Here is a 144,179-nt window from a genome sequence, read left to right as displayed (position 1 = left end):
AATTTTATTTATAAATTAAATTAAAATCAAATAATTAAATTATTTAATTTAATATATAAGATATTGATATATTATTTAATTTATATATTTATATATAAATATATTATATTATTTATATATTTAATTTAATATATTAAATTATTTACTAGTTTTTATTACAAATACTTGGATAGCACTAGTATATTTATTTCATTCAGTGGAAAGGGTTACCTGTTAGACATATTTTAAAAGAAGTCTGTCAAAATTTTATATAACTTATACAGTAAATCCATTTTTAAAAGTTTTCTATTTTGTATTTAGTTGTTTTTATAAAAACTAAGTTTTAAAGAATTTATTTAATTTTTATTTATTTGAAAGACAGTGTTACAGAGAGAGGTACAGATAGAGAAAGAGAGAGGTCTCCTATCTGCTGGTTCACTCTCCAAATGGCTGGACAGCCTGAGCTGAGCTGAACTAAAATTAGGAGCCAGGAGCTTCTTCCTGATCTCTCACATGGGCAAAGGGGACCATGTACTTGCGCCATCTTCCACTGTTTTCCCAGTCACATTAACAGGGAACTGGATTGGAAGTGGAGCAGCCAGGACTGTAAGCGGCACACCTATGGGATGCTGGTGCTGCATGCCGGGCATTTAACCTGCTGCACCACAGCACTGGCCATCCTCCACTGCACTCCCTGGCCACAGCAGAGGGCTGGCCTGGAAGAGGGGCAACCGGGACAGAATCCGGCATCCCGACCGGGACTAGAACCCGGTGTGCTGGCGCCGCGAGGCGGAGGATTAGCCTAGTGAGCGGTGGCGCCGGCCGAAAAAATGATTCTTAATCATTTTAATGTAGGCTTAAATGTTGTTGGAAATGTCATGTGATTAACACTGTATTCCTTTAAGCTTCTTAGTCTCCATTAATACTTAGTTTAACTAAATAAGATGGAGTTTATGAAAGACACCCTTATTCAATATATTAGAATGTATAGTCCCTTATATACAACCATGAATTAGTGAACACAAATATAGTAGTAATAATAATAATATAGTAATAATAAGGATGAATTTAAGCATAACATTCTTAAAGCTGCATCAGATAACTATTACTCAGAAAACACCACTCTATTGTAGGACCTATCTTAGTTGTTGTATATACATTAAGTCACCATGTAATGAAAGGGTTTATTGCTAGGTCCATACTCCCCATGGGAAGACACAGACACCGTGAGGCTCAGACTTCCTCAGGAACACACAGATGGAAATTGTCAAACTGCTTTCAGGTCTGGCTGTGAGGTCCCACTGTGTCCCCTGGAAGATATTCCAGTCCCCACCACATTAGCATTCTTTTTATTGGTAAGGTAAGAAAGATGATTGTTAACTTTGTATTTTATGGAACACTTTAGTGTAATTAAAATTGCTATTCCCATGAATAAAAGATTTCAATTTGAGAAATGTAGGAAGATGGACTTTGTGTTTCAGCTATACATTTGTACATTTTACTGCACGTGGGGGAAGCTATTACTTAAAGTAAATCATTTCAATATCCATACTTCATCAAGGTATGATGGATTCTTTGACCCTACCAAGCAGCTTGCAAGATTTTCTTGACTTTCAGTTTATTCTGGGACACACTTAGGATATCAAATTTTACTTCCAAATTGAATATGAATGGTGAATATTGCTTTAGTACATGCTGGGTAGCCCTATTAGAGAGTTTCCAAAGTTAAACTACTTTCAAATCTTTCCAGTCATGGGTACAAAGATGATAGTCAGTTACACAGAGGGGATTTTAATATATCAAGAAGAGGTTGGTGTTTGTTACAGAGATTGAGATACTGCAGGGGATATCCACATCCTATACCAGACTGCCCAAGTTTGAGGCTCTCGTCTGTGCCTGATTCCAACTTCTGGTTATGTCTCCACACAGTTGGTGGTTTTAGTTTGAGATCTGGGCTTCTCATGGTAGACTGTCCCAACTTTGGCTATTGTGGGCAATTGAGAAGTGAGCAAGAAGATGGGAAATTTCTCCAGTTTTCTCTATGTCTCTGCTTTCCAAATAAAAACAAACAAATAAGAAAGAAAATTTTAATATTATATGTGATAAGTTCATCCAGCCATGAATATTTATGTTAATATAATCATATTATAATAATATGATATTTATTTAACATCTATTTCTAAACTCAGGTCAATATGGTCCATGATGATGGTATGACATGTTTATGCTATCCATAAAGAACCCACTGTCTTCTTTTAACAATCCTTTAACAGGAAAACAACTGCACTATCAGACAGTTCAGGAATGCTTCTTCCTCCCTTTCTGAGTATCACTGACATCTAACTGCTGCTTAGGGATCTGGAGCGTTCCAGGTTGTCTGTGCTAGGTGTGCTGCTTATCCTCTGCCACATACCTTATACCAGTAGGAATTTGTGTGTATTTATTTACTGCTTAGACCTTTTTTTTTTTTTTTTTTTTTTACTGTCATCTATCAACTTTCTATTCATTGTCCCCCATGTTTCAGGATTTCTCTCTCTGTACCAGAAATCCATTTCCATTATAAATATCTCAAGTGTTATTGTGCATAACTTATCTTTTCTACTGTGACAACATTCTCTTATTTTTTTCCCTTTTATTTAATGAATATAAATTTCCAAAGTACAGCTTATGGATTACAATGGCTTTCCCCCCCATAACTTCCCTCCCACCTGCAACCCTCCCCTTTCCGGCTCCCTCTCCCCTTCCATTCACATCCAGATTCGTTTTCAATCCACTTTATATAGAGAAGATCAGTTTAGCATATATTAAGTAAAGATTTCAACAGATTGCACCCACATAGAAACACAAAGTGAAAAATACTGTATGAGTACTAGTTACAGCATTAAATCACAATGTACAGCACATTAAGGACAGAGTATTTTTTTGTTTGTTCTCCTTAATACTATTGGTTGAATTCTGTAATTAATACACAGTTATTCTTAAGTGTTGAAACTTAACTGAAAAGTGATCCCTGTTAAATATAAGAGTGGGAATAAGAGAGGGAAGAGATTTGCAATTCGGGACATGCTCAAGCTGACTTGCCCCAAACAGTAGAGTTAGAAACATACCAAGGGATTCCAATTCAATCCCATCAAGATGGCATGTACCAATGCCATCTCACTAGTCCCAGTGATCAATTTCTGTTCACAATTGATCATAATGATAGGACTAAGAACCAAAGGGATCACATGAACAAGACTAGTGTCTGCAAATACTAACCGATAGAATAAAAAAGGGAGAGAATGATCCAACATGGGAAGTGAGATACACAGCAGACTCATAGAATGGCAGATGTCCTAAACAGCACTCTGGCCTCAGAATCAGCCCTTAAGGCATGCGGATCTGGCTGAAAAGCCCATGAGAGTATTTCAGGCATGGAAAGCCAAGACACTCTGTCAAAACATTCTCTTATGATCAAAGTAACTTGAAACGTGTCATCATAAATCATTGTTTTCTATATGAAAAAGGAAATGTAGGCTTTTAGTTTTCTGAATACCACATATAGCCTCCTGTGATGAGCAAGATCACTCTCTCCCAAGTTCTCAAGCAAACTGACCTCTAGGTGTCCCACTGTAAAATATAGTGCATGTTCTACATTATGGCTGAATGATAGACCTAAACTCCACATATGAGTAGAAAGACTTTTTCATCATCCCTATTGCACCTGTGAATGAAACTGTTCAAAAATCATGCCCATCTCAAGAAACTAAGATATATATTAAGAATTAGAAATATTGCAGCAGAATATGTTAGGGTTGTTCAGAGAAAAAGAACCAATATGATACAGAATAAGCAGTGCAGAAGTGATAGATTTTAAAAAATGGCTGGCAGGACTGGGAATTGTCTAGCCTGAAATTCTAAGAACAAGCCAGCTAGGTAGAAATTCAAATAAAATTTAATGTTAGTTTGCAGTGTTGAGCCTTAATTCCATCTCTGGGACCCTTTCTTTTTTTTTTTTTTTTTTTTTTTTTTAGGTCTTTATTTATTTATTTTTTTTTTAACTTTTATTTAATGAATATACGTTTCCAAAGTACGAATAATGGATTACTATGGCTTCCCCCCCATACCGTCCCTCCCACCCACAACCCTCCCCTTTCCCACTCCCTCTCCCCTTCCATTCACATCAAGATTCATTTTCGATTATCTTAATATACAGAAGATCAGCTTAGTATACATTAAGTAAGGATTTCAACAGTTTGCTCCCACACAGAAACATAAAGTGAAAAATAATAGATGATTTTTTTTAATGATGATGAAATCAGATCAGACCTATTGTCATGTTTAATCCCAGTGAGAGTCAAGTTGGGAGTTGATAGTTTCTTTTCTTTACTTTTTTTTTTTTTTTTTTTTTTTTACAGAGGATCAGTTTAGTATGCATTAAGTAAAGATTTCAACAGTTTGCACCCCCATAGAAACACAAAGTGAAATATATTGTTTGAGTACTCGTTATAGCATTAAATCTCAATGCACAGCACATTAAGGACAGAGATCCTACATGAGGAGTAAGTGCACAGTGACTCCTGTTGTTGACTTTACCAATTGACACTCCTGTCTATGGCATCAGTAATCTCCCTATGCTCCAGTCATGAGTTTCCAAGGCTATGGAAGCCCCTTGAGTTCTCCGACTCTTATCTTGTTTAGACAAGGTCATAGTCAAAGTGGAGGTTCTCTCCTCCCTTCAGAGAAAGGTACCTCCTTCTTTGAAGACCTGTTCTTTCCACTGAGATCTCACTCACAGAGATCTTTTGCCAGAGTGTCTTGGCTTTCCATGCCTGAAATACTCTCATGGGCTTTTCAGCCAGATCTGAATGCCTTTAGGGCTGATTCTGAGGCCAGAGTGCTATTTAGGGCATCTGCCATTCTATGAGTCTGCTGAGTATCTCACTTCCCATGTTGGATCACTCTCCCCTTTATTTATTCTATCGGTTAGTGTTAGCAGGTACTAGACTTGCTTATGTGCTCCCTTTGACTCTTAGTCTTTCATTATGATCAATTGCGAACTGAAATTGATCACTTGGACTAGTGAGATGGCATTGGTACATGCCACCTTGATGGGATTAAATTGGAGTCCCCTGGTATGTTTCTAACTCTACCATTTGGGGCAAGTCAGCTTGAGCATGTCCCAAATTATATATCTCTTGACCCTTTCTTATAGATATTATCTTCAACTGATTGGATAAGTCATATCCACATTAAAGATATATATATATATATATACACATATATATCTTTTGAATATCTGTATATTCAAAGTCTACTAAGATATTAACAATGTCTAAAAACTACTGTATATATCTGTATATTATATACTGTATAATATCTGTATATTAATTAACAATGTCTGTATATTCAAAGTCTACTAATTAAGATATTAACAATGTCTAAAAACTACTTTCATAACAATGTGAACCATTGTTTGGCTCAATAACTGAGCCACATGGCCTAGCTAAGTCAGACTCATTAACTTAACCATCACAAGCAGCTAGGAAAACAGAAAACATGGGGTAGCGAGCTGAATAATCAAGTGTGCATTCATACTGGACAGATTTTAGTCATGATGTATGTACTGTGTTGGGAAGGAAAGCATATTGATACATAAAAAATAAAATAATGAGGTTACTCAGCAGTTTAGTATAATTTCATATTGGTAGAATTGCTACTTTTGAAATATTCAAGTCTTGGAAATAATATATCCTTCCAATGTGTTCATATTTTTTTCCTTTCAGTGCACTTGTTTCTCTTAGATAAAACCTTAAATTGTACTCCTAGAATTGAGAAATCAATATGTTCTTTCTGATGGTGATTTAAAATATTTCTGTAAAAATTAACAATATATATATATCTGATAATATCTTATTTAAAACAAAACAAAAAATTGTAGATGGAGTCATGACTACAGCAAGCTAATGACCTGCTTCTTTGTTGAAATGAATTATTGTCAACCTGGAGTAAATCAGTCAAACTACTCTGTCATCAGCTGAACTTACCATGCTATCATTCATGGCATATTTGATACACCTTGACATCAAATTATTTGTGACCATGAGAATTTAGGTGTTGGGATGTAAATAATTAGCCTTTGGTAAGAGACAGTGCAGTCACAGATATGATTGGGTTTTGGTCAGCTGGAATTTACTTATTTGGGATAAATGATTTCAGCTAATATTTAAATCTAGGAGAAGAAAATTTTAAGAAAGAATTACATTCTTTGGGATACATTGTCTTGTGCCAGATAATGGAAATATAATACTTTTAGTTATGAGGCATGAACACAAATTTTAATTTTCTATGAGTTAGTTTTAGAAGGTTAAAATAAACATGTGAAATCGTTTGAATGGCATATCTTACTTTACACAATATATACAGCACATTATTATCATTTCAACATGCAATAGTAACATTTTAAAGAGTTTTTATATATTTATGTATATTTAACATTGGCTTTGAAATCTGAGCATTTTATACTCATTAGTATATGATTATAGTTATTATAAATATATCTGTAGCATAAACATTTATATATAACTTAATATGATTTTCTAAACTCAAAGTATAAAATAGAGATTTAGCCCAGGTGTATATTTAATATATATATACTATATACTATATACATATACTATATATATGCATAGTACATATTTATACTTATTGTATAATAATGTTTAATTATGCATTATTACATATTTGATACTTATTATTACACAATGCAGCCTCACTTCAGGTACTCACTAACTACATCTTTCTAGTATTCATCATATTGGACAAACCAGTTAAGAATCATTACAATTTATTAGTCCCCATATCCTGCAGTTATACATTACATGATTTCAGTTATCTATAGTCAACTGCAGTTTGAAAATTAAAAGGCAGTTCCAGAAATGGGCAACCTGAGTTTGCAAATGCACAGTACTGAGAGTCCTATGATGGAATCTTGTGCCTTGTTTTGTCCTGCTGGGAGCTTGCCCAGCAGACCTGTTCTGTGTGTGTCCCCCAATCCTTAGTCATTTAGAAGCCCTCTTTGTTGTCACTATCACAGTGTTTGGTGTTCATGTAACCTTTATGTTATTAATAATGATCGCCAAGCCAAGGAAAGTGGTGATGGACATTTGATTTATCAAAGAGAAGCCTTATTGCTCCTCATAACTAAAAGGTTGTCGCGTCCCTCGACCAGCAAGGAAGACACGACCCGAACTTTTCTTCCAGCAGTTTATTCAGGAACCTCTTTCAAACTTTGAATCTCGCGCCCTTTTTTCTCCCCTCCCTCTTATAGCCATCCGCGCACCAATCAAAAGCGGCCAAGTGGCAAGCATTGATTGGTACAGCAACGCGGAAGCCGGAAGGGAGCTCAAACATCTCCTTATTAGGAGATGTTTGTTTCTCGCCAGTCCTTCCGGGGGAAAGGAGCCGGCGCCATCTTTAGGGCGCCGTGCAATGGCTCCCCACAAAAGGTGAAAGTTCTTGACTTAATATAAAAAAGGAAAAAAAAAAAGTTGAAAAAAGCTGTATCATGAGATTTCTAAAATCTATATTAAGAACAAACAAGAATAAACATACTGTTCTCATATATAGGGATAAGTACAAGGCATGATTTCAGGCAGCTATCTGGGGGTGGGAGTGGGATCTTGGAATGCATCCCCTGTGGATAAGGGCAGATACTGTGATCCACATGAGACAATGTTAGCTTGCAACTGAGTAATAAAGGTAGATACAAAGGTAATTGCATAAATTTGAGATCTTTTTAGGAAGTAGAAACACGAAATCTGAGAATAGATAGGATGTAGGGAAAAGCATAGATCCACCTACAGTCATTCCTACTATCCTCTGGCTCTCTCTGCTGCCTGAGTCAGGAAGCATAGCCAGCAAGATTCTGGTTGAAGTTTTGCCAAAGAAAAGCTTGGAAAGGCAGAGAACAGAAGTCAATATGAAAGACAGAAGAGAAGCAGAAACCATCCCTTTTTCCTCAGAGGCCTTAGGCATATGCATGGTGTTTGGAACATACAGATTAGTGCAGGTCTTACAGCTTGTCTCTGGAAATTTCCCTGTCTGGTGCTACAAGCAGTTGAGGTCATTGTAAGATGTTCCCTTGTTCTGAAAATTAATGGTTTTCTAAACAAAAGAGTAAAATAGAGATTTAGCCCTAGGGTTTGTCTGGCCTAGAATTCTCCAACATTTTAAAGGAATTTTAAGCATCTCATTCTCTGTATTAAATACCTACCTGTAAGAAAAAGTGGTTATTGTCTTTTTTGTTTCTGAACCTCACTAAGCAGTGCTCCATATCAGAAAGGGCCAGAACCTTCCTTGCATCCTCTCTGGTTAAATTTTAACCTTACTGTTCACAAGCTACCTGTGGTATCTGCAAGGTGAAAGAAAAACCAGAAGTGATTACTTTTTTTTTTTTTTTTTTTTTTTTTTGACAGGCAGAGTGGACAGTGAGAGAGAAAGAGACAGAGAGAAAGGTCTTCCTTTGCCGTTGGTTCACCCTCCAATGGCCGCCACGCAGCGCGCTGATCCAATGGCAGGAGCCAGGTGCTTCTCCTGGTCTCCCATGGGGTGCAGGGCCCAAGGACTTGGGCCATCCTCCACTGCACTCCCTGGCCACAGCAGAGAGCTGGCCTGGAAGAGAGGCAACCGGGACAGAATCTGGTGCCCCGACCGGGACTAGAACCCAGTGTGCCGGCGCCACAAGGTGGAGGATTAACCTAGTGAGCCGCGGCGCGGGCAGAAGTGATTATTTCTAAGGAAGTTAATATTCTATACATTGCATGTTTAATCATTTTATTTCTTTAAACTCCTTTTCAAATGCTGTATGTATTTTTGATAATAGACATTATCTTACAAATCTGAAAACTTCTCACCTCCCTAAATACTAAGAAAGTTTCTTCTACAATTTTACATTTCAGAGCTTCCAATAATGCTTATGCATTTAATCCCTTAAGCTAAGTTTAGACTCCCTTGACTTACTTAGATTGACAAATACGACTCTTCAGCATGTACATCACTCTGTCTTGTAATGTGTGTTTAGTAATGACAGAATCAGGATATGTTGTGAGGAATTACCACACTTGGATTTTAACAAAACACTTTACAAAATTTCTTATGAATTTTTTACAAGCATCTCTGCAAGATATGGGTTTTGTGAGAGTACTTTTACAGAGTATTTATATGTTAATGGAAGTAGCTGAATGGAATTCACCAGTGGATACCTTAAGTTATGATATTAATGATCTCTGATAGAAGACTATTGTTGAATTTCTTGCATTTAAATTGTCCGTGGCTTTGACAAAAAGTAGAAAAGATGCTATCATATTACCAGATGCAATAAAGCTGAGAGATTGAAAGAATAAATTGAATACCATTAGTGATTCTCTTCATCTTGTGATTTGAGCCAGTTTAATACTTAGGTTTGTTTTGACACTTGTCAAATTCTAATCTTTAGTTAATTTATGAGAAGTCATAGAGAATCTTTCACCTGCGTGGCACATTTTCCCAAGTTTGACGTAGGCTATATAAAAACAGTATTGGTGTAAATTCTTGCAATATAAATGCATGATAACGTTCAGACTGCTGCAGTTCATTTAATTCTTATTAACTTAAAATAAAAGGGTGCCGATGACCCAAAAAGAGCGCTCCTCTCTCTGCTCTGCTTTAACTGCTACTCTGCCCGGATAAGTGGATTTTGTAAGGATAATTTATACTTATCCTAAGTGCCTAATTTATGATTTCATTGATCACCTATTAAGCCCAAAGCTCTGTACTGTGCTCTTTGATTATTAAGGAGATAACTTTTTGGCATGATAAATTAGGATTGATTCATAAAGGAGTAACAATTATGAGTTTAAATGACTCACAGCCAACTAGTTATAAAAAAAAAAAAGTAATCACTACATCCTTGTATGTCCTAAACACTGTCACTGTGGGACTCTGCAAATGAGTGCCTAGGGTTTAACCCTTTTCCAAGTGTAATTCTTGATGGATTTAGAAGTTTCTGAAAAAGGGCATGTGAATGGAGACAGTGCTTTTAAATTGCTTCAGACTATTCTTTCCATTTAATTTTTAAATCTAACAGACTGATTCACACTGTACTATGATTCAATGCAAAATTGCCCATAAGGATACAGTGGTCACATCCTGACAAATTCATGTTTTAGAAAAGTTTCCATAATTCTTTAGTAAAGCATTAAACCCAGTTCACTGTTAAATTGTATAAGAAAAAAAATGATCTATAGGCTTTTGGCTTAAGGAAATGACAGGGATGTCCACTACTTAAAGAAGATCTGTACCTTATGAGAAGTACTGTATATGATAATCACTGTACTGAAAGTGTCCATTCAAAGAAATGGCTGCATTGGGAGAAATTATGGATGAAATGTGGAGTTACAGGCTAAAAATATAGGTTATTTCAAAGTCATATACTCTTCTTTTAACCAGACAACTTTAGGCAGAGCAGAAAAACTAGGGGAAAAGAAGCATCTCCTTTAGGAGATGAAAATAACAAGGATGTGTGGGCAAAAATTTCATTATTGATCAATTTATTCATTGACTGAGCAGTCCATTGATCCATTGGACTATGCCTACTCAGAAGCTTGGACAATAATTAGCTACACACAGGAACACAGTATGTTTATTAATTGAAAAATAATATTATTATGTAATTTGTCAATTACAATATTTGTTCAGTTTAATTTTCTAATGTAATTTTTTAAAGATTTATTTATTTATTTGACAGAGGCAAAGAGAGAGGGAGAAAGAGGTCTTCCATTGTGGCCACCCCAAATGGCCACAACGGGTGAAGCTGCGCCAATCTGAAGCCAGGAGCCAGGAGCTTCTTCTGGGTCTCCCACACAGGTGCAGGGGCCCACAGGCCCAGGCCATTTTCTACTGCTTTTTCAGGCCATAGCAGAGAGTTAGATGGGAAGTGGAGCAGCCGAGACTTGAACCAGAGCCATATGGGTTGCCAGCACCATAAGCAGCAGTTTATCTGCTACATACACCATAATGCCGGCCCCTCTCATGTAAATGTTTCATAAAACAAGTAGGTAAAGTATGCATTCTTAATGAATTCCTACAAAGATACTGAAGTAGACATTCAAAGGTTATAATGATGTAATTCATTTTCTTCAATTCTATATTTTTCCCTCAAAATAAATATTGCTTTAATTGATCTTGCACATAAATACATTGAAGTAGGGAATTTAAATTACCTGCCCATAATTGGTGGATTCGGTTTAGAACCTTTAATTCAGAACACAACCCAGAAATACTCCACAGCATTTTAACTCTCTGCAGACTGAAAATAAATCACATTTAAAAAAACTAGAGTTCTGAATTGTTTATGTAAGTGTTTTGAATTTCCAAGGACTATCCTGGAAGAGAAGTTCAAAAGTAAAGAGAGTGGGCCCACTGCCCAATTTTACAAATATCTATTGGAATACAGAATTGGCTAATGATTTACTTATTTCCTAAATCTTTGTTGTGCTATGAAAGCACAGTTGAGCCCTAGCAGTTAAGATTCTGCTTGAGATGCCACATCCCGTATTTGATTGCTTGGGCTTGGAGGCCTGACTCCACTCCAGATTCCAGACTTCCGCTCGTATATACCCTAGGAGATAACAGGTAATGGTGTATGTAGCTGGGTTCCTGCCACTCACTGAGGACGATTTCAGTTCCTGAGACCTGGCTTTGGCCTGCCTACCCCAACTCAAGTTGTTGGCATTTGGGGAGTAAACTAATTGTAATTACTTAAGTAATATGATTTTTATCATTTACAATGATTTTAGGTACATTTTCAATAGACATCACATATATACTGCACTATTAAATATGTTTTATCTGACTTTTTAAGGAAAAGTTGACAGTACTGCCCTAAGATTCATAAGGGCCACAAACAATTTCAACTACAGCAGTAATAGGAAGCCTACGGAAAACTGCCCAAGGGATGTGTTTTCTTTTGGTGATATTTCATTATAGATGTTGTTATCTATTATCTGTTGATATTGAAATGATAATTTATATTCTTCAAATAAATGACTAAATAAATGTTTTCTTTAAGCACAATGGTAATTTTAGATCATAATTAAGTGTATTGTGGAAAACGGAGAGAAAGATGATTACATTAGTGCATGCTATGAATAAGACGTTTGGGAATCTTCTTCCTTGATTTTAAAGATAATAAATATAAAAAAGTGAGAGGAAGTTCAGAATTCAGTTATTTACCTAGTTTATTCCTTAGATTCTAGGTTTTACTATGTACTAGTACATGTACATTGATGTATCAAGATGTGTAGTATTAAATACAAATGATTTTTAAAATCACACCAGTTATCTTTAAAGAAAATTGATTGTATAAAGTTTTCACATTGTATGCATATGTTGTCATTTTAATTTTAATAAAACACACAATTTTGATTAATGCTAATTGTACATATTTATGAAATATGACTGTTACTTTAGGAGCAGTAGCCAGTTTCAGTATTTGTGTCTATTACCCACAATTTCATGAATGATAACAACAACAACAACAACAAAAACCGTAGGTAATAGCTGAACATTCACTGGGGTGCATTTCAGAAGAGGAGATGTGACTCAGGAAACCTGTATTTTACATTAGATAGCAAGCATGACTATCCTTTGCTATGCTGAAAGAAGATAGCTTGTCTTCTAAGAATAAGAGCAAACTCTACCTTTGTACTTGACTGAGGCACTGTGTGTATCTTACAATATTGCTGCTACATTGCATTTTTTCAAAAATACTCCACAACAGAAAAGAATCAGTTCCTATGTTCCCATAACATGCAGAACCATGAGTAAGTCTAGGAGAAGAGTTGGTCCACACATGTATGGCATGCAAATATGTTTACATGGTTTATGTTTATTAATATACTAAATATTAATTATCATTATTATCATTGTTTGTTCATTATTATTTATCATTCTTATTAATCACTGTTAATTATCCAGGTAGGTATTAACACTTTTAAAAATACCAAAAGCTGCTTTTTGATGGCTGTTCTCATCAGTGAGTTTCTAGTTCCAGAGCTTCTCAGTGATTTAATTTCTGGAATTAAAGGTTGAGGGACAGACTTCTGTCATTGCCACCCAAACCTAAAACTTTTGCAAGATGTCATCCTCAACCTTAAAAAATCAACAAAACCTGAACAAACTGAAAAATAATAACTTTTCATAAATCCCATCAGAGAACTGGGGTCTCAGGACAAATTGCTTTCCTGTAATCTGGAGAGAGAGGGTAGTATAGACAGAAACAGGAGAGATCTACTTATCAGAAAGAAAAGCCCTCAGAATGATAATTTGGAGAAATTGCCAGCAAATGTGTGAGGAACAGTAACAAAGTGACAGTCTCCTTGGAGCTGCAACCTTTTGTGGGTTTAACTTTAGGATTTGCAGCAGATTTTCATCTTCATGGTGAAGAGCCTAAAAGAGAGTACCTTTTGTTTATGGCAGCGGATGAGGTACAGTAACTGTTGTGACAATATGTTGGAATATTTCCATAGTCTTCTAGAACAGTGCATCTTCATGGTCACTTCCCGTCCTCTGACGCCAGCTCTCCAGGGAGGAGTTCCCCCAAGATGAATCCCACTTAGACAGGGGCATTTACCTAAATCCAGCTCCCTGTCTCACCATATAAGCTGGAGGAGCTGAAGAATCTTGTGAAAGTCACAGCACAGGGACACATGGCCTCTAAGAGAGGAGTCATAAAGTGACTCTAATTACAGCATTGCAGAAAGCCCCCCTCACCCCTCACCTTATTACCGTGCTGTCACAGCTCCACTAAACAACAGCGGATTACAGATGGGAAGAGCACAAGTAACAGGCTCTAGGCAAGAAAGTTAACTATGCCCTAAATTGCCCCCAAAATATCTGTTACTTCATTATTCCCAACCAATATCTATTGACTCTTTTATTAGTCATGCAAAGCAGTATAAATATGTTATTTTAAAAATTCATTATTATTATTCTAGCCTTCTTAAATCAGGAGCAATACCTTAAGGAAACAAGTAATTTTCAAGCCACATATCAGGTCGTATCCACTTGAATTAAGGAACTGTTTAAAAGAAGAGAAGCATATTGAATTACTTTATAAAGATGATAATGGTGTTGAGATCCCTACTTCTCTCAGTGAGACCTTTGCCATGTTAACATATTTAATAGTTTGAAGCATCCCACCTTTTAGAAAAGCATTTAGACATCATAATGAAATGTTCTGATTTACTTAATGCTATACATGGTATGTAAATAAGTGGAAGTGATTAGTGAGGGGAAATCCGGGACTGAAATTTGCCTCAAGGAGCAGCCTACCTGCCCAGGAAAGCAGCTTTGGCTTTTAGCATTGTGCAGCATGTAGCAAAACAGGGGCCAACCTGGAATGAATAGACACGGCCCCATCATGCTCTATGAGTTCAAATCCCAAAGTTCCATAGGCTTTGTACAGCCAATTTTCTTAGGAGAAAACACAATATAAAATAGCAGATGATTTACTAGGGCAGACAGCCTTCTGCAACCTGCAATGTTAACTAAATGTTCTAAGATGATCCACTCATAGAGCCTAATGTGATTCTCATTGCTAGTTATGTTTCTGTTTTAATATGTTCATTAGTCAATATTTTTTAGTGTCCAAAAATAACAAGAAAACAGGAAACCATGGGAATTTACTATTTTAATGTAATATTAAACTCTTGGTGGGTTGGTGCTATTCCCTACACACATTAGTGCATTCTCTTCCTCTGAGCTGGTAATGGTAATGTTTGACTAAACACAAAATACGGAGGGGAAAATTTTGTTTTATCTAAGCAAAAATGGATGGACTGCACCCTCTACTTAGGGCATAAAATGTCCATAACTTGTTCACAGGGCCTCGCCAGATATGGTTCAAGTTTTGTTTTGTTTTGTTTTTTTATGACAGGCAGAGTGGACAGTGAGAGAGACAGACAGAGAGAAAGGTCTTCCTTTTGCCGTTGGTTCACCCTCCAATGGCCGCCGCGGCCAGTGCGCTGTAGCCGGCGTACCACGCTGATCCAATGGCAGGAGCCAGGTGCTTCTCCTGGTCTCCCATGGGGTGCAGGGCCCAAGCACCTGGGCCATCCTCCACTGCACTCCCGGGCCACAGCAGAGGGCTGGCCTGGAAGAGGGGCAACCGGGACAGAATCCGGCGCCCCGACAGGGACTAGAACCCGGTGTGCCGGTGCCGCTAGGCGGAGGATTAGCCTAGTGAGCCGCGGCGCCGGCCCTCAAGTTTTATGACTGTAAAAGGAAGAAAACACTTTATGTAGCTGTAAGATCACAGTAATGATTCAATGTTCATAAATGCCATCATATTTTAATATTTTTAAAGTTTATTTATTTAGTCATTTACTTTAAAGGTAGAGTGATTGAGAAAAATAAGAGAGAGAGAGAGAGAAAATTTTTTCCTTCTGCTGGTTCACTTCCAAAATGCTTGGATCGGACTGAAGCCAGGAGCCTGGGATTGTATCCAGATCTCCCATGTGGGTGGCAGGGACCCAAGTACTTAGCCATACTCCAGTTCCCAGACACATTAGCAGGAAACAGAATCAGAAGTGGAGGAGTTGGGACTCAAAACAGGGACTTTGGTATGTTATATAGGGTCCCAAGTTGTGACTTAATCTACTTCGCCACAACATCGTCCCACACATTCATATATTTTATCCAGATATGTTACAGAGGAAGGATTTTATATTATTTGGTTACTAACATGGAAAGTAGATATGTGCGTGCAAAATGTTGAGATCTTTACTTAGTATAGAGTTGGTCGTCTGTATATAAAGTTAATTAAAAATGAATCTTAATGAAGAATGGGATGGGAGAGAGTGTAGGAGGTGGGACAGGAGTGGGTGTGGGAGGGCGGATACGGGGAAAGAACAACTATATTCTTAAAGTTGTACCTATGAAATTTATATTCATTAAATAAAAGCTTTTTAAAAAATAATTAACTTATTAAAAACAGTAGTCATTTAACCATATCTGGCTTTTCAATATGTGCCTTAGCTCAGAGCACCTGATTTATTCTTTACTCATTTTTGTCCTTTGCAAGGTTATTATTTCAGAGATTTGCACTTTTTTGGACCTAAATTTGATTATAAGACACTTATAACTAAGAAATTTCAAGGACAATATTATTTGAATTGACTTATATGGTTCTATATTTGCCACCTTAAAAATCCATGCCATATAAATTAAATTAATAACAATTCAAATGTACAAAAACAAGAAAACGGACTCATTATTTATTTTATTTCATCCTTTTAATGTTACTCCATATTGGCCATTTTTCTCATTACTCAAATTATGCTGTGTGCATTGAGTATCACACTGTGTTTATCCAACCGCTGAACACTGTCCCTGACTGCTGGCCAGTGGGCATGTTCTGGAAGTAACTGGAAGCCAATCAGCATCACTTCAACTCCCATTGAAACTGTGAGTGTTTTCAGTTTGGGGCAAAATCCTATTCAATATCTGGCCTGAGGGGCCAGCACTGTGGCTTAGCAGGTAAAGCAGCCCCCTGCAGTGCTGGCATCCCATATGGATGCTTGTTCAAGTCCCTGCTTCTCCACTTCCAATCCAGCTCTCTTTGTATGGCCTGGGAAAGAAGTAGAAGATGGCCCAAGCCCTTTGGCCCCTGCACCTGTATGGGAAACCCAGAAGAAGCTCCTGGCTCCTGGCTTCAGAATGGCACAGCTCCAGCCATTGTGGGCAATTGGGGAGTGAACCAGTGGATGGAACACCTCTTTCTCTCTATGCCTCTCCTTCTCTCTCTATGTAACTCTTAGTTTCAAGTAAAATAAATAAATCTTTTAAAAAAATTATCTGGCCTGGTCACCAGCCAAGACCCTCTACATTACTGGAACCATTTTCATTGATCAGGTTTCTTTACAGAAACAGAACCAGTAATTGGAACTGTCTCTTAACAACTATGGAGTCAAAGAAGTCCCATGATCTACCTACCCTCTGCGAGCTGGAGGACTGAGAGATCCACTGGTACGATTCAGCCATAGACCAAAGTATGTGAATGGGTAGAAAAGCTGCAGTAAAGTAAGTGCTGTAGTCTGAGAGCCAGAACCTCTGATGCCCAAGGACAGGAGAAGATAGACAGTGCCCCAGCTCAAGAGAGGGAGAAGTCAGCTTTCATCTCCCCTTCCGTTCTATTCAGGTCCTTGGTGCATTGAGCTGCTGATGAAGTATGTTTTCTTAATCTACTGATTCAAGTGTGAATCTGTTCTAGAATTATCTGCCACAGATGCATCCGAATAGAAATAATGTCCTATGAGTCATCTCACAACCCCTTCAAGTTGATTCATACAATTAACCATTGCACGATTAGCACCACCAACAACATTCCGGGTCCTTTATGGAACACGAGGCAGTACAGGGAAAGTTTTCAAAGCATTTTGAAACTAAAAAAGTGGTCAGACAACAAATAAAGACTTTACATAACCCAAGTATAACAAATTATCTTCTTCTGCCCACAGGAGCCCATTGAGGGTTGGGTCACTTTGGATGTCAGACCCTTCTCAGAGTTTAAGCAGAGAGCAGGGTAGGCTAATTTGCCCATATCACAGAATTTTCTCAATCCATTTGATATTGAATTTTCATTATTCTTTCTGAGAGTAATACTAGTTGGATATGTCTCCTTACCCTGTCTTTTTTTTTTGGTGGGGGGGGGGGACAGGAGAGTTAGACAGTGAGAGAGAGAGACAGAGAGAGAGAGAGAGAGACAGAGAGAGAGAGAAAGGTCTTCCTTTTTCTGTTGGTTCACCCCCAAAGTGGCCGCTACGGCCAGCGAGTTGCGGCCGGTGCGCTGCGCCGATCTGAAACCAGGAGCCAGGTTCTTCTTCCTGGTCTTCCATGCAGGTGCAGGGCCCAAGCACTTGGGCCATCCTGCACTGCCTTCCCAGGCCACAGCAGAGAGCTAGACTGGAAGAGGAGCAACCAGGACAGAACCAGCGCCCCAACCGGGACTAGAACCCGGAGTACCGGCACCGCAGGCGGAGGATTAGCCTAGTCAGCCGCAGTGCCAGCCTACCCTGTTTTCTTTGTCCCTCACATACTAAACTTGAATCTGTGTGTCGGAAACTTCATTAAATAATAGTTCCTAAGGATTATCTAACTTGGACATAGTAATAAATTAGATTTGCCCTAGCCGTCATGGATTACAATAACCTAACCTTCATGAATTATGTACATAAGAATTTTATTTTTTTATTTACTTTTATACAAGGGTTTTAAATCCAATTCCTTCCAAGTGATCAAGAATTCTATTTTGATTATCTAGTCTTTATTTGTATTCCAGTCCTCACAGACCAAATTCCATTCAACACTTCTATTGTATAAGTTGACTTTCTCTAAGGTGACAGTCACATATACAGAATTACAAAAGGGGACAAATACACAAACTCACACACACACACACAAACACGTTTCAAATACACAAACAACCCATGTGCAACACACATACTCTCATTTTGTCCATTATTGTGAAAATTTAAGTGATATATATGCATAAATGTGTCTGGGGGGAAAGAGAGAGACCATCAGAGATCCCTTTTCTCAAAACCTCTTCAGCATTTGCTAGTTTTTGTCTTTTTGGTAATAGCCTTTAACTGGAGTGAGATGACAACTCATGTATGTTTAGTTTTCATTTCTCTGATGTATAGCAACAGTGAGCATTTTTTAACATGTCTGTTGTCTACATTTCTTTTTTCCTTTGAAAAGTATCTATTCATTTCCTTTGTCCATTTCTTAGCTGCATTGTTTGTTTTGATGTTGTTGAAATTTGGATTCCCTATATTTTGCTGAATGGCTATTTACGAATGTCTTCTTCAGCAAATTACACCTGGTACATGATGATATACCCACCTATCTTCATTTTAGGATTTTGATATATGTATATTCACCACTTTTTAGTGTTATTTTATAGTTGTGGTATTTAATTCTCAAACTTATCAAATATTTTTGTTTGGGTATATCTTTACATATAGCATGCATTTGTGGCTCATAAATATGTACAGTTATCACTAATAGTTTTTACAAATAGTGCTTATTTATATTTATTTATATTTACTTAAATTGGAAGAGTAATAAACTGAGCAAGTCCAAATAGATAAATGGCAGAGGAAGAAACAGGAGACAATACCAAAAGTCATGCAAATGGCTGGCAGTTATTCTGAATTTTCCAATTTGAACTCAGTATTTTTTCTATACTCTTGTTTTAACCTTACTTTTGTTTGCTTATCATTTATTTGTTGCACAAGACAACATCAAAATCACATACAAGTGTTTCCTTGTATGCCCCCAGTGGAGGGATTATCATTATTGACAATTTAAAAATTGAGACATATTAATTACAGTAGCATGAAGGAAGTTAATTTGTTTGGCTGCAAAACATTTTGAAACCTGTATCTAGCATTTTCAGCATATGTGTTTCCCATGATCTCTTTGATGACCCTTCATGCACTGACTTTGTACACCATTGCTTATTACAACAATTTATTTAATAAAATATTGAATCATTACTTCTTTTGTGTACCCCAAGGTGTTGTACTTATGTGCCATTTAGATGGTTATTACCACAATAAGTGATATATAATAATAGAACTGAAAGTTTGTAATTCAATATTATTGATAGTCTTGCTAGTAATATTAAACAGATAGGTGGATTTTGAAAGAACATTAATCAATTATGCTATCTCTCTGTATACAGAATATTTATGTAACACAATCTCTAAAGTAATAAAAATTATTGAAAACCAAATGGAATGAAACCTCTAGTGAATAACCTAAGTATGTTATGTAAATGGAAGGCCAATATAGTGTAACGTACAGTAACCTAGAATCTAGATGTTTTTAGCTTAGATTTTTCTTTCAACTGTGTCACTTACAGGATGTGTGACAATAGGCAAACTGATTTCTATGTGTTTCTGGTTCTTTATTACTGTCCTGGGGTAATGACTGTACCTAAGTCATTACAAGAAATGACACTTTGACTCTTTAAAAATAATTATGATAGAACCTGGACTCGTATCTGCTTAAAAAGGAGAGTGAAGAGGATCCAGAACAGTATTGCTTGGGATGTACAGGAGCTAAAAAAGAAAAAAGAAAGAAAAAGAAAGGGTATAAATGCTCCTGTAAGTTTCCTCTTTTGGACAGTAGCCCAGCTCTGGGAGGATCAGTAAGAAGGTGTTATTCCTTTGCCCAGTGAGAAGGGCAGCTGAGTTCACTTCAGCATCAGCCTATACCGCAGTCACATTCTCTCACTGCACTTATAAGTGTTCTGTACCATTATTTTCTCATCCAGGACACAAGTATTTAATTTGCTAAGATTTTATGCTCTGAAAAAATATTCTGTGTATCACCACACAGATATTCAGTGGGTACTATTCAAATAATAGTTGTAACTAGGACAAAATATTTAATGATTATTATTTGTTTAATATTTAGAAACAGTGAACACAAATTAAAGAAAATATTGGAATTTTCACCATCATACATTTCCCAAGTATTTCCCTTGGCATAGAATTCCTTTTTGGCTATCATTGAAAAAATACTAACCTGGATATGAAAAATATATAATTAATAGGGAAAATTTTTCTATTGAAAACTGTGTTATTGGAACAGACTATTTAATGGTATGTCATATTGTTATGAATAAATGTGTCAACTTCTAATTTTATTTCTAGAATGAATAAAAAGTTTTTAAAAGTTCAAATAATTGAGTGCAATCCTTCTTAATATAAGTGGAATATCTCAAGTGCAGGTACATCTAAGTTAAAAATAATCAGCTCCACTGAGGACACTTCGAGAGTAACATTAGAGGTTATCTGAGAACAGAAAGAAGTTTGTGAAAACTGAGCTGAGAATGTGCGCTGGACTACTGCCTAGAAGTGGCTTGAGCCCTAAAGCTGCCTCGGATGTGAAGAGAGACATCATCTCTTAAATTTTTTATCAAAACTTACTCATTAGAGAACATACGGTAATACGTCCTTAATTTTTGTTTTTAAACCAAAAGGAGGCAGGGGAGAGCAGCTTGGAGAAGTCAAGGGTGCAGCTTTTCATTTTTTATTGTCAGAGGTGATGAGAACAATCTGCTTCATAATTTAATTTTTATTTCCTGAGACATAAAATTGGAACTACAGGTATCAGATGGTAGACATTAGCAATATGTTTGCAATGGTTTCTGTTGGAACCATTAACATATATCTCATTTTTTTTCCTTTCACATATTTCTAATATTATTTAGAAATAATCGATTTTCTGAATAGGTTGCAAAGTGAGCAAAACCAACTCTGTTTTTGTGGCAGGTTTTCCTGTTGTATATCTATCCCTAGAAAAATTAGCCAAAGAAAGTTGTTTACTACCTAACTGCACAAGTTTTCCCCAAAATAAATTCCATGAAATAATGACTTTGCATCAGAATTCCTCATACATAATGTGCAACTTGAGTAATTAATTTTTCCTTTGGCAATAATGAAGAATTACCCTTGGAGAGTCAAGGTGAGGAGGCACTGAGTGGCAATAAGCTAATTATTGTCCAGAATTAATTCAATTTTTTCTTATTCATATTAATTTTAGTACTTGAGAAGGAGATATGGCAATGAGTCTTCCTTTAAAGTAAAATTAACAATACAATGATTATCTTTATTTTCACAATAATCATAACATATACAAATGTCAAACATTGGTTATGTACTTGACCAGGTTCTATATGCTTTATATAATATTTAAGGTAATTCTTATGATAATCCTATGACATGTATTATTATCATCACCATCATTCAGATGAAGATATAAACAGAAAATATTTTGAATAATCTGCTTAAGGTTATACAATAAAGAAATCTTAGCAACTAAAAATAATTAAAAATGGATTTCCTATCACTTGGTTTCACTAGTTTACAAAGGAGATGAAATTATGCAACTGTTTAACATTACTGTATATGGATACTATATCATTTCCACTCCCTAGTATTCAAAAAATATGCTACTGATTTTCATCTCAATGTAATAATTACAGTATTATACTTTCATTTTTTAAAATTTCATTTATTTATTTGAGAGGTAGAGTTACAGACAGTGATTGGGAGAGGCAGAGAGAAAGGTCCTCCATCTGCTGGTCTTCCATCTGATGGTTTACTCCCCAACTGGCCACAGTGGCCGGAGCTTGGCACATCTGAAGCCAGGAGCCAGGAGCTTCCTCTGGGTCTCCCACTTGGGTGCAAGGACCCAAGCACCTGTGCCATCTTTGACTGCTTTCCCAGGCCACAGCAGAGAGCTGGATCAGAAGAGGAGCAGCTGCTACTAGAAGCAATGCCCATATGGGATGCCAGTGCTGCAAGAGGAGGCGTAACATACTGCACCACAGCGCTGGCCCCTATAATATTATACTTTCTACATCCAACCTTACTTATAGATTAGGTAACACACACATCACTGTGGCATTCAACAGGAACAGTATTTTATTTATCAAAGTGAACAAACATAAGTGTGATTAGTTGGGATATAAATTAAGCTGCTGCTTGGGACATCTGCATTCCCCTTTTGAGTGCTGAAATGGATTGAGTGCTGGCTCAACTTATGACTCTAGCTTCCTACCAATGCACACACAAGGCAGCAGGTGGTGATAGGTCAAGTACTTGGTTTCCTGCCATCTTAAATTGAGACCCTACATCCTGGCTTGGCCATTTCCAAACCCTCACTGTTGCAGGAATTTAGGAAGTGAACCCATGGATGGGAGATCTCTGTCTGTCTGCCTATCAACTTTGTTATAAACACAAATTAATTAATTAAAAATTGAAAAAATATAAAGGAATAGCATGAAATAAGTTGCATAAACGGATTTGCTTCCAGTTATTTAAGAACATATCAAACATATTTACTTTTTGTATTGTGCTTATGATAAACCATTGAACTTGGAATTATTATTTGAACTACATGAAATGCCAAATTGATTTGACATTTTAATATATCCTGTTTACTCATAAGTTTGTAACTTTAGGGGAATCAACATGAAAATGTTTGCTTTTATTGAATTTAGGACAAATTTCTATTGATCTTTCTGATACTCACCTTGGCCAAATGTCAGACTGTTTCTGCAGTTCTGTCACTTTCAAATATTAAAAGAAAAAATCTTTTTCATGTATGAGGGTAACCATCTATGCCCTGCCCTCTCCCACTCATTCTGCTGCACTTGCACTCTGGGATCTGGGTAGGAATGAATGGATGTGATGAGGTTCATGGTGAACAAGCAGAGCATGGTCATTTACAGCATGTGTCTTCAACGGTGACAGGAACCTGCCGGCTGTACCGCTCTCCTGGAGCATGCACGGAATAGGTATCTGAAAGACTTAAATCCCGGTTACTCACTGAACTATATAACTTATTCTTTGTATGGCTAATTTGAGGTCCCTCTTAGCTCCTACCACTTCTGCAAACTTTTTGCAGAGCTTCAGTCATTTAACTGTGGGAGACTTGTACAGGTTCGTCTGTTCAAAAGCTAGGATCTGCATTTCCCCCAGCAACTCCCCTCAGTCCTGCCCTGCTCTTTCAGATGGGTCTTCCAGCCAGCCTTAGTGCAATTTGAAAATAAAAAAATAAATAAATAAAATAAAATTAAAAAAAACAGAAAAAAATTCTAATAATCTCAAGGAACTACTTTGTGGTTGAGATGCTATTTATTTTTATTTATTTGAAAGTCAGGGTTCAACAGAGAGAGGAGAGACAGAGAAAGAGAGAGAGAGAGAGAGAGAGAGAGAGAGAGGTCTTCCATCCAATGGTTCACTCCCCAGTTGGCCGCAATGGCCAGAGCTGTGCTGATGCAAAACCAGGAGCCAGAAGCTTCTTCTGTGTCTTCCACGTGGGTTCAGGGGCCCAAGAACTTGGGCCATCTTCTACTGCTTTCCCAGGCCATAGCAGAGATCTGGATAGGAAGTGGAACAGCCAGGACTCAAACCAGCACCCATATGAGATGCCGGCGCTTCAGACCAGGGCGTTAACCCACTGTGGCACAGCGCCGGCCCCAACTCTGCCATTCTTATATATTGCTGTCAATTATACAATATAAGCAAGAATTTGGGGCTGTGTTGTAGGTTTTAAGTAGTACTATGAACTTTAGCAATGCATATGTCTCTGAATTCTACACTAATTCATAAATTAGGATTCACATGAAGTAGGAAAGCACCTATTTGCATAATATTTACACTTCATGGGATGTCATTCATATGAGATATTACACAACAACCATCAAAGGATGTCTTTGACTATATATAACTTTACCAATCTTCCCCTGCACATCAGGTGTAATATCAACAAATGAAAACAAAGAGAAATATAGAGACAAAGACAAAAAGATCTTCCACCTACTGGTTCACTCCTCAAATACCTACAAATGCTGTGTTTAGACCAGGATGAAGGCAAGAGCCTGACATTCAGTCTGAATCTCCAACCTGATAGTGGGGTGCCCAAGTACTTGAGCCATCATCTGTTGCCATATACAGTGCTCATTAGCAGGAAGCTGGAATCTGAAGTGGAGCTGGGACCCAAACCTGGTACATTGGTGTAGAAAATGGGCACCCCAAGCAGCATCGTTTCTATACAAAGAACTAACCAGTGCTAACTTGACAAACACATGTCAATATAACATGTAAATATTTCACCTTAACATTCAATAAAATTAACATGACTTCCATATCTGACTGAGAACATTAGATAGGGATTCATTATATTTATTTAATAAATATTTCTTGGTCACTCACTATGTGCCAGAAACAATTTTAGACAATATTAAAAGAAGCAGACTGATAACTCTTTGTCCACTTAAGGTTTACATTCTCAATAAAGCAGAAGGGTGACAAGTATTATGTGTAAGAATAGATGGCTTGGTGACTTGAAGAAACAAAAGGCAAAGCAAGGGCCATGAGGTGGAGAGAGGTAAAGTAGGTCTTTCTGAGGATGTTACAGCTGGTCGCAGACCTAAATGAAGTAAAGGGATGAGAGAAAGAAAGGCATGTTTAGAGGAAGACTGTTCCAAGCTCAGAATCTGAGATCCCAAGAGTAAAGAGGAAACAGGGGAGATGGCAGAAATTAACTGGGACCAGATAATACTTGTACATGGCTTATGGGTCAGGCCAGGAAGTCGGTTTATATTTCCAATATGCCATTAAACTGTTGTTGTCGCTGGCTGTAGAAAAGAAAGGGATCTGTCTGTGTTCCAGCAGAGTATCATCAGCTGTTATAATGACATACCATTATTTATTGAGCCCTCGGGTTTCCTCAGGTGCAACTTGTACAGCTTGCATTGGATATCTTATTGTTTATTCTTCATAACAACCCTGTGACATAGGTAGAGTAGACTTCATTTCACACATTAAAAATTGAGGTCTGAAAAGATCAGGCAGTTTGACAGAGTTCAAATCTTCTTAAATAAAGGGGACTCGCGCACAAGTGCTGAGTGGACTACGAGTATTGCTAACATTTCCTGATTCATAGAAATGATTGAAAATATGTTCATATTTAACCATTAGCAATCTAAAGCTTGCATGTAAAACTGAGTAAACTAAGAGGGATTTTTAAATGTCATGAGTATTGGCATGAAGTTGTCCCATTTCCATAAACATCTGCATGAATTTAAATTAACTGCAATTAATCATAATGCCTTTGGCTTAGGAAATAGCAACACTCAGGCTACTAGTACACAAGATAAAATAATTGTTGAAATATTACCAGCTCTAATGTCTAGGAAGTTGTAACCTCTCTACTATAATCAGCATTTGTTGATATGGTCAAGGCATATTATAGAGTAGCAAATATATTTATATTTATATCTATATATAAATATCTATATTTATAGAGTAGCAAATATATAACAATTGTGTGTACTTTTATCCTATGCACCCCGTGATTGACAGATCATTAACTAAACAACAATTTATTTTAAAACATCTGCTTAGTGCCACTGGACAAAAACTTTAAATATATTGGTGCAAATATTGCATGAATTTTTAAGTTGTTTATCCGAGTGTATGAGGCTTTCATCCATGACAGAACCTACTGTGATCCCCAGAAAAACTTATTTCTTTTTTCTAATCTATTTTCCATGGACTGCTTCATCTGTTGTGTATCATACTTTGCAATTCTTCAAGCAAGATTACATAGCACACCTTAAATACTAGGAGAAATCCTTCATTGAATAATGCATGAAAATGTCCACACCTTCATTCTTTCCATTTGTATTTTAATATGAAGGAAATATGAATCTCTCTCAACTCATATATATTTGTATTTTGCTGCTATAAATTTTTAGTATTTCACTCTTTCCTAAGTTAAGTTTTCACATACAGAGGAAAATATATGGTAATCATTCAACTATTCTCTCCACATCTCAAGATTACTCTCAATATTTGATTTAGGCAAATATGGCCAATTTGCTTTAACTCAGTCTTACATGCTATTAATAAAAATGATCATATAAACCAATTTTAAGGACATTGTATCACTATTTTCATTCTGTTCAAACTGTAAATTTTGAAGTATACCTTGATTTGAGTGTAATAATAAGGATCATTCTTAAAAGGTCAATTAAAATTAAAGTGTTTTATTGTCTTATTATCTGATATTACCATAAAGCTTTATGTCCAACAGCTTAACATTTACTTCCTTCATAATGCCACAATAAAAGTAACTACTGCACCTAATTTCATACGGAGCAATAAAAGAAAATGACACTGAAGGATCAGTTATATCCTAAGTTCTCAACAGAATACAAAATGCTAAGAATTGTATATTCTTTTATTCTGTAAAAGGTAAGAATCGGTGCAGTTGATTATAAACTTTAGGATGAATAGTAATTCACATTTGCAACCAATACCTCTTCCACATATCTGTATCATTTTTAGTAGGGATTAAACTTTCTTAACATTTTTCAAACTTGTCTCTAGCTTCATAACATCTGAATTCAAAAGTGAATAAATCATGACTCATATTTGCCATGGTAAGAGTGTATCTTGGGCTGCCTGTGATAATAATCTATGCAAATTTCTAACTATATTTTCATGCCCCATTTACACACAAAGGCATAGTGTAAAAAATGACACTGATTTACTTGTATAACTCTGATTAATTAATACATACCAAGCATCTATCCAAAACTGAAAACATTTTAATTGAAATTACAGTTTAGATCTTCACAAAGATTGTAAAATATCAAGCTAGAATGACCCATAGAATCCCAAAGCCTGCTTCTTCATATAGAGTACATGTTATAAAATGCGTATGCAATCAGCCAGATTCTCCTAGGTTTCAACACTTATGTCTAATACCAGGAACTTAACAAATATGAACAATTCATTCTTACTTTGTCAGAAGGAAATGAAAAGGATAACTGAAATAATCTTAAGCAAGCCTAAATCTTTGCCTCTCTCAAATCTGCTGTTCACACTGTCATGGGCTGTCACTGGATGACACTGGAAGTCCCAGATGGGTATTTGAGCCATGCACAAGTAGCTCATTGTAGGCAAGGCCGTTGTTTAGTGACAACAGGAGAGTGGCTTGAAATAACATGGACCATTTACTGCAAGGACATCAGAAAACTATTCGGCTCAACCTGGGCTTTATTTAAGTTTCTTCTCGTGGAGAGCCACGTCGCTCTTGACCAAGAGACTACGTCTTCCCCAAAAGCACGCGAGCACTTTCCACATTTCGACGGCGAAAACCTCTAATTATGGGACTGCACTGCAGAACCAAACATGCACGCTAATCGTTGAAAGCGAGGGCCCAAGTCCGCAAGGTAGTCATAGTCTTCTTCCTGCTCGGAGCCGGCCGAAGCGACGGAGCTGAGGGATCCGGCGCTCGACCCGGTGCCCTCGAAAGCGTAGGTCTGCAGGGCGTCAAAGGGAGGCGCGCAGGGGTCCGCGTCCGCCTCCTCCAGCTTCTCCAGGATGAACCTCCGGAACACGGCGCTGTCCGGGCCCGCCTGCAGGGACTGGCGGTACAGGCTGCGGGGGTCGGCGCTGGTGCTGTCGGGGCCCGCCTGCAAGGGCCGGCGGTACAGGCTGCGGGGGTCGGCGCTGGCGCTGTCCGGGCCCGCCTGCAGGGACCGGCGTGGGCGCCTGACGGTGCTGCTCCTCAGTTCCACGATGTCGAAGGCCTCTGTGTCTTCCTCCCCGCCCCCCTCATCGTTGTAGCTGAAAATGTTTTCTCGGAAGCCGTCACCTTTCTCCGGAAACGGAGGCTGCTCTTTCCGCTGTGTCAGGCCCAAGGTCAAAAACACAAACCCTGAGCAAGAGATCGCAGCAGTGTGTTAGTGAGGACGCCGCCTGCGATGGTTCACAACCACAAGCTTAAGGCGGAGCTTTAACTTTATGACTGATAAACACAGAATGCATTTCTTGTGGAAATTTACAAAACCATGTAAGAGAAACCTAAGGATCTATCTGGCTGACGATTCAGAGGAAAAGTGTCAGGCTGATACAGTCAGCTGTACTTATGATGAACAATTTAAAATTTAATTCTAAGATAATAACCTTGAACAAGGTAGATGATGGTGTTCAAGTCTGCATGTGCTTTTCAACCCTGGAAACCAACGATCCAGATGATTAAAAGTTTCAAACAACAGAGCAGTTTCATGATACTCTTCATTCAGGCAAAATTCTGTGGCATAATTATTTTCTGAGTTAATATTGACTCTAAAGTGTATGCCAGAAATTGTTCTAAAATGTTCCAGCTTATTGATTGATTTCATTCCTACCATATCCTATTGAGGATGAAAAAGGGAACTGACACACAAAAGCATTAAGTAAAAGCTCCAGAAAGACAGCTAGGAAATATTAATTCAGAACCTGAACTCTGTGAAACCATATTAATTTCAGAAATTCCCAATTATCAGGCATATAAATCATAACACCTTTTTTACAAAATTGATATGCAAAACAGCCCCATAACACTCTTATTTTGAAGAAAATATTTAGGTGTGTGTATATGCTCATATGCATGCATGTCTGTGTTTACGTGTGTGTATCAAGGACAGCTAACTCTTACCCAACCTTGGAAGTTACATTGCTATTCAATTAAGCACATATATAAGAAAAGGATACCACTATAACTATCACATATACTTGCTTTTATCATTTGATTTTGAATACATGAACATATGGTCAGTTCAGTACTACTCACCAAATATTATCATAATGCAGATCAGAATAGCGATTATGACTTCCATCATGAATCCCAAGGAAAGCGCAAGTTCCTTGTTACTGCAGGACTGAGTGTTTCCATCGTCATCACAATCACAGACATACACTGTGAGGGTGTTTGTACTTGTGAGTGATGGGATTCCATTGTCCGCAATTAAGATAGATATGTACAAGACAGGTTCTTCTTGAAGGCTAAAACCAGTTCTATTGGTCAAAATTACAGCTGTATTGTCTAAAACAGAAATCCATGTGCATAATTTTTCAACAGTATAAAAGAAATACACATGTCATAAATACTTGAGGTAATAGTATGGAAATATGACAGGACAAATTCAAATAAAAGAAAAAGATTTCAGATAAACAATATATCCAGGGATGCATATTTGGCACAGCAGCTAATTCACCACTTGGAACACTTGCGTCCCATATCAGGGTCCATTATTGAGTCCTGGATCTCTAATTCTGATCCAGCTCCCTGCTAATGCTGGCCTAGTGAAACAGGAGCTCTTGGCTCAAGTACTTGGGTCTCTGCCACTCAAGTGGGAGACCTGGATTAAGTTCGGAGCTCCTAGCTTCTGCCTAGCCAACACAGCTGTTGTGGAAAACTGGAGAAATAACCAGCACAGGTATTTAAATTAAATAAAGATAAATAAATAAATAATTAGTTAAGAGACCGCCCCCCAATTGTTCTTTTTTAAGACAGAGACAGACACAATGACTTCTTCCATTCTCTGTTTCACTCCACAAATGCCGGCACAGAAGTCTGCCCAGGTCTCCCCAGTGGGTGACAGAGACCCTTGTACTTTATTGTCATCTGGTGCCCCCATAATGTGCATTTGCAGGAAGCTGGATAGGAAGTGGAGGAGCCAGGCATCCAATATAGATCAGGCATCCATTATGGAATGTGGCTATCCTAGGTGGCAGCTGAATCATGGAGCCAAACTCCCACAAATTATTGTTTCTCACATCACATAAACCTTAATTGTATAAATAGAAGAATTGCTTGAATCATTTCCAAATGTCTGGCAAAATGAGAAACTCATATGTGGAACATAGAAAACAGTTTTTAAATATTTTCTGGGTACCACCAGTATTCGATTTATGCCAATGATGTGACTATTTACACATGACAACGTTTTTCTTTTACTTGAGAACCATTATTTTCAAAACACTAGTAATACTATATCTTCAAAATTATCATAATAGCATGTAATCTCAAATAATTCTAATAAGAGAAATAATTAATTTACTTAGTAAAGAAAATCATATTAAGATGTTTCATTTCCCTTTGACTTTATGATCTCATTTCCTATTTAAAAATTTAGATAATCATTGCAACTAACACACACTAATTCGTTCATATACAAATAGAATTTTAAAAATTGGTGGAAATTAACAACATATACTTTGATATACATCAAATTGTTCTTCCTTAGATACCAGAATACTTTAAGCAACTCTTTTCAGTGTAATAACTCTTTTTTTACTTTACTTTTTGCTTTTTTGTTTGCTACTTTTAGATTGTCATCACTCAAAATATTTTCTGAGGCCATAAGAAAAACATTGGAAGATAATAGCATTAAAATGTAAATTTTGAAAGCTTGTTGAAACACCTTTTTTTTTTAAATTTTTCCAGATGATATTAAAGACTCCATTATACTCTGGAAATCAATAAAGCCCATGAGATTGTATTTACTAGACAGATTTAAGAGCAGAGAGATCTTTTGCATTTTTCAATATGCTTTCTATTAAATTACTTATAACCACAACATATGTTTTATATACTAATATATTTATTTGCCTTAATAACTATTTTTTATCAATATAAGAAAACTCAAGCCACAACTTAGATCTGTGGGGTTTTCTATATTATTATGAGTTACTTTTTGAGAGTTTGACAAGGGCAAAAAAGAGAGAGACGTGTTTGCCTTTACTATTCCCCAAAAAGTTCTCTCCAGGAAATCTTCATATTCACTGTGAAGGAAGGAAGCTATCTTCCTGCATGCTGGCATCCTATATTGGCACTGGTTTTAGTCTCAGCTGTTCCACTTCTAATCCAGCTTCCTGCTGATGCACCCGGCAATGCAGAGGAACATAGCACAAATGCTTGTGTCCCTACATCCACGTGGGAGACTTGGATGAAGCTGTTTGCTTTTTCAGTCTGGCATGGTCCTGGCTAGTGTGGCTATTTGGAGTGTGAATCAGCATATACAGGATCTCTGTCTCTCTCTCTGCCTCTCCCTCTCTGTAATGCCACTTTTCAAATAAATAACTAAATCTTAAAAGAAAAAAAATTAAAGACTAAAAGGCAGCTGTGAGAATTTTGTTTATAGGTGCTTGAGTAATTCATCCTTTTGTAGTATAAACAAAAAATGAGGTAAAAACCCATATTATGGAAAAAATCTCTTACTGAATTTGGGGCTAGTGCTGTGGAGTCGCAGGCAAAGCCATCACCCCGCAACACTGGCATCCCACAAAGATGCCGGTTTGAGTCCTGGCTGCTCCACTTCCAATCCAGCTCCCTGTCAACGGCCTGGGAAAAGCAGATGAAGATGGGCCTCAAGCGTTTGGGCCTCTGCCACCCATGTAGGACACCCAGATAGAGCGCCTGGCTTCTGACTTCTGCCTAGCCTAGTGCTGGCCATCTGGAGAGTGAGCCAGCTGATGGAAGATCTCTCCCTCTCTTTCTACCCCCTCTTTCTCCTCCTCCTCCTCTCTCTCTGTAATTCTGCCTTAAAAATCTTATTAAAATAAATGAAAAAAACAGAAATTTGTATAAAATTAATCCTCTTTTACAAAGAATCTTCCACCTAATCTTCCACCTATGAACCCACTAGAACACTAATATTTAAATAGACAAAATATTTTTCCATTTAAGGAAGAAAACATTCTTAGACAAATTCATATATTTGCAGTTACTAATTAATACTACAAATATATTTTAATCAATCAAGCTAACACAGGTCTGAATTAAGGTTAAGATTGTATCACTGGGACCAGTGTTGTGGCTAAGCAGGTAAAGCTGCTACACGCAGCACCAGCATTGCATATGGGCGCTGCTTCAAGTCTTAGCTGCTCCACTTCCATTCCAGCTCTCTGCTAATGGGCCTGGGAAAGCAGTGGAAGATGGTCCGAGTGCCTGGGACCCTGTACCCACATGGGAGATCCAGAAGAAGCTCCTGGCTCCTGGCTTCAGCTTGGCCCAGCCCCCAGCCCTTGCAGCCATTTGGGAAGTGAACCAATGATTGGAAGATCTGTGTGTGTGTGTGTGTGTGTGTGCCCTTCTATCTCTGTAACTGTACCATTCAAATAAATAAAATGAATTCTTAAAAAAGATTTTTATCATTTTCCACAGATGTGAATTGAAGTTTGAGATAGATGATTTTAACACGAAAGAAGCAATGGGGTCAGAGCTGCATTAATATTTGTAGAATCATTTGGATTTTACAAGAACATAGAGCCAATATTTTTAAAACTTGACTTTGAGTTTTACTTTCCATTTTCATGGTTATTGCTTTGCTACAGTTCTCAGCATTATCACGTTGCAAGAACAACATAAAAGTTAGTGCAGTAAATTTCATTGAAATCAAATGTAATTCACAAAGAATGGATAATGCCATTACCAACAATTGCAAATGAGTGCTTTTACCTTGATTGTCTATGATGATAAAATTTGAGTTGTTTTTGTCTTCCATAGAGAGATTAAAGTAGAAATGGTGGTCTTCTACAGATTCATCTCTATCCATTGCACTGATAGTCTGAATTACCTAGGAAAATAATAAGGATGGATTTTCTCATCTCTTTTTGTATTTAGCAAATAATCACTGTTATTTTTATTTTTACCTTATATTAACATCTCTTTACCAAAGTCACTAGGGACATTGCTAAGAATATCTGACAATTGGTTAATCAGGTTAAGATGTTTTAGTCCCCCTTTCAGAACTGTAGCATCATATTACATAATAAATAAAATCACATTAATGGATCCAGTGAACTTCATAAGCTAAATTTTCAAAGCATGTCTGCTATCTATATGCTTCCTTACTCGCTCTGCCCACGTTTTCCTCTTCCTTCCTTCTTCCTCCTGCTTCTTCATCTGAATTCAAGACATCATGATTTGCTAATTTTTTTTGCTTGTAATGAGATGAAAAATGTGGTAGTTATTTGGTTTAAATGTATTTGCTAATGTAATGAGTTTTTAAATTGCTATGGTAAAATAATGCATCTAAATCTGAGAAAAATGTACATAATTTCCTTTGACCTATAAAGATGATAGGAATATCTTACATATCCAATAAGCCCCTCTCTATATCTCAGATCATAAAACAATGAAGTCATGCAGATAAGAATAAATCCATCCTCAATTAATTCTTTTATTTGAAGACATTAATGTGTCAGTCATTTAATTCATTATTGTCAAAAGAGATATGCTGCCACAATCATATTGTGAGATTGTAATTAATCCTGGAAATTAAAGTAAATTGATTATACAAGTTAACGTTTAAATCTTCTAGAACAAAAGTATTTTTAGCAATGTGTCACTCAAAGCTATCATCCTTTGCAAGCTGACAGACCCAATTTTTTAATGTTATACTTCAAAGAGCAGGTATTTCTCCAATTTATACTTTATTCCTCTACATAGATTTACTTTCTCTACAACACATCTATAATTAAATCATAATCATCTAGTGTTGATCAGATAATCTAATGAGGGAAATTTTCATTTCATCCATGCTAATAACAATGTGATTGTATCATATGAAAGTAATTCTTTTAATTCAGAAAACCATACGCGTTAATACCGGCTGGGTGAATCACAGGGCTAGGAAGTCTGATATTCCTAACTCTGGTTTTGACACTATGAAGTTTTCCGTTTTAAAAATGTAGGTATTACCTGATCTGTTACACTTTCCTTCTAGGACTGTGTACCTTATCAAATAGCATGATGCAAAATGAATACATGGCTTTCATATACATTCTTCATGAAAACACTCTTTTATTCATAGGCCATTGCACTTGTTAATGATCTTATTATAGGTATATTTGTTGGAGTAAGATTAGCAACAATTGTATTTTACTGCCTAATGTTCTTTACGGAGCATGAACCTCTGACTAAATGTTAAAAATGTCTCCTTTTTATGTATGAAGCATTAAGAGGACTGGAGAGACACTGGCTTTGTACACTTGTAGCTACTTAGAATATCCTCTACATACATATAGGTAAAACTTTCAACACTGTCTCCTTGACAAACCTTCCATCAATTTATTTTTTCTTTTTAAGTCATGCTTGCTGAAATATATGGTTTATTGCACTCTACACACAGGAAAACACCGGCACAATAAGTGTAGTAATAGATTGGTTATCATTAATTCCATTGAATTAACATTGAACATGTACTCTTTTAATCTCTAAAAGATGGCCAATATTAAGGTGCCCATCATCTAGTTTAGTGACATTTATTTCTTTTAATACCAAAAGCATTTTTGCTTTAGTTTTCAAATAAATTCTAAGAAAATTTTGAATTTGTTGCATGGTTAGATTTCTAAGTTATATCTACAACTTACCTGAGGCATATTGCAGACTGTCTACATTTATTGGATCAAAGACAAATAAGAAATTAAAAATAAATACACAGATGAAAGTCATGACTTGAAAGATTGGACAAAGAGGTAATGAGAATGATTTCAAATTATGACAAATTCTGTGAACTCAAATTTTTAATATTCTCTTTGGTCTCTGGATAGAATTTTATCCAATTTATATCTGACACAACTCATTCTATTTCCTATATATCGGAAAGCAAAATGTATGATGGAAATATAGTGTGCCAGTCTGGCATATCTAAAATGAACCACCCGTTAATAGGAACTTATCTATGTGTCAGGCAGTGCTCTGCCAATTAACTTAGCCAATCTTCACAGGGATATGTTACGATGCATTCTACTCTCCATTTTATAAATATTTATATTCTTTCTCAAGTAAGGTAAGTATCAGGAGTGAACTGGCTCGGTTAAATTAGGTTGCACGCTGAGGCACAGCTGCTGTGGAATATGGGGTATACATGTGGGGCCTGTGGGCCTGGCTTCTGCCCTGTCCTATTCCTGTTCTTGAAGGTCTCTCTCTCTCTCTCTCTCTCTCTCTCTCTCTCACACACACACACACACACACACACACACTTACTCTAAAATATCTGGAATAAATAAGCACCAAAAAAGTCTCAGAAAAGATAGAGACATAAAGAGAAATCAGCAAAATAATTGCAATAGAATAGATCAAAAATAACCTGGGTTTTTGGTATGGAATAGAATATATTGTAGGCTAGGAATTTATCAAGGGAGCTAACCCCTTAGTAAAAATATGCGAATTAAAGGGGAAGATGGAATCCAGACCATTAAATAATGCACAAAAGCAGTGAAGATGAAGAAGTCACATATTAGCTAAAAATTAATGGAATTCATATTTTGAAGGTTAAAGGTGGTAAAATATTGGCAGTTTCATAAATTTCAAGTTAATTATTTTATGTGACTACATAGAGTTTTTGACTTTAAAGATGATTGTGGAAATAAAGGTAATTTTCCTGATATCAATCACTCTGTATGATATATTTCCCCAGGAAAAAAAGGCACACCAGGGCCAATTTACTAAAATGTCATTGCTAGATTAATTTTCCTGACACAAAATAAATACAATGCTAACTCTTGCAAACCAGAGGTATGGGTATTATTAACATGAAATCTTTTGACAGCTTGTCTAAGAAGTCACAGTTGTGCATTCTGGTATGGAGCAAGCAATAAATTAGATTCTATTTACTTCTCTTCAGTGCAACTGACAATTAAATCCAATTCCAGAATTAGTCAAAGAATAAATTGTTAAGTATTATTATAAACTATAAAGTGAAGGGTGAAATTCTTAAGTCAATATACATATATTCAGCATTAATTATACAAAAATCAATTTCTGGAAATGTGTTGAATAGAAAATGATTTTTAGTATAAAATGAGAAACAAAATGCAGAGTTACAATAAATGAACATATAGAAGGAATTTGTAAATTATCATTGAAGTTCCTTATTTATCTGAGTGTTTTGTACCTTTCTTAAGGCTAAAGATAAAAATTATTTCCCATTGTCTGGAAAGTATTATCAGTAAAGAAGTTTGTTGAACATCTATTCAAAAAGCCAAAGTGAAAATTATAGAATTAGAAACAAAAAGAAAATCTAGATTACCTTATTATCTCCTTTGGTTAGCATGATAGGACACAAATGATGAGAAATTAATGGTAGTCTAAAATCTTGTTCCCGTTCAGAAGCATGGTACACTGAACTCCATGCTATGTCGGTGAAGCCATATTTTTTCACTATTTCCTAGAGGGACATAACTTTTTCTGGTCCTTTCGCTACCACTAAAATCTGTAGAGACTGTCTACATGCCTACATGTTACCTTGTGAATATAATTTTTTTCAAGGAGCACTATATTGTGCATGTGTTTGGGAGATTGCAATGAAGCAGAGCTTGATCTTATGGGAATGTCCCTCTGTGTAATTAAGAAAATACACTTCAGAAGAGCTACTTGGTTCCTGGCAGGTCAAAAGAGTGAACATCTAGAGAAATGGAAGTACTGAACGTATATTTAGGAGGTGGGATAGATGGAACTTCACAACTGATCACATATGGAGAATGAAGGAAAGAATGGATTAGGCATGATGTCCACATGTCTTTTTTCCACAACTTGGTGAATTGCATTTTTGCTAAAGATACTGGGAAGGTACAAGCTTGCGGGTAGGTTTCCTGTAACCATAGATTCTCTGAGTATACTTTTTTCTAGTAAGTTGGACAGACAAGTTTGAAACCTAAGAGGCAGAGTGAGCAGACACATGCATCTGGAAGTCATTTGGCCATTTACTGGACTTGAGGAGTTACAGGTACATGATAGAAGAAAAGAAGGAGCTATGGAAAACAGAAAAAGACAGGCAAAAGTGGAGAAGGAAAATGAGTAGAATATCATGGTTGATGATGTGTTCTCATTGAAATTTAGAGAAGAGAAAAACATTTTTATATTATTATAAGAAGAATTATATTTCTTTGCATTAGACAGACTTCATATAAAAGAATAAAAAAATCACCAATATTTAATTTACTTCAGGAAAAGATACTATGCTATTTATAGTCAAGGTAATGAGAATCACTGATTTGAAAAATGATATTATTAATACTAAGTACAGAAGACAAATTACTCTAATATCAGCACATTTGTTATACTAATATTTGCAAAACACTGAAAATTTGCCTCCTTTTGTCTTCACCACAGTCTCTACACATTATGAAAAAAATATATCTGCTTAAGTTTATAGGCCATTGAGGAAGTGTTTGTGTCAATGTGGACTGTGACCATTTTGTCATTTTCATTTTATAAAATGAAAGTATTATTAATTTAACGATGATAGATACAGAATACTCTTTAACCTGTCATTTGTCCTGTTTGAATCTGTGAGACGTGATTCAACCATCATCTTCATAGAATGGAAAACTAAATAAAATGTCCTCATCTATGATAATAAACAAGATAATATTTTATATTCATTTTTTCAAACAAGTAACATTAAAATTAATTCTATTTGCTTATATTTTGTACATTAAATACACCAGTTAGATAAACTAAAATTCAATATTCATTTAGTAGTATTATGGTAGACAATCATTTCAAAAAGCTTTTTTTTTTTAAAGATTTATTTATTTATTTGAAAGTCAGAGTTACACAGAGAGAGGCAAGGCAAGAAAGAGGTCTTCCATCTGATGGTTCACGCCCCAATTTGCTGCAACAGCCGGAGCTGCGCTGATCTGAAGCCAGGAGTCAGAAACTTCTTCCAGGTCTCCCATGGGGCTGCAGGGGCCCAAGGGCTTGGGCCATCTTCTACAGCTTTCCCAGGCCATAGCAGAGAGCTGGATTAGAGGTGGAGCAGCTGAGTCTGGAACCAGAGCCCATTTGGGATGCTGGCGCTTCAGGCCAGGGTGTTAACCCCTTGTGCCACAGCACTGGTCCCTCAAACACCTTTCTAAGTTTTATAACTTTATCTGTAACTCAGATGATTTTTTTTTAGATTTTGGTATGGATACTATGATACAATTAATAGTCTAAAGACTTACTTTGCATTACTATATATTTTAAATTCTACTAACATACAAATGTCAGTATCACAAGATTTTAGGACTGGTTTGAGCACTAGTATACATTTTATTCTTATATTTACTATGTGTGCATTTTGACTTATTTTTTTGTAGCCTAGAATATTGGCTTAACTTTCTCAGCAGAGTTTTTAGCATCACATTTAATGTTTGTGTGTTCAACTTTGTTTCTTTGACAATTGATATAATATTAATAGATTTAAAACACTAAGTTCTGTTATCTTTCTAAGGATAATGTTTCTTTTTGGATGTCACCTTTTAATATCTCTAGACATTTATATTAATACTAGTTTACATACTAAATTTTCAGCCAAATGCTTAATAATTTTTTTATTTGACAGGTAGAGTTACAAACAGAGAGAGAGACAGAGAGAAAGGTCATCCTTCCGTTGGTTCACCCCCCAATTGGCCCTTATGGCTGGCGCTGCACCGATCCGAAGCCAGGAGCCAGGTGCTTCCTCCTGGTCTCCCATGCTGGTGCAGGGCCCAAGCACTTGGGCCATCCTCCACTGCTCTCCCAGGCCACAGCAGAGAGGTGGACTGGAAGAGGAGCAAATGGGACTAGAACCTGGTGCCCATACGGGATGTCGGCACCGCAGGCAGAGGATTAACCAAGTAAGCCACAGCGCTGGCCCCAGTAAGTTTTGTATTTAAGTTTATGGGTGTAGGTATGTAATTTTGTAATTTTTGTAAGCTACTTAAAGTAACTTGAGAAGTTTTCACTCATTTTGAATTCTCTGAAAAAAGTTTATATAGCCTAAGGATAGTTGTAATTTTTTCACATTTCTTGAACTAAAATATTTCTTAGAAGCATTTCTATTATGTATTCTAAATAATGCTAATTATTACTGTTTTAGTTGCCTCTTGGTTTTCTTTACATCACTGTTTTTGCACTTTATTTTCCCTCATTCTAGCTTGGTGATTTCATCTTGGATCTCTAAATGATTACAGATTTACAGGAATTGCAAAAACAATGTAGTCAGATTCTTAAACACTTCATTCACCTAACCCACTGATCATACTGTATTTAACTCTAGCACAGTATCCATTACACATCCATGCAATAAAACAGCAACACTATCCTCAGTAATATGTTTGTATTTGAGTTCTTAAAACTTAGTTTTATTTTTGTAAGGTTACCTTAAGCAATTGATGAAATACCTTAAGCAGCTTCCCTCCTCATCTGCAGTGTACACGGACAGCACTGTTTCCACGCACAGGACACACAGGTCCTGGACAGCTCATTAACTTCCAGAAGGAAATGAGCATCATGCTAAGAGTTTGTGATGTGTGGCATGACTCTGATTTTCACTGTTAATATTAACAAAATTGCTTTTAGCAAAGTCCTCTTTTACCCCTTTTTCGTATTTAATAGTATGAAGTCTTTGCAAAATCTCAAAAGATGGGTCTTTGATCAGAAGCTCTACTGTTATTTCTGCAGTGATGAGACTGGTATGCAGCACAGTTAGGAGAGCATTGTCTTATTTGGGTAGTGTGGATGAATGCTAATAGATCTCTTGCTATCTTTCAATATATTATTTGTTTGCTGATGTTTGTGGTGTTTCACTCCCACATGGGAAGAAACATATGAATTAAAAGCCAATATCCTTACACATGTGATGTTTAGACAATATTCAAGAATACTAATTAGCCACAAAAATGTCTGGAAATTAACACTAGAAAACAAATGTTCATTGCAATCCTGTACATTGGAATTCTTTGTCTTTCTAAAACACAAGACAAAACCACAACTAAAAACAAAATCAAAACATGGCTTTCAAATAGATAAAGGGAGCAAAATATTATTGTTATCCTGTTTATTTTTTTCTCAAAAGTGAAAGAAGTAAACTCATCAAATTCAAGCTGACACACTTGGCTATCATTGGAAAGCTGAGTGCTGTCTATTGTTCAGGAATAAATTGGAAGTGTGGTTGATAATTCTACTTAACAAAGTAGAGAAGGCTGAGCTACTAAAAATCTAACCTTTGTTTTGACTCTCTGTAGAGTCAAGAATGATAATTAGCTGCAAAGAAAATGGCTTGTTTTTATTCTTATTTTTTTCTGAGAGTCTAGCACATTTAAGCAATCTCCAATATTTCAAAATAAATTCATAATTTAAGAAATCCTAATTACCTTTGAAGATAAAGAAATTCTATTTAAAATAAACAACTTCATACCTTCATTGAAATGCATTGATAAAATTTTAGATTGCTGCTAAATATTTTAGTTTGCCCTCCCCACCTATTCAGAGATTTACATTATAAAAAATGAGCCAGAAAGCTCAGGGAGTTTCATAAATCCTCATATGCAGAGTCATATCTAGAACTAAAAAAAAAAAAAAACAAAAAAAAAAAAAACAAAGCAAATTTTATTATTGTCTCAATTGCTTCTGAATATACTTTTTAAAAAGTGGCTAATCTTGATGCTGAAAGCAATAAGGGAAAATGTTGTTTTTGTAGGATGATTTACTCATTGTTATGGAAACTAATTGCTTCAAATTGTGTTCCTTCAAGACTCATTAATCTGGTTGCTCTATTAATTTGGGAACCAATTTGAAAGGCTGCTTTCTTTTCATGAGTTTTAAGGTGTCTTATTAGGTAAATGGTGTTCCAAAGCATCCATTACTTGGGTTAGAATTCCTAAATTTACTAAAATAATCTGTATGTTCGAATTATATTTATACACATTTTATATACTTTATTGTAGTCTTTATGAATAAATTATCAAAGAAATCTTGCTAATAAATTTATTAAAATATTCAGCTTCTAGAGTACTAATATTAAAATTACACTTTAACAACGTACATTCATGTATTGCATAACAATGGTGTTGAGTTTTGAGGAAGGCATCAGGTGATTTCCTCACTGTGTCCACAGAAGGCACTTGCACAGATCCTGATGGCATATGCTCCTAGACACCTAGGCTACAAGTACTATCACACATACTATTCACTCTGAAATGAAATCCTCTTTGCAGAGCATAATTATAAGTCATTTCTGGATTTGATTAAAAAATGAAACATTTGTTCATTTCCATTTATGCATATTATTGAAAATAATTTTGAAAGAATTCAATGGTACACATGTATCCTGGGGGAAACATTCATTTTGATAAATAATATTTCATTAGTGGTAGTTATATACTGTATGGATATTTCTTAATTGACACAGTCACCCACAGTGTTTGTGGACATTCACTCACCACATTACTGCCAGTGAACCAACTTTTAAGCAAGATGAGTTCTTATCAACCAGCAAGTCCACTTGTATATCGATGACAAAATACTTCCATCAGAGAAAGGTACCTCCTTCTTTGATGGCCCCGTTCTTTCCACTGGGATCTCACTCGCAGAGATCTTTCATTAAGGTTTTTTTTTTTTTTTCTTTGCCAAAGTATCTTGTCTTTCCATTCCTTTCTCTGAAGGGAGGAGAGAACTTCCACTTTGACTATGACCCTGTCGGAATAAGATCGAAATCGGCGAACTCAAAAGGCTTCCATAGCCTTGGCCACTCATGACTAGAGCCTAGGGAAAGTACTGACGCCATAAACAAGAGTGTCAAATTGTTAAGTCAGCAACAGGAGTCACTGTGTACTTACTCCTCATGTGGGATCTATCCTTAATGTGTTGTCCAATGTGAAGTAATGCTATAACTAGTACTGAAACAATATTTTACACTTTATGTTCTGTGTGGGTGCAAACTGATGAAATCTTTACTTAATATATACTAAATCGATCTTCTGTATATATAGATGAATGAAGATGAATCTTGATGTGACTAGAATGGGAGAGGGAGTGGAAGGGGTGTGAGTGGGAGGGAAGTTATGGGGGGAAAGCCATTGTAATCCATAAACTGTCTTTGGAAATTTATATTTACTAAATAAAAGTTAAAAAATCACTTTCTTGCTTTTTCAAATAACTATTTTTGTTGTGTTTTATTTTTAATTAAAATTTGCTGACCTACCAAAAGGTTATGGGGTATGTGAACATAGTTATTCATAAGCAAAGTTTCCACATTTTATGCTGCTTGCAAATACTTACATTTCATAGGACTTGCTTTTTTAATTTTCTTTAAATGTATGATAACCTTTAATGTATAAATATTTATATTTAATACTTTTAATATGAATTTTACCACACTTATGGAGTCCTAGGTTTCATGTCTCTATTACATATTTAGACAAAAAAATTATTTAACATCAGTTCCCAGACCAGGACAGAGAGAGAGGTAGAGTAGAATTTTCTTGAACAAGTACCCCAATCTTAAGTACTGACCATTCCATCCGCCCACTAAAGGGTCATTGAATCCTGGAGAGGGGTATTAAACAGTTCTAGTGCAGGAAATATGAGAAGTCTATGTGTCAGTATGAGCCTACCCAAGGGACAAAAATCACAGTAATTAAAAGGAGGAATTTCAATAAAAATGAATTAATAAGCTTAATACTAGTGTAACCACATCTTCGTGTTAAGTAGACCTCTAAGGCTACTTTGAGGCTGAATACAAATATCAAGGCCAGTCCTTCTCACTAATGTTAGCTTTCCGTCTCCTTGGAGAAGGTGCAGTTGCAGTCTCCTTTATGGTGAAAACATCCACTAGGCTTCCTGGGTTACAGCTACTTTATACTATTCATGCAGGTAGCAACAACCATCACAGACACAAGTGTAGTGAGGGTAAAGGACAAATAATTTCAGTTGGACAAGAGGATTAAGTTCAAAAGATCTTGTACATCATGTTGGTCACAGTTCAGGCCGAAGTATTTTACATTTGAAAACTGCTGAGAGTAGATTTTAAGTGTTCTCTTCTCAAAAACAATTTGTGAGCAATGCGTGTACTAACTTGGTTTACTCATTTGACAATAAACATCATAAGGTAAACTATAAATATATGAAACTGTTACTGGTCAAACGAAAAATTTTAGTCACACTACTGTGTACTACAGAGGTAAGAGTGACAGAGAGTGAACTTCAGTTTGAGATTTTTTTTTTCTTTTTTGAGTTGAAAGTGACAAAATATACAGTTTGGGGGACAGGGAATCTTAAAATAAGCTGAACTGCACCAACTCTGTTATCCTGGGCAAAACTTTGTCTTTAGTTTTGGTATTGAGGGGCTTTCTATGTCTTAAACAAGTATTTTCTAAATTGCATGCTTCCCATGCTTTGTTGTGCCCCACTCTTACCAGCTGAAAAGTCTCATGAAACAAAGACTCTCTTTCCCTTCATCTCTGTCCTTTCCTCATTCTGCAGTGCAAAGGTGGCTAAGTGTTGCTTCCCCTTGTTGCAACCACTCCTGTTCCCTGCTCGGGTCTTAGGAAGTAGAAACTGGCTCTGGGTTTCCTCATGGCTAAGTCAAGAATTTACTATCTTTGGCATGCCTATTTCACAATTTGTGCTCTGATAATACAGTCTTTACTTAATTGATTATTCATTATTTTACCAATTCTTTCTGAAAAATTTTAAGTTGAATGTTAACAATATTGTACTTAGAAGCACCATTCACTTTTGCAATTCAGAAAACGGTAAACTTAGTCAAGTAGATTTTACAACTCCTTTGAAATGATTTTAATACAAAAATTTACAAAAAATCACACTAAATAGTTATGGTTTCTGCATAAAGAAAATATCAATTGCATGCATTAGGCTTTGTTACCTTTCAAAACATGCAATTATGCTTACTCCATAAGTGTTAATGTTTACACATTACTGTCTCACTTATCTATCATGTTGGGAAATCTTCAGTGGCACTTTAGGAAGTGCACATTGACATGAGATGCTGGGTTTTAATTTTACTTGAAGAAAATCTGTCCAGTGCATTTCAAAGCAGAAATTCAAGGCTAAGCCAATCTTATTCTATAATGATCTATAAAAACACATGACAGTTGCAAATGACATTCTTGTAGATGTGACAGACCTAGTGGCCTGACTAATAAAAGGAAGTATCTTAGCATACAGTGAAGAAAGCAGCTATGATAATGTGATCTACATTGGTGGCACTCCAATGACTGGCTACTGATTAAATTCATAAACCATAGTTTACGCCAAGGGTAAAGGTTTGGCTTCCTCTGGATTTAAGTATATTCACCTTTCAGACGTATACAGGATTGAGACAGACATGTAAAATTTGATAGTGACATCTACAAGTTCCCCACACCATATTTGATTATGTCTAGCCTTTTTCTTTAGGGAATAGATGATAAAAATGGGGCTATTCCATATCATGGTCTGGGTTTGAATATATTTCAGAAAGAAAGCATCAATCAAAATGACTTTATTTTGATTTTTTTCATTAAAATTGTACAGCAGGAGGTGTTTAACAAGGGTAATACCCCAGTTTTGGTGCCTGCATTCAATATCAACGTGTTATTTTTCAAGTCCTAGCTCTGCTTTTACTTCCAGCTTGCTGCTAACATACACCCCGGAGGAAACAGGTTATGGCTCCGTTCCACCCAAGTGAAAAACTAAGACTGAAATCCTGGCTCCTGGCTTTAGCCTGGCCCAGCCCAGGCTGTGGAGGTTAACACGTAGATGGAAGATCCCTTTGCCTGTCTGTGTGTCTTTCTCCCCACCCTCCAAATTTCAAATTAAATTAAACCAAGTAAAATGTAGAAATAATTGTTTCAGATTAGAGAAACAGAAAACACTGTTTTTATATATTGTTTTTAATTGTGTAAATAATTAAAGAATATCTAGACTTTATGATCAGTGTGACATTCTTGGAGACAAAATGCAAATTATAATCCTAGTGAAGTAGTTTATAAAACTGCATGCTGTTGAGAAAGATACGTAAGCTTTTTGAAGCATTGTGTTCACAATAGTTAAACTATTAAAGAGTTTACTATTTCAGAGTTTCTTTTCTTCATTTAAACTTTTAGCCAGGCATAAGAAAATTAATTCTATAGCATTACATCCAAGATGCATTTCTATTCTTTGGCAGAGTTTAGTCATTGATATTCTTTCAGAGTACATTGTGTCAAATGTTAGTATTTGAGTTTCTTTTAGACAATCCCTTTGTAGAGATTGATCTTTCAATTTTTATTTTCAAAAGTGTTTCCATTATTAAAGACATATTACTTTGCTTTAAATAAAAATTCAAATCATATATTCAATCACTATGTGGATCCAATGGACATTTTTATAAATATGATACATTATGTAAATTTAGTGCTGTGATACTTTTCATGTCCTTGTACTTTGTCAAGATACTTCAGTTGGATATTGTGATGATGTTCATCATCCAAGGGATTATCCTATCATCGCTCCTAGTTTTTTCCAAATGTTCTTTAGAAAGACTTTTGAAAAACTTGTGTGATTGGGGCTGGCATTGTGGCATAGCAGCTTAAGCTGTAGCCTTCAACACTGGCATCCCTATGGAAACCAGTTCGAGTCTGGACTGTTCTACTTCAGAACCAGCTCCCTGCTAATGAGCCTGGGAAAGTAGCAGTGGATGGCACAAGTCATTAGACCCTTGCACCACACGGGACACCTGGAAGAAGCCTCTGGCTCTTGGCTTTGGCCTGGCTAGTCCCTGGTTCTTGTGGCCAATAGGAGAGTCAACCAGCAGATGGAAGACCTCTCTCTCTCTCTCTCTCTCTCTCTCTCTCTCTTTCTTTAATACTGCCTTTCATGAAAAGCCAAGCACTGTGGCAAAAAATGACCTACATGAAAGAGCTCTGTGAGTGAGATCCTGGTGGAAAGAAGGGGCCATAAAAGAGGGAGGTACCTTTCTCTTAAGGGAGGAGGGAATGTCCACTTTGATCATGGCCTTGTCTAAATAAGGTCGGAGTTTGTGGACTCAAGAGGCTTCCATAGCATCGGCAGCCCATGACAAGAGCCTCGGGTGATTACTGATGTCATAAATAAGAGTGTCAATTGTTAAATCAACAACAGGAGTCACTATGCACTTGCTCCACATGTAAGATTTGTCCTTAATGCATTGTACTATGAGAATTAACAGTAAAACTTGTCTTAAAACAGTACTTCAGGTGCCGCGGCTCACTAGGCTAATCCTCCGCCTTGCAGCGCCGGCACACCGGGTTCTAGTCCCGGTCGGGGCGCCAGATTCTGTCCCGGTTGCCCCTCTTCCAGGCCAGCCCTCTGCTGTGGCCAGGGAGTGCAGTGGAGGATGGCCCAAGTCCTTGGGCCCTGCACCCCATGGGAGACCAGGAGAAGTACCTGGCTCCTGCCATCAGATCAGCGCGGTGCACCGGCCGCAGCAGGCCAGCCGCGGCGGCCATTGGAGGGTGAACCAACGGCAAAGGAAGACCTTTCTCTCTGTCTCTCTCTCTCACTGTCCACTCTGCCTGTCAAAATAAATAAATAAATAAATAACAGTACTTTATGCTGTGTGTGTCTGTGTTGGTACAAACTGTTGAAATCTTACTTAGTATAGAGTTGATCCTCTGTATATAAAGATAATTAAAAATGAATCTTAATGAAGAATGGGATGGGAGAAGAATAGGAGGTGGGATGGTTTGGGGGTGGGAGGACAGGTAAGGGAGTAAGAACCACTACAATCTAAAAGTTGTACTTATGAAATTTATATTTCTTAAATAAAAGCTTTCTACCAAAAAAAGAAAAACAAACACTGTCTTTCAAAAAAAAACTTAAGAATAAAAGAAGAAACTTTTCTGGTTAATAGCATAGACAGATGATATAATAATGAAATTGATCTTCACCATTGCATCATTCTTCTACCGTTTCTTGTTTGTGCTGCTCAAAGTATTACGTGAACTTTTACAAAGACTGAAGAGATAATTGGCACACTATCATTTTAGTCTGATTTTAGCTTTCACTGAAAACAGTTGAAAGTTCAGAGCTTCTCTTATTTTCTTATTTCCATAATAACAGAGAAAAAATAATTAACAGTAGACAATGGTTCAATTTTTGAGGATTGGAAGATGAATATCAAAAGTAGAAATCAAGAATGTGGACTACAGAGGATGGTGAAATTGATCATGTGAGCAAAATTTCAGGCTATGAGAATGAAATTATAACAAGTGAATTTTCCCAAATCAGGAATCAGAGAGTGAATGATATAAAATGATAGATAAAAGAAACAAGTCATGCAACAGGACAACCACTATCTCAACGTGTTTTATAACAGGAATATGGATATTTCTGTTTTACTAAATATAAATTGGATGTTTTATCGTCTTTATGATTTTACAACAAATATACTTTATAAATTCAACATTGCTAAAGATAGCGAGTATCCAAATGTTGCTGGAAGGAAAGGGGTGCTTTAAAGTATTTTTATAGAAGGGCAGATGTTGTGGCACAGCAGGTTAAGTCACCACTTGGGATACCACTATCCAGGTTGTAAGTGCCTGGTTTTAGCCATGGATGCTCCATTTCTGATGCAGATTCTTTCAAAGGCACATTGGGAGGCACTAGATGATGCCACAAATTCTTGAGTTCCTGCCATCTCTGTGGGTGACCTGGATTAAGTTCCTGCTGCTAACTCCATCCTGATCTATCCCTGGCTCTTGCAGGTAATTGAGAAGTGAACCAAGAGATGGAAGAGGTCTCTCTCTCCCTGATTCTCTCTCTTTTTCTGTTGCCGTGCTTTTTAAATAAGTAAATATAAATGCACATTTAAAAATGAAAAAAAGTTCTTAAATGATTGATTATTCTACTTGATGTCTATGATTTTACACCATATATATCATATATATAATAATTTTGAATTTCTATAATCACAAAGATAGACGTTTCATTTTTTGAAAAAGATGTAATCAAAAATTATTTATTGTCTTTGAGCATACGCGTTTGGAACATGAATCCATTTTATTTTAACTTGTCATTCCCTTCCATGTAAAGATTGTTCCTTCGCCTCCCTTCTCCTAGAGCATGTACTTTAAGAAAACTGACCGTTGCAAGTTCTTTCCTCTGACCTCTTGTAATATAGATACATCTTCAACCAATCTTTCCATTTTTACAACCCAGGACTGTCTTTCTCAAGATCCTAGGAGCTACCCTTGGAAGCACAATCATTAAGAATCGCAGGTGCCAGTACCGGTGGATTACAGGAGCCTAACTCCAATAGTCAGCAGTTATTTAAAACACAGATTTCTTTTTACAGATTTGTGTACATATTTGAAAGGCAGAGTAACAGAAAAATAAGTGGAGAGAGAGAGCGAGAGAGAGAGTGAAAGAGAGAATATCGTCAACCCCCTGATTCATTTCTCAAATATCAGCAACAGTTAGAGCTGAAACCAGGAGCCAGAGACTCCATCCCTATCACCCACATGGGTAGCAGAGACCCAAGTGTTGCCTCCCAGGCACACTAGCAGGAAGCTGGATTGGAATTAGAGTAGCTGGGGCTGAAATCAGAACACCAATATGGGATACCAATGTAGTAAGTGGTGGCTAAACCCACTGCAATGCAACACTGGCTCCCAAAACAGATACCAAAATCACATTTACCTTTTCTCTACTATCGCATCCCCCAGCATTTTCTCACAGCTTTATCCAGCACCTAAAGCTCTCCAGCCTTTTGTTTGAATAGAGTTGAGTGCATCTCTCTCCTCTATCAATTGCCTTGAATGCCATCACCTTGGCTGCTCTTAGTAAGTGTCCAATGCAATTTCTTTCCACATATTTTCATATGTTGTTCTGCACTCTCATTTCATTCACATAGATTTATTTTAATTATTTGATCAATGACATGGTTTGTAAAGAGTAAATTTGATCATTTGGTAAACTATCAAAAATTTTCTCTACAATCGTGACAAATCTACTCACACTTCCTCAATCAAAAATGATCTCCATGCATGTCTGTGTCAACAGTTACCTCGTTTACTTCCTGTATCAACAGTCTCCTTTGAAGTATTTTTTTTTCTTTCTTTACTAATCCATAAATATTATGGGACTTATGGTTGCATCTCATTTTCTTCTGTATTCCCATTTATTTTTCCTTCCTTCCTGGGTGACATCCTTTCTTAGCTATAAATAATCCAGTAAACCCCAAATATCTTTTTAATGGGAATGTTAGTGTGCATCCTGGTCTATAATCAGCAAATAAAGCAGGTAATAACTCTTTCATTGAGAGGCACTTTCTTTATTTCTGATTACAATATTTTTCTAGTGCTTTCTCATTTCCCCATGTACTTGATATTGAAGTTTCCAAGCCACAGTCTTTAGACACATCATTCTCTGTCCACACTCACTCCCTAGGAGCCCCCATCATACCAATGGCTGTAAAATTCCAACACATGTGTCCATATGGACTTTTCCTGTGAAATCCATGTTCATGCCAAAGGTCTATAGAGCATGTCCAGGTGGAAATTACGGAGTTTTAAACATGGTATGAAAATCATTAAAAATAATGTTTTACCTGATAGTATGACTCTGATTAGGATGCCAAATTAAAAGAATACATATGAAAGAGATGTTTTTGATCAAACAATTGTTTCTACCCTTATTAAAATGGCTTATTTTACCCATATTAAGGGTTTGAATTTCTAGGTAGTAAAGGATTATGACAGAGAATCACAGAAACAAAATATTCCTTGATTTCCGACAGCACATCATAGTCATTTATTCAATTAAATATTATTGAGAACTTCCCTGTATAGTATCAAAATATGAAAACAAAATCTTACAATCCAGAAAGTATGCAAAATAAGACACAGACACTGTAAAATGATAATATATAGTCAATATAAGATGAAAGAGAGAGAGAGAGAGAGAGAGAGAGAATGGAGAGTAATGGTTATGTGCCTGAATGCTGATATCAGCTCCTGGGTTAAAACAATTATATGGACTCGAGTTTCTTCTATTAACTTGAGACTTGTAATGCACAATCAAATGGGTTAATGCTTGAACAATGTTTGGGGTATTTCAAGTAATATATTTGCTTTAAGCAATAATGATTTGTTATCCAATTCAAACCCCAAACTCCCTACAACTGTTCTACCCACTGAAACCTCTAGTAATTAATATTCTATGTTCAATTTGTTTTTTTTTTCTAAATTTCCAAATATGTGGAAGAAAACACAGTCTTTGTCTCTCTGTATCTAGCTTATTTTACCTAATAGGATGCCTTCCATTCCGTTAAATTTGCTGTAAATACAGGATTTCATTATTTCTTATAGCTGAATAACATTGTTATAGTGTGTGTGTGTGTGTGTGTGTGTACAAGTGGGACACACTCAACGTGGTTGAGTCCTATATAGGCTATTGTAGATACTGTTGTCAGTGAATATAGTGGAGTAAGCATTCATTGATATACTTTATGTAATGTTTAATTCACTTTTGCAACATAATAAAATTTTCAATAGGTATTTCAGAAATAAAGGTTAATCTGAAGAAAACTGTACGTTAGAAAGCACAAGTAATGTTTTTAAATGAAAGCAATTCAGAATGTTAACAAGAAGAGAATTTTAAAAAAAGATAAAATTGTGAACTTATGACCAGATCAATAAAAATGTTAAATAACATATTACTGAGTTTTCCACTAATACTTGCTGATATTAGGAAAATGGCAAAGTCTCTGAGAACGTATGTCAGAGAACTGTACACTAAGAAATTTTGTCTACTCTTCCTCTACTAATTAATTCACCTATGCTTTGTACTCAAAGCTTCCTATGAGAATGATGTCACTGGAAGTCAGCAATGAGTAGAACACATTCATTCTCAAAATAGGCTATTATCCCTCGATGCTACAAATATACCAATATTTGAGTTTTAATTTATCATCCAGGATCTATGAAAAGAATGAACATTCCACTCAGGCACTCAAGATATGAAATACACTCTGAAATGACCCCAAAAGAAGCCAGTTCTTCTAGCAATGCATGTGTCTGTCTTTTCAGTAGAATAGTTATTATGAACGTTTTATCCATAATCATTATTAAAAAACATTATGGAGTTAGGATAGAAAGTCCATTATAGTTAATAGAGACAAGTAGCTTACTCTTGGAAATACTTATCACACACATCTAGTACTATGTCCAGACCTCAATTCCCTCATTTTATAAAATTTTGCTCTTTTCCCAAATCTTCTGTCCAGTAACTTAAGCCCAACTGAGAACACTGAATATATAATTTTGTTCAGTAAGTATATTTACTACCTGGAGCATTTATAGAACTCTATGTAGAAGATGAAATAAACTAATTTTTTTATTTTTTTTATTTATTTGACAGAGTTAGACAGTGAGAGAGAGAGACAGAGAGAAATAGAAAACTTGAAGTTTGCATGTTACTAAATAAAAAAGAAATTTATATTATTATACTCAATTCACAGCTTAAAAGTATTTTATGTATATTTAGAATAATGCATATTTCCAATATTTCAAAATACAATGAATAAGTACAAAATATTATATGTAATGCATTATATAGTACTCATACATAATATGTGAAGTATGTTATATAGAATAATTATTATTGTATAATAGAATACATTGACTATTTTATTGAATGACTTACATAAATTACACAATACACAAATATTATATTATATGATATCTGTGAATGCATATGACATATATTCATAATAATACATGGAAATATGATGCAATGTTTCAATTTCAGTAATTATTATAGATTCTTACCTGACCAGGGTCTGCATTTTCACAAACGTAAGTCTCATAGTATTGAGACAACTCAGGAGCATGATCATTGATATTAAGAATTTGCACATATACGGGGACTGACGAGATCTGCTGTACATTGTCTGCAAATTAAAGATAGAAACAGAAATAAAAGACTGTGATGCTGCCTGTAGAAAAGTGTCATGAAAATATATGAAAAGCTATGCCATTTATTTGAACGTTGCTCTAAAAAAGCCAAGGACAGGATTGCAATATGATTCACATATTTTTACTAAAAAAAGTTGTTTATTTTAAAGGCAGAGTGATAAAGAGGGAGAGATAGAAGGACAGAGAGACAGAGGAAGAGAAAGAGAGAAATAGACAAAGAGAATCATATATTCTCACTATTGGTTCACTCCCTAAATGATTGAAATGCCTAGGGCTGGTCCAGTTTTGAAAACAGGAGCCAAGAACTCCATCCTGGTCTCTAAGATGGGTGGCAGGGACACAACTATTTTGGCCATCATCTAATGCTTTCCCAATTTCATTAGTAGGGAGCTGAATCTGAAGCAGAATGGCTGGGACTCAAACTAGTGCTCAAATATGGATGCCAGCATTGCAAGTGGCTGCAGCACTCCACCAACCTCATGATTTACATATTTATCCATGATATATCTTATAAAAATTCTGTATGCAACATACTCATCTCAAATAAATATTTACTGATGGGGCTGGCGCTTTGGCGCAGCAGGTTAAAGCCCTGGCCTGAAGCACCAGCATCACATAGTCTCAGCTGCTCCTCTCCCGATCCAGCTCTCTGCTATGGCCTGGGAAAGCAGTAGAAGATGGCCCAAGTGCTTGGGCCCCTGCACTGGAGCCCTGGAAGGAGCTCCTGGCTCCTGGCTTTGGATCGGCGCGGCTCTGGCCGTTGTGATCATCTTGGGAGTGGACCAGTGGATGGAAGACCTCTCTCTGTCTCTACCTCTCTCTGTAGTTCTTTCAAAAAAAAAATAAAATAAATCTTTAAAAACATATTTATTGAGTAACTCTGCCATGCACTCTAGGTAGGAATGAAAATAAAAAGATAATCTGTTATACAGAGATCTTGCTAAAGTATGCAATTATTTGCATTAACTCGCTTAATATTTAATATATGCATTATTAATCATCAAATTTACTTGAAAAAAATTGAGAAATTATTTTTTCAACTCAAAGTGGAAATGACAGGTTATAATGATTACTATTGGTACTCTGAGCCAATGATGTTTAGAGATTGTAGCTTTTACAAAGAAAAATGAGTATATACTAATGATATAAGCAAATTCAAAATAAAGTACTTCAATAAAGCCTAGGTGAAATGATCTGAATGGTCACAAAATCCAGAAACTGTGGAGGCAGAAAATTATGCTTAAATACATTTTTAAAGGCAAGAATAACACAAAACAATCATCAGACAAAACACTCATCACAAAGCAACAATCTGTGAAAATGTTTGCCATCACATCATGAAACATTAGTTTTTCTTATTTTAAAATCTCTACAATTGATACGGAAAAGACATTTCAGGAAGAAAATTGCAAAGTAGAAAGTCACAGAGGAGAAAATCAAAAAGACCTGTAATACAGTGGTTCAGCCTTTTCTCTGCTGATGTTACAGTTTGCATGATTCTTTGTTGAGGGGGTAGGGTTGTCCTGTGCCTGGCTTGAGGCCAAGTTCAGCCCCTGGGCTCAGCTGACTGCATGCTGGTGGACTCTGCACCCCAGTGTAAGGACCAGAGCGGTCTTCAGACATTGTCAGATGGAAGCCCATGTTTCTTTTGATTACTATGTTGTTAATGGGAAAGTATTATTTTTCTAATTGCAGTTTTTAAGGGCAAATGCACATTAAAATTAGGATGCTTAATTCTGTCTCTTCAAGATAAAGGAACATACTTTCCCTCCTTTTTCTTTAAGCATTTATGTTAGAAAATTTGTAATTATAAGAGCTATGTCCTTTTAGAGTGGAGATAAATTCTTAAAGAACCCCATGAGCTTCTTGACCACTCTACAGCCTGTGTTTGTCTTTCTGCCTATTGGGGACCCTCCCTGGGACAGGTGATCATCAGCAAATGGAGCTCCTTTGAAACCCAGCTTCTCTGCAGGTGAAGAGAATAATTTCAGCAAAGTCCTTGTGCCAACTATAAAGGTGTATGTGGTCAAAGTGATATGAAATGTTCAGTTTTCCATTAGATAAAGTTGATTGGCAAATTCAGGTGGTCATTCTAATTATCCAATGAATTCTGGATGAATTATTTGTAACAAGTTATGCTAAATCCTGTTCTGTGAATTCTATATGTTTATCCTGAGAACATGAAGATAATGGGATGTATCTCTTAGTTTTTTCTTGCTTTGGCTTTCTCTTAGGAAATCCCCTGTGTATAACATCTTGATTTAATGAAACAATTTCTTGGTCTGGTGGCGTGGCTCACGTGATTAATCCTCCGCCTGCAGCACTGGCATCCCATATGGGCACCGAGTTCTAGTCTCTGTTGCTCCTCTTCCAGTCCAGCTCTCTGCTGTGGCCTGGGAGGGCAGTAGAGGATGGCCCAAGTGCTTGGGTGTCTGCACCCGCATGTGAGCCCAGGAGTAGGCACCTGGATCCTGGCTTTGGATCAGTGCAGCATCGGCCGTAGCGGCCATTTAGGGGAGTGAACCAACGGAAGGAAGACCTTTCTCTCTGTCTCTCTCTCTCACTGTCTATAATTCTACCTGTCAAATAAATAAAAAAAAAAAGAAAAAAAAAAGAAACTATTTCCTTACATTACACGCAGTGACATTATCTGGGTAGGCATGAGATTTTCTAGTTATTTTCCCCCAACAATTGACTGTTGAAATTAATGGAAATTGCAATATCCAATTAATGAAAAATGAAACTTAAGTTTATTACACACACAAAACCCAATCAATGGCCTTTAGGAAATAACGGAACTTAGGAATTTTCATTTTGAGAAGATCCTTGTTGTATTACATTTAAGATTAAAATATATAAATAAATGAGTAAAAATTAAAAGATATTTCTATAGGCAAACATTTGGTGCATTTAAGATTCTGCATAGGATGCCCATAGTCCATCTTGGAATACATGAGATGCCAATGAATATAGCAGCTTCCTGCGCATGTGCACTCTGGAGGTAGCAGGTGATGGCTCAAGAACTTGGGTCCCTGCCCCACATGGGAAACTCAGCTTGGTTTTTGGTTTCCTAGGTTCAGTGTTGTTTAGCTCTGGCTGCCACATGCATTTGGAAGAGTGTGCAAGCTGGCTGAAGGTCTGTGTCTCCTCTATATCTGCCTTTCAATTAAACGAAGATAATGTTTCAAAAAGAAAATGATATTTCTAAAAATTTCAAGGCTAGAATTATTCAGGAACTAACCCCCATTCACATTAGTTATGCTATAAACACATGATCTATAATCACAGAACATCTTTTTTTCATAAATAAGTTCATTATAAAACTTATATTCAGATGTGAATACACCGAAGGAAAATAAATATGACATTCATCTAAACTGTTATCATTTATCTTAAAAATGTTTAAAGTTGAGTTCAACCTGTGCTTTTAGTATGGCTGTGTAAAACATGCATAGATCTTCACAGCTTCAATTTAATTAGTGGTTTTGTTCATTTCGCTGGCAAACTGATAAATAGCTTGGCTCTTAGCTTGGGAAGCTTTCCAGGAAAGACACTACTAAGCACAATGAACTTCATTTGCTGGAAAAACAAATGTTAAAAAGGAATATCTCTTTCCTGTAATCAGCTTACTTGTGTTGCAAACTTTTCACAATGCTTAAAAAATGCAGCTAGAGTTTTTATAAATTTTATATGATACTCTGTTTCCCCCTGGTGAAGAGATTTATTTATATTAACTATTTGCATATATTATTGAAGATCAAATGGTCAAACTTAATCTTTCTTGCATTCATATCATAGGATTAATAAAGTGGTACACGTATTTCTCCCCAAATAGTTCAAAAATGGGCTTAATCATCTAGCTATTATTTAAATTTTGAGAAAAGTAAATGAAAATGTGTTACCCAATGCAACAAAAGTATTTTCAGACAAGTTTTCCCTTAAAAGAAAGAAGAAAGAAAAATCCTAAATGTGTCATTGAAATCATGTTAAATCAGCATTATGTTTGTGGGTGTCTGAAAATATTTATCTTACTATATTTTGCCTGTAAACCTCATTTCCCATCTTCTAACTTCTCTGCCCTCCTATAAAATTATTATTGCAATATGAAATTTTTCACTACATAAAATGTGTTTTTTTTGTGTGTGGTTTCTTTCTAACAAAATTGATTATGTGAAAGTACTTCAAAAATTCATGGAAAAATTGGGGCCAGCACTGTGGCATTGAGGATTAACCTACCTTCTGCAGAGCCGGCATCCCATAAGGGTGCTGGTTCAAGACCCAGCTGCTCCACTTCCAATGCGGATCCCTGCTAATGCACTTGGGAAAGCAGCAGATGCTGAACTCAGGGCTTAAGCTCCTGGCTCCTGGCTTTAGAACAGCCCAGCTCCTGCTGTTGCAACCATTTGGGAATAAAACAGCAGATGGAAGATTTATGTTCTCTCTCTCTCTTGCTCGCTCTCTCTCTCTCCCTCTATCTCTTTTTCCTCCTATTCCTCCTTCTCTCCTTGTAAATATTTTTTAATTTATGGAAAATTAAATTAAAATATAAATTTATTTTGGTCCAACTTTTTTAAAAGAATCCATTCATGGTTTTTACTTAAACATTTTCCATGAACTTTTTGAAGATCCCTAGTTAAACATTAGGAGCAGATCATCATGAATGTACGGTTCCTATACATTCCTTAATGCCTTAATCACTCCATTATTAAATAATGATAAGGTTCTAATGATAAAATTATATAGAATCTAAAAATACTCAGTCTGGGCCAGTGTTGTGGTACAGTAGATTAACTTTGGCAACCCCTACTGGAGCACAGTTGGAAGTATCAGCTGATGTGCTTCTGTTAATGTGTTAATATGTCTTCCTGTTAATTAACAGCTTCCTATTAGAGTGCCTAGGAAGGAAATAGAGGATGGCCAAGTACTCGGGACCCTGTCACCCATGTGGGAGAATGGAATGGAGTTCCTGACAATTGGCTTCAGCTTCAACCAGACCTAAATGTTTATGATGATTTGGGGAGTGAAGCAGGGGTTAGAGGATCTTTCACTCTGTCTCTCCCTCTCTCTCTGTCGCTCTGCCTGTCACATAAAGAAATCTTTCAAAAAATATTCAATGTATAGCCACTTTGACCCTCATTATCATTTAGAACATAAGGTTATATTATAGTGGATAAAACCAGTGCCTGTGACACTGGCATCTCATATGGGTCCCAGCTGCTCCACTGCCAATCCAGCTCCCTGTTAGTGGCCTGGGAAAAACAGTAGAGGACTGCCCAGGTAAGTGCTTGGCCCCTGCCAAACACATAGGAGACCCAGATGAAGCTCTTACTCCCGGCCTCAGCCTGGTCTAACCCCAGAAATCATGGGTATCTGGGGAGTGAATCAGCAGATGGAAGATCTCTCTGCCATCCAAATAAATAAATAAATCATTTTTATTTTTTGCATTTTTATCTTCTTTTATTTGAGTTATTTAATACAATGTTCTATAATGCACGAGTTTTACATTTAAAATTTTACTAAAAACTTTGAGACTTTTGCTCTAAAAGATCAATTCCAACTATGAAGTATAAAGCTGTGTGATATATGTGTTTCAAATGTTATATATGTATATAATATATATACTCTTATTAAATGTTATGCTTCCATTAAATTCACTTCAGTGCTCATTCACTCAACTTTTTTCAAGGGAGTTGAAATAATTTCAAATCACCTTCTTATTATTTTTCCTTTTTCCATTTTTTGTCCATTTTATTACAGAATATTTTGGAGTTGACAAAACAAAATATATGAAGTAGTAATACATAAAGTTCCCGTGTACCACTCGCCCCATTTCCTCTGCTAACATCTCATATGAGCATCTTGGTTATTATTTATAAACCACAACCACCTTCCCCTATATTTCTTATCCAGATTCTTTTCCTTCCTCCCATTCCTTTCAACTTCCAGGGATCAATATTCCATGTTCAGATGGTTTTTTGGTTGTTCTGTGTTTGTTGTTGTTTGTTTCATTTTGCTTTTAAGATTTTATTTATTTATTTGAGAAGTAGTTATAACACAGAAAGAGAGAAAGAGACAGAGAGAAACATCTTCCATCCACTAATTCACTCCCAAAATGGCTACAATGGTCAGAAGTGAGCCAATCTGAAGCTAAGAGCCAGGAGCTTCTTCCTCGTCTCCCACGTGGGTTCGAATGCCCAATGACTTGGGCCATCTTCTTTTCTAGGCCATAAGCAGAGTGCTGGATCATAAGAGGAGCAGCCAGGACATGAAACTGGTGCCCATATGGGATGCTGGCACCACAGGCAGAGGCTTAGCCCACTAAACCACAGTGCTGGCCCCAGTAGTTGTTGTTTTTATTAATTTTAACTTACACATGTGAGGGAGAATATGCTGAAATTGTCTGCATTGGCTTATTTTGCTCAACGTGACATCCTCCAGTTCCATAAATTTTGCTGCTCATGACAGGATTTCATTCTTTTTAATAGCTGAATAGTATTCCAGCATGAATTTGTAGTATATTACCCTTCATCTGATGATGGACACTAAGGTTGATTCCATAATTTGCTATTGTGAACAGTGCTGCAATAAATATGGAGAACCAGGCATCTCCTGGATAAAGTAAGTTCATGTCTTTTCAATATATACCCAATAGCAGGATTGATGGATCATATGACAGTTCCAGTTCCAGGATTTCAGGAAATCTCCATTACTGTTTTCCACAATGGCTGCACTAATTTATATTCCCACCAACAGCATATAGGAGTTCCTTTTTCTCCACATCATTAGCAGCATTTGTTCATCTTTGTCCTTTTTATAACATCAGATTTCTCATTGTAGTTTTGATTTGCAAAATCCCACCCCAGGCAATCAGGGAGCCCTGAGTGTGTGGAGCCACCCCCAGAGATTGCCCAGAGACCCAGCCACAGCCTGCAGCTTCCCATTTAGCCAGAGTGTTTCCACAGTGGCAGCACACAAGTTTCCCACAGTCCCGGGGTGCTAAGGATCCACTCTGCCCTGCCAATCTGTGCCATGCACAGAGAGGTGGAGACACTCACAGAGCCAGCTGCCTGTGGATGTCCTGCCTAGACAATTAAAGCCCCAGAGCCCATGATGTGTTGGGAGGCTGGGGGCATTTCACAGTCCAGCCTGGGTGCCAGTGCCCTGTCAATCCTCCCAGCCATACTTAGGCATCTCCTCTCTGCTGGTTGCTGGGCACACAGACACAAGCTAGCACAGCTGTTGCATATGTCCAAAATTGTGCCCAACCTCTCAACAGTTTGCAGGGCGCCATTGTCAGGGGGACAGCGAGAGAAACGTGCCCCTTTCTTGGTTCCAGGTTGGCAGGTACCCTGTCCTCCACATGGCTCCAGGCCAGATTCGTGCCAGGCTTTCCCCACAGCTTTATCGCCAACAGCTTGGGCTGCTGCAGTCCAGTCTCACCTCACTCTCCAAAGCTGGTGCTGAGGATCTCAGCTGCTGGGGTCCTGTGTTGTGTCCATGCTCAAGCTGTGTCCACACCCTCTACGTAGAGCCACACCATCTCTCTTCCTTCCGTGGAGCTTCTGCTGTTTTCTCCTTAACTCTTCCCTGAAATTTCACTCTCTCCACTTTTTTGTTGTTGTTGTTGTTGGAAACTATCTTACCCTAAACTAGAGCAGTAAGCTCCCTCCCGATTCTACCATCTTGGAACCTCTCCTCACAAAAGTTTTTGATTTTGTTTTAAATTTCTTCACTGATCCATTAGTCTTTCAGTGGCATGTTGTTTAATGTCCATTAATTTCTAAATTTCCTTTTGTTCTTCTTCTTGTTGATTTCTAGTGTTCCTTTGAGATTGAAAAGATATCATCTTTTTAAATCCACTAAGTCTTGATTTGCTGCCTAATACATGCATTACCCTAGAAAATGCTCCAAGTGCTAATGAGAACAATATGTATTCTACAACTCTTGGGTGAAATTTTCTGTACATGTATATAAAGGTCCATTTGCTCAACCATATGGTTCAACTTTGATGTATCTGCCGATTTACTGCTTGGAAAATGTGTCCATTGATGACAGTGGAGTATTAAAATCCACAACTGTGGCCAGCGCTGTGGCGCAGTGGGTTAACGCCCGGGTCCCGTATGGACACCGGTTCTAGTCCTGGCTGATCCACTTCCGATCTAGCTCTCTGCTGTGGCCTGGAATAGCAGTAGAAGATGGCCCAAGTCCTTGGACACCTGCACCTGTGTGGGAGACCTGGAAGAAGCTCCTGGCTCCTGGCATCAGATGAGTGCAGCTCTGGCCATCGTGGCCAATTGGGGAGTGAACCATCGGATGGAAGATCTCTCTTTCTCTTTATCTCTCTCTCTCTCTGCCTCTCCTTTCTCTGTGTAACTCTGACTTTCAAATAAATAAATCTTTAAAAAAAAAAAAACAACTATTTTGTATTAGAGTCTTTCTTTCCCTCTAGGTCTAGTAAGAATTGCTATATTATCAGGATGGTCCTGTGTTAGGTGAATATATAATTAAGATTGTTGTATCTTCTCAGTGAATTGATAATTTTACCAATATTTAACAAATCTTTTGGTTTTGTTTACATTTTTTGATTTAATGTCTGCTTTATCTGACTATTGCTACTCCCACTCATTGTTTGGTTCCATTTCCATGCTATACATTTTACACAAAGGAGTTAAGGAGTTTCTTGTGGGCAGCATGTACCTGGGTCTTGGTTTTTTTTTTTTTTTTTTATCCATTCATATAACCCATCTCTTGATGGGGAGAATTGATCCATTTATCTTCAGCGTTAATATTGATAGATAAGAATCAACTCTTGTTCTTTTGTTGTTTGGTTATTGATTGTATCTGCACAACTGATGAGTTTGGTGTCTTTTCATGATGTTTACTTCTGTTCTAGTACAGAAGTACTAGATGAACTCTGTGTTTGTTTATCTGGGAAATAACTATTTGTCTTTCATTTCTAAAGGATGGATTCACTAGATATAATACTTTGCTTAAAGTTTTTAAGACTTTGAAAATGTGGCTTCAGTTGTTACATAGTGGACAAAGCTGTCACCTACAACACTGGAATCCATATGGGTGCTGGTTCAATTCCTGGATGCTCCACTTCCAATCCAAATCTCTGTTGATGTGCCTGGGGAGCAGTGGAAGATAAAGCTGCTGGCTCCTGGTTCCTGGCTTCTGTCTCACCCAGCCCTGGTTGTTGTGACCACTTGGAGAATGAATGAGCAGATACAAGTTCTCTCTCTCTCTCTCTCTCTCTCTCTCTCTCTCTCTTTCTCTGTAACCCCACCTATCAAGTAAATAAACATATTTTTTAAGTATCTGAAAATGTCATCCTCTTTTCGTCTGCCCTACAGGGTTTCTGCTGAGAAGTCACAATTAGACTAATTGGTTTTCCTTCCTATGCAATTTGATATTTTCTCTTACTGTCTTTCAGATTCTGTCTCTGTTCTTAATTTTTGACAACTTAACTACTATATGTCTTGCGGGGGGAGCTATTTTGATTGAGCCTGATTATGATCCTGAGATTATGGGGCCAGCACTGTGGTGCAGCAGGTTTTAACCCAGCCTGCAGCCCTGGAATCCCCTGTGGGTGCAGGCTCAAGTCTGGCTGCTTCACTTCCAATCCAGCTCCCTGCTAATGCACCTGGGAAGACAGCAGAGAATGGCCCAAGCCCTTAGGCCACAGCACCCACATGGGAGATCCGGAGGAAGCTCCTGACTGCTGGCTCTGGCCATCACGCCCATCTGGTGAGTGAACCAGCCGATAGAAGATGCCTTTCTCCATATGTCTCTACCTTCTCTGCAATTCCTTCAAATAAAAAAAAAAAAAAAATTAAAAAAATATCCTGAGAGCTTCCTGTATCTGGATCCACAGGTCTTTGAAGACAGGGGGAGTTTTTAACTATTATTTCATTCAGTCGGCTTTCAGTACCTTTTTTCCTTCTCTGTTTCAAGTATTCCTACAATATAAATATTTGTTGTCTTAATGATATCCTATATGTCATGTAGATTTCTTCATTAATTTCAAAATATTTTCTCCTAATTTGTATTTGGGTTATTTCAAAGTCTTATCCTCCAGATCAAAAATTCTTCCCCTGTTCAGTCTTTTCTGCTCTTGAGGATCTCAATTGTATTTTTTTTTAATTTCATTGATTAAAAATTTTGCTTCAAAAACAAGCTCTTTTAAATGATTTCTATCTAGTTATTGAATTTTTCATTCACATCATCTACAGCTTTCGTTACTTCTTTAAATTGTCTATATCTATTCCCTTGTATATAATTGAGTTTCCTTAGCATCATTGTTGTGAATTCTTTTTCCAGGATTTCATAGATTGTTTCAAATGAAGTCCTAGTTTCTGAAAACTATTATGTATTTTTGGAGGTGCCACGCTTCCTTGCTTCTTCATCCACTTTATCCCTGTGTGGACATCTGCACACTGACTGTAATAGTCACTTTTTTTTTTTTTTTAATGAAGTAGGTTTTGTTTGAAAAAGATTTTTTTTTAAGCGGAATGTGGGTTGCCACTTGGGTTGTTGATTTGAACTTCTTTGTAGGGGATCCCGGAAATGTAATATCTTGAGTGTGTTCTTCAGTGGTAATCAGGGTTAGCACTGTCTGCAAAAGCCACAGTTCTCTAGTCTGCAGCAGTTTGTGGAGGAAGTAGTATGACTGAACTGAACATGAGCTTCCAAATGTGTGCATCCTTATTCTCTAAAGAGTTGGGGCTTTAATGGCTGTAGCCACTTGTCTGTTGCTATGGACACAGAGGATCCTGTCCCTTTGTGCTTCCAGGAAAGCCTGGAAATAATGACTTGCATTCCTCTTTTCCAGACATACTACCTGACAGTTTGAAATCCTCAGCAAAATCTGTATTCATCCTGTGGAACTGGAGGAGGTTCCCCTTAACATATCTAGTGCTGGGGCTTGGGATCTGGGTGCTACAAGCCCCAGCATTAATCCAAGTCAAAAATCAAGACCTGGCTAAGATCTTATACACAGCAATCCAACCAAGAGCCAGAGCTAATGGTTTCATAAGTCCCGGCAGCACTCAAGCTTTTGGGAAATGAACTAGTGGATGGGAGTATTTCCTCTCAGTTTCTACAGCTCACAAATAAATTCAAAAATCAATCGATAATATATTAAAATATTACTTCAAACACAGTCCTTCTTAGGTCTTCTCTAATAGCATGGCATCCTTCACATTGAAAAATTCATTAGTGAGATAGAGTATTATTAAAGTTTTTGGCAAATTTTTGATAACAATCATTCATATATTTCTTCTTTTTATTCATAAATTATACAACCTCTCATCTATAAATGCACATTATTAAGATACTACCTTCTATTAATTCATAATATATAGCATTTAATTAAAAGAAGATAAAAGATCTGCGTTACAACAAAAATTTTTCTTACCTATAAAATAAACTCTTGTGGATAATTATTTCTATAAGTTCAATAAATCAGGATCTTTTAGTAGTTGAGAGCTATTTTATAAACAAATATATTTTTCAAAGATTTCTAGTCTTTCCTTGAACTCATTTGAATTCCTTTTTCTCAAGAGCTTTGTAAAGAACGACTTTATAAATAGTTTGTTCCCAGAAATATTCAGTGAAGAGACTTGTTCTCTAAATAAACAACATTGTGTTCTATGACATGAAAAGCCTTGGCGTTTTTTCTGTGGCAGAAAACCTTTGTTCCTTTTAACTTTTGCTCCCCTTCCTTTATTGTTTAGTTAAACTAAAAATTCAAAATACAGACCCAAGTCCTCCTGCAGTGTTTCCATAGAGCTATTCAATGTATTGCAAAAAAAAAAAAAAAACATGCAACACATGCTTTCCAACCGACCAAATCACCTGCCAATTGTTCCGTAAGTGAGGAATAAGGTACATGCTTAACACTTATAAATAAGAGGCCAAGAAAGTAGACAAGGTTATTGAAATTCTGTGCCAATCAGTTATAAGAAAACTATATTCTAGACTATTTAAAATGCATAATTTTAATTCTATAGTGGAATTACTAATCCATTGAGTAATAATAGGGATGTTTTTTATAATATAGGTTGTAGTAGCTGTCCCTTTAACTTTTAATTAATATGAATAGTTGACTATCATTGGTTCATAAGTTTTCTTTTTTCAACTTTTATTTAATAAGTATAAATTTCCAAAGTACAACTTTTGAATTATAGCAGCTTTCCCCCATAACCTCCCTCCCACCTGCAACCATCCTATCTCCCACTCCCTCTCCCACCCCATTCTTCATCATGATTCATTTTCAATTATTTTTATATACAGAAGATCAACTTAGTATATACTAAGTAAAGATTTCAACAGACTGCACCCACACAGACACAAAGTATAGAGCACTGTTTGAGTAGTAGTTTCACCATTAATTCTCATAGTACAGCACACTAAGGGCAGAGGTCATAATTTTAAGGATTATATTCAGGTAGTGAATTATTATGATTTTATTTATATTTACAACAAGAATATAAAAATTTTGCCTATCTTTGGAAAAGAAAAGAAAAAAGAAGCAACTTGTCATGACTTATTTTTTAATATGACTATCAGAATTGATACAGATATTAATCCAAAAATGTAAAGCTAGCCTGCAAAGAAATCTTTCAGATTCTATAACATAATTTCATTTAAATCAGACAGATTTTAATGTTTGTATTTTAAAGGCTAATTTAGTATCACCTCATCCCTGAAGAATAAAAATACCTCATTATTTTATTCTAAAATAGAGTGAGGCACAGGTATTCTGTATTTGCTCTCTAAAATAACCATTCATGAACTAATGGACTTAATCTAACCTGATACTATTAAGGGCAGCATATTTCAGTTATTTTTAAAAATTTCAATTTCCAGTTATAGTTTTACTAGTATTCGCATAATAGAAAGGCTATGCAGAACAAAGCAATGGTGACTACATTGAAATTTCCTTAAAGGTAATAATTTATGTCAAATAAATATTGCAACTTCTTGTAGCTGCCTTTTCATAAAGAATACATATTTTGGAAAATACACAAGACATGTTCATGTTTTTTTCATGAAACTCATCTTTTTAAACAAACATGTATAGAATTTGAAGGATCTTCAAAAAGATCATAGAAAATACATATTATCTTTCAGTTTCATTTCCACAAACATTTTGAAGTGCGTTGTATATATTAGCAAAAATCCGCAAATTTTGTATTTTATTTTTATAAATTTATATAAAATATATACATAAACAAGATCATAAGGCCATAAATGTACACAATAATAAGTTTTAAAATTTCAAGTGTTTTTTGTTTTCTGCATTATGTTTTCCTCACTTCATTTATTTCTTTAACATTATTTATTGTTAAAATAAGAAAACAGTTTTCAATGTATATTTTAGTTAGTTAGAAATAAAGAGTAATGGGAATGAAAAATATTAATTTAAAATAAAACAGTTATGTACATAAATATGCACTCAAAATCATTTTACATTAATTCAAACAATATGATTTAAACTCTATTTATGTATATTTATTTGAAAGACAGAAAGACACAGAGACCTGCTGTCTGCCAATCTGCTACCCAAATTCCCACAACAGTCAGACACAGAACAGATCCAAGTCATGAGTGAGGATTAAAATCTGGGTCTAAGCTGTGGATGCCAGGGACCCAGGCAAAGGAGCCATCATCTGCTGCCCACCAGGGTAGACACTGACAGGGAGCTAGAGCCGAAGCTGGAATGGGGTTTGATCTCAATCAACACATGGGTTGCAGAAGTCCCGGTGAGCACCTGTACCCCAACCCCTGCCCCCCAACGATATTTTCAAGAAAATTCATTGCACATTTAGAACGGGTGTGATGCTTTACAGAATAGGGTGAATAAGCAAGTGGTACCCAAATAAATACTTACATATCTCTGTGGCTGCAACACTTAGGTTGTACCAAGCATTGCTCTCCCGGTCGAGTGTGTTAGTTGTAGTGATTGTGCCATTGTCATCAATACTGAACACTTTGCTTCTGATAATGGAATACCTGCACCAAAAGGAAAAATTTTCTTTAATGTTATTGTTTTCTTGTATAAATTGACACATATTACTCCCTTTAAAAAAAACACAAATTATTTAATGCATGCTCTACATAATAGTGTGATACTGAATAATGTTCCTAATAGTACATTCATATATTTAAGATTCAACTCAGTGGAGATCCCAAAACAAAAACTATGATGTCTTCAGATTTAAATTTATGTTAATTAAATATAAACACAATCCATTCATCTTCAAGTCCAAGTGAAAATTTTAAAAGATGTGGAATTTGGTTAAAACATAATGGCAAAGAGTGTTCTTTTTAACAAATACAAGTACACATACATAGGGGTAAAAGTAATGATTGTGAATAATCTTATTTTTTCATTTGGAGCAAAGTAAAATATATCCTAAGCCTAGACTAGTACTGGTTTATTTTTCTTAAGATTTATGTTTATTTTTGTTCCATTTGGAAATGAGAGAGCGAGAAAGAGCAAGCGAATGAGCTTCCATCCTGACTCATAATCCAAATCACAAATACAAAATGACCACAACCACTGTGGTTGGACCAAATCAGATTCAGGACGCTATTTCGTTCCTACTAATCCATGGTTCCAATGTGAGTGACAAGGACCCAACTACTTGAGCCATCACTACTGCCTCCTGGAGTGTGCCTTACCAGGAAGCTGGATAGAAAACAGAGCTGGGGCTCAAACCCAGTAACCCCCATCAGGAATGAACATATCCCCCATGGTGAGTTGCTGCTGCCCCCACACCCACCTCTGATCTCTTTCTGACACCACCTGTGTTGTAATCTGTGCATTATACTACAGTGACTTGACTGGTGATACATAGAAATGTTTGCTTTTGTTCATTTGCTAGTATTTGAGTCAACTTCTGGCCCTGGCTTGACAGCTCAGTCTCTTGTGAGCATTTGGAGTGTGAACCAGAAGATTTTAAATCTTCCTCTATGTATATCTACCTATAAGATAAATATGTAAATTAATTTAAAAATAAAATCTTTATAAAGTACATGCACATTTAATTATTTCCACATACCTGACATATTTCCAAATTATGAAATTTTATGTATAAAAGACCGATATAGTGGAAGTATAATACATAAATTACACATACATATATTTCAGATTCCAGAAATTTTCAGATCCACTAGGCTTTACTTTTGGAATTTAGACATTAGGAAGAAGAACCAAGGCCACAACAAACATATCTGAGTTACAGAATCAAAGGACTATAGATCTAATGTGCTGTTAGAGCATGCAGTCAAGGAGGCTGTTACAAAAGCCCCGCATGCAAAAAGCTGAAGAAGGATTTCAAACTCCACAATACAAAAGTCCTTGGATGCCTTCCATGTGTTATGACTGCTTACAGCTAATTAATAATAAAAATGAGAGAATAGTAATAACTAGGGTTCAGTAATGTTGTTTCATTGCACACATATTCCTTAAGACCTTTATGACAATGAGGTTTGCCATAATTATGTGGCATGAGATGAGATTATTTTAATATTCAATTGACAGGTTTCTAAAAATATCATACTAGTTTGTAGCTTGGTGTTCATGAGAAGGTTAAAATAGAAATGAAAGAAAATTAGGCTTTAGAGGAGCCCAAATTTATGTAAGTTCAACTTTAAACATTAAGAAGTATTTTACTTCAATATTTTTTGGCAAAAATACAGCAGCATTTTAACATACTATTTTAAATTAGATGTTTAATCCTGTTTCTATAAAATGTATTCCAAGTAAAACTCATCAAAAGCTTAATAGGAAGTTACAGTTTCTAATAGGTTAACATGCATCTGCTACAACTAGCAACAAAAGTCAAGGCCACAATTAGTAGATCTGAGTCCCACTAAAAATGAAAACATGGGTGTGTGTTTGACATAGTGGTTATGATTCTGTTTGGGATGCTTTCATCCCATATCAGACTGCTAATGTACATCCTGAGAGACAGTGGATGACAGCTCAAGCAGTTGAGTAGGAAACCCAGATGGAGTTTGGCCTACCCTATCCTGTTCTATTATTAGCACTTGAGGAACGAATAACTGGATGAAGCTTCTGTTTCTGTCTCTGTCTCTCTGTCTTTCAAGTTAATAAATTATAAATAAATTTAATTAAAAATCAAGAAATTCATGTCTTTGATACTATTAACTCAACTACCAAGTATAATTGACTTTACTGTTTCCACAAATGTTCCTTTCTTTTTTAGGAGTACAATTTAGGATCTCATATTGTATTGCATTTCATGTCCCTATAGTCTCCTACACAGTAATGCATTGTCTTTGTCATTTACTTAACACTATTGAAGAGTATCAGTTGGTAATTTTGTATGTCTCTTACTTTGGGGGTGTTTGATGTGATCTCCTGATGAGATAAATCTTATCCATTTTTTGCAAGAATAATACAGAAACACTGTGCTGTTCTTTTAGTATTATATAAGGGCTACATGACACTGATTCTGTCACATTAATGACGAAATTAACATTGATCTCTTGGTTAAGGTCATATCTGCCTAACATCTCTTCTCTAGTTATTTTTCTACTTGTGACTGACAAAAATCTAAGGAAGAATTTTTTTAAAATGAAGAGGTTTTACTTCAAATATTCATCCACTCCTTTTGTCATTCATTGATCAATATTGCCTATAATGATTACCATTTTGGGGTACTATTGATAATACATATTCCTATTTGTTGCATCTTTATACATATATTAAGCACAACCTCTAAAAAAACGTGTTCCTTTATTGTCTGTGACACTATAAATTCCAGAATTTTTTCAATGTGTAATAAACCTAAGTTGATTGTATAAACTATTGCTATTCTTTTGTTATCTGAATATTCACAGCTCTGTACAGTTGGAGTAGTTCCTGCATGGTTCCTGGGACTTGCCAGCATGCCCCTGTACTTAACATTTGTTTTTGAATACCTCCTTATATCTATTATGGCATCTTGACAAACATTGAGTCTAACCAACATTTAGTTTCCTGATTTTAATTTATTCCTTTAAATTGTTACAAACTCATTTGTACTATATAGAAAATATAGAAACAGTTTTATCATTGTTACTTTTGCATGACACTTTGTCCTCAAGCTTTTCCCATTTCTTATTTTAATGCAGACGTAACATTAAAGACATACCTGATCGGAGATTTCTGGTGATCTGGGTCTGTTGCAGATACCATGCCTACAAATGATCTCTGTGGATTTTCCTCCGATATTTCAAAGATGTAATAAGGGAGCAGAAAAACAGGAGGCTCATCTTCATCTTCCACCTGGACCTTAATGAAAGTTGTGGAAGCTTCAGTATGATACTGCATGAGGTGCTCTTTCACATGGCGATTTCTGACTTTCGCTCTTATACCATAGTGGTTCTGGTGCTCAAAATCCACTTTCTACAAAGAAACAGTGCACACAGAATAAATGCTTTCAGTTATCCATGATTTAGTCAGAAGAAAAAATTTTCCCTTGTTTAACTGTCACTTTTCAATTAGAGTTTATGAGTCAATCTAATATTATAGTTAAGCAGGTCTACATTTGCATTTTGTACTTATGTCTATCACAAAATGTTATAGAATAATCATTATATTGCATTTAAGATTAAAATTAGTCTTTTGTGGTCATAAATATTTTATATAATTGAAGACTAATTTCCTGGTTTTTCACATCTTTTCAAAATTTTCTGAAACCTTATTCTACATATAACTCAGGATCTATAGGAATGAGTAAGATAATTGACTCTCTTAAATCTAAACTCCTTTTATCCCTAAATCATAAATCACAAATTCTCATCTTGATAACTTAATGAAGCAACAACTAACCAGCTACACAAAGTAATCATTCATATTTTTCTTTACTCCATAAGACAAATAGTTTTAATATAGCTACCTTTTTCAATACAACTATGCCTTCTTGGGTCTCATTATCAGTAACTATGTCAAATGTCTGTGAATCATCCTCTTCAATGCTGTAATCCATTTCTGCATTCTCGCCTATGTCATTGTCATGTGCCATGATTTTTCCTATAGAAGTCCCAGTGGGTGCAGATTCAGAGACACTCATGCGGTAAAAACCTACAAAAGCAAAATTTAAATTATTTTGGATAAATACTTAATGTAAGAAATTTCCAATTTGAACATCCTTTATTTATAGTACACGAACATCCAGATCTATCCTTTCCAATGACTCTTTTTAGATCTCAGTCTCTATTTCCTTTTTATTTTAAAATCTGGGCGTTTCCTCAATTTTCTATTTGAGAATTTATCATTGCCTCTGAAATCTCATAGGCAGTCCCAGGAACAGTAAACATAACTCAAAGTTTATTTCATATGTGCATCTCATATTCATTTGTCTTATTTTGTCTTTCCTGCATTCACTATTAAATTTGAATAATGGACTTTTATTCTTTTCTTTAAGATTTATTTATTTATTGGAATGTCAGAGTTACAGGGAGAGGAGAAAGACAGACAGTCAGACACACACCCAAACATACACACAAACACAAGGAGAAAGAGAGAGAAAATCTTCCATATTCTGGTTACTCTCCAAGTGGTTGCACCAGCCAGGTTTGAGCCAGGCTGAAGCCAGGAGCCAGGAGTTTCATGCAAGTCTCTTTCATGAGTAGCAGGGATCCAAGCACTAGCGCCATTTGCCATTGCTTTTCCCAGGCCACTACTAGGGAACTGGATGGGAAGTGGAGAATCCAAAACACAAACCAGTGACCATTTGTGATCTCAGCATTGCAGGCTGCATATTCACCTGCTATTCCACAATGCCTCCTCTATTTTTTACCACTTTTTAAAAAAAATTATTAACATCATTATAAATGAGTGTATGTGTAGATTTTAAGTGGGAGACATTAAACACAAATAATTGAATGAAGACCATAATAGTTTGATTTTCTGAGTGCATGGCATTAGCCATAATGAAAATGAAAAAAAAAGAAAATGAATAGTTGGTAAGTCGATGTAGTAGAAAAAGCCTCTGTTGATGTGGCCACAAGAAAATATTGAAATACATAAAAATACTTAGAAATTACTAAGATTTTTCTCCAGAGTTCAGGAGTATCTTGTAAAAAACTGATAAAGGATTGCTTTAGTCATAAATTAGTATCATAATTTATGATCAAATGTAGGAAATAATCATGTATGTCACTATTTTAAAGTGTGAAATTACTTACCATGAAAAAGGAACACATATAATGCAATTATTCTTTATTTTTTTTGTTGTTGTTGTTGTATTTGAGTAAACAGAGAGAGACAGAGAGGAAGAGATCTTGTATTTACTAATTTACTCCCCAAGTGATCAAAACAATTGATGTTTGGCCAGATTAATGTTGAGAGTCAATCTGTGTCTCCCAGTACTTGAGACAGCACCTGCTAGCACCCACTGTGGGTATTAGCAAGAAGCTGGAATCATAAGGGAATCCAAGACTCAAATCCAGACACTCTAAGAAGGGATATAGGTACTCCAGAAAGCATACTAACTGCTATTGCAAACATCCATGCCTAGAATTCTTCTTTAAGGGTATTTTTAGTTTCTTTAGAAGCACCCAACAAGTCACTTGCAGATGCATTTTTAATTAAATTTTATTTTAATGTGGGAGAAATATTACTTAAAATCTGATAATATTTTACAGTTTCCATTTTTTTAGAGTGGCATTGGCAATTTAAATGCACATTAATGTTTTTTTCACTGTGGGAAAACAAAAATTATTAATTATTGATTGCATATATAAAAAAGCTGCAAACAAATTAATCTGAAGAAAACAATGATACTACCTTAAGTTTGAAAACAGATGATACAGACTAAAATGTTGTTGAATTTATATTTGACTACTGGCCTTCAAACTTATAAACAAAATAAATAATAATTTATAAATATATAATAATCTGTGCAATTTTCCATGCATTTAAAATAGTTATTTTGATAAAATTCTCCAAAAGCCCCAGGTCTATAGGTTGGATATATAACCAGGATATAATGAGAAGGCATTGAGTAATGGCAGATCATTTAGTACTATCAGGATCACTTTTGTTTTTACTTTTTGCATAACTGAGACGGAAATCCTTGAAAGGGTATGATCTGACTTGCATTTTAACAAGTTTACAAAAGCTGTGATGAAAATAAAGTGAACCAGATCAATGGTGTAAGCCCAGAGACCATATATAAGAGCCGATTGCAATAGTAGAAATAAAATAAGGTAGTGGCATGAACCAAGGTCAGAACAGGGGTGATAAGAAACATTCATAATTTTTTTTCAAGGCGGGGTTAATGGGAAGTTCAGATGACTAGATAGTGAGAGAATAAGAAAGGAGGAAAGAATGACTCAAAATCCTTTAAAGAGTGTTGAGAGTTGGCACAGTGGCTAAGACTCCTCTTGGGATGGCCACAACCTATATCAGAGTGTCGGTTTCAACGTGGCCCCACTTTAAATTCCAGCTTCCTGCTAATGCATACCCTTGGGAGGCAGCAGATGAGGCCTCAAGAGGTTGGGTTCCAGCCATCCTTATGGGAGACCCATATTTAGTTCCTGGTTCTTGTGGCCCAGCCTCAGCATATGGAGAGTGAACCACCAGATGAAAGATCTCTGTCTGTAGCTGTCTTAGTTTCTTCACTTTCCAAATAAATGAAAATAAACAAATGAATAAATGTGTGTACATAAAAATGAAGACTTTAAAAAGTATTTCTATTCATTTGAAGGACAGATTAATTGGGAGAGAGGGAGAAGGAGAGAGAGAGAAATCTTCTGTCTGGTGGTTCATTCTTTACACGCCCATGACAGCCAAGGCAAAAGACAGGAACCAGGAACTCTGTCTTAGTTTCCCATGAGTGAGGCAGGAAGTTAAATATATGTGTATGAAGTTCAAGGAAGAACTTTTCACTAGAGATACCTACTTGGAAGTTGTCAACATAGAAGTAGTATTTAAAGTCACACAAAAGTAGTATTTAATGTCAGAAGACTGTGTAAGAAAATCAAGGAATAAGTCTTGAAAGGAGAGGCAATACAAAAGGCTTCATTCCAGAAAATGCCCACATTTAACATATGGATGGGCCGGCGCTGTGGCTAAACCTGAGATAGGGAAGTTGTCCTAGATTTTGCAATGTGCCCAAGTATAGACACACGAATTACTGAAAATGGAAGAAGAGGAAACATCGCTGGTCTGAGACATGTGAGTTTTAAAGCATTTGCCATCCCTTGTTGCTTCTGAGATTTATGGGTAAATCAAGAACCAGGAAAGGCTACAGAAGTTGAAGGTGTTGCCAACTGACAGCCTTCAAAGAAGCCATTACCTCAGGTAGCAAACGCAAAGAACTGAGAATGTTGGCACTCAAGTGAGTGAAAACATGTATTCTTTCCCATAGCCATAGGAAAGCAACAGTCTGTAGACACCTGGACCGCAGCCTGGTGGCACCCATACCAGACTCCTTTAGATGACAAATTTGCTGTAAGTCAGAAGTCTGCAGCAAAGTGTGTTAAAAAATTGAATGCTAATGCAACAGTCTTTCATTCGTATTTGCTTTGGCACATTAGTGACAATAACACCTTAAAAATTAACAAATGCATTTTTACACAATTCTAGTGCAACTGAAGTGTTTTCATAATGCAGTCTTTAGAATTTGCCTCTAATCCACACACTCAGAGTTACACCGTAGAGAAAATTCAGGATGCTTCCTACTTACTTTCTTTAAATATAGGCTTGTTGTCGTTAACATCCCAAAGTTTAATTAATACACTTGTAGTTCCAGACAGTGCTCCAGACTGACCAATCATATCTTTGGCTTGAATAATTACCCAATACTCATCCTGCAGTTCTCTATCCATTTTGGAAGATATCCTTATGACTCCTTCAAAAATGTAACAAAATTCCAATTATTATTTCATTAAGAATCATGACATCTTCTCAGCAATTTCTAAAGCATCCCAACCATGAAATCATGCCTTTGATATATGTTGAACCACCACAATATACCAGACAGTGTCTTGGAAACAAAAATTACAAGGAAGTGAACACCAGCTCTGTTTGGAGTCTAGATGGGTCCCCAGTAGCTGGGAACACTGGCAGACACTTAATACAATAGTATACTAACTGGTGTCCATTTAGTCTAAGTACTTCTACCTTTGCTACCTAAAGAATCTGCCATGTAGTTTTCCCATAACCTGTAAAATCCTCCACTCCCTCTTCTCCATTGTCATGCACAGCTCACCATCTGTTTTAGCATGCTCTTCCCTGAACACACAATGTAAAGTTGTCCTCACTTTCTCTTGGAGGAATTTTTTTTGGTTCACTTCAGACTTGTTCACAAGCTTAATGTGTGTATTTATTAATATCCACATGCTTAATATCTAAGTTCCACAAGAGAAGTTTATGTTTATGATTTGTTTTATTATTGTCATTTTTATTCTTTTAATTGTGGCAAGGTTGTACCTCCATAAACCCATAATGTTGTAAAATGTCTGGTTACATATTCAGCCTTTCTCAACCAAGAGTGTGTGAGGGCATTAAACCCTGATATCTTAAAGCATCCATTGCTTGTAGTAAAATAATTTCTCTCTAGTGTATCCTGATTAATAAAATCTATGCACCAACCTTGGGATAATTAAGAACATATTTACTCAAATCACATTCTTGAGAATTGGATTCTATTAAAAAACCTTGATTGAGCAAGTCTGAGACATTTAATATTGTTAAATGATGAATTCTTAATTACTAAAAATTAAAATATACAACATGCTGTAATTCTTTAAATCTCTCCATGTTATCAAACTAGAAATAATATTTCTACTAAATGAAAAACATATGTCTTCATTTTTTAATACTTCTCACATTTTCACAAAATCAGGTGATTATATATATGTGTGTATGTGTGTATCTATTTATCTATCTATCTTCATTTTTGGAGACTATTAGCTCTTAGGCAAAGATTCATTTGGAGTTACTCTTTGTTTTGAACATGACAATAATTTTAAATGGAATTAGTAACTAACAGAATGCTCAATAGATAATTTTTGAAAGATAACAGAAATATCGGTATTTAATTTATTTTATAAGATTCAGCTATTTAATGTAAATTGGAGAGGCAGTGACAGAAAAATAATTAAATATTTCATGCATTGAATTAAAAAACAGAATCATTAAAACTTTAATGAAATATGTGAATTATGAAATTCCTATTTTTATTTTATAACAAAATAAACCTATCTTTAAGAAACATAGCGCCGGCGCCGCGGCTCACTAGGCTAATCCTCCGCCTAGCGGCGCCGGCACACCGGGTTCTAGTCCCGGTCGGGGCGCCGGATTCTGTCCCGGTTGCCCCTCTTCCAGGCCAGCTCTCTGCTGTGGCCAGGGAGTGCAGTGGAGGATGGCCCAAGTGCTTGGGCCCTGCACCCCATGGGACACCAGAAAAAGCACCTGGCTCCTGGCTCCTGCCATCGGATCAGCGCGGTGCGCCGGCTGCAGCGCGCCGGCCGCGGCGGCCATTGGAGGGTGAACCAATGGCAAAGGAAGACCTTTCTCTCTGTCTCTCTCTCTCACTGTCCACTCTGCCTGTCAAAAAAATAAATTAATTAATTAAAAAAAAGAAAAGAAAAGAAAAGAAACATAGCGACAGAAAGAGAGAGAAGGAGAAACAACCCACCCGATGGTTCACTTCCCAAATGTCCAAAATACACAGGGCTGAGCTAAACTGATCTGGGAACTGGAAACTCAATCCAGGTACCCATGTAAGTAGTGGGATACAATTATTTGAGCTATCAGTAGTGCCTCCCAGGGTTCACAGTCAAGGAAGATGGAAGTGGAAGCCAAGCCAGGACTGAGTCACATCAATACAGGACAAAAATATTTTAAAAAATGACTGTCTCATGCAAACTGATAAACCAAACCTTATATTCAGAATTAATTTCAGGCATGCTGTTTGGAAATTCAAATGTTTCATGCTGTGGTTTTAATTTGTATTTCTCTGATAATGGCTGAGGGTATTTTTAATACGCATATAAATTTTTATGAATCATGTTTTTCCAACTGTGTCTTTTCCTCATATTTTCAATTGGGTTGTCTTTTTCTTCATTATTTTATGAGAAACCTTACATATATTTTATATCCCATACACAACTCATTTGTGATATAGATATTGAAAATCCAATCTCTTAACCTTAGAAAAAGCCTAAAGATGAGAAGCAATTTAATGCTTAGGCATTACAACTCACTTATTTATTGATACCTTAGAGAGGCTCTAAAACTTGTTTCTAAGTTGATAATTTTTTCTGACACTTGCTCAGTTTTGAGTCATCCTGAATTGTGTTCAGAATTGTGGTGTAGTTGGTAAAGCCACTGCTTGCAATGCTGTCATCCCACATGGTTGTCAGTCTGAATCCTGGCAGATTCACTTCTGATCCACCTCCCTGCTAGCAACCTGGGAAAGGCAATGGAAGATGGCCAAAATGCTTGGGCCCCTTCCACCCATGTGGAAGACCTGGAGGAAGCTGCTGGCTCTTGATATTAGCCTGGTCCAGCCCTGGCCACTGTGGTCATCTGGGGAGTGAACCAGTGGATAGAAGATCTTCCCTCTCTCTCTCTCTCTCTCTCTCTCTCTCTCCCCCCTTCCCTGAAACTCCTATTTTCAAATGAATAATCATAAAACAGAATCAGTTTTCATTGCATTTTGTATTTATTCATAAATACCTGTTGTTGGTTCAATGGAAAAGTATGGTTGGCCTTGTAGTAAGCTGTATAGGAGTCGAGCATTGTTGCCAGTTGAAGGGTCATCAGCATCACTTGCTGTAACCTGGATGACGAAAGTTCCTGAAAAAAGAAATAGTAACAGGAAATTAACACGATGATCTATTAACAGTGAATTATGTCCTGGAAAGCATTTTTAGCAAGAAATATGATGGTATCAAATCCAAGCCTAATTTATCTATTGTTCTGAATTATCAAAATGGTGTTTTTATATAGACTAGAAAGTAGAACCTTAAAGAAAATAGCTCCAATTCCCATGACAATATGGAGTCTTAAACATGTAGGTAGATACATGACATCAGGAAATGTAACTATTAAATAGTTCATTAAAATGTGCAATCCACAACCTTTCCAAGACTAGTGGAACAATCAGAAGGAAAGTGGAAACTTTTCATCCAAGATCATAGCTTGGCCTCTACGTATAACAAATTGCAGCATACAAATGAGAATTTATAAAGGTTATTTAAATGAATTTATAAAAATAGTTAGGATGAGCATAATTATTTGGTCTGTTTGATTAATTTACATAATCTACCAATTTGTCTTTAATAATTAAAATAGTATCTGGGGGCCAGAGTTGTAGCACAAGGGATTAAGCCAACACTTGTAAAGCTGGCAGTCCACAGTAGAGCATTTTTTGAGTCCTGGCTGTTCTATTTCCCATCCGGCTTCCAGTTGATTCACCTGGAAAGCAGCAGAAGATGGCCCGAGTGAGGGGCCTTGTCTACCCAAGTAGGAGACCTACACTGAGTTTCTGGCAGCTGCTTTCTGCACAGCGAAGCATTGAAGGTCACTGAATGTCGTGGCCATTTGGAGAGTGAATCACCAGAAGGAGGATCTCTCTGTTTCTCTCTCACTTTCTCTTTCTTGCTTTGTCTTTCAAGTAAGTAAATAAATCCTTAAGAAATAAACCTATTAAATATTGATAAAATAAGTATTCTCATAATTCAGTAATAAACATTAAACATGTAAAATAATTATTTTTACATTTAAAGTAAGTGCCTTAATTTCTAAAATTTATTTAAAATATTGATCTTTTAATTATGTTCCTGTATACATGAAATTGCTTTTGATGGATGGTGATAGAAAGGTATTTTTGGGCCAGTGCTATGGAACAGCGGGTAAAGCCACCACTTACAGTGCCAGCATCCGATATTTGCACCAGTTCGATTTGTGGCTGCTTCACTTCCTATCCAGCTCTCTACTATGGCCTGGGAAAGCAACAGAGGGTGGCCCAAGGCCTTGGGTCCCTGCATCCACATGGAAGACCTGGAGGAATCTCTGGCTCCTGGCTTCGGATTGGCACAGCTCCTCGTTGTGGCAAATTGGGGAGAGAACCAGAGAATGGAAGACCTCTCTCTTTCTCTCTCTGTGTAATTCTGACTTTCAAATAAAATAAATAAATCTCTTAAAAAAAGAAATGTATTTTTGTTGAAAAAACATACACTGTGTCATTGTGAATGACAACATGATTGAGAGAAAATTAAATAGTTTATGTAGTCTTCTTTACAATTAATAAAATCTCTCATAAAATCCAATTTCATAAACTGACACATTCTTGATAGGAATTGCTTGCATATTTCACTAATTGTTGAAACTTTTACTATAACCCTATATAGTATGATTTTGTGCTATTTTGTTGTTTAACATTTTTAATATCAGTCACCATATTTTACTTAATAAGAATTTCTGTTTATTTTAATAGACAACCCCTATTCTGATTAAAAAACAAGAGCAATTAATGCATGAAAAGAAAACTAGGAATACCACTTCTGATAATTATTGAATTTCTCAACTACTCCTTGTGTGGACACTTTTACTTTCAGGTGTTTTAAATATATACTCCTAGAGCAGTCATGAAGATTTATGCAAACAAAATGCTCATAGGGCTTATCATTTCAATCAGTGTTTATTGGCAAGATTGTTCTTTTAATTAAATTTCTGTTCTTATATCCACTTAATTCTTCTACATTTCTTACCATATCTCTTTATCTTTAATTTGCACAGGGATTTCTCATCCCTGATGGGTTTCCACAAGTGCACCCCTGTATTTAGCTTCAGGAATCATTTTCAAACGTCATAGCAATGGGAGACAGACATTTTGGACCATGTGGGAGACCTGGATGTAGTTCTTGGCTTCTGGTTTGACATGGCTCAGCCCTGGATTTTGTGGGTATTTGAAAGGTGAACCAGTTGGGGCAAGATCTTTCTCTCTCTCTCTCTCTCTTTCTCTGTCTCTGTTATTCTGCCTTTCAAATAAGTAAATAAATAAACAAATCTCTTTTTAAAATGAGAATAGTGTAATTCCACCAGTTCTGATTTTTGTGGATTTTATCATCATACATGAATTTTATAAGGACTGAATGATTTTCAACCAAATGTTAGCTTTAATATTAGTAACAGAACATTATATTATCATACAATACTGAATGCTTTATCTTCTATGTGGTAGGAGGAATTCAAATATAAATGCATAAGAGAATGATAAGTTTTTATATGCAGACTATTCACATATTATGTAGAAAATGAGAGGTGATCAACCTAGGGCAAGGGCATGTCATAATTAGAACTTTCATGAATTATGGAACTCTAAACATGTGTCAGAGTTTATTATAACGTTTGAATGCTGAGATTCAAAATGACACATTTACTTTCATGCATAATATTCCTTTTGTTTTAAGCCAGAAGTAAGAAAATTTAACAGACCTTTCATAGAAATAAAATGTAAATTATCTAATAGGACAACTCTTTTAATAGACATTATTAGTGCAGTTATACTTTGATTAACCTGAAACAAATTTATTGGGTACATATTGAGATGAATAATGATCAACTTTAAGCAGCACAGGTTAAATCACATTATTTTTTACAACTTTCTGAATTTGTTAACAACAGGTTTTTGTAAGGTCAATTGGATGATCAAGTGATTGAAATAACGGTGGAAATAATGGTTTTTCCAGTGCATTTGTTCACTACCTCACAATGAGAGTTATTAGTATGAGGATCACCACTTCTTTATAAGCCTTACTGAATGTGTAATCAAGATGCAATTACTTTAAAACCTAGAATTTCAATGTGAAATTCAGGAAGCAAGCAGATGATATTTTTCCCACATACTACCTTACTGAGCAAAGTATTCTTCAATTATTTTAGCTTCTCTGTCCAAAATCTACCAGCAACTAGCTCATCCTTATTCACTTTTTCTTGCATTTGATACCCCATTCTTCATAATCTGAGATAGAATTTAAGTAAAACAAACCAGACTGCGTTTAAGAAAACAAACAATAAAGCATTCTGAAGAATAAGAGGTATGTTCTAGTCTCAATCATTTTCAATTCATTGTCCGAAGGCAAAAGATTCATACAATCTAAAATAACTGAAATTATGTACATCTGTATGTGTTTTGTGCTAAATTGAATTTCAACTTTATTTTTCTAATGGCTCTGTCTTAGGACATATTTATGCTACATTGATGACAAAGATACTAAAATAAATTCTCAATCCTCCCTTTCAAAAAAATAAAATGTGTAAGTTAAAAATTTTGTAATAATTTTATAGTTCAGTGTAGTCCACTTCATTTGTATATTAGACCTGAAATGCTCTCGTGTAAACAGAATCTCACTCATAAATTACCCCTTTTCACTTTTAAAATCATATTGTTTCAATAATAAATAACATGGTCAATATAAATATATTCCTGTTATTGTTATTGCTGAAAGTGTTTCCTGCTATTGCTGAAAGTGTTGCGCTGTGAAAAACTTAATAAAGAATATTTACATGGTAAATCTTCAAAAAATAGAGATAAAAGCATATATTCACTTGACAATACATAGTGTTTGTTTTCTATATGCAAAAATATATAAAATAAATTTTAAAATCAAGTATTAAATATTATTTTACGCCGGCGCCGCGGCTCACTAGGCTAATCCTCTGCCTTGTGGCGCCGGCACACCGGGTTCTAGTCCTGGTCGGGGTGCCGGATTCTGTCCCGGCTGCCCCTCTTCCAGGCCAGCTCTCTGCTGTGGCTAGGGAGTGCAGCGGAGGATGGCCCAAGTGGTTGAGCCCTGCACCGCATGGGAGACCAGGATAAGTACCTGGCTCCTGCCATCGGATCAACGCGGTACACCAGCCGCGGCACTCCGGCCGCGGCGGCCATTGGAGGGTGAACCAACAGCAAAGGAAGACCTTTCTCTCTGTCTCTCTCTCTCTCACTGTCCACTCTGCCTGTCAAAAAAATTAAAAAAAAATATTATTTTACATATACATGTAAAACCAACAAAGTATGTTAATACCAATAAGAATTCAATGCGTTGAAATCATGTAATTTAAGTATTATTGTTTTTCACTCAGTGTGACCCAATTTGTTAAATCATGATTCAGTTTTAATAGGATTTTTATTGTGATTTTCAGAACATAAATTACCAAAATTTACTTTTTGAGATCATGTGAAATTGTATCTAAGTACAACTACTGAATGGCATAATATGCTATGGGAGGTTTAACTGGTTAGTAAATAGCATACTGACTCTATTTTTTTATTTATTTATTTTTATTTATTTGACAGGTAGAGTTGTAGACAGAGAGAGAGAGACAGAGAGAAAGGTCTTCCTTCCGTTGGTTCACTCCCCAAGTGGCTGCTATGGCCAGCGCTGTGCTGATCCGAAGCCAGGAGCCAGGCGCTTCCTCCTGGTCTCCCATGAGGGTACAGGGGCCCAAGTACATGGGCCATCCTCCACTGCCCTCCACGGCCACAGCAGAGAGCTGGACTGGAAGAGGAGCAACCGGTACTAGAACCCAGTGCCCATATGGGATGCCGGTGCCTCAGGTGGAGGGTTAACCTAGTGCACTACAGCGCAGGCCCCATACTGAATCCATTTTAATGTAACTTTCTTTTTGACATTGTAATGCTTTAGGTAAAAACTAACAACCATTATTGAAGGGAAGAGTACCTTCTTGATAGGTTCTTATTTTCACATAATTAAAGGGACCTAAACTTGAATATGCAGGCTCTCAGGTTGTGGCATACTGCCTTAGCTGTTATCCGGGAAGCCTGCACCCCATATTAGAGTGTCCTTTATAGTCCGGGCCTCGCTGCACTTCCTGCTACTGTGCCTGGGATTCAGCAGATGATTGTCTAAGTACTAGGGTTCTTGAAACCGCTCTGGGAGACCCAGATGAATTGTGCTGGCTTTGCAAACATTTGGAGAATAAATCATTTGATGGAGGATCTCTGTCTCCCTCTGTCTTCTCTGCCTCTCTTTCCACCTTTAGAAATGAATGAATGAATTAATTAATTATTCTTTGTAAAAAAAACGACATAGATGAATGGGCATTTAACACTGTGGTTGGTTAATACTTCAATTGGGACATCCCAATCCACATTAGAATACCTGGATTCATGTTTTAGCCCTACTTCAAATCCCAGCTTTCTGCTAATGAATATCCCATACCAAACAGATAAAGGTTCAAGTACTTAGGCCCTCATAACCCACGTAAGTGACCAAGATTGACTTCTGGGCTCATGGCTCCATCATGGCCAAGTCAATGCTGTCAGTAAGCAGATGGAAAATCTCTCTCTCTTTCTTCCTCTGTATCTTTTATTTTCAAATATAAATTAAAATAAGTATATGATGACTATGCAGTATTTGCACTGGATATTTCACAATTATTAATCACTATCTGACAATTATGTGAATCATCTTAGGCCACTATGAATTCAACTCATACCTATGCAGTCTCCCTGAACTTAATATCCACCAATACCTTCTAATCACCTCCCCAGCTAGTCTAATCATTTCTGCCTGCTTTGTCTATGTATTCACACATTCACTCACTCACTTATTCAACCTTTCCAAATCTAATGCACTATATGGCTTCTGGCATAATAGAGCTTATATTTTCATGTGGATAACAGGTAATAACTTTGTAAATGTAGACTGCCAAGTAGCAAAATTTAATGTATTATTTCAATTCTTCTGGAAATTTCTAATTTAAGAGTAACTGTATTTCAGATATAAATTCAACAATTGAAAGCCCACTACTACTTGCAAATAAATGTGTGTTGAATAAGCAACAAATAGTTTGTGATTTTATTGGTTTCCCCTTCATATGACCCATCAGAATTTGGACTCCTTTCCATAATGCAAACCCAATATACATTTGAAGTATGGACTCAGATATAATAATTCATGTTGATATTATTTCAATATATATATGAATATGTTTAAAAAAGATGAAATAATGAAATCTTTGCACTAGGTACTTTAACAGAAAATTCAAAAAGACGAGCTCATTGGATGCCAGTGGTTATGGAAAGAAGGTAAAGAATTATGAACAAATTTAGATAAAATAATTAATAATTTTATCAGTTAAAATTGGAGCTTTTTAAGGATTTATTTACTTATTTGAAAAGCAGAGCAACACACAGAGAAGGAGGTACAGAGAGATTCTCCAACTGCTGGTTCACTTCCCAAAGAGCTACAACTGCCAAGGCTAACACTGGATGAAGCCAGAGCCAAGTAACTCCATCTGCGTTTGCAATGTGGGTGGAGGGGCCCACGCACCTGGGCCACCATCTGTTGTCTTGGCACACATATAACAGAAAGCTGGACTGGAAGCAGAGTAGCCAGGATTCAAACCAACACTCAGATATGGGTTGCTGCCATTCCAAGAGCAGCATAACCTGCTGTGCCATAATACCTTCTCCAATTTAATAATATTTATTAATAAATATTGAGATTGCTTGAGACAGAGAAATCACCTTTACTTTTTGATTTATTTACTTTGAATCAAAGTCAACAAAGATTGCAAGAATTCTCCAGAGATAAACCATTAGTAAAATGGATGCAAGAGTAATAGAATTATTTCCCTATTTATATATTAAATGGCATTTATTACAATAACTTATCACCATTATGTTGGCCCCCTTGCTCCCGTGGAGAGACACATGAAGTGTTCTTTGAATTTCACATGAATTCAGATGTATCCTAGGCCTAAATGGCAATCCCATTCTGTATGAATTATATATAGTAACTAGATAATTTGCACACATACATCAAATTGCAATGCACAGGAGATTTTTGATAAGCAAATATTGCATGGCCCAAACTGCTTTTACATCATCATCAAGTCACTCTTAATGAGGTTGCAGTCTACTACCACTAATGCTCCATTGTATGTATATTAATTCTCTTGTGGACTGACTTGCTGTCTCACTTTAAAGAACACCTGTTGTGTATATCCTCTACTCCATCTAAACTACTATCCCTTTTTTCTCAGTTATTCAGTTATTTGTTTCAGTTATTCTCTGTATCATATTCACCATTAAAACAGAAACAAACACTTATTAACTGGTTTATTATGAATCAATGTAGTGATGAATTTGAATCTGTACTTTTTTCTGACATCCGGGATTCCATTATTACTTCTGTTTTTCAAAAATTGCTTCACATCAGTTACATATATTTTATTTTGCTTCAAAATATTCAATTTTTGGATTATTCCCTACAGTGAATAATTTTGCTATTAAATATCCCATCTTGGTGAATAATTAAACAGTTATTGAGTAACAATCTCTTTGGTCTTCATCTCCTTCTAGCTAGTGTGTGATTTCTCTATTTTCTACTGGTAGCATAGCATCTTTTATGTTGGCTAAATTTGCTATCACCCCTTCTTGTCATTCCATTCATGCCATAGAATCTAATCCAGCAAGTTACAATAGTAAAAAATCATCCAAAATCTTTGTGAAAGAGGAAATCCAAATGGCCAATAGACACACGTGATCAGGATCATTAGCCTAAAGGGAAATGCAAATCAAAACCACAATCAGTTTTAAATTACCCTAGTTAGAATGGCTTTCACACAGAAATCAACAAAAAACAAATGCTGGTGAGGATGTGAGGAAAAAGGTACCTTAATCCACTTTTGGTGGGAATGTACTGGCACTATCACTGTGGAAGGTAGTATGGATATTGCTCAGAAATCTGAATATAGACCTTCCATATGACCCAGCCATACCACTCCTGAGAATTTACCCAAAGGAAATCAAATCAGCATATGAAAGTTACCTGTACCCCATTTTTTTTTTTTTTTTTTTTTTTTTTTGCAGCTGAATTCACAATAGCAAAGATATAGAATCAACTCAGATGTCCATCAACTGAAGACTGGATAAAGACGTTATGGAATACATACACCATAGAATACTACACAGCGATAAAAAAAATCCTGTCATTTGCAACAAAATGGATGCAACTGGAAACCATTACACTTAGTGAAATGTCAGTTCAAAAAAGACAGATACCAGATGTTCTCCCTGATCTGTGGTAACTAATAGATTACCTAAAAAGTAATCTACAGAAGTGAAATGGGCACTTCGAGGTGTGATAACTTTGTACAGCCATTGTCACTACTGCTGAGGAAGGTTGTTTTTTTTTTTTTCTTCATACTATTTGTTGAACTCTTTACTTAGCATAGTTAATCATATGTGTATGAAGTTAATTGAAAATAGATCTTATTGAAAATAAGAAAATAGATCTTAATTGAAAATAGATCACTGATAACAATGCACATAAAAATGGGAATAAGAGAGGGAGGAGGAAGAGGGGGGGAGTTTGGGTGGGAGAGTGGGTACAGTGGGAAGAATCACCGTGTTTCTAAAGTTGTAACTATAAAATTTATGAAGTTTGTATTCCTTAAATAAAAAGCTTTTTGAGGGAAGAAGTGAAGAATTGGGAAAATGAATGGTGGAATATACATGGTTATCATCTTTAACTAATGAATCAAATACTTAGTGGAGGCAGTTTCAAAGCAAGTTAGCATAATTTTAAATGACCTTTAAAGAATCACATTTGTCACAGTTAAGCAAATTTTTTAAAATGTAATTTTACCTTATATTACTACCAGTTTTTTTGAGGATAAATTTTGCATAAACATGTCTTCCCCTAAACCACAAAGACATTTCTGACTTCTAGAACTAACTCTTATATATTCTGAAAATCACTCTTCTATATGTGTTATGTTTAAAACAATAACACCAACTCTGAGTCTTGAAAAAGAGGCATAAAATGAAAATAACTGCACAGAGGTGCTCAACCACTTTGATTTACTTTTGGTCTTCATGTTATGTTTTTCTGATACAAATAGATTTTGTCTCTCCCTATTTCCACACCCATATTGTATAGAATTGTCTTTTTTTAAGATAAAATAGTATGTTTAAGAAATTAGGTCATTAAAAAGTAGTTTCATGAATCTCTTACATAAATATGTCCAATGGTTTCATTTTGCTTTAAAACCTGTGATGACATTGAATAACAGCAATTTTTAATGTATGGTAATAAGAGTAAAAAATTTGAAAATTATTCATAATTTTATAATTGCATCTTCTTGATCTTTTGATGCATCCTCATATCTCTGCAAATCGAAACACCTGCAAAGGCACACAAGAGACTGGTACTGCCTTGTAGTTGTTTCTAGGTTGAGAATATAGGTAACTGGAAAACATGGGTGAGCCGGTGAATTACTTTACTTTGAACATATTTGAGTAGTGTAGTTATATTTCTTCCTCTTCAAAAAAAAAGAATGCTATTAGGGGAAATCATGGGATTCATACACCTGCAGGTGGGGTCCAGCTATGCAACTGGAAAGTGTTTTCTTCTTAAAGTTATAAATGGAGTTGAGGCTTAGGGTAGAATTGGATAACAAACCCTCAAAACATGTCTGAAATAAGCATGAGTGAACAAATGATTGAGACTAGTAAAAATAATTTAAACTAAGGAAAGTATCATAACAGAATTACAAAATTTAAATATATTGCCTAATTTTTCAATGATTTTGCTTTTATTTGCTTAAATAGGTTTGCAGATGGGTGTACTGGTATTGAATTTAAACATTCCACTTCTAGAACACATGCTCAAAATCTTCAATGTTTTCCATGTTAATATATCTTTGATGAAAATGCATTTGCAGTACCTTCTGGAGACAGCTCTGGTACAGTGGCCTCATAAGGTCCATCTAGGAATTTTGGCTCATTGTCATTGACATCCGAAACTCTGATGACAAACTCAGACTCTGGCTCCACAGCCTTCCCAGTGGTGGTGTCGACTACCTGAGCTCTTAAGGTGTAAAGGGATTGTTCCTCTCTGTCAAGCCTCTGTACGGCATGGATGTCACCCGTTTTTTCATCAATAGTAAAAATAGTCCCAGCTCCAGCTCCCAGAAGTTTGTACTGAAAAGAATTGTTTCCATTGTCTAAATCAGATCTTAGCTGCAAGTGTAAAGAAGGACAACTTAGTTTTCTGCCTAATAATGGTATTAGTATTAATAAAATAATAATATTAATAAAGTTAGTATTATCAGTATTAGTATTAATAAAATAATGATAATAATAAAAATTATTAGTCAGCTTTCTGACTAATAATAAAGTATACTAAAGGGAGAACAAAGACCTAGAGATTATGCACAGTATCATTGATTCAAGTTTATTTCATGATTACATTCTTAATCTAAAACAATACTCTCAAATTTTTATATTATATTTGGCCTTAAAGAAAGATAGGACAATAACAATGAAGGGATATTTAAACAGCAATGCCTGTTTCTGGGCTGCAAATACATGGAAAACGGGGAAATATAAGAAAGGAAATGAGGGAGAACAATGAGAAATTAATAAGTCAACAATAGGGTATTTACTGGAAAATATAACATCTATGTTATCTATATACTTTATATTCATTTTCTTAAGGATCTAAAGGAAATGAGGGAGAACAATGAGAAATTAATAAGTCAACAATAGGGTATTTACTGGAAAATATAACATCTATGTTATCTATATACTTTATATTCATTTTCTTAAGGATCTTTTCTACTTATGTAATAAATTCTTTCTTCAGAGAAGGTCAATGAGATTGAAAGTTTTAAAAACATTCCCAGTCACAGGTCTTTGTGTAGATTTATGATTTAGTTGATCAGTGTGGTAATTCCAGATTCTCTCTCAGTGATACTGTGTCATATGATGTGAGCCCTGGACTTATAACCAGAAGAAATGAAACTTTGAAATCATTCTATTGACAAGGTATATCAAGTATACTTTGTCTTGTGTTATGCTAACCCTTTATATTTTGAAAAAAAGAAAGTAAATTTATTATCAAACATAGCATTGATTAATCATTCAGAAATTCATCTTTATAAATTTAATGAATTTCATTCTGTTTGAAAGGTAGATATAAAGGGACAAGGAGAGAGAAAGAGAGAGACAGAGAGAGAGAGAGAGAGAGGGAAACAGGTAGCTTCTCTCCACTGGTTCACTCTCTAAATGTCTGTAACAGCAGACAGGTAGCCAGGGAGGTGTTCTTTGTTCCAGTTATGCAGCTGCATTTGCCTCCAGCTCTTTCTTTGCTAAGTCTGGGCCCCTTAGTGATGGGAGAACACAAGGTGCTTGGCTGACTGAGGGACTCTTGGTTGATGAGCAGACTCTGAATACAGCCTCATGTAACCTACCAGACAAGTGATTTCCCTGCAGTCACCCTAGAATACTAAAATAGGATGAGAAATATTACTTGTTGCAGGTATGCACATACACACACTTCACAGATAGTTTGAAATCTATCTGTTTAAGATCCTAATCTAAGCCTTAGGTTGAATGTACTCAAGTACTTTGCTAATGCAGTAGGTGAACCTCTATGGCAATCAGATAATACGCTAGCACTGTGGCTCTCCTGAAAGGAATAGAAAAGAGAGTTAATGAATTGTGAGTGCTTCACCCTTTGGGTCCAATTAAATTTTAGTGCCAGTTAATTAGTGGTTAAACTTATTTCAGTTCATTTATCTAGAGAAAGAGCCTTACAGAAAAGGGTGTGCTTTCATAATTACCTCTGTTTAAAGAAAACCAAGCAATAATTAAACCCTAAACCATAAATAGAAGATGTTCTGTTTCATTAAGGTACTTTTCTTTAAATATATTCTTCTAAGAGAGTAAAAATAATGATTTTTTGTACTTCAATGTCACGAATCAAAAGGAGTGTTAGGCTACTAAGTTAGCTCATTGTAAAAGGATACGGTCTTAATCTGCTTCATTAAAAATGAATCGGGGTAAATCCACAGCTACTTAGTACAGCAGAAATTCGGATTGAAAACATGGGTCAATGATATTTATCTCAGTATGGCTCCTTTGAACCCTTACCAAGAATAACACAATCAAATTTCCAGATGTTGATAAATGAGGGTTACATTTTCACAAGGGAAATAGAAGGGCAAACCAGAGCTTTGCATTTTCTGCAAGTTTTTAGTGGATGCTTCTGGTGCTTGCAAATCTAAAATAATTTTGGTGACTTGGACTTTCCAGTTGTTCCATTGAGAAATGTCAAAGTCATCAAATACCAAATCACTTAACATGGTTACAACTCAATATGCTATGACACTTAGAAAATAAGTACCCGGCCAACAAGATGACTGGTATTCATTTCCTCTGGTACAGAAAATTGGTTCCACACCCAGCCACGCTTCACTCTTGAATGAGGAGCCACTAGTTGCTTCATTTTCTGTGTTTTGGAGTTCTCTGTTGCTGTAAGGCAATGCCAAAGAAGAGGAATTCCCAAGACAAAAGGTAGCAACAAGCCACAATTCATTATGATGTGTCTCTTGATTCCAGCTTCTCTTCTGAGGAAAACCGATGTTGCAAATAAAATCTTGTGTTCTTTTATAATCTTTTTTACTCATAAGTATCTTTTATATTCCTAAAGCATAAGAAACAAAAAATGGTCAAAAATAACATTTTCTCACATAATTACTAAAGACATGTTACAACTTTTGCTTGTGAAAAAAATAAAAATACACATTTAATTTCTCTTTCACTTAAGCTTATTAACTACATTTTGTAGCTCTGCAATAATTTGTTTCTGTTCAGGCATCATTTGTTTCAAATCACATCATAAATCTTTCTGAAAGTTCAAAAGTTGCTCTAGCAATCTCTTTGATTGACAGGTTACATTGAGATTGATTTTTTAGACATATAACTTGCTTGCTTATTCCTGTCTATCTCAGTAAAACTCAAACTATGTTGATAAAGCAACAGTAAGTCAGGAGAATATAAAAATCACATATTTTCCTTATTTTTAATCAATAGAAATAAGCTCTTCCATTCAATTTTCCAAACTGTTATTTTATGAAGTTAATTAAATAGACAAAATGACAGTTCAGATTAAAACTCGGGGATTTAATAAAGCATTATACTGATGCTATAAAACACTCTGAATAGAAAGCCAGTGCAAGATACTTACCCTTTCACAATGTGAAATATGTGGAAAAGTGCTTTGCAGCTTCATAAAGAGGAGATAAGATGATTTTCAGACAATAAACACAAAATTATACTGCCTAGTAAAAGGGCTGAAATTTCATAACATTTAAAATGGACATAAAGTTATCTTGTAGCTCTAAATACTCAAATGTATTTTAAGGTTAAAACCTTCCATCTACCTGAGGCTGACCTTACCCATCTTACTGACATTCTTTTTCATGATAGGTAGTCCTCATCCTTACCTGCAGTTGAATCCTTGACATTTCACACACTTGCCTGAACTGAAAAGGATTCACTTATTTGGAACCGATGTAGAGAAATAATTATATGAGATCTATATTGGAGTTTAATATCATATAATCAACAGAAAAGCCATAGAGACCAATATTACAGTTATTATACATAATTTTGTTTTAAATATTTTGCATGTATTTTTGAACAGCCCTTGAGGGACTTTTTACGCTTGGGCTTCTTGTTAGGAAAAGTTGTTAACAACACATAATTAAGAAGGAACACGGAGTTTCGGTAGTCCTCCTGTATGGCCTTCAAACAGATGTGTTCTTTGTTAAACATTTCTGGGGGAAGGTCATGAAGAGATTCAGTCAAGGTGAAAATTAAAGATGAATATTATACTTATGTTGAATATTTAAAACCCAAATATCTGTTGTTTAGAAACAACAGCTGATGAAAATCTTTGAAAGAAATCCAATTTTCTTCATGAGAAAGATATATTGTGTATATTTTAAATACTATCACCAACACTGATAACAATGTACACCTGGGGTCGCCACTGTGGCATAGTAATTTAACCCTCCACCTATGGAGTCAGTATCCCTGATGGGCATGGGTTTCAGTCCCAGTTGCTCTATTTCTGATCCAGCTCCTGCTGATGGCCTGGGAAAGCAATGGAAGATGGCCCAAGTGCTTGGGCCCCTGCATGCATGTGGAAGACCCAGAAGAAGCTCCTGGCTCCTGGATTTAAATTGGCCCAGCTCCATTTGGGAAGTTAACCTTTAGAGAGATGGAAGACCTCTCTCTCTCTCTTTCTCTTTCTCTCTCTCTCCTTCTCTCTCTGTTTAACTCTTCTTCTCAAATAAATAAATCTTTAAGGAAATACACTCACCATGAATAAAATTGTTGTTTTCCTTATTATATTTTCATACATATAAACTGCAGAAAATAATAGAATGAATACCTACCTATACAAGATTACCTGGCTTCAACACATGGCTAATCTTGTGTCATCTTTAGAGATATCTACTCCATGACATTAAAGCAAATTTCAATAGTGACACAGTTTTAACCACTCAACACACACAAGCATAAATGTCATATACATATGCATGTGTATACTTTTATAAATCAAAATTGCAGTTTGAAAATTAGTCTCCAATATAATCGAATATTCATTTAGTGTTCACATTAAAACTGTCCAACCACCTCTTAAACAGGATTCAAATGTGTTAACATAATACAGTTTCTTGACACATTTCTTAAATTTTGTGTGATCTATTGATTTCCTTAGTTTTCTTTTGATTTGTCCTTGCATTAACGTGTTGGACATATCAAGTCAGTTTTCCTATGGAGTTCCCTACATTCTGGATTTTTCCTTGTCTCTATAGTGTGATTCAGTGTTTCCTTATCCTATATATGTTTTATAATCAAGTAAAGACTAGATTAAATGTCATTTAATTTTCTTTGTAAAAAAATTCTAATAGCTATGACCTGCATTATGACACAGTAGGTTAAGCCAAAAATTTTATGCTGGCATCCTATATGTTCAGGTTCAAATCCTGGCTGATCCATTTCCAATACAGCTCCCTGCCAATGTGCCTGGGAAAGCAGTGGAAGAAGCCCCAAATCCTTGGCTTCTGCCAGTCATGTGGGAGATTTAGATGGAGTTCCTGCATCCTGGCTTCAGCCTGGCCCAGTCAATCCTATAACTATAACTATAATATTAGATTGACTCATAAACTCTAATTGAATTGTGACTATTTGGTGGGTGAATGAAACGTTGTGAGATCTCTCTACCTGCTGCTATTTCTATGTAACTGTTTTTCAAATAAATTAGTATACTTTTAAAAATATATTAATAGCTGAGGGTTTTTACTTCCTATTGCATGGCATCCTGTGTCTCAGAATGCCTTGTACTTCATAGTTTGTTTCTATTCTGTAGTTATTTTCTTTTTTGATTCTAAGATTCATTGAATATTCTAATATTATAATAAATATGCATTAGAATATTCACTCTACTATTCATATTTATTAGTAGGATAATTTTATGGACTTCCTCATCATCTTCTTTTAAAGTTTTATGAACTATTAATGAAAGTTACCTAAATTAAATAGTTAAATGACCACATGATGAAACAAAACAAAGAAATAGAAACTCAAAGGGAACCAAATAAAATTACTAGAAATTAATAATATGATATTTGAAATAATTTTAAGATATTATGGGATGGCTAATCAAAAAAATTGAACACAGCTGAAGAAAATATCTTTGAGTTTGAAGATGATTTAGTAGAAACTAATAAAATTAAAGTACAGGGATGACAGCAAGCGTGGCAATAGTGATTTTTATAATAAATAGAATTTCAGTAACTCGTTGGAAAATATAAAGAGGCATAAAATATCTATAGCTGTGATCTCTTAAAGGGAGCTTGGATTATTTTAATGGCCAATGATTTTTCAAATTTAAAAAAAAAATTACATCCACAGAAAGTAATGTCAGAAAAAACAGGATTTCCAGAACTTGTTGCTTGGGATGTCTACATCCAAAGACCGGGCACCACTTTTGAGTTCACACTGTTCTGCTTCAAATCAGAGCCATGCTGACGTGCCTCTGAAACAGTGAGTAATGGCTCAAATACTGGAGTTGCTGCCGCCAATGTGAGAGATCCAGATGGAATTTTTGACTCCTCTTGGCTTTATCTGTGCCAGCCCTGGATGTTGCAACCAATTTTGGAACAACCTAGTGGCTGGAAGTGTTTTTCTCTTTCTCTCTGTCTCTCTCTGTCTGTCTCTCTGCCTCAAATCTACAAATGAAACATCAAGAGAAAAACTTAAAATCATCATTGAAAATACGAAAGAATTACAATTCATTTTTTCTTGACAGGCAGAGTTAGACAGTGAGAGAGAGAGAAACAGAGAGAAGGGTCTTCCTTCCGTTGGTTCACCCCCCAAATGGCTGCTTCGGCCGGCGCTGCACTGATCCGAAGCCAGGAGCCAGGTGCCTCCTCCCTATCTCCCCATGTGGGTGCAGGCGCCCAAGTAGCTGGGCCATCCTCCACTGCCTTCCCTGGCCACAGCAGAGAGCCGGACTGGAAGAGGAGCAACCGAGACAGAATCCGGCGCCCCAACCGGGACTATAACTTGGGGTGCCGGCGCCGCAGGTAGAGGATTAGCCTAGTGAGCCACGGTGCTGGCTTACAATTCATTTTAAATATTATTCAGAAATAATGTTAATATCACCAGCAATAGAATGGCATCCATATTTTTTTCCAGAGGAAAAACTCTCAAGGCATAATTATGTATGCTACAAAATAAGAGAAATACTAAGTAAAACTGACAGTCCCCATCAATGGCACAACTTCACTACAACAATGACATGGAGCAAGGTGTGGCCTTGCAGTAAAGAGACACTATGTAGGATACCTACACAGCACATTGCATTACCTGGGCTTAATACCTAGCTCCTGCTTCTGATCCCAGCTTCCTGGTGTCGTGGACCCTGGGAGGCAAAAATGATGGCTCCAGTACTTGGATTCCTGCTATCCCTTTGGGAAACCCAGACTGAGTTCTCAGCTCTATGCTTCAGTTTCAGACCAGCCTCAGTCACTGCGGGAATTTTCAGAGTTCTGTCTCCTTCTCTGCCCTCTTCATCGCTGTTGCGCTCGCTCTCTCTCTCTCTCTCTCTCTCTCTCTCATAAATAAATAAATAAATAAATAACATTTAAAATAATAATGGGAGAATATTCAGAACAAAAGATATGTGAGCCTATACAGAATAATGGTATGATATAAAAATGTCAAATATATGGATAAATATACAATATTACATTAGCTTATTTTTGCTTTAAAAAGCAATTTACTGACTATACAATGAAAACAATGTGCTATGGGATGTGTAACATATAATAAAGCAAAAGTCATGATGATAATGGAACTAATGATGTCATGTGAGAAGTTAAAATAGCTGGTAGTCAACTCCTTACATTGAAGGTAATGTGATACAATAATTTGAGTATTGTGATGAGTGAAGTATGCATGTTTAAATTCCAAGAGTAGTCACTACAAACTATCAAAAAAGGACAAAAGTAATGAGATAATTGGAAATACTTTCATATAATAATAGGTAAAGAGAGAGAAAAAGGTGAAATCATATTTCATAGCAAACCATACCAAATCACTAACTTCATTAATCAATACACCCTACAAAAACCAAAAGCTAAAGATCATCAGATGAGATTTTAAAACTTAACCTAGTCATGTACTCCTTAGAAAGTAAACATGTTAATGTTAACTACACATATGACTTGTGAACAAAATATAGGAAGACAGGCACTGTACAAATAAGCATTATCGGGGCCTACATTTAGCCTAGTGGTTGAAATATGTAAAGACACCTGAGTCCCATATTGGACGACTGTGAGTGTACTGTCTCTATTCTCAAGTCTAGCTTCCTATCAATGTTTACCTTGAGAGGTGGTAGATGACGGTTCAAGTATTTAGTCCCCTGTTACCCATGTGCGAGGCTTGGACTGAATTACAGGTCCCTGGCTCTGGCTTTCAGATTGGATAGTTGCCAACATTTGGGGATTGAACAGGAGGATAGGGCCTCTTTCTCTCTCTCAAATAAATAAATTTTAAATTGAAGATAAATATACATATGAAAATAATAATAAAATATGTGATATGTTTTTCAATAAGCATGGTAGATAATAGTAAATATTTTAATAGCAGTTTATTGATGAAAGTTTACAAAAGAATTTAAATTATACACAAAACTAATTCAATTAAAAATCTACACAATCATTTTGGAAACTAACTTGACAAAACAGTGTACCTTAATGTATTTTTTTATTTGACAGGCAGAGTTAGACAGTGAGAGAGAGACAGAGAGAAAGGTCTTCCTTCTGTTGGTTCACCTCCCAAATGGCTGCTGTGGCCATTTGTGGCCAGCGCGCTACACCAATCCGAAGCCAGGAGACAGGTGCTTCTTCCTGGTCTCCCATTCGGGTGCAGGGGCCCAAGTGCTTGGGCCATCCTCCACTGCCTTTTGGGGCCACAGCAGAGAACTGAACTGGAAGAGGAGCAACCGGGACTAGAACCCGGCACCCATATGTGATGCTGACTCCACAGGAGGAGGATTAACCAAGCAAGCCAAGGCACTGGCCCCTGTAAGTTTAATATATATATAACCATTAGTTATATTTTATTGCTCCATAACTAAATAAATGATCAAGTTTATTCACTGAGGAGCAAATCTGAATTGGATTAACACAGACAAAATTTGAAAAATAAACCATAAGTTAAAATACCATATTATATCAATTTTATAAGTGTTTCAACTATATAAGGTAACAATATTTGATGCCCTCAATGTATTCTATAAATGAGTAAGTCTAGAAGCAGAAAACAGATGCTTAACATTTTATAGTAATTACCATACTAGTAGGAAGTGAAATTTATATTAAACTTTGAAGTTACAAAGATCTGTCATGTGTTCCTTCCTTTAAAACAACCTAAACTAAATATATCAAATAATAATATTCAAACATAAGGAAGATTGTCTTCTCTGGGTTTTATGTTATGTGCATATTTTTAATATTTCATACTTGGATTAAAATTAAAAGTTAAAATGCTATCCTTTAATAATAACACCTGTGATTATCTTGTAATTTTAATCTGCTGATATTAATCATTCTACAAAAATATTTGAAAGGGTAGTAGTTACATCTAAATAATGAAATATTGTGTAAATATGTAAAGTTTCCTATTATCCCAAACATACTATAATGCTCACACATTTCAGAGGAAGAACAAAATATTTCAGATAAGTGTCCACTTCTGATTGAGGACTGGTGACAGCTGTCAGCACTGCCAGACGAGGAAGCGCTCCAGCATGAACCCAGGCAAGTAAGGAAAACCTCACCACCTAGTTGTGTCAGAAACCAGCCCACAAGAAACCAGCAGTGACATTTATGTCCTGCATTTGTAATCCTGGTTATATCTTCCAGTCAGTGAGCACATTAATAGCAACTTGTAAAATATTTCAACACGGAGGAAAAACACATCTAACAGTGCATATCATGTTGATGTACTGCTGTACCTGTGTTAATTAATAAATGTTTATTACATAAAGTACTAATTGTATCTTAAAATATATAATTCATCAAGTAGCACAGTACTTAAGAAATTTCAGGAGAGGAGAGAAAAGGCCTAACATTTATTCATTTACTCATAAGGAGAACTAGACTAGAAACCTCTTCTTACAGATGTCAAGTATGTAACATACATGGTGCTTTATTGGACAGAAGGAAAAGTACATTGATAGCTAGCACTATGACACCTGTCACCGAAAGTTCACCTTGTTAACACTGAATGAAGTTCCACATGTTTCCTTGTAACTTTCAGATCATTCTTGAAACTAGATATTATAAAGTGTTTTCTATTATCAGTTTGTAGCACATTTTCCCCATTTTTCTTAAGAACTCCATGGTCAGAAAAAGAAAATAGAAGAATAAGTCAGAATGACAAATTTGGTGTCTGTGTAGTGAAGCACAAACGTTGAAGCTGGGAGGTGCGGGTGGGATAAATAAAGAAGGGTAACCCTGTTTGTGATCTCTTAAAAATGAAGGGAAATGTGGCAGTTTCGTGGGTGATGCGATATATAAATGCTTTGAATGGTGCTGTCACATCCAGTAGTAGGAAATATGGAAAGAAATGTGAGTGGAAATAGCTTGCATATGTTAGTGAGAACGAAGCTATATTTCTGGACCAAAAATTGTAATAAAGCATGTGCCAACTCTTGTTTCCAAAAACCTTCATTCCACAGGATTAGAATGCGAATGATCTTACCCTGTTCCATTTTTGAACTCCCATTAAGTATCTATTTTGCATATTTACTGCCACACAGGACTCAGCCTTGTGCTACAGCTAAAGCAACGTGGCTCAGAATATCCTCTGCACAGCCCTCCCCACTCACTGTTCGTGTGATGTCCTTGGATGCGCAGCAAGAAGAGCCACTGCAGATCTGAGCTGGGTGTCCTGACCTCTGCACCTGAGTGCTGGGGAAACCTGAGAACTAACAAGCAGCATGGAGCTAAGCACTGCCATGGTGAGCCTGTTGTGAAAAATGCCCTAGAATAAATGATAGGTTCCAATGGATGAAACCTCATTTTCTGGAATCCTTTCTCCCACTTTTTTTCTCCTTACACAGGCTCCCCAAGTGTATTTTCTTTCCACAGCAGAAGATGCATAAACCCGATATCTCAACTGGAAAAGAAGTGAATAAAAACCTTTCAATTTATGTTACCATTATATAGTCACCCACTGGTGCTATAAAGTTCTTTTTTTGCTAGATGAAAGTAAGGAATTGGAAACTACAGAACAGGGGCCAGCATTGTGGCATGGCAGGTTACGCTCCCACCTGCAACACCAGAATCCCATGTGGGCACCAGTTCCTTTACCAGCTGTTGCATTTCTGATCCAGCTCCCTGCTGATGCACCTGGGAAAGCAATGGAAGATGACCCAAGTATTTGGGTCCCTGTACCACATGACAGACCCAGACGAAGCTCCTGGATTCTGGTGTTGGTCTGGTCTAGCCCTCATTGTTGTGGCCGTTTGGGAGTGAATCTGCAGATGGAAGATCTCTCTTTCTCCCTCTCTCTTTAAATCTCTGCCTTTAAAATGCAAAAGTAAACCTCTAAAAATAAATTTTAAAAAAGTAAATACAAAATAATTCCTTTACTTTTAGAAAATCTGGAGGACTGTGCTCTAAAAAGCAGAATCTTGACTGAATTGAGGGAAATCAAATAGATTAAAATTTTCTTCGCATGTATCTGTATTTTTAATATTTATCCAATTAATATATACATCTGCATAAGATAAAATTTAAAATTACTTTTATAACAAAGGTTACCTGACACCATAGTGAAAATACGGAAAATCATTCTCAAATGATTCTCTAGTGATTCCTAAATACCTAGATATAAAATGTTCCTCCAAGGTACCTTCGTGGAATTCAAAGCATCACAGGATGAATGAATAGCTAACACAGCCCAACACCTAATAGCTGCACAACCCTGAGCAAAAGCCTTCTGGGGAGCTGGCGTTCTGGCATAGTGGGTAAAGCCGCCTCCCGCAGTGCCGGCATCTGATATGGGCGCCAGTTCAAGACCTGACTGCTCCACTTCCGATCCAGCTCCCTGCTATGGCCTGGGAAAGCAGTAGAAGATGGCCCAAGGCTGGCACTGCTGCTCACTAGGCTAATCCTCCACTTGCAACGCCAGCACCCCGGGGTTCTAGTCTCGGTCGGGGTGCCAGATTCTGTCCTGGTTGCCCTTCTTCCAGTCCAGCTCTCTGCTGTGGCCCGGGAAGGCAGTGGAGCACAGCCCAAGTGCTTTGGCCCTGCACCCGCATGGGAGACCAGGAGAAGCACCTGGCTCCTGGCTTCGGATCAGCGTGGTGCGCTGGCCGCAGCAGCCTTGGGGGAAGGGGGTGAACCAACGGCAAAAGGAAGACCTCTCTCTCTGTCTCTCTCTCTCACTGTCCACTCTGCCTATCAAAAAATAATAATAATAATAATAAAGAAGAAGAAGATGGCCCAAATCCTTGGGCCCCTGCACCAGCGTGGGAGACCTGGAAGAAGCTCCTGGCTCCTGGCTTCCAATCGGCGCAGCTCCGGCCATTGCAGCCAATTGGAGTGTGAACCTGCGGATAGAAGAACTCTCTCTCTCTCTCTCTCCTCTCTCTCTCTCTCTCTGCCTCTCCTCTCTCCATGTAATTCTGACTTCCAAATAAATAAATAAATCTTTAAAAAAAATCTTGGAATCCTTGGTTATTTCACATGAAAATCCAGGATAACAATAATAATGTTTTACACAGATGTTGACTGCACAATTGTATTTATGATGAAAGGAGTTGCTGAACCCAGAATATTTTCTCATATAAAGTAGATGTTATGTTAAAATGTTTGTAATTATTTATTTATTAATATATACTCAGATCATAGTTCAAAAGTTTCACAGATAAGATTCCAAGAATACAATGATACTTTCCTCCCTTCGGACTCCTTCCTTTCTTTCTTTTACTTTTAATTGTTTTGCAAAAATACGATTTCAATTTACACTACAATCACAGGCTAAATGCTCTTCTCAGAAAATAATTCTACAAGTATAAGACAGATAGGTCACTGTTCCTCACGGGGTTGGACAAGGGTCGACAACAACAATCAAACCACAAGATGTCAGTTTAGCTGGGTGTGTATCAAGGGATGCTCCTTTGTGTACTCTACATATTTGCTACATTCAGAAAAAAAATAGCTGCCAATAGATGGATGTTAAAGATTTATTCATTTCAATATTTCACAGATTTGAATGATCAGCTCTTTTTATTTCTGGAAAAATATACACACAGAGTTTTATATGACTTTGTAAAAATAGTTTAGGGTACTTGAATACCATTATTTTATTTCTAAGCATGGCTAAGTGACTATGACAAATAAACACTGTTATGCTTGAAGCAATACATGATAGTGCATGGACATATAGAAGCTGAAAATGATCCCAGTGTGACTCAGAACAATTATATTTTCAAAGAAGACTAATTATGACTTAAGGGATGAAAAATATTATCATCTATGCACTTATACAGTTTGAGACGGAATCTAATTAGTAATTGTCTTTTCTATGACCTCTTCTTGGTTATATAAAGATAATTATTCCATCTGTGAAAACGTATAAAATATAATGCATTCTGGATGGCTGTGGAATGCAGCACTATGAGCTCCACCAAGCCCAGCTTCTCACAGAGGAAAGCAGATGGCAATTAATATAATGTCTCCATCTTTAGAAAGCTATTGAGTAGGTTTGGCCAAAATGATATGTCATAAGATTTACAATTTGTGGTAATTAGGAAGTTCTAAAGCTTTCAAAAATTACAGGAAAACTTATTCTACAAAGCTATTGAAAGATAAACTGCAAAGACTCCTTCCATCAATGAAAAGAAGAACATCTAACTTCTTATATTGAAACGTTAGGATCTAAATGCTTGAAGCAAGCAAATTCTATATATCTTTAATGTGAAACACATAGAAAGATATGGCTTGTGAGGTCAAGAGTGGCACTATTATTGCTGGGGAAGTAGTTAGAAATGTTTCACTGTTCTATCTTCTGAGTTAAGGGTTAATAATAAAAATTTAAAAATGGAAGCAATTGTGTGCCTATTAACTGCTACCCCTCCCCCTTTTTTATTTCATAGGCACCACTATCATATCTTTGAGAATAGTGGCATAATGGTTGTTGGAAGGTGTTATACTATACCTTGAATTTACTTTTATTATACATACATTGCCTCAACACTCATTTCAAAAAGGTGTTCTATATTTTCATGAATCTATTTAATACCTTGACAACAGAAGTAAGGAAATTAATTTTATAAAAATGTTAACTAAAGAAAATAAACTCCTGGTTTAATTGTTCTGGCTGAATGTCTTTGGAAATATCTACCACCCATTATCTTATTTCACATTTCATTACCTGCCTTTGTATTTATATTTATTTTACAGTGTGACTTTAATCATTAATGATAACAATGTTCGTTTTTATGGAAATGCTTTGAATATTCTAATAAATGCTAAGAGACATCTACAGTTACAGGACATTGAAATGGTTTTTCTCTTTCTCCCATTGAGCACCCTGCAATATTGACTGCACATATCCTGCTGGAAGGTGTTGACCCGACTCAACACTCACACTGATTCTCTTATCCAGAAAGGAATAATATGAGTAAGAGAATCAATGGTAACTGGAGGGTAATTGAAAAAACTTCACGACCAATTGGACAGGAAAAAAAAAAAAACAAAACAAACAAACAAAAAAACTGTGTAAGGAGCAGCAAATGAAAATTTCAAAATATAGAGGCCCAAACACCTCCAAAAGTTACAAAGTTACAAATAAAATTACTTAGTTGAAATTGGTTCTTCTAAAGTTCAAATTTTAATTGTTATCATCTTCTCCTAATTAGTCCACACTATGACTCTAAGAATGTGTTAGAGTTCAGCCTTTTAGGATTTCATAAATTGTTCCAAACTCTTTTTTTGCATTTTTTTAAATTTTTATTTAGTAAATATAAATGTCCAAAGTATAGTTTATGGATTATAATGGCTTCCCCCCGATAACTTCCCTAGCACCCCTCCCATCTCCCGTTCCCTCTCCCATTCCATTCACATCAAGATTCATTTTCAGTTATCTTTATATAATAAGATAGATTTAGTATGTGGGGAGCAACCCGGACTGGACTGAGTTACTGGAATTAAGACTTATTCTATGCATCTGCTCTCCCACAATATGGCGCTGGGAGAGGAGAAAACAGCTTCTACGCAGCTGCCTCTTGCCAACTTGAGTGATGACCTCCAGGAGCTGATCCTGCTCCTGATTGGAGGAGAGCAGCGTACTCGGCGTGTGGGCAGCCAAGTTGGGATTGGCGGAGGAGGACTATAAAGGAGGAGAGAGACGGAATGCACCAGGAACATCTAAGGGGAACATCTGAAGGACACCTGTGCAGCCCCCAAGAGAGCTGGCCGGCGGTGTGCCGCTCCCCCGCAGAATTGGGGAATGTGGCAGGGGGAACCGCCCTTCCACGGAGGTGGAAGGGTCGGTAGCCAACCCAGGAAGAACCAGCAGCAAACCCGGGGAGGGCCGAGCAGACGAAAGAACAATGCAGGGTCCTGTGTCGTTCCTCCACGAAGACAGGGAGCGACATAATGGTGCCGTGACTCGGATATGAAGCCTAGGCAGGGCTTAGTGTCGTTCCTCCATGAAGAGGGGGAACGACATAGTATATATTAAGTAAAGATTTCATCAGTTTGCACCCACACAGAAACACAAAGTATAATATACTGTTTCAGTACTAGTTACAGCATTACTTCACATTGGACAACACATTAAGGACAGATCCCACATGAGGAGTAAGTACACAGTGACTCCTGTTGTTGACTTAACAATTTGACACTCTTGTTTATGGCATCAGTAATCTCCCTAGGCTCTAGTCATGAGTTGCCAAGGTTATGGAAGCCTTTTGAGTTTGCTGACTTCGATCTTATTCTGACAGAGTCATAGTCAAAGTGGAAGTTCTCTCCTCCCTTCAGAGAAAGGTACCTCCTTCTTTGAAGACCTGTTCTTTCCACTGGGATCTCACTCACAGAGAACTTTCATTTAGTTTTTTTTGTTTTTTGTTTTTTGTTTTTTGTTTTTTTTTCCCCCGAGTGTCTTGGCTTTCCATGCCTGAAATACTCTCATGGGCTCTTCAGCCAGATCTGAATGCCTTAAGGGCTGATTCTGAGGCCAGAGTGCTATTTAGGACATCTGCCATTCTATGAGTCTGCTGTGCATCCCACTTCACATGTTGGATCGTTCTTTCCCTTTTTTATTCTATCTTTTAGTATTAGCAGACACTAGTCTTGTTTGTGTGATCCCTTTGACTCTTAGATGTATCAGTATGATCAATTGTGAATGGAAATTGATCACTTGGACTAGTGAGATGGCATTGGTACATGCAACCTTGATGGTATTGTCTTGGAATCCCCTGGCACATTTCTAACTCCACCATTTGGGGCAAATCCGATTGAGCATGTCCCAAATTGTACATCTCCTCCCTCTCTTATCCCACTCTTATATTTACAATGAATCACTTTTCAGTTAAATTTAAACACCTAAGAATAATGTGTGTTAATTACAGAGTTCAACCAATATTATTAAGTAGAACAAAAAAATACTAAAATGGATAAAGTATTACATTGTACATCAACAGTCAGGACAAAGGCTGATCAACTCACTGTTTCTCATTGTGTTCATTTCACTTCAACAGGTTTCCCCTTTGGTGCTCAGTTAGTTGTCACCAATCAGGGAGAACATATGATATTTGTCCCTTTGGGACTGGCTTAATTCACTCAGCATGAAGTTTTCCAGATTCCTCCATTTTGTTGCAAATGACCAGGTTTCATTGTTTTTGACTGCTGTATAGTATTCTATAGAGTACATGTCCCATAATTTCTTTATCCAGTCTACTGTTGATGGACATTTGGGTTGGCTCCAGGTCTTAGCTATTGTGAATTGAGCTGCAATAAACATTAATGTGCAGACAGCTTGTTTGTTTGCCAATTTCATTTCCTTTGGGTAAATTCCAAGGAGTGGGATGGCTGGGTTTTATGGTAGGGTTATCTTCAGTTTTCTGAGGAATCTCCAGACTGACTTCCATAGTGGCTTAACCAATTTGCATTCCCACCAACAGTGGGTTAGTGTCCCTTTTTCCTCACATCCTCTCCAGCATCTATTGTTGGTAGATTTCTGAATGTGAGCCGTTCTAACCGGCGTGAGGTGAAACCTCATTGTGGTTTTGATTTGCATTTCCCTGATTGCTAGTGATCTTGAAACTCTAAATGTTTATTCTGCTGAAATGTTTGTTACTAAGATATAAAATAATAAGAGAATTAAAAAAAACTAGTATCTTTTGATCATGGTTTTAGGTATACAATTGTTTACCGATGTCCCTCTTTCCAAAAAAATTAGGTTATGTTGTTACTAATTTTGCTAATGAAATATGAACAAATGTGATGTCTATTAGTTTAGAACTGAGATCCTGAATAGCTTATGAATTTTTTATTGTCTTTAGCTCCCTGTATATTACAATCAGATGCTATAGTTATGAGACAGTGGCTTGTCCTCCAAGCTTAGGTCATAGTCGACAGTGGAAGTTTAATGCCGCACCCCTACTTATTCCCACTAAATATTTTGTGGTGTAAGACTCCTGAGAACTGGAAAGTTATTTCATTAACATAAAATGGACTATCATTCAAGCTAATAAAATCATCAACGATGTCCCTAGCACCATAAGTGTTAACTCATGTATTCTCATTCCTTGAAATCCGATGAGATACTTAATATCTCAATTTCAAAAGAGAAATAAGATCAATAAGAGTTTACATAATCTCATGAGAGAAAGAGTCAGCAAAGCCAGCTACAGATCATAGCTGGAGTGAAGACATATCAGAGTAAAGAAAGGGATAAAAATGCCTTGCTCAAGAAAACACAGGAGAAAGCGAGAATACAGGAGGTTGCATACAGCATACAGGAGAAATGCTGTGTGCCCAGGAATTTCAGAGGACAGTCTGAGGTAAGCCATTTCCCAGATAAGACACTAGAGTTTATAACTAGGCTACAAATCCTCACAACTTTAATTCTGCTAATTTATTTTTGGTCTTCGTGAAAGCTTGGTTTCCTCAATTCAGCTCATCACTAGTTTTTCTAAAATATTTGCTCCACAACTTTAGGTACTACATTAGTCATTCTGTCATTCCTTCACAATTTTTAGAAACAAATGCTTAAAATTTTCATTTTGAATTGTGTTCTATATTTTCTGTCATTTCCTTATTTTTGTGGTGCATTCTAGACTCACTGTTTGCACATTTAATGGCAGGATATTTCACATGCATTCCTACAATATATAAAATATTAATGTTAGTTGGGTGACCCATTAAAAGCACAAACTTGTAAGAAATCTTCATTTTCAGATATCTGATGAATAAAATCTTAAAATTAAGATTTTCTGGAAAAAAAAAATTTCAGGTGTTTTTCCTGAAGTGCATATTACCTTTTTTCCTTAGCTAATTAGTTGGGACTTTACTTTTTTTTTCTTCTGGAATCATTATTGATTATTGTTCACACGAATGGGCACAGAGATACACAAATACATGAATATAGTTATTGGCATATGCAATATTCCTATGAGGTGGCAAGCATACTGCAAATTATTCATATTAACACAAAATTAAGCATGTCATAGTTAAAAATGAGACAAATAAAAGTGTTAATTTGTGATTATAAAGAAATATCTGTTTTCATGCTCGGTAATAAGAAAGTAATTAACAGTACTAAATACAAAAAGGACATATATGATTAAAGATGAGGGGTTGGCATTGTGGCACAGGGCATTAAGCTGTGTCTTGTGATGCCATCATCCCACAAGGCAGTGTTGGTGTGATCTTGGCTTCTCTACGCCTGTCATTCATATGGGAGACCTGGACTGAGTTCTGTGCTCCGGCTTTGGACTGGAACAGATTCAGCGCTTGTGTCCATCTGGGAGGTGAACCAGCAGATGCAAATCTCTTGCTCTATCACTCTGAATTTCAAGTAAATACATCTTTTTTAAAAAGATGAATTTAAATTCAAAGAGTTTTTCTGTATTAGTAGTAATTGCAATACTTTCAAAAATAATTTTTGATATACATGTACTGGAGAATTATTCTCAATTATTTATGGTAGAATATCTTGAGACTCAAGCAACAGTAGGAATTATTTAAATGGCATAAAAATTGCTGGTGAGGTACTACAAAAAATACTCATTTTGTTGCAAAACATTTTCAAAATTCCTTTACAGTTTTTGGTGGAAAAATTTGACACAATGTTTAAGGTACAACTTGGAATGCCCATATCTCATATGGGATTGCTTTAGTTAAAATCCTTTCTCTGCTTCTGATTCCAGTAGCAGGTAATTGTTCAAGAGGTTGGGTCCCTGCCATACTTGTGGAAGACCTGGAATGAGTTCGTGGCCCCTGGTTTCAGTTTGACCCAGCCCCAAACATTTTAGACATTTGAGTACTGAGCCTGCAATGGAAGTTTTTTTCTCACTCTCCTTGGCCTTTAAATAAATAAAAATAAATCATATTTTTTAAAAAAAAATCTATGCACAATTTTTTCATAATACTTTAATTACCCTGATATAAATAAACATATTATTATAGATGCACATTGAAAAAATTATAATTCCATGTAAAATTCAGTGGTCACTGGATGTTCAATCTTTGTCCATGTTTTTAATCTGAAGCACAATGAGTGTTACAAAACTTTCCAGAGATTATTGTGCTATTATGTTTTAGTGTAATTCATTTTAAATGGCTAAATATTATACCTTATACCTCAATCTTTAAAACACACTTACTAGCCTGTATATGAAGAGATTTATTTACTTGGCTTTAAGAATTATAATTATTTATATATAAACTGATTTCAGCATTTTAAAAACTGCAACAACTATAAGTCACATAGAACTTTACTCAACTTCAATATTCAATCAGTGATTTAAATTTACCTACACTGATATATGTACACCTAGGATATTCATTTCACTTGATATAAGTCTACATAGCTCCCAAAAACTGAGGTAGCTCCAGTCATCTTCAACTTACGAACAATGTTCAATAAACAACTTTGTGAGTGTTTCTTTGAATGCATGTTAGCAAGTTTCTCTAGTAAAGATGTCCAGAAATTAAAGTGATGGGTTAAAAGAGAACTTTGATTCCTATTTTCTAGATATATTTTTTTCTTTTTTCAAAATTTTTTATCTAAAGTTAACAAATGTCATGTGTTTTCCAGGTATATTTTTAATAATTTAAAATTATATTGAACTTCAAAGGAATATCAGCAATGTCTGGGAGTTTTTTTTTTCCACCTGTACCTACCTACATGCTGATATAAATATTATGCTTTTCACAAAATAGGAATTAGGAAATTAGCAAATATCAGTTTCAAATTTGTTATGTGTCCTTAACAAGTGACAATGAATACATTTTCATAATTTTTCCATTATAATCTTTTTCATATAATCTTTTTCATATAATCATATGGCATATGATAATAGCAAATTCAAAAGTGTTCTATTTCTTCATCCTGTCACAGTTCCTGTTTGGCATTAGGTTATCATATCTATATAACTGAATTGAGGAACTGTGACAATTTGGATTACTGTCTTGTTTTACGGCACTCATCTGTTAATTGGTCCTAAGTAAAATTTATCTTCACAAGTAGCTAGATCTATTTATTTTTCATGAACAGGCATAATTAAAGTTGCATTACACATAAGAAAACTGTGCCTGAATAAATAAAAACCCTGTCCTTAATCCCATATGCATGTGTGAATTCATGCAGTGTGAAGACAAAAGTGGAGTACATGCAAGTATTCCACTGAACAGCAGTTAAGGGAAATACAATGAACATCCCATACTTCCCTTGATTGTCAGTCAAAACGTAATAAATTATTTTTAACAAACAAATACTTTTCTCACTTAAACAATAACAATAGTAACAAAAAAACTTCAGGACGGTAAACACTTTAAATAAGGTTTGATGAAAAAAGTAGTATTTGAAGACCCCAACAACCCACAAATAAATTATGGAAGTTTGGGAAAAAACAGCAGTTGCCTTATATGTATAGAGTGAGATATTCCATAATCATAGATTGCTTTTAAATAATTCATACTTAATACCTAATGCTAGGGAACAAATTCTATTATCTGAAAATTCAGAATTTTACAACAGAAATAAATAGGTATGAATCAATCAATAGTTATAAGGCCTAAGAAAATCCAAAGATCAGAAGATTGAAATTCTTATTGTGTAGAGCCATGATCATATCCAAGTAGAAATTAGAAGAAACATGAAAGACTTCAAGCAACTTAGAATTTTACATTTATCTACCTATCCACCTACCTATTTATCTTTAGTGGAAAAATACAGACTGTCCATTGAAAAGTCACAATAATATTTAGGGAACTTTTGCAAGCAATTTCTTTAACTTCGTGTTTCCCATATTTAAATGAAGCTCCACTTGGGGAGAGATTGCAAGAGAAAGAAAAAGGGCAAAAGCAAATAGAAAACATCAAATGCGACCAAAATGAAGCAGTAACAATTTTCAGAGGTGATAGAGAACCAAATAAATGAATACAAAGATAAATGCATACAGTCCATTGAGAAATGAGAGAAGATAATCCTCCCATGAAAGCAGCATAGCATGCTCTGCACATGGAACCTTCAGGTAATAGCAAATACAAAACCAAGATACTTTCTTAAAGGTGGAAAACTCTTGGAGGATAATTTTCGGAAATATATCTAAGTAAGAAGACCAAAGAAGTATTCCCAGGGCAGAGAAGATCACAGATTTAGATAATTAATTACAGAGGCACAACACCCAAAACTGGATTCCAAAGAAATGAGGGGAAATGCTGTACAGAATAGATGTCTACTCACTGTCTCCATGGTCTCTCATCTTTCTTCAGCACAGCATTTTCTAGATTTCTTCCTCAATGCAACCAGATCAAGATCCCTTTATTTCTTTAACAATTTTAATGCATATTTTCCTTTCTTTTCTTTTTGAAATTAATATCACAATGTCAATGCACATTGATGCCTTCATCATAACTCTGCTCTGTTTACAAATCCTCCCTTTTCTTTCTTCTTTTAAATATTTATTTTATTTATTTGAAAGATAGGATTACAGAGGGAGAGAAGGTGAGCCAGAGAGGTCTTCCATCTGCAGGCTCACTCTTCAAATGGCCACAAGGGCTGGGTCTTGATTAGGAAGAAGCTTTGTGCCAAGAGCTTCTTCTAGGTATCCCAAATGTGTGCAGGGGCCATCTTTGCTGCTTCCCCAGGTATATTACAGGGAGTAGGATTGGAAGTGGAGCAGCCGAGACTTAAACTGGTGCCCACATGGGATGCCAGTGTTGCCAGGGATGCAGTGATGCAGTGTTGTTGGTGGCTTACTATGCCACAAAGCCAGCCCCAGTCCTCTTTTCTTGACTTCTCAAATCGTTTTTTTCCTCCTTCACCTCAATAATTTCTATCTCAGTTCATTGACTTATTTAATGAAAACTGGGCTTTCCGGCCGGCGCCGTGGCTCACATGGCTAATCCTCCGCCTGAGGCGCCTACATTCCTTATGGGTGCCAGGTTCTAGTCCCGGTTGCTTCTCTTCCAGTCCAATTCTCTGCTATGGCCCAGGAGGGCAGTGGAGGATGGCCCAAGTGCTTGGGTCCCTGCACCCGCATGGGAGACCGGGAGGAAGTACCCAGCTCCTGGCTTCGGACGGCGCAGTGGCAGCAGTGGTGGCCATTTGGGGAGTGAACCAACAGAAGGAAGACCTTTGGCTCTCTCTCTCACTGTCTGTAACTCTACTTGTCTAATAAATAAAAAAATTATAAAAAAGAAAAAAATGGGCTTTCAAGATTTTTTTTTCAAATTTTGTTTTATTCTTTCATTTTGTTCATTTATAAGGGTGTTTTTTTTTTTTTTTTTTTTTTTTTTTTTTTTTTTTTTTGGTCATTCTCCACATAAACTACTCTAGAGTTCATGGCTTCAAAGATGATCCGTAATATCCAAAGCTACAGAATCATACTCCACAAAGCATTTCAAATATCAAATTTAAATCATTATCTTTAAACCTCTGTTCCACTTTATTTCTGTGAACAATACGATCTAACCAACTCTATAAAAAAAAGTCCTTGCATCAAATAGATATCTCTACTCACACATTCACTGCAGCATTACTAACAGCAGTAGAGAGATAGAAGCAGTCTACGTGTCCCTCACAAGCAGGAAGCTTGATTGCAAGTGGAATAGCCAAGTCTTGAACTGGCATTCTGATGTGGGATGTGTATCTTTTAAGTGGTGGTATGCCAAAATTGCTCTCGCTTTAATATACTATCTTGTGAAGTTACAGAGCCCATGTGTGATATAGATTCTTGGAATTAAACAACAGGTACAGTTTGGATGCTTTGATGCTGTATGTTGATCAGCTACTGTAGAAAATAGCATTTCCCATTTGATTTGAAATGTCCAAGTAGGGTTTCTGCATATTATGTACTTTGCTTTAATCTAAAGATTAACTTTGAAGATTCTGAATGTGATTGTTGCGTAATTAATGTGACAGTTTATGACTAAAATTTTGATTCTTTTCTAAAGCCAAAGCATTGTGTAAAGTGAAACAATGAATCTCTTAATAATACCAGAATCTTCAAGAAGGCATGCATCATTTGAAACAAATTTGAATTGTAATGAGGTTAGAAAAACAGCTTTTAGAGCATCTAGCTGGAGTCTCTCAATTCAATGGTAGTAAGAGTATGTAAGTAACTGAGAGAGAGAGAGAGAAAGTGATGGAGAAAGAGAGAGAGGAGAGAGAAAGAATGCTCCATCAAGCAGTTCGCTCAATTGCCTGCAACAGCCAGGCCCACTGAAGCCTGGAGCCAAGAACTCAGTATGTTTCCTATGCGGGTGCCAGGGACTTGGGTATTTCAGTCATCACTCTCTGCTGTTGCCAGGGTAAACATTAGCAGGAAGCTTGTATGCAGGACCATGCACTCTGCTATGGGACACGGGTGTCTTCACCAACGTCTTAAATGCTGTATCAAATGCCCTCCCCTTGTTTTGGTTTTAACCTGTGAATCACCTTTCTCATCACATTGGCACAAGTAATTCATCTTCAAATCATGGAGTTGTCTTCAACACTGACAGAAAATTTCAAAAGGTTATGATTCAATTCCATACCTATTACTACTCATTTTGTAATGAAAAGAGAAAATACAGGTATTAGGAAACCATGGATATTAAAGAAAATCATCTGACGAGAAAATATAAAAATTCCATTTTTCCCTTATTTACCAGCACTATTTTCAAACATTAGGTCAGTAGCAATAAATCTGAACAAAAAGAAGGCATCTCAGAAGGTCAATATGTCCTTCTAAACAGGGTAACACATATATCCATATCACATTACAACTCAATAACAATTCCCTACAACGATTTAAACAATTCCCTATAACACCTTAATCATAATGTGACAGGGAACGAATCCATGGTTACAATGAGTGACAGGAAAACAGTGTGTATTCAAATTACTTACAACAAAACTATGAGAAATTTATGGAAAATGGGTCTGATTTCTCAATGAATGAAATTGACATTTTGAGACTTGATGCTGTTTATTGCCCTTGTCTACACTCCTTGTTGAATTCTTTATTTGGTGGAAGGCTAAGCTTGCAATTATAAAATAAACTGATTATGTCATTGCAAACATTTTAGAAAACTAAGAAGAAAAGAAGGAGGGAGTGTAGAAGTGTGGGCAGGAAAGAGAGCAGGGTGGGAAGTATTATACTATTAAATCTGTATATATAAAATAAAGAAAATTCATTAACCTTATATAAGTAAACATTAATAAAATTGAATTCATGAAAGACATTTGTATACATTGTGGAAACATGTCTTACATCTATTATAATTTAATAAAATTATTTTGGAAGCAGAACACAAATATTTCCTGGGGATAAGTACTTTGGAAAGATTCCAAAGTGGCAAATATAACAGAACAAAAGTATTAGTTGGTAAAAAATGCTTTAAGAAAAATCAGGGGCATGAAGTTGTGGGTACATTTGTGTGCACACATAAGTGTTTCAGTAAAGCATAAATAAAGCAAAGACATTACTAAAATATGACACTGTAATATACAGTTATAATTTATAAAGTGATCTTATATAGTTTATTAGTTTTTATATAGCTTGAAGTTGAAAATAAACACATGTGTAGAAAAAGAAGTCAATTGATTTGTATTGTACATGAACAGGCTATTTAAAAATTATGAATAATCCTTGAATTGTAAGTTTCAAATGTTTATTGTTTTAGAAAAAACTTAAATTATTATTATACAAATAAATAGAAATGTTCATGTCACTTTGAAAATAACCATTTTCAAATAGAAAATATGGTAAGCATCTATATTTGTGATATGTAAAATACTTGAAATATTTAGAATTTGAGGTAAAATTATATAATGCATATAGTTTTTTTATATTGTACATATCAAACAATAAATAGAAAAGTTATTAAATTTCTAATGTTAATTCTAAGTGCTTTATCAACAAGTGCATTGTTTCAAATATGTATAGAGCTAAAGTATAAATTTGCATTATCTAAAAACAAGCATTTGCATTCTATTTAGATATTTTTGTTGCTGAATACTTCATTTTTTAAATATTCTACTTATACATTTATAAATTCATTTTGGAAACTTACTTTGAAATATTAATAAAATCTAGAAAACCACAGAAATTAATGGCACCAAAGGTGAAATTAAATAGTATTTAATGCCTTTTACATTTTTTTATTTTCTTAATTTTACATTTATACCCTTCATATTTAATGAATGAGCCTTTACATTATGTACAATGGGTATAATAATCACATAGCTAACTGTACATATGCAGATACACACATTAGGAAATATTTTTAATTATAATAATACCCAATATTTTGCTTTTGATAGAATTTTATCGCATTTTAATGGTTTAAATTTTGTTCTTTAAGAATTCTTAACTATTAGTAGAAAGTTTGATAGACAAAAAACATGATAAATAATAAGCAGCAAACTATTTGCTAACTTAAGTACTGTGCTATTCAGGCATGTGGAAAGTTTCATTCAGAATAACATTTACTAAAAAATGTTACCATTAAACTAAAAATATTTATTTCCTAAATAAATACTGTCTGGAAACTCTGGAAGACAAATTCACTCTTCATAGAGGCTGTTGGTAGAGAGGAAAATACATGATAGATACAAAATAAAGTCCTGGAGAAAGAAAAAGCTACTGAGCCCTACTACCCTTCACTATACTTAAGATCTGGGTTTCTGAGGATGCATTCAGGTTTTGCCACTCAATCTAAGATGCAGAGAAAGATGGTCCCTGCATAGTCTTGCTTTGGGAGAGTCAGCACACCATGAGTTCAAAATATTTAGAAAGTTTTTTTTTTTTTTTGGATGAAGTGCAGACTCGCAAGTTTTCCAAGTACTTTTTGGTCCAATCTATTCATTAAAACAGGATTTATATAAATCAGAATAAGCCTGACTGTCACAGACTTACCTGGGTAGCTTCAAGTCGTAGGATTTCTGAAGATTCTGAAGTTCAAACTTTGTGTGAGATGCAAGAGGAGTTGTAGGAAAGAGCTTTCTTATATCCTCACAGGCTCCTCAGCAAACTTTCCATGCACCACATTGCTCTGAGTTGCAGACACTTGTGCCTTTAGTACCACAACACTGTCAGTATGTCACTGCTTACTGACTGCTATTTTAGGTTCTCTGAGTAGAGCCGTGAACACTGAGCCTTTTGTGCAAAATATCATAAGGGCACTCTGATACTCGCTCATTGTCCAGAATTAAAATGCAGACAGCTAAGCAAGTAGCATGAACTGATTATCTTTTTCTTTTCTTTTTCCTAACAACAAGCAAAAAGAAAATAAAGTACTTATTGGCTTGAGGTGACAAGGAGGGAATTCAACTTATGTAAGAGAATTCACAAGTGGAAAGGACATGCCCTCTGCTTGGGGATTAGCTGATGAGACAAATGATCACTTCAAAGCAGGCACAAAAGTTACTAAAAAGAGGAAAGATTTTCCAATGTGTATCCATGCCTTCTGGCTGTTTCTTAATTCAGTCATTTCTAGATTGGAATCAAGTAAAATACATAATGGTGGGGCAGTGTCTAAATCGCAATACATCATTTTTTTCATTTCCTTGGTTTAGATTTTCTTAAAATAGTTATTTTACTTGTATTTAAAATTAGATTTTCTTGTAAAATGATTATTGTTATTTATTATGAAACATAAATTCATTCTTCATGCTTTTTACTCAAGTTGTTTTCATGTAAAAGCTGTTTTTGAACCAAATCAGAGATAGATTGAGAAGCTGGATAGTGTTTTAAACTAGGTTAGTGCCTATAGAACAATATTTTAAGTTTCCAGTATGCAATTGCTATTAGGAGACAGCCTTGATTTTCAGAAATATATAAGAGTTATTCAAAGCTGAAATTATTAATACATTTACATTTTTTATCACGACAGGGGAATGATTATAGGAACTTCCTATGGCATAGAACATATGCTAGGCCAAAAGCAATTTTCAGGAAATTCAAAAATATCAACATCAAACCATGCATCTTCTTTGACCACAATGGAATGAAACTGTAAATCAACAACTCAAGAATCTCTAGATCATATGCAAACACATGGAGAGTGAACAACATGCTCCTGAATGAACAGTGAGTGGGCGTAGAAGAAATCAAAAACTTTCTGGAAACAAATGAAGATGACAATACATCTTATGAAAACTTATGGGATACAGCGAAAGCAGAATTAAGAGAGAAGTTTATAGCAATCAGTACCTACATGAAGAAATTGAAAAGGTACCAAATAAGTGAGCTATCAACGTATCTCAAGGACCTAGAAAAACAACAACAAACAGAACCCCAAATTAGTAGGAGGAATGAAATAATAAAAATTAGAAAAGAAATAAACAAAATTGAAGCAAAAAAAAATACAAAAGTTCAGTGAAATGAAGAGCTGGTTTTTTGAAAAAATAAATTGATACACCATTGGCCCAACTAACCAAAAAAAAAAAAAAAAAAAAGATGTAGAGGAGCCAAACCAATAAAATCAAAGATGAAAAAGGAGATGTAGCAACAGATACCACAGAAATAAAAAGAATCAACAGGAATTACTAGAAAGAGCCGTATGAAAAAACCAAGAAACCTAGAAAAAATGGATAGATTTCAATATACATACAATCTACCAAAGTTGAGTCATGAAGACATAGAAAACCTAAGCAAACCAATAACCAAGACAGAAATTGAATCGGTTATAAAGAACCTCCCCATATAAAAAAAAAAAAAAAAAAAAAAAAAAAAAAAGCACAGAACCGGATGACTTCAGTGTTAAATTCTACCAGACATTTAAAGAAGAAATAACTCCAATTCTTCTCAAGTTATTCAAAAGAGTTGAAAGGAATGGAATCATCCCAAACTCCTTCTTATAAAGCCAGCATTGCCTTAATTCCTAAGCCAGAAGAAGATACAACAGAGAAAGAAAACTATAGACCAATATCCCTGTGAACACAGATGTTAAAATCCTCAACAAAAACTTAGCTAATGGAATTAAACAACACATCAGAAAGATCATTCACACAGACCAAATGGGATTTTTCCCTGGTATGTAGGGATAGTTCGACATTTGCAAATTAATTAATATGCTGTATCATATTAACAAACTGAAGAACAAAAATCATATGATTATCTCAACAGATGCAGAGAAAGCATTTGATTAAATATAACAGCCTTCCATGCGGTAAACAGTAAGCAATTTGGGTGTAGAAGGAACATTCCTCAACACAGTCAAGGCAATTTATGAAAAACCCATGGCCAGAATCCTACTGAATGGGGAAAGGTTGGAAGCATTCCCCTTAAAATCCAGAACCAAACAAGGATCACTAGCCATCAGGGAAATGCAAATCAAAACCTTGGAGATGTTTCACCTCACTCCAGGTAGAATGGCTCTCATACAGAAATCAACAAACTATAAATGCTGGTGAGGATGTGGGGAAAAAGGTGCTATCCATTGATGGGAATGTAAACTGGTACAGCCACTGTGGACAACAGTATGGAGATACCTCAGATCTGAATAGAGACCTATCATGTGATCCACCCATCCTATTCCTGGGAATTCACAGAAACCAAAAGAAATCATCAAATGAAAGTTATCGGTAGTTTCATGTTCACTGAGCGCGATTCATAATAATTGAGGTATGGAATAAACCCAGATGCCCATCAACTGTTGACTGGATAAAGAAATTATGGTATATATATATATATATATATATATATATATATACACACACACACACACACACACACACACTATGAAGTATTTATCAGAGGGAAAAATAAAGAAATCCTGCAACTAGATGCAACTGGAAACAATTATACTTAGTGAAATAAGCCAGACCCCAAAAGAGAGTTGTTATATTTTTATTTCCTGATCTAAGGTAACCAATAGAGTACCTGAAATGTAATGTATTGGAGAGAAATAGGCATTTTGAGATTCCTTCATTGTTTACAACCCTTGTCTCTTCCATTGAAGAACAGTGTGTTTTTTTTTTTCCTTTTCTTTTTGGTTCATACTAGTTGTTGAACCATTTTACTTTGTGTAGGGTTAACTGTACGATCACTAAGTAAGCTGAATATAGATTTATAAATATTAATAGTGGGAATATGAAAGAGAGGAGGAGGAAGGGTTGAAGTTTGGGTGGGAGGGAGGGTTGAGGGAGTGCTACTATGTTCCTAAATCTATATACATGAAATACATGAAACTTGAAATCTTAAATAAAATCGAAAAAGAAAGCCACCTTAAAAATCTAATGGCTAATGACAACTGGAAAGATTATGTGCTGGCTGACTTACATTTCCATCATTTTGAATTCATATTATTAGTTATCATTTGACAAATAAGTGTTTGATACCTCTGCAACATGCAGCAAAACAAAGCAAAGCAAAAAATCTTTGACCATTAGCTTCTTGCATAGAAGCAATGCTTACAAAATTTATTCATTCAACATCCTGTTATCTTAACTTTTCCTGGGAAGGTACAGTCTATTTAATAGTATCCATAATTAACTTATATATGTTTTTTTTTATTTTTTTAAGATTTATTAATCGAGCCGGCGCCGTGGCTCAATAGGCTAATCCTCCACCTTGCGGCGCCGGCACACCGGGTTCTAGTCCCGGTTGGGGCGCCGGATTCTGTCCCGGTTGCCCCTTTTCCAGGCCAGCTCTCTGCTGTGGCCAGGGAGTGCAGTGGAGGATGGCCCAAGTCCTTGGGCCCTGCACCCCATGGGAGACCAGGAAAAGCACCTGGCTCCTGGCTCCTGCCAGGATCAGCGCGGTGCGCCGGCTGCAGCGGCGGCCATTGGAGGGTGAACCAACGGCAAAGGAAGACCTTTCTCTCTCTGTCTCTCTCTCTCACTGTCCACTCTGCCTGTCAAAAAAAAAAAAAGATTTATTAATCTATTTGAAAGGCAGAATTACAGAGAGGCAGAGCGAGAGAGAGAAAGAGAGAGAGAGGTCTTCCATCCCCTGGTTCACTCCCAAGATGGCCACAAAGGCCAGAACTGCTCAGATCCAAAGCCAGGAGCCAGGAGCCTCCTCCAGGTCTCCCATGCGGAAGAAGGGGCACAAGGACCTAGGCCATGCTGCACTCCTCTCCCAGGCTATGGCAGAGAGCTTGATAAGAAGTGAAGCGACCAGGACTCAAACTGGTGTGCGTATGGGATGCAGGTACTACAGGCCTTACCCACTACCCATAGCGTCTGCCCCTACATAAGTTTTAAGTAGGTATACATTTTAGTTGTCATGGCAACCCAAAACATATATATTACATATATGCATAAAACATTTTAATCATTTTTAAAAGATTTAGTTACTTATTTGAAAAGCAGAGTTACAGAGAGAGAGAGAGAGAGAGAGAGAGAGAATCTTCCACCTGCTGGCTCACTCCTCAGAAGGCCGCAACAGAGACAGAGAGAGCTTCCCTCCTCTGGTTCACTTCCCAAATGACTGCAACATTGGGGCCGGGCCAGTCCAAAGCCAGGAGCTGCTTCTGGGTCTCTAACGGGGTACAGGGGCCCACCTACCTGTGCATTTCCCGCTTCTTTCCAGGCACATTAGCTGAAAGCTGGATCAGAAGTGGAAAACCTGGGAAGCAAACAGGTACCCATATCAGATGCCAGTGCCACAGCTGGTGGGGTTGGGAGTAAACAATTTTCACCCAAAACCCCAGATACTTCCATTTCTGTATCATTCACTAAAATCAGTGTTTGTCCATCATTAAATTACTGCTGAACTTGAGAATAAGAACTTTGTGATGAAGAAGCACATTTTCTAAAATCAGAGTGGGGTAGCTGAATCTAGTTGTTAAGTGATGTGCTCTCTATAGAAGTTACGTAAAACAGCCTTTCCATGAGCTGAAGGTAATAATTCGCTCTACAAGGATGCCCTTTAGATGTCATCCCTTTCTAGTTGGCAAGCTTGTTTCACTTTCTGCTGTGTGTTTAACACGCATGTGTCACACTGATAAATGGAAAAATAAATAAAGTGCATAATGACAGAAAACCGACAAACACCAGCAAATGCACTTACTTCAAACAACAGTAAAAATACCTCAAAATTTTGATCGAAGTGAAGAAACTCTGCTTTTAATATTAAACATTTTATAAGGTCTTAGAAGATTATCCCATATATTCTAGTTACAGAACTTATTTGTCTAATATAATTAAACATTACCTAGTCATATATGTATATTTACACATACACATATTTTATTATTTTTCTTTGCTTTTCCTGTTTTATTGTTGTTGTATTTTATGAGAACATCTTGTTCTTACTACATCCATCTTATTGTACCCAAGTAGTAACTTTGTTTTATTAAACAGAAACAAATTTCCATGACATAAAAAATCCATTGTAGTAACTGGCAATGAATAAATGCCTGGAAAACAAAAAAAATACTAATTTTATAAAAAACGTACTTTAGTAACCATCAGTACAAAAACAGTGTAAAATATGAAATTCAGCTAGAAATAAATAGAAAAATGTGACCCTCAATCCCTGGATGCAGTCCCAGAATTCATTAGGAACACTCCCACCTCGACACAAATCATTTTAAGATTCTCTAATAGTGTTTGCATTGTGAGTCACCAGGAAAATATAAATCTTTAACTCCTGAAGGAGTTTCCATTGTTTATAAATAATTGGTTACTTAGGAAATTTAGAGTTCATACATATCAGCATTTAAGAAGTAGTCTCTCTGAAATTATTTAAAATTGCAATATTGTGAAAGTGTCTAGCATCTATCTATCTTTATGGAAGATACTATTTTAGAGGTTGTTATGATACAAAGGAAAAAAAAAAACTCAAACCAATCTCTTGTAGTCAGGCAACTTTCCACATTTTAATGGAAGATGGCCTGAGCTCCTGGGCCCCTGCACCCACGTGGGAGACCGAGAGGCTTTAGGATCCTGGCTTCAGATCAGCTCAGCTCTGGCCATTGCAGCCATTTAGGGAATGAACCAGCAGCTGAACGCCTCTCTCTCTCTCTCTCTCTCTCTCTCTCTGTAACTCTGCCTTTCAAATAAATAAATAAATCTTAAAAAAAAATACATTGCCAAACCATAAAATGTTAGCTATTTAAGACTACATTTTATTCTTATTAACACATTATTGTGAAATTGAGTCCATGTTGAGCTCATTTTTTAGTGTGAGGTTATGGGTTAATGTCAGTCTCAATGCCATTTACTGAAAAGACAATTGTTTTCTGTTTTTTGTTGATTTTTAAATGAATTTATTAATACATCAGGTTCTTCAGGTCACATCACGTGCATGATAATTACTACAACAAAATTCCGAACAATTCTGCCTTCCTCCCTCTCTCCCTCCCTCCCTTTCTTCCTTCCATCTTTCCTTCCTTTCTTCCATCCATCTTTCTCTCTTTCTCTCTCTTGCTCTCACTCTCTCTCCATGTCCCCCTTCCTTCTTTTCTTTTTTAGTTTTAGAGCTTACATATTTTTAATTTACATTATAGTTAAAGGCTTACTTCTCCACTAAATAGTGAGTTAGACAAGTAAAATGTGAAAAGACCCTAGTTCACCAGGAATATTAGTAAAAGCTCTAAACATTTATCAAGTGAGAAAATGAGCATTTCACAAACACACAATGAATTTGAAAATAAACACAGATCGTTAAAACTAAAGTAGCATGTCAGTCTTAATCACTGGTTTCACAAATATATTTTTAAAGTTTGAGAAAAAGACATTTGTAGCAATACTGATACAAACAGGAATGTTCTCCCTAATATGTGGGAGTTAAAATTAAAAAAAAAAAATTTCAAAAGCTAGTGTTTCCTCTTTACTCCTTGTCATCTTTGTTCAAAGTTACTGGACTGTACATGTGTAGATTCACTTCTGGGCTTTCTATTTTGTTCCATTGGTCTGAGTTTGATTTGTTTGCAGCATGTTATTTTGACTATGATAGTTTTAAAGTAGATTTTGAAATCAGGTAGTTTCATACTTCCAGTATTCTTCATTTTGCTCAAGATTACACTAGTCATTAGGGGACTATTGTAGTTATACAGAGATTTTAGAATTTTTTCTGTTTCTATCAAAAATGTTGGAATTTTAACAGAAATTTGAATCTATAGATTGCTTTGAGTAATGTCAACAATCTTGTCATATTAATTCTTCCGAACATCTGTGACATACTATTGTCCATTGAATATATGTGAAATGTATAGCATAACTAAGCATTAGAGAACTATAACTTAAAAACATAACTGTTATTATTGAAAATATAATGATTGCTTGTGAGGATATGGAGGCAAGGAAACTCTTGCATCTGTTGGTGAAAATGCAAATTAACAGTTATTATGTAAAATACTATGTACATTTACCTCAAAAAAACAAAAATAGAACTACAATATGATCTATCAAACTCTATAAAAAATGAAATACTTGCATCAGATAGACATTTCTACTCCCACATTCACTGCAACATTATGAACAGTAGTAAAGATACAAACACCTAGAAAGATCGAAGTGACCAGTAATCCTATTATGCCAGACCATCAGGATGCATATGCAGAGGTTATTTGACTCTTGTTTGATAGGCATTTACATTCCGCTTAAACATTTTTAAAAGAGGTCTGTTATCATGTAGCCAAAATTCCTTCTCAACATTTAGTGACTCTTACAGTCTTCTTTCCTTACTTTCCACGAAATACCGAGTCAGAGCTATCTGAACCTGTGTGCTCGAATTGCAATTACTAACACTTTAAATAAACTTTTTTTTTGCCATTTTTGATTTTAAATAGGTCATTATATCATTCCCCAAAAGATTGTGATCTAAAATAGGGTTAATTCTTATTTCTTCACTCTCATTTTTTAACAAATGTACAAAGATATGTATTCACAGTGATAGCGTCATCCAGAACCAATATACAGTCCTAAAATTTCTACCCTTCAATTATTCAGCTTCCCTTTCCCTTAATCCCTGGCAACCACGGATATTTTGCATCTCCATAGTTTTGGATTTACCAGAATGTCACAGTTGGAATGATTCAGTATGCAGGCTCTTCAGATACACTCCATTCATTTCTACATAGGCATTTTAAAGCTTTCTCCATGTGTTTTAAAGGTTTATAGTTGATTTTTAGTGCAGCATAATACTCCACTTTCTGGATATATCACAGTTTATATGTCTATTCACCTGTAGAAAGACATCTTGTCTATTTCCAACTTTTGACATAGGCAGTAAAAGGCTAGACACTAATTTTCAACTCCTTTGGATAAATTCCAATGAATAATATTGTGGGACTTTTAAGTAACAGTCTGACATTTTTAAGAATCCACTCAACTGCCTTCTAAGGTTCTCAACACTGTTGCATTTCTAAAGAAATTAATGAGTTTCTATTGCTCAACATTGTCACCAGCATTTGTTAACTGTGTTTTTTTATTTTGGTCATTTTGATGGTTGTACAGTGGTATATCATTTGTTTAAATACCCTAGTGATATAATACTAAGCATATTTTCATATGTTTATTTAATGTCTTGGGTGACATGTCTGTTCATGTCTGAGGTCTGTATATTTTTTAGAGATTCATTTATTAATTTGAAAGGCAGAGCCACAGAGAGAGAGAAAAAGAGAGAGAGAACGAGAATCTTCCATCTGCTGGTTCACTCCCCAAATGGCCACAATGGCCAGAGCTCTGCCAATCTGAAGCCAGTAGTGAGGAGCTTCTTGCAGGTCTCCCACGTGGGTGCAGGGGCCCAAGGACTTGAACCATCTTCTACTGCTTTCCCAGGCCATAGCCGAGAGTTGGATCAGAAGTTGAGCAGCCAGGCCTCAAAGTGGCACCCATAGTGGGTGCTAGCACTGCAGGCGGCAGCTTTACCTGCTATGCCACAGTGCCGGCCCCCTACGATCCATATTTTTAATGGAGATTTTACTATCTAATCTTTAAGTATTTTCATCCTTATTCTTCAACAGCACTTTGAGCTGTTAATAAGTATTTTTACAAAAATCAACTTAGTATCCAAAAGGAAGTATTCTCTTGTAAGTTTAGGATAGATTTCATTTGCTCTATGTAGAGTTCATATTTTCAATAGCAAGAAAATGGATATGATACTTTCTTTCGCATGCACATTAATAATATATTTGGGTTGTGGAATAATCATAACAATAATGATACCAAGTACATGTACATATATATTTACACCTGAAACTTGTGGGGAGCAACTCGGACTAGACTAAGTTACTGGAATTAAGACTTATTCTATGCATCTGCTTTCCCACAATATGGCGCTGGGAGAGGAGTAAACAGCTTCTACACAGCTGCCTTTCACCAACTTGACAAGCTGCAGGAGCTGCTCCTGATTGGAGGAGAGCAGCGTGCTCGGCGTGTGGGTAGCAGAGTTGGGATTGGTGGAAGAGGACTATAAAGGAGGAGAGAGACAACATGCACCAGGAACATCTAAGAGGAACACCTGAGGAACATCTGAGCAGCCCCCGAGAGAGCCGGCCGGCGGTGTGCCATTCCCCCGCGGAAGTGGGGAAAGTGGCAGGGGGAGTCGCCCTTCCACGGAGGTGGAGGGGTCGGCAGCCAACCCGGGAAGAACCAGCAGCAAACCCGGGAAGGGCCGAGCAGACAAAAGAACAGTGCAGGGTTCTGTGTCGTTCCTCCGCGAAGAGGGGGAGCGACATAATGGTGCCATGACTCGGATATGAAGCCTAGGAGACAAAACTGTTGCTTTTAACACAGTATGCCACTAATTCAGCTGTGGTTGGAGCTTAACCACTAGTTTCAATGTCTTAGGTGGTGCATTGACCATCTCTGGGCCCTGTTACATTAATATTCGGTGATTAGAGTGCTCCAGAATGTGTACTACCACAGATCTGCCAGTGATATGTGATCCTATTCCAGTTCCACTCATGAACATAAGCATCAAAATATGTGTTGTTTTTAATTGTTATTTATTTATTGTCATTCATTTGAATGGAAGGGGGCAAGAGAAAGAGAGAGAGAGAGAAGAGGAGAGAGAGAAGTCTTCCATCCTACTACAGAACTCACTCCTCCTAGGAAAGTCTGTCCTTAACTAAGCCCATATTTGCCATTATTTGATAATATGAACCCATGTTACCTCAAATATGACATAAGAATATGAATACTAAGTCTTATCCAATCAGCAGCTGCCTTTGGTCATCTTTCTAAGTCACTTTTTAAACAATTCCTTAGATTTTAATGTAAAATGTAAAAAAGAAGAAAGCATAAAACTTTGCAATATGACAATAGAAGATTAGTATTTATAATGTGTTTCTCTACCCAAGCATGCTTCCCCTGAACTGATTTGTTCTTCTGAAAATGTATATGTTTGGCCTTATATTTGTTTTGGAGATTTATTAAGGACATATGGAGGAAATATATGTTTACTTTATCCCAAGTTGTATCTTAAACTTCTTTCATGATTTACAGTTAATAGAGTTTGGCAAGACATAAAAGAAACAAGCAAAAATCAATTAAATATTTTCTTTTTTTTATTTTATTATTTTTGACAGGCAGAGTGGACAGTGAGAGAGAGAGACAGAGAGAAAGGTCTTCCTTTTTGCCGTTGGTTCACCCTCCAATGGCCGCCGCGGCCTGCGTGCTGCGGCCTTCGCACCGCGCTTATCTGATGGCAGGAGCCAGGTGCTTATAGCCTTGGCCTATATCCTTTCTAAACTATCTTCTTTTTGCTTTTTATTTGATGGATTCTATTTAGTGGAACATGAAGCCTACTAAATATATAAAAAGTTACCTCAAAAATAAATAAAAGAGAATATAGATTATTTGAACTTGGTTGCAGGGCCCAAGTTCTTGGGCCATCCTCCACTGCACTCCCGGGCCACAGCAGAGAGCTGGCCTGGAAGAGGGGCAATCGGGACAGAATCCAGTGCCCTGACCGGGACTAGAACCCAGTGTGCCGGCGCCGCAAGGTAGAGGATTAGCCTATTGAGCTGCGGTGCCGGCCCAAATATTTTCTTGTAAAGCACAAGACAGACTCTTACAAATATGTTCACTTCTGCAGACTTGGTTTTCTTAGTAGAGGTGACTCTGCCTTTTAGATTTGCATTGAGATCCTTTCCAGTTGAGATAATAATGAAATTTGCATGGAAGACACCAGAAGATTAATTTTAGGATACTCCATAGAAGCAAATTAACTGCTTCCATCTATCCTGATCTGTAGGAAAATGTTACAGTTTTTCGAGCTTACTAAAGTACAGTTGTGACATTCAGGAAAAAGTTATTTAATTAAATTTCAGCAGTCAGTCAATAATAGATTAATTCAATGTAAAGAAAACTGATATGACATACTTTAGTTTGTACTTGCAGCATAAATATTTTTGTATTTACATCGTATTTCACAATTACTCTGGTTTTTCTATCAATGGTCACATCTTCCATGTCTACAGTCTTATTAAGTGATTTCTTATTAATATTGTTTTTTCTCTGAGAATTGTGAATTTTCTGCTTGAACACTTTCTTCTTGGTTGTAACTCCATATGACCAAATAATACCATGTTCCAAAAGCTTTGGTAGAACAAGCCAGCATTGTCACACATTAGATCCAACCACCACTTGAGATACCAGCATCCCGTATCAGAGTGCTGGTTCAAGGCCTGGCTGCTGTGAGTCTGATCCGGTTTTCTGTTAATGTGCCTAGAAATGCAGCACAAGATGGCTACCTATCTAGGCCCTTACCACTGATGTGGGAGACCAGGATGATGGCTTTGGCCTGGCTCATCCATGATTGTTTCCGGGGGTGAAACCACCAGTGGAGGATCTCCCTCTGCTTCGCCCTCACCTTCCCCTTCCTTCTTGCTCTCTTCCAATGCTTTTCCATCCTCCCTCAGCTTCTCCCTATTGTTTTGTTTCTCTGATTTAAAGTAAAATAATCTATATTCTCTTGCACTTATTTTTGAGGTAACTTTTTATATATTTAGTAGGCTTCATGTTCCACTAAATAGAATCCATCAAATAAAAAGCAAAAAGAAGATAGTTTGGAAAGGATATAGGCAAAGGCTATAATCAAATGAAAACATGCTTAACTTCATTCATATAAATTTCTAGACAGTTTTTAAAATTTATGAAAAATTCATGAGAAACTGCATTTATTTTTAATTTAAAAAAAAAACTTTTTAAGATTGATTTTTTTATCTGAAAGAGTGATAAAGAGGCAGAGGCAGAGAGAGTGAGAGGTCTTCCCTTCACTGATTCAATCCCCAGATGGCCACAAAGGCCACATCTGAGCTAATCTGAAGCCAGGAACCAGGAGCTTCTGGGTCTTCCACGTGGGTGCAGAGGCCCAAAAACTTGGGCCATGTTTCACTGCTTTCCCAGGCACACTATCAGGGAGCTGGATTGGAAGTGGAGCAGCCAGGACTCAAAGGGCGCCCGTGTGGGATGCAGGCACTGCAATACAGTGACTTTACCCACTACACCACAGGGCTCTCTTAGTTACTCAAACCCTCCCAGGATCTCCCCACATGACAACTTTACAAATGCTGTTCTTCCTGCCTTGACAACGAAGCCTATTTTTCTGCTAATTGTTTTCCTTCATCTCTCAGTTAGGAGATTGCTAATTTAAGATCCTATTGATGATCCAATTCAAATTAAGACTCTCCTATGAGTATTTTCAAGGTGATCTTCACTCTCCATTTGTACAAGTTCTCCTAATAAAAGTTTGATTTAATTTATTTAATATGTTTATTCTTCTTAACAAGATTTGAGACTTTATAAAGGCAGGCATCTTCTGGTCCACTCACCAGTATATCCCTGAATCCTCAAAAAAAAAAAAAAAAAGTTCTAACAAATAGAAGTTATTTTATAATTTTATATGTTATTATATAATTTTATTAAGCAAACAAGTTTGTTAAAACTTTAAAAACCCACTACTTAAAATTATTATTAAGCAGTACAGATGGTCTCCTAATTAAAAAAAAAAAAGTGCTTATAGAGCTCTAAAAAATAGCCTACTATACTGAAAAGCTTCTTGAAATTTAAGGAAAAGGAAACCAAAATAATGCCTTAATTTCTTCGCTATAAATGTTTTATGCATGTTTAGAAGTGAACTACCTAAGAATTTTGATCCTCTCAAATCAACATTATTTGCACTATTCAAATCATGGATAGCAATGTGTGAGAGAAGTATGTGTGGTATGTATGTAATGGGAGGAGAGTTAGAGAGAAATCTAACATCAGATGTAGATAAAAATGTAGGAAAACATTAATATACTACTAATTAACAGGAAGATCTAACATGTATATTGATTATTACCTTAATTTCTCAGAGGAACTATATTTATATAAAAAATTTGCTCCATATATATTTATCAGATAGAGTTAGACAGTGAGAGAGAGACAGAGAGAAAGATCTTCCTTCCGTTGGTTCACTCCCCAAATGACTGCTATGGCCGGAACTATGTAGTGCTTCCTCTTGGTCTCCCATGCTGGTGCAGGGGCCCAAGCTCCTGGGCCATCCTCCACTGCCTTCCCGGGCCGCAACAGAGAGCTGGACCAGAAGAGAAGCAACCAGGACTAGAAGCCGTCCCTCATATGGGATGCCAGCACCACAGGTGGAGGATTAACCAAGTGAGCCACGCAGCCGGCCCCATCAATGTATCTCTTAACTCCACTTTTCCACTTTTGGAAGTACCCTTGTGTTCTTCTTGCAACACACTTCTTTATTATCCTGCTACCTGCACCATCCCACTGAGCTTTTTTCCTAGAAGATTTTCATACTGAGAATAACATTTCATTGAAGATATCTTTAAATACTTTAAGTACTTATTACTCTTGAATTTCTATGTTCAACTGGGTCTCACAAATTGTATAGCTCATCCCGAGATTACGTTTACCTCAATTCTGATGCCTTCACTCTCTTGCTCAATAATTCTCATTATATCCACATTTCTGCTTCAAAACTCCTTATGTACATAAAAAGACATTCTTGGATTCAACCTACATTTGCAACTTACAAACATATTTAGTTCCTGCTGCCTACTTGGATTTCTGGAAGCTTTGTTAAAGCTGGATGTTTCCCAACATATTGTGTTTGTTCATACTTTTACCTGTCTGCGATGCCTTTTATCCCGTTTCTGTGTGCTCAAAACTGTCAAATACGCTCCTAAATGACATTTTTATGTATTGTTTTCTGGTTCTCCAGCAGTCTACACACTGAATCACTGCACATCCATTTCTCTTGGTTTGGAGCAGGAGGAATAAGGTATAGGATTATTGTAAAAACCATTACAGAGCTGATGTGGTCCTTCTATCTCACTTCCCCCTTTCTCTTTGCTTCAATTTGTTCAATACAAAGTTAGTGAACAAGCCACAGATGAACGTTTGAGGAGCTTAATTTTTCTATGAGTGCTGCAGTTGCCTAGACTACCAAATACCACAGACCTGATGGCTTAAGGAATGGAAATATGTTTTTTCCAAGTTCTAAAGTCTAAACGAATAATATCAAGGTTTTGCAGATTTGATTTATCCTGAGATCTTTCTCCATTGTTTGCAGAGAGTCAGCTTCTTCTGATATCCTCACATAACCTTTTCTCTGTATGTGTACGCCCATGATGTATTTCATTCTATACACATACTAGTGTTTTGGATTAGAGCACACCCTAATGACTTAATAAAAACTACTGTCAAATATTCCTGATGCCACCTCTTGCTAGACCGGATATTAGGGCTTCCACATATAATGCTGGAGGAACATAGTCTTTCTGGCATAGGAACGCTTAACTGGTAACACACATGAAGGCTATTATTGGGAAGGCTGTTATTGGTGTGGGAAGGTTCCACTTGCCCCTACACTTACTAGTATATACAATGAGTATTTAGGAAGTTGACGTGTTTCTCAGCTTTGTATAAGTCACATTTTAGCAAATTTCTTGAAATGATATATCCAAATTCCATGGTTTTACATAACTTTATTTTTGGGTGATAATCATACAATTATAAAACTGGAGGAAATGTAATCCCTTACTCAGATAAAGGATATTTTGTCCTTGAATTTTAATAAATAATCATATCTATGCCAATGCCTCTTGACTAGAAACACAGAATCATTTTAGTTTTTTAGTAAATATAACTAGAAAATTTGGGGGGCAATGATATCAGTTTTCTAAGTATATGCTCTTTTCTTGATGCAAAGTAACTTTCTGCACAGAGACACCATAGAATGATATTTTACAGATTAATGAAAGTTTTTCAGAGCAAATTTAGAGAAGTGACAATTAAAATGCCTAGATACAAAAAGTAAATAAGAAAGCTCTAATTTTAAAAGACTGAAATGTATAGAGCCCCTTTTTATTACAGCAAAACTGTGGTATAAGATCAGAGGAATATTTATTGTACAATTGAGCAGGAAGTCAGTCAGTATCTGGTATGTCTAATGTGCTGCTGTGAAATAATAATTTTTAAAAGCTGGGAGTAAATCAGCAGGAGCGACTCAAAAGGAAACAGCCCAGCCACTTTGCCTTGCAGCAATGCAAGGAGAAGGGCCCCAGAGAGGAGTCGCCAGGGTTTCAATCCATAAGGGTCAACAATCCAGGCATCCAGATCAGCTCTCAGGGGACTGCTGCCAACTGTGTCCTGTAGTTCATGCAGAGCTGAGTCAGTTGTGAGAGTTAAACTATCAGCTCCAAATCCAACTGGGTTTCTGTTTCTGTTTGCTTGTTTGTTAATTGATTTTTAAAATTTTTTGACTGGAATTCACCAAAATGGGAATACCTGTCAAAATTATATATTTGACGATGATTTTTTAAATAACTAAATATAATTAGAGATAGTTGATATTTGATTTGTCACATCTCTAAATTTATCTGTTACTAAATAACGTAGACATTTGTCTACGTTACCGTACATAATTCATAATTTATTCAAACTAATTTACACCTGTATTTTTGTTTCTTAACAGAGTTTTGGAAAGCACAAACATTTATGTAATGTTTCAATACTCTGCACTCTCTTGCATTGTTTTTCATCCTCACTGTATTTGAGAAATCACAGAAATTACTGTTCTCATCTTCAGTATTTTCTAGACACTGAAAGACAACATGCTGATCTCAAGCAAAAATCTCTCTTCCTCAAGGGTGCCGGATTCCTTTCTCTGTTGTTGCCTTGCAACAAATGTCGGACTTCATATGAACATATCTGTCATGCTATATGGCCTAATATATTAACATATCAGGTACCTCATCACAATACTTGAACACTAAAGGTTCAGTATTGTTCAATGAATGCCCAAATCAACTCTATAATGAGGAATAATATACACTGGCCCAACTGGCGAGCTCTTCCTTTTTCAAATTACATATTGTAGCCTGCTGTGAACTCCTCAAAGTCGAAAAATATCTTGGTTTATCCACTTTGTCTACCATTGCAAACAGCATCTCCCAAAGATAGCAGGGAGTATATTTGAAAAGTAGAGATAGAAGTAGAGATCAAGAGAGGGAGAGAGAGAAAGAGAGAGAGAGAGAGAAAGACAGAGAGAGAGAGAGAGAGAGAGAATATCTTGCAAACACTGTTTGACTCCTGAAATGGCCACAATGGCCAGGGCTGGGCCATCCTGAAGCCAGGAACCTGCAACTCCATCTGAGTCTTCTACATGGGTGCAGGGGCACAAGGCTTTGGGTCATCTTTTGCTGCTTTCCTAGGTGCATTAGCAGGGAGCTGGGTGGGAAGAGAAGCAGATAAGACTTAAACTGGCACCCAAATGGGATAGCGGTATCATAGGTGGCAGCTTAATCTGCTGTGCCACAGTGCGTGCCCCTGCTTACAATTCTTTTAACTATCAGATTCTATGCATTCTTTCCTGATACATTCAATAAAACCTTGGGAATAAATGATATATTAGCTGTGTTTCTCAGTTTTGCCATATAGTAAACTGTTCCAAATTCAATGGCAGAAAACAATCTTTTTATTATGCTAAAATTATGTGAGTCTGTAATTCAGAATAAACTCAGTAGAGAAGGCTGCAAGTGAGTAGGTGACCAAGGACTAGAATTATTCACATCCTCACTTACTTTTCTATCCGATGATTACTGTTGAGTCCAGATCAAAACACACCTGAGTTGTCTACAGTAATATGTACACATGGGCTCTTCATGTGATTTTGTTGCATAGTCTACTCTGGGATCATTTACCACATGGAAAAGGGCTGTAAGAACAAACATCACGAGAAGCAAGGCAGAAGCTGTATTGCTGTTTATGAACCGGCAGTAGCAGTCACATAATGTCACTTCTGCATTGTGAAAAACGCATTTGAAGTGATGAGACATGGACATTCCTCTCCCCTCCCCCCAAATCCTGACTGGAGGTGTATCAGGGTCATCATCGCATTGCAAGAGCATGGAAGGAGCTGGTGTTGTGACCCAACGGATTAAGCTGCCGCCTATATTGCTGGTATCCCATATGAGGACTGATTCAAGTCCTGGTTGTTCCAGTCTCCACACATCTCCCTGTTAATGGGGCTGGAAAAGCACTGGAAGATGGTCCGAATTTTGGGCCTCTTGCCATCCATGTGAGAGACCTGGATGAGAGTTATAGGCTTGTGGGTTCAGACTGGTCCAGCCCTGGCTATTGCAACCATTTGGTGTGTGAACCAGTGGATGGAAGATTTCTCTCTCTCTCTCCCTCTCTCTCTCTCTCTCTCCTTCTCTCTGTAATTCTGCCTTTCGAATAAAGAAACAAGTATTTAAAAAAAAAAAAGAAATTATCAATTCCCAACTTGACTCTCACTGGGATTAAACATGACAATAGGTCTGCTCTGATTTCATCATCATTTAAAAAAAATCATCTATTATTTTTCACTTTATGTTTCTGTGTGGGAGCAAACTGTTGAAATCCTTACTTAAGGTATACTAAGCTGATCTTCTGTATATTAAGATAATCGAAAATGAATCTTGATGTGAATGGAAGGGGAGAGGGAGTGGGAAAGGGGAGGGTTATGGGTGGGAGGGACGGTATGGGGGGGAAGCCATTGTAATCCATAAGTCGTACTTTGGAAATTTATATGCATTAAATAAAAGTTTAAAAAAAAAAAAGTAGATCAATGCAAAAAAAAAAAAAAAAAGAAGAAATGTAAATTTGAACTTCTTGCTTCCATGTACAAAATTAGGAGGAATTAACAACAAAACAATACTAATCATAAATAATTTATCAGTTACTATATGCCTTACACCACACAACAAATTATTTCATTAAATATTCACATCTTCTCCTGTCACTGATTTTTTTTTTGTTTTTCGTATGTGGATATTAAAAGCTAAAAAATGAATAACTTGACCAGGATCACCCCACTGATACACTGCAGCAACAGATTTCAAACCTCGTTTCTGTGACTCCAAGGATTCATAACCATCACCCATCCTGCTATAGCCAGATGCATTTTCTCCCCTAAATCCCTTGGCTTCCTTGTGAGGAATTCTTCTTGCTTCTAGAAGTACTGCATTTAGACCTCACTAAGGCCAGGGTGTGATCATTTGGATAGTTGTGGATGCCCCAGAAACTAAAAGTCACTCATAAAATATTTAAGCAAAGGCCGGCGCCGTGGCTCAATAGGCTAATCCTCCACCTTGCGGCGCCAGCACACCGGGTTCTAGTCCCGGTCAGGGCGCCGGATTCTGTCCCGGTTGCCCCCCTTCCAGGCCAGCTCTCTGCTATGGCCAGGGAGTGCAGTGGAGGATGGCCCAGGTGCTTGGGCCCTGCACCCCATGGGAGACCAGGAAAAGCACCTGGATCCTGGCTCCTGCCATCGGATCAGCGCGGTGCGCCGGCTGCAGCGGCGGCCATTGGAGGGTGAACCAACGGCAAAAGGAAGACCTTTCTCTCTCTGTCTCTCTCTCTCACTGTCCACTCTGCCTGTCAAAAAAAAAAAAATATTTAAGCAAAGTGTAACGCTGTGATGAATAATCCCTGCATTGAGACTGTCCCAAGATTTAAGTTCCCACAGTAGTTCATTTGCCTTTGCTCACAAAATTTCCACACTGACTCCGTGCACACCTGCACCAAGCACCCAATGAACCATGCTGTAGGAAATGCCAATAGTTTCTATTGGGAACATACAGCTCACAGCTGCTCCCCTAGAAACCTGGATAATATTCATGTTAAATAATTTTTCTATGATATCTTCTGTGAAAGATTTCATTTTGATAAAATTATCTAATTTTAGCATTCTTTTCATCCTACATGAAAGATGATAGCAAACCTCTAAGAACTGCTAAATCCAAACAACTGGCATAACCTATAGCTCATACATTCCAGTAGAATCTATCCACTTTGCATTACTAGTTGAGTTTATCAAATGAGTTTTGTGTGTGTGTGTGTGTGCGCGTGCGATTGCATTGAAAGTGAATATTTATTTTCTTAAGTAATCCATTTTTATTCTGTGGTTCAGATGTTGACTTTAGTTGATGGCAAAGTAGAGGCAAAGGCACACTTTCACACATATATATCTATAAATTGAAAAAGCATGCACATAAGAACTTTGGTGCCTGCCAATATTCCTCACATTAATTGCAGCATTTCAGGAGCTATTTCGAGAAGAATTCAATGCCTTCAGTTGCAAATTTGTGGTGACTCTGGAGCTCCAACATAATAAGGTGTTTAAGTATGTCCTTCTGTTTTAGTATTAAGCAGGTTACTATGCTTCTAAAGAACTGATCTTAAAGTATTTGGCTTATAAACTTTCTAACTTATTTAGACAGATATGATCGCATGATTTGGGATATGAACTATCCCCCTCTCTCTTCAGACTTCTTGATACTACCACTGAATCAACACAGGTGCCTTTACCCTGAACTCCCATCCTCCAGAACTAGGAGAAATGAATCTCTGTTGTTTATAAATGATCGAGTCTCAGATAATTTGTTCTGGCAGCACATTGACCAAGATATCAGCCATCACCTCAATTGTAACCTAGTAAGAGATTCTAAAAATTAGCACTCACTTAAGTAATTTTCCAGAATTCCTGACTACAGAAACTGGGAAGTGTGTTATTTTAAACCATCAACCCTTTGGGAAAATAGATGTGTGTTATTTTTTTATGGAACTAAGAATGAATACTTTTTAAAAAAGATTTATTTATTTATTTAAAAAAAAATTACAGATGGGGATGGTGCTGTGACACAGTGGGTTAATGCCCTGGCCTAAAACGCTGGCATCCCATATGGGCACTCGTTTGAGAACAGGCTGCTCCACTTCCAATCCAGCTCTCTGCTATGGCCTGGGAAAGCAATAGAAGGTGGCCCCTGCACCCACATGGGAGACCAGAAAGAAGCTACTGGCTCCTGGCTTCTGATCAGCACAGCTCTGGCTGTTGCGGCCAATTGAGGGGTGAACCATCGCATGGAAAACCTCTCTCTGCCTCTCCTCTCTCACTGTGTAGCTCTCACTTTCAAATAAATAAATAAATCTTCAAAAAAAAAAAAAAAAAAGAGTTACAAAGAGGCAGAGCTAGAGAGAGGCAGAGAGATTGTCCATCCGCTGGTTCACTCCCCAGATGGCAGCAATAACCAGAGCTGCATAAATCCAAAGCCAGGGGTCAGGAGCTTCTTTAGAGTCTCCCACTCCAATGCAGGGGCCCATGGCCTTGGGCCATCTTCCACTGCTTTCCCAGGCCATAGCAGAGAGCTGGAAGTGGAGCAGCTGGGACTGGAACCAGTGCCCACTGGAGGTGGCAGCTTTACCCGCTAAGCCACAGCACTGACCCCTATGTGTGCTATTTATATCATTACATTTTGGGGTAATTGGCACAGCCAAAGATAACTGAGGCAATACCTATCTGGGAAAACTAAATCTCCTGTTTAACCATGAAATCATCTTGGATGCTTTTGAACATTGTGCTTCAAATGTATACTAAATAGACCTGTAAAAACCTTATTTCTTGATGTATTGCAAATACATCCCTATTCTGTTGACTATACAGACTTTTAATTAACTTTTCACATATCAGCAACCCTACATACTACTTGCATTTTGTTTCAAATATAAGTTATTATTTGATAAAACTATACTTCTTAACATACACTATTTTCATTCCAGAAATGTCTTTGTCTTTGGGATTAGTATTAGAATGTCAAGTTATAATACCATGGGTATCGGGGATCAGTAGTGAGACATGAAGGAATCGGTGTTAAAGGACAACCAAGAAAGACAGGGTAGACTGTTCCAAGGTAAGACTGTGCTTTAAAAGAAGTTCTGAATCCTAGATTTTCAAAGTATTTCTCAAATTAGTGTTAATAAAAATATGTACATAGCAGAATTATATTCCAAGAAGTAGTAAAATTGTTGCTAAATGCAACCAAGGTATTTTAATTTAAATATTTAAGTTTAGCTCTGTAAGTTAAGATTCAGAACTTTCACATCTGATGCATCTTCAAAGGGAGACTTCAACGGTAGTTTAACAAAGGGATTTCTGTCCTCAGGTTACTGATTAATAAATGGCAAATCACTGTTTCCTGTAGCAAACATTTTATGAGAAACATTTTGGAAATTTTGTCATGGTTTATTTCAAGCAATCTCATTATAATCTCCTATCATGATATATTTTCCTTTTATTAACTATTTTAACATATTTTCTCAAAAAGAACCACACATTTATACTGCTATATTTCTGAATGTGAAAAGAGAGTAAAAATTTCCCATATGCCCCATTGTCCACCAGGCATTTAAATATCACCTCTATACATTTATGCCCTCTTGGATGCTGATATCATGAAATTTCCCATTTGTCTATTTAAAGACCAAAGCTACCTTGTAGTGCTACAACTGAAAAATTGATTATTGGTCAATTAACCAATCTCCTCAGTGTGATTAAGTGGAAAAGTTTCAGTATAAGTTATGACCAGATTTCAACTCTGGCTCTTCCATATGTAAGATCTGTGATTAAAGGCAATTCATTGTTTTGTTGTCTATAAAATGGATAGGACTGCCATGAATACTTGACAATGTAATATAAATAAACTTGCTGCAGGCACCTGAATCATGCTGACAATTTGTCACTTTTTCCTCAGCTAAAAGCAAATGGTTAGCCTGATAGTACTATGAAAGATTAGTGAGCACCACAAACTAACTTAAGCCAGTTTTGCTTAGGTTTGATTTGAAACTTTACAGTGATATGAGATTTTTTTGAAGATGTATGTATTTATTTTAAAAGTGTTACAGAGATATTTTGAGAGAGAGAATGAGAGAGAGACACCTTCCATTTGCTGGTTCACACACGAGATGGTCACAATAGCCAGCACTGAGCCAGGTAGAAGCTAGGCATCATGAACTCCATCCAGGTCTCCAACATAAGTAGCAAGGTCCCAACAATTTGGGGTCATCTTCTGCTGTTTTTCCCAGGCCATTCACAGAGATAGAATCTGTAAAAGATCAACTGGCACATAAATAGTGCCCATATGGGATGCCAGCATAGCAGGTGGCGCCTTCACCCACCATACCACAATGCCAGCCCCAAGGTTGTGTTTGTAATGTCCTTCAGTGACAGGATGAGGGACAAAAATGCATCCATAAGGCCATGCCTCTCTCAGACTCTGCCTCCCATGATCAGAGCTGAAGAGAAAGCTCTGGGAGGTCTCATGCTGCCATCTCCACAATCCCACTGCCTGGTGGGAAGAGAATATCCCAGTGTCTGCACACCATTGAGAAACCTCAACCTCCCATCTCCTTCCCACTAAACTGACCGCTTCAACACGATGGCCAGGGGTCATCAGGTCTAATCCAAAATAAGCTGTTTAAAACTGTTGCTGTTACAATAACCCTATGTCTCCTGAGTTATCCCTGTGTCCTTTCATCCCCACAAAGCACTGACCTTCCAAAATCCTTCCTGTTAGTAAAACCCATGCTGTCTTATCTGAGGCTCCATCTTAAATGTCAGGTGCCATTTTAAGCTCTGGTCCAGCCGCCATCTTGTAGAATAATCTTCGGACCGGTGCCATGGCTCACTAGGCTAATCCACCACCTTGCGGTGCCGGCACACCGGGTTCTAGTCCCGTTCGGGGCGCCGGATTCTGTCCCGGTTGCCCCTCTTCCAGGCCAGCTCTCTGCTGTGGCCAGGGAGTGCAGTGGAGGATGGTCCAAGTACTTGGGCCCTGCACCCCATGGGAGACCAGGAATAAGTACCTGGCTCCTGCCATCGGTTCGGCCCAGTATGCCGGCGTGGTATGGCGGCCATTGGAGGGTGAACCAACGGCAAAGGAAGACCTTTCTCTCTGTCTCTCTCTCTTACTGTCCACTCTGCCTGTCAAAAAAAAAAAAAAAAAAAAAAAAAAAAAAAAGGACTTTAAAAAAAAAGAATAATCTTCGGTCCTAAGCCCAGCCTGGCTTATTAGAAGTCAGGTGACTAAAAGGCCCAAGCACAAACATCAGCTCCAGCCCACCCTAACGGGATTTGCTGCTCCAACTCTCTTACCTTTGTAAAACTATAATAAGACCCATTTTTCCCTACAAGTTCTCTCCTGCCCTCTCTCAATCCCCCTCTCCAGCCTTTTTGTCCCACCCATCCCCCTCTTTAATGCCAGTGTTTGGTGTGTTTTGCTGTGGCTTTGCGTTGTTGTTGTGACTTGGATCCAGGTTCTCCAATTGACCTTGCTCTCTGTTGGGGATTTGAGCTGCTTTGGGATCCTGGATTCCTGCCAATCATCAAACTCACCCCTGAACCTCTTTCTTTGTCACTGAACACTCTGTGATTTCCATCCACACACTGGCCCTCCAAATCCCTAAGGAAAGACAGGGAATGGGGAACTCTCACGGTGACCTGTACCAGGGGTTGTGATTCTGCTCTGCTTTGTCTTGAAGTCTTGGTGCCAAGCACCACAGCCTTCCATGGGCTTTATGCCTCTCCACAGGCTTAATACTTTGGGCAACAGTGGGTGTGGGTGATGGCCCCTACCGCCTGCTCCCATACTTTCCACTCTTGGGAATGCTTGCTATCTGCCAGTCCCATCCCACAGGTTACTAGTGAACTTCCTCATCCCATGTCCATCCGACTCTCCGCTTAGTTGTTTCCTAAATAATCTTGTTCCTCTCAAATTGCCCCAGATCTCATGCCATCCCCTCATCTTACTTGTTAATCAGGTATGGCCCATGTATGGCCTTAACAACCAGTCCAAACAGCCACTTAACAGCCTGTTTGACCCTGACATTATTCGGGATCTCTTTCACTTCTGTTAGAGTTCGGTAAAGTGGAAGGAGGCTCCCAATGTCTAATCCTTCTCCTATCTCCATTCTAAACTTTCTCTTTACACCTCATGTTCTCTGATTCAGGTTCTCTTTACTTCCAAAGTTCTCAAGAAATGGTCAGAACCTCTTTCTTCTATTTTCAACCCTGCAGATGAGCCCCTGCCTCAAAGCCCACAGCCCACTCCAGCACCGTCTGCTGCACTTCTTGTTGACACCTTCCCCTCCTGCCCAATAATTCCAGGAGGCAGCATCTGTTTCTACTCCCCCTGCCTTTCTCAAGTCTCCTTGCCCTTATCTCAGAACCATCCCTTATCTATTTCCTCTCCACCTGCTCTCCCTGCCTTGTGCCACAGCCAGTCCTCACTCCAGCTTTCACCCTCCCCCATTCCACTTGGTCAACATACAGTCCCTGCCTTACCACTGCTGCTTCAAACTCCCAACGCCATCTCCTACTCTTAGCCCATGAATCATTCTCTCCTAAACAGTAGCCAGGAGTCCACCTCCCTGTTACCCCTGTGGGAGGGGGCAGGAATGGAGGGTATAGTCAGGGTACATGTTCCTTTTTCAAACAGTGACCTGCCACAAATCAAACAAAAATTAGCTTCTTTTACCTCTAACCCACCTCCTACATTATGTTCTTATGATTTTTTTCAACACCCTCCTCCTGGAGGAGCAAAGGCAAGTTTGGTAATGGGACCTTCTCCACGCCTATAAAACCCATCAAACTGACGGTGCCTTATGCAGACTCTCCTCCAGTACTGTAACCTAGACCCAGACTATCCTGATGGATGTGGCCTTCAGATGAATCATTTCTTTGTTCAGAGTTTCCAGACATCAAGGCAAAGTTAAAAGGGCTTGAGAGGTATATAATGATGGCCCAAGGCCCTCCAACAACCTGCTGCTTCCAGTCGCCCAGCCTACTATAGGAGTGCTCCAGCTGACCACAAGAGTCCCCAAAGTCATGCTTTCAGTGTCCTATCCTAGGGACCCACCAGGTCCTTATCCTAAATGTTGTCCAAAGGGCCAAAGTGGACTGTCCTCTTGTCCATCAGCTCTGTAGGCCTTCCACTCCACCCACACCTGAGTTGACTTTCTAGGACTGACAACCAAGGATTAAAGGAGCCTGGACTCCTTCCACCCAACTATGACCATTACTCCTCAGGAACCCATGGTAACTGAAAGTATCAGGTAGACCATTCCTTTCCTCATTAATACGGGCAACTTTCTCAGTCCTCACCCACTGTTGGGGGCCCACTTCTACTGCCTAAACTTCCATAATCAGGGTATAGAAAAACGTTACCTCTACAGACTCCCAATCTACTCTACATGATTGATAATACGCACATCTCTCACTAGTTCCTTCTTATACCTCAAAGTCCTAGTCTGCTTCTGGGAAGGGACATACTCCATCAGTTTGATGCTCAGGTGGTTTTCACCCTCTGACCATCAGCCCTTTCCTGCAACTCATCTTCACCCCCCACCCCTGTGTTCTAATTTTATTGTAAGAATAGCAAGGGAGTGATGATTCCACCCCTCTGAGCTCACAGTTTACTGTAAGCAATCATCTATGCCACCCTTCTGATGGATCTTTGTCTTATCCTGAGCAAACCAGCCAGGATAATCGATTGCATATCAGGCCTTCAAATGGGTTTTTGGCCCATTCAGTTGTCAGCTGAAAACTGCATTCTGTTCTTCCTTCCTCAGAGATTAATTTGTCCATGAGACTGGGCGTAGCCTGGAGTGAGGCCAGAGCTCCAGGCTCCATGCCTCAATGAGTTTGTCCTTTGCCCCATAACAGGACAAGATCTCTGTATCTCTCTGCTCCTCTAAATGCTTCCATACCTCGCCAGGTCTCCTCAATTCTTACAAAGTCGATTTCCAGCTCCCATTAGCTGCTATTTCCTATATGTTGCATTCATTAGCTCTGGGTTAACAACTCAACTGCCTCTGTCTTCCACAACCTTCCTCCTCCATTCTGCAACTCTCTCTTTCAACCTAGCCATCATTTCTCCTGCCCTGCACCAAGAGGGCCATAAAGCCTTGAGAAAAATTTCAGAAATTCTGCACCCATAAAGCCCTCTACTCAGCAACATTCCACACAGAGAGTAAGAAGAAAATAAAGGTCTCTCTCCCCAGACAACAATACCCTGAGAGATATCTCTCCCAACCTAAGTGGAATGAAGATCAAGACTGCTGGCCCTTCAAACCTGCAGGATCACCAGGTTAACTACTATTCACAGACATATCTCCTTTTCCAGAATTGTCCTTTATTCTGTGCCCTATCAGAACCCCCTTAGGAATCTCTGGAGGGGTGCCCATCTGCTCTGATGGACGCCCTTTCTCGTTAAATCTAACAGCATGGTGGACAATAACTTGCCAGACTTGTTTTGCAACTTGGTTTATATAATATCAGCATCTTTAGTCATCTAGGTATAATTATTAAATGTAAAGTGGGTAAATGCAAATGATAAATGTATCTAAAGGTAAACATTGGTACTCTTAACACTTTATATTCTATAGATAAATTATGTGGTTTGTTAACAAATATGTTTTCATAAACTGTCTATGAAAATAGTTCAACACTGCTTGAAAGTAATTAATGATGAAATGTGATGCGTTATCTTATTGAATTTGGAGGTTCTTAAAATGTTATTTCAAAATGTAAACCCAGGAAATCAGCAGATGAAAAAGGTCACAAGTATAGAAATGTGTTCTTAGTGAAGAAGTCACAGAAGGTTATGAAAGAAAGAAAGTTCTGGGTACAAAAGTTATTAATCTATTTTTCTCTAACATAAAATTAAGATCCAATCCTCTGCTAAAGCAGTGGAGTTTTTGTGATACATATATGTTAATAAATATTTTAAAATCATCTTAAAAATCTGTTTAAAATCTGCAGCATTTCATTCTGATAATTTTTGTTTAATTGGTGACTGTCAGTTTTCTAACCAGCTCCAGTAAGATATTTTCTCTTCCCTAGTTCTGACTCTGTTAATATTGTTCCAAGTTATGGGATGATTCTGTGTGCTAACTAATTTAAGCTTTTATTTACAATTCTTGGAATGACCAAAGAAATAGATTTTGTGTTCTGTTAAAGTAATCTATTGTGTTCTTTTAATGTCTCTCTTAAGTTCTGATTGTTTAAAAGCAGCCTATTTTTTCATGGTTTGTTTGAATATATACTCATTCTGAAGCATTTGCATAAACACTTTGTATCAGTGATCAAGTCTGGTCTATATTTGAAAGGCCCAGAGGCCTAAAATGGTAAATGCTTTGTAAAATCCTGCAGGAGCTTTCAGAAATACTGTGTGGAGTAAGAAAGTGCCTCTTGTTGGTTAATGATTGTTATAATTGGCTATAATTGAAAATATGGCTATTCAAAGTCTTTTGTCATCCACAGTTTTTGTCTTCTTAACACTAAAAATCAGATTTGTTGCTCATGAAAACTAAAACATTGTTGGTTCTGCGTTGAAATATGTCCTCTTAGGTTCCAAAAAGACTTCTCTCATCCCTACCTCCACTGTATCCAATACCTTGGGACAGTTTTTGTAAGAAGATAAAGCCAATAATGTACTACAGGTTGCAACTTATGGTTAATTCAGATTTCAAAGAGCAGAAAGAAATTCTAATTGATTGATGGTGATTACAAAGCAGTTAGATTTTAAGAAACTATTATTGAACCTGCTTTATCTATCTTACATAGGTATGGGCCTCATAACCGGCAAGGTCTTAAAGCCCATCTGCTTGTTACCAAGCTCCTTCTGTCAGTATCTGTCTGCTCTTCAGTTGGAAAACTTGCTCATGGTTTAGACAGCACCTTTCTTAGGTCCTCTAAATATGACTCTGTCATTTGTTTTAGACCCTGTCAAGCTCCCTTGAGGCCTCATTCCTTTGTAATCATATCCTCTACTCTTACGTTATCTGGGGTCTCCAAAGCCAAATCACCCCACTAGCAGTAGTGGTACTACAGAACAGATAGAAACACAGACCTTAATCTTTTTTTTTTTTTTTTTTTTTTTTTTTTTTGACAGGCAGAGTGGACAGTGAGAGAGAGAGACAGAGAGAAAGGTCTTCCTTTACCGTTGATTCACTCTCCAATGGCTGTTGTGGCCGGTGCTGCGCCGATCTGAAGCCAGGAGCCAGGACCTCCTCCTGGTCTCCCATGCGGGTTCAGGGCCCAAGCACTTGGGCCATCCTCCACTGCACTCCCGGGCCACAGCAGAGAGCTGGCCTGGAAGAGGGGCAACCGGGACAGAATCCAGCGCCCTGACTGGGACTAGAACCAGGGGTGCCGGCGCCGCGGGCAGAGGATTAGCCTATTGAGGTAGGGTGCCCGCCTGATTGCTATTCTTACCCTGATTTGTATACTACCTTGCCTATTTAAATGCTTACAGGAAGTGATAATGGAACAAACCAAAGCCTTCACCAGCTATTCTGTCACCCAAATGCTGCTACAGGGATATTCTCAGCTCCGTTCCCAGGAGATTGTGGTTTGAGATGTTGTCCCACACCAACAGAGAGTGACTCGTCACCCATGTCAGCAGGAAGTAGTTCTAGAAGACAATCATTGTCCCTTCAAACCTCCTGGACTTTGAGGGCAATGTAGTCCCATAAAACACTTGCTTTATAAAAAAAAATCTTATTTCAGGCACCATCTTAAACCTCAGGGGCCAGTTGCCATCTTGCTAAGCCCAGCCTGGCTTGCTAGAAGTCAGGTGACCAAATGGCCCAACCACGGCATCAGCTCTGCCCTAACCCTAGCAGGATTTGCTGCCCCGCTTCCTTACCTTTGCAAAGCTATAATACGACTTGTCTTTCTGCACAAGTTCTCCCTTGCCCTCTCTTGACCCCTCTTTTCAGCCCAATGTTTCCTCCTCTCCACCCCAAACAATAAACTTTTCCTTTAACTCTGATGTTTAGTGTGTTTTATGGTGGCCTTTCACTTCCCATGCCAAAGTCAGTCATGAGCTGAATTCACCAAAAGCCAAATTATGAATATTTCCTTCAATTTCCTGTTCTACCACACTTAGTTCTCCATTAACACACTGCTTAAACAAAACCTTTTCAGCGCCTTTTTCTTTATTGTACCACTAGGATACAGAACCTTTGCATGAGAATGAGTTCTACCGTGCTCCTTTGGCACTTAGATTTTAATAAATAGATGATTTTATGCTTCTTCCACTTCTGATACCGCCCATTGTTGGAATTGCATATTCATTGTAATTTGTTTGATAGCAAGTATTGTCAAAAATACTTTCTCTGCAGTCAATTGCACTTTTACCAACTTAAGTTGAACTTCCTAGCAAAATGATTATCATGTATTTCTCAAAGGTATACATGACCAAAATTTCTGCAGATGAGGACAAATGCTTTAATTCAACAATTGGGATCAAGTTGCACTTGATATCTATGACTAAAGAAGAGGCACTTGACTTATTAGGATGACACAAAGAATAAAAGTACTCTAGTGGTATTTTGGATACTCAGTAAAGGATCAAAAATGTGAACACTTATATGATAAGGACATCTCTGCATAACAAGTTGTGACACTACTATTGTAAGATTGGCAGTGGAGCACTTCAGCGTTACCAATGTAAAATATTATATGATAAGCCAGCAAAATGCACATTGAGGCTTTCTAGCACTCTGGTTTTCAAGTATTGTAATATTATTATTACATTCATTATGAATATTTCTGTACAGAAATTAACTTACTCTTTAGAAAATTATCAACCATAGTTTTCACTCATAGTCAAATAAAATATTTTATGCAAAAACCAAAATTTGAGATATAATTACAGTTTTATGAAAATATTCATGTATGCTACTGAATTTGAATCTCATTAACATATAACCATTATGAATAAATAGTAAATCAAAATACATTTGAAGAACTTTAAATATTAAAGATTTGGTCAACTCAAATATTATTTGGTATATGATATATTGAGAAACATACAAAATTAATTAAAAACTGGTGGTCTCTTGATATACTAAATTTAAGTTCATTGTTCAAAACTGTTTGATCTTAGTAAATTCTTCTTTCACTATAGATTATGCCTAATAGATGCAGTTCCTAGGATGCCTTTTACAGAGATTGATTTATGTCCAAGCACTTACTTTTTTCCATTTCAATACATACTCTAGAAAATCCCAAGAACATTTTCACATAAAGGAAATCTGTAGGAAAAGTATTTGTAACCTAAACCAATGAATAGTAGCTGTTTTTTTCTTCACCAATAAAACTGATATCTACATGTCAGCTATATTTTTTGCTCTGTACTCTCTTGGTAGGTTTTTTTTTTTTTTTTTTTTTTTTTTTTTTCAACAAGACTACAATTGCCTCACTGATTGCTTCTCAGTGGGAAACACTCTTAAATGAGAAATGCACTGCCTAGATAGTTTCCAAGTCTAGAAAAGGCTTTGTCACTGGGGGGAAAGTATGTAAAATGCATTACATCAACATTTCTTTAAAACTGTATGGGCATACAAGGGAACAGGGATACTTGTTGGTACCAGAAACCACAGTCTGTGCTTTGCCTGCTTTTGTGATAAATTTTTCTTTCCCCTATGTCTATATTTCCCTTGATGCCAACTACAAAGTATGAGCTCTGTGTCAGCAATTTCTTCTACATGTCATGATAACTAAAAAAGCATATTCTGGGTATAAAGTTTTCATTAAACTATGACTATGTCCAGATTAATTAACACGGAAAATGATGTTAGGAAAAATAAGTGCTTTTCCCTCTGGGTAAAGTGAATAACTTACAGTATATATCAAGATATACTAACTTGAGCTGCAGCTTTAAAAAAA

The 144,179-nt window shown here is 36.7% G+C and overlaps 1 protein-coding gene across 3 annotated transcripts; it reads right to left on the bottom strand.

Moving 5' to 3' along the window:
* Positions 1–26,611: 26,611 nt before the first annotated feature.
* CDH19 (cadherin 19) lies at positions 26,612–113,484 on the bottom strand. Of its 3 annotated transcripts, none has more exons than XM_070049866.1 (12): positions 113,133–113,484; positions 89,307–89,606; positions 86,845–87,139; positions 76,822–76,941; positions 73,823–73,987; positions 70,028–70,212; positions 69,281–69,534; positions 66,007–66,128; positions 51,963–52,084; positions 32,878–32,995; positions 29,209–29,460; positions 26,612–28,311 (listed from the first exon to the last, which is right to left on the bottom strand). In XM_070049866.1, the coding sequence occupies exons 2-12, from the start codon at positions 89,496–89,498 to the stop codon at positions 27,752–27,754; spliced, it is 2,385 nt and encodes a 794-aa protein (XP_069905967.1). In that variant the 5' UTR covers positions 89,499–89,606; positions 113,133–113,484; the 3' UTR covers positions 26,612–27,751. The 3 variants fall into 3 exon arrangements, with proteins under 3 accessions (XP_069905967.1, XP_069905968.1, XP_069905969.1); XM_070049867.1 differs by having other exon boundaries at positions 69,281–69,420; XM_070049868.1 differs by lacking the exon at positions 86,845–87,139 and having other exon boundaries at positions 113,133–113,479.
* Between the last annotated feature and the right edge of the window lie 30,695 nt (positions 113,485–144,179).

Source organism: Oryctolagus cuniculus, chromosome 10 (assembly GCF_964237555.1).
Source record: "Oryctolagus cuniculus chromosome 10, mOryCun1.1, whole genome shotgun sequence".
Lineage (NCBI taxonomy): Eukaryota > Metazoa > Chordata > Mammalia > Lagomorpha > Leporidae > Oryctolagus > Oryctolagus cuniculus.
The sequence above is the reverse complement of the archived record's forward strand: the minus strand, read 5'-3'. Positions and strand labels throughout refer to the sequence as shown.

Bases quoted from the DNA above. Each gene is read 5' to 3' on its own strand.
- CDH19 (XM_070049866.1), bottom strand. From the start codon at position 89,498: ATGAATTGTGGCTTGTTGCTACCTTTTGTCTTGGGAATTCCTCTTCTT. The intron at 52,085-66,006 runs GTAAGTATTTAT...TTTAATTTGCAG, and splicing joins TGTTGCAGCCACAGAGATAT to ACAATGTACAGCAGATCTCG. The intron at 29,461-32,877 runs GTAAAAGCACTC...TTTCTGTTTTAG, and splicing joins TATCATCATAGACAATCAAG to ACAATACAGCTGTAATTTTG.